The sequence below is a fragment of the Amblyomma maculatum genome, chromosome 6 (assembly GCF_055883805.1).
Source record: "Amblyomma maculatum isolate TAMU_Amacu chromosome 6, ASM5588380v1, whole genome shotgun sequence".
Classification (NCBI taxonomy): domain Eukaryota; kingdom Metazoa; phylum Arthropoda; class Arachnida; order Ixodida; family Ixodidae; genus Amblyomma; species Amblyomma maculatum.
This window is the reverse complement of record NC_139349.1, coordinates 83,396,437-83,540,084: the sequence shown is the minus strand read 5'-3', so window position 1 is coordinate 83,540,084 and position 143,648 is coordinate 83,396,437. Positions and strand designations below refer to the sequence as shown.

The 143,648-nt window shown below is 46.2% G+C and overlaps 6 protein-coding genes across 6 annotated transcripts in view; 3 read left to right on the top strand and 3 right to left on the bottom strand.

Annotated features, from left to right (window-relative positions):
- The window catches only part of LOC146186131 (alpha-tocopherol transfer protein-like), a 20,161-nt gene extending 13,071 nt beyond the window's left edge, over window positions 1-7,090 (top strand). The window contains exons 4-5 of the mRNA XM_084605626.1: window positions 3,422-3,532; window positions 6,380-7,090. Of these exons, the coding sequence (XP_084461752.1) occupies window positions 3,422-3,532; window positions 6,380-6,610 (342 nt within the window). The 3' untranslated portion in view covers window positions 6,611-7,090. The remainder of the gene's footprint in view (window positions 1-3,421; window positions 3,533-6,379) is intronic.
- A 5,964-nt stretch (window positions 7,091-13,054) lies between these two features.
- LOC146186130 (endothelin-converting enzyme-like 1) lies at window positions 13,055-19,246 on the top strand. The gene is made up of 3 exons (XM_084607990.1): window positions 13,055-13,066; window positions 14,224-16,050; window positions 19,175-19,246. The coding sequence occupies exons 1-3, from the start codon at window positions 13,055-13,057 to the stop codon at window positions 19,244-19,246; spliced, it is 1,911 nt and encodes a 636-aa protein (XP_084464116.1).
- A 3,210-nt stretch (window positions 19,247-22,456) lies between these two features.
- Window positions 22,457-45,059, bottom strand: LOC146186129 (uncharacterized). Its single transcript, XM_084607988.1, has 10 exons — window positions 44,835-45,059; window positions 43,665-44,045; window positions 40,202-40,284; window positions 38,879-39,037; window positions 38,338-38,400; window positions 37,924-38,027; window positions 36,915-36,994; window positions 30,516-30,806; window positions 26,974-27,077; window positions 22,457-22,936 (listed from the first exon to the last, which is right to left on the bottom strand). Exons 1-10 carry the CDS (start codon window positions 45,057-45,059, stop codon window positions 22,738-22,740), a joined length of 1,689 nt encoding a protein of 562 aa, XP_084464114.1. The 3' UTR covers window positions 22,457-22,737.
- Window positions 45,060-50,319: 5,260 nt separating this feature from the next.
- Window positions 50,320-97,313, bottom strand: LOC146186127 ((3R)-3-hydroxyacyl-CoA dehydrogenase-like). Its single transcript, XM_084605625.1, has 4 exons — window positions 97,229-97,313; window positions 55,603-55,811; window positions 54,128-54,321; window positions 50,320-50,745 (listed from the first exon to the last, which is right to left on the bottom strand). Exons 2-4 carry the CDS (start codon window positions 55,757-55,759, stop codon window positions 50,329-50,331), a joined length of 768 nt encoding a protein of 255 aa, XP_084461751.1. The 5' UTR covers window positions 55,760-55,811; window positions 97,229-97,313; the 3' UTR covers window positions 50,320-50,328.
- Window positions 69,951-84,044, top strand: LOC146186128 ((3R)-3-hydroxyacyl-CoA dehydrogenase-like). Its single transcript, XM_084605624.1, has 3 exons — window positions 69,951-70,126; window positions 71,243-71,436; window positions 82,767-84,044. The coding sequence occupies exons 1-3, from the start codon at window positions 69,976-69,978 to the stop codon at window positions 83,181-83,183; spliced, it is 762 nt and encodes a 253-aa protein (XP_084461750.1). The 5' UTR covers window positions 69,951-69,975; the 3' UTR covers window positions 83,184-84,044.
- Window positions 97,314-104,420: 7,107 nt separating the features above from the next.
- On the bottom strand, window positions 104,421-111,143 carry LOC146186126 (uncharacterized). The gene is made up of 4 exons (XM_084607055.1): window positions 110,999-111,143; window positions 106,330-106,611; window positions 105,280-105,409; window positions 104,421-104,800 (listed from the first exon to the last, which is right to left on the bottom strand). Exons 1-4 carry the CDS (start codon window positions 111,036-111,038, stop codon window positions 104,557-104,559), a joined length of 696 nt encoding a protein of 231 aa, XP_084463181.1. The 5' UTR covers window positions 111,039-111,143; the 3' UTR covers window positions 104,421-104,556.
- Between the last annotated feature and the right edge of the window lie 32,505 nt (window positions 111,144-143,648).

Below are 143,648 nucleotides of genomic sequence, written 5' to 3'. Positions count from 1 at the left end.
TGAGGACGCCGGAGGCAACAAAGAGACTAGCGTTGCACTGAAAGGAACTCTTTATTGGGATAACTCGCACCCGCAAAAGAATTGAGTAACTCGGCGGCGGGGATAACACCGAGCGTGCTTTAGTCATCGAACTAAGCATGCCTGTCGCACTCATCATCACTCAATTTAAAGTCGGCAAAGAAATAGATCAGAGGTCTCAAACACGCAGTTCATGGATCGCATGCGGCCCGTGCCATCTATAAAGAATTACAAGATTGCACTTAGCTTCTCTTAAAAGCTCAATCGCAAAAGCCTTTCCTCCTGCTCTTCTGCTTCTCTTTTTCTTCTATATTGAGTGCTTGCGTACTGGTTATGATTTATTTCTCTTTTTCTTTTCTATAGTTTCGTTGTGGGCGACATCGGTGTCCCGGGATTCCTATTCTCGACATGCGAGGTTGAACTGACTTGCACATGGCCCTATGGAGCTTTTCATTGGGACTAGGCCTAAGTAGCAGAACGTCGACATACTTTCGACGTCAGAACCTATTGCGATGTCTCGCGGACGGACACATCTTGCATAATCTCGCTAACAAATCTCGGGCACGAGTCTTGCGCACGCGATATTTTCACCACGAGCTTAGAAAGGCTATCGCCTTGAATGTTCAGCCTTTATTCCGAACGTACATGGCTGCTTCACGAGTAAACGTTACCACCATATTAATATTTCAAATAAAATCAACTGGAAAGCCTCGTTCCCGGACGTCATGCATTCTTCGTGAAATGAAAATATGCTTTGGCACTTTGATTTGCGTGAACTTGGAACGGACCTCAACTGCCTTAAAAAACACAACGCTGTACAACCCACCGCCTCTTTTTTATCAAAATCCACTCTTTTTTTTTTCCTTTGGGGGATAAGCAACTATTTATTATACTTGGCACTTTGATTTGCGTGAACTTGGAACGGACCTCAACTACCTTAAAAAGCACAGCGCCGTACAATCCGCCGCCTCTTTCATATCAAAGTTCACTCCTTTTTTTCCTTTGGCGGATAAGCAACAAGCCCTTAACTGTTGTTTTCAGCAGCTAGCTCCAAGCTATCTTGAAGTGATGCCCGTCCGACGTCTGGAAAGAATCTAGCATGCATCGCTTTTCTTTTACCCGTAGAATTGGAAGGTGCGGTTTGGGAAAGAGGCATTTTGGTGTATTTATATTTTTTTATTTGTTGTTTTATTTTATTTTTATTTCTATCGTATAATTAAATGTTCCGGCTCATTTCTATCTGCGGCCTACATAGCAAATAAGAGTTTGAGACCCCTGTTCTAGATAAAAAACTGGCTGTGGTTTAGCTCTGGTTAAAGCAGGTTGAATTGCATCAGCAATACCTCCATGGCTGCGATTAGGGTTCAGCATGTAGTGTACCTCATGGTGAAGCTTGAGATGTTTAGCTATGGGTAAAGAAATGGCACACAAATGAGCGGCTAGTCTTCTTTGCCTTTATTAGTCCTAATTAACACACTACGGTTGGTCTGTAAAGTAATGAGTCTTGGTCTCAATTTGGTTAATCACATGTCCATCTTCTGCTGCAGGTCTGTATAACACAAGGTCCAAACTGTTTCCCCACTGCGTTGTACTTCTCAGTTGAAGATAGCTTAACTGTAGCAGATACTTTGTCTTCACCGCTTCAATGAAAGCATTGTCTCTTCTTGTGTCTTTGTTGAAGTCTCCAGATTGCTTAAAGCGGGGCTTTATATGTGGGCTGGCAGGAGCTTCCAACTTGGGTCTCTCGTTGCACATGAGACGGTTATGTCAGAATCAGCCTGCCAGGGCCCTGGCATTCACGTTACCCCTATAGACCACTAAGGCACTTTCATACGGCTTGGTTAGAGCCGTATTTGGCTCGGCTGTGGCGGAAAGTCAAACGTGGCCCTTCCCATGACTACACGACGGGCTGAAACCTGGCGCAGTATTGCTAACGCAATAAAACCGCGACAAGTGACAAGAATAACTTGGAACAGCGTAGAAGCAGACTCGAGTGACTACAATCATTCTATATACATCTCCATGCATCTTGGGTGACAAAGAAAATGTCAAAGCCGTGTCCTGCGGCTTTGAGCTTGCACAAGCAAAATAACAAAACGTTAGCGCCTTTGTATAGACCATTCTGCGCGTTACAAGCAAAGTGATAAAGCTGCACGCTGCTGGCAGGAACAAATGCAAATTGCAGTAATTCGCGGCAATACGAGCGTGAGCGTGTGGCACTGCGGCGCATCGTTGGAAAGGGCACGGAAGCCTTAGATAGCGGAGAACTTGTCTCGTAAAATGTCGTTCTTGCCCGAATGTTCACGTTTCGGCTCTGGAATGAAGGGGAATCAGCTCGCGGATGATGGGTACTAAGTTCCCGGATGTTCGCCCTCCTTGTTGACTCGACGTCAACCCAAGGTCGTGGAGACAACGGGAGTTAAAAGCATTACATCCTTAAAAAATTGTACGCCTTGGGCCTGAAAGCGCCGCGAGCACAGCTCTCTCATCCGCGACTTGCTAAAATGGTACCAGAATCGCCCCATCTGCGCTGCCCAAGAGTCACGACAGAAAGATCACCTTGCAGGCGATTGCGAGATTACGTCTACGGCTGTTAACAGCGCACTTTTACGGCTTGTAGGCTGTAGCCGCTGGCACTTATATCGAAACAATCAGCAACGCAAAACCCTGCAGTGGCTGCAAAACAAGGTGCGAATCTGGCAGTACTTTGCCAAGTCGCGGGTGAGAGCGCTGTTATCGCGGTGTACTTGACAACAAGGTTTACGCTTTTGCATGGCATTTTTCGAACCTTAAAAAAAAAAAAAAACGTATAACGCTAAGATCTTCGCTGAATGAGCGGGAAAAAGGACAAAAGTCTAAAATAAAGGAGGACAAAGCGGACAGAAACGCTGATAATTTATAGTCCGTCATTCTCGTCTGTTTCCCTTTTCCGTGCTGCTTCATGAAAGTTCGTGGAGGACGAGCCAACTAAACAGCAAGTGTAAAGCTAAGTCTAATTCGTTAGAAACATCAATAGGTATGACCATCTCCGTTAAAGTCGACGACTTTGTTATAAATCACACCTGAGCGTTCAAACTGATATTTAAATAGTTATTCACCCACTGCCGACTAATTCTCAAATTGGGGGATTTAAACCAACTAACGCGTGCATTCAGTAAATTTTAACGTGCAATTCATTTTGGTTTGAAAAAACTTTGATACATGTTGTTTGGGACCGTGTATAATATCAATCGACTCCACACGCTCATATTGCTTACTGTCATCAGAAAGAAGGTGTCCATTGCAAGTGCGAGGGCAAATATACACCATGACCACAGATGAAACGAAATATATCTTGCACCGAACGCACATGAAGTTACGCTACCAACATTCTGTGACAGTGTGCCTCTTTCTCTGGTTCCAGGATTGCATGCCAATACGGCTGAAAATGGTCCACGTCGTGAGGCAGTCATACGCGTTTGACATGCTTTTCACGCTCGTCAGGCCCTTCATGAAATCCAAACTAGTGCAACGGGTAAGTAACGTGCCGCGTAACAGACACAAAACGAAGCGGTGTCGTTTCAGTGTGTTTCAGCGAATGGTTTAAACACTTCCTAAGTACAGTTAGTTCAGAACAAAAACCAAATGTTTCCAGGAAAAGTGTCAGCCGAGGCGCACACCAGTATTCCTAAGAAACTATTTAAATCAAATTGAGGGCATGCCTAATCTCTGCCTTTGAGGACGTGACACAGCAGCATTATTGGCTCCCGTCTATGACTAGCCTAGTGGCTTATCGTTCGCTTAACTGCAGTTTAATGCTGTTCACCTAATCAGTAGCCCTTTATTAAGGCGAAAGCCTTACCAGGCTATGCGGCACCGGAAGTGTCCGCAAAATGTATCTCTGGAACTAGACGTCATCAGTTTGCGACGTCACCAGTCATGATCCGAAGAGCAGTGTAATATATATAAGACAGTGATTAATCAACACAGAGTTATTGGCCTTAGTCATTAGTTACAAGTCATGAACCTGTGTGCTATTTTTCGATGACAATTATTATTGATAACTATTAGGAAATACTTACTCACCATAATTAATCAATGGTAAATAATCCCTTGTTTTGTGTAGCTAGGTAATTAACATTCATAATTATTTAATTACCCTAATAATTAAGGTTTGTTAGCGATGCTATGTGACGTAATTTATCCGTGACGACATACCATGTCTAATGACGTCATACATACGACCAACCAGCGCTCATTAACAACGCAGCACTGGAAATTAGTGTTTGGGAAGTAGGGTGAAATAAAAAGTAGAAATGACAAAACGTCACAGCAGCGCAAACATTCCTCCAATGTAGTTTCTACAGTGACTGCCAAGTTTTTCTGCGCCTCGGTTAGTTCATCCTTAGTTCTTAACCCCCAGTCATATTTTTTATAGATATAAAAGCACGCGACAAAAGTTTAACGTAACTCTTAACCAAGCCGTTCGAAAGTGCCTGCGTGGGGCAGCGTGCTCGACTCGAGATAGAATGATTCCGGAAGGCGCAATTCTCCTCTCCATCGCATATGCCAAAGGAGATGGGTTGGTTTGGTTTGTGGGGTTTAACGTCCCAAAGCGACTCAGGCTATGAGAGACGCCGTAGTGGAGGCCTCCGGAAATTTCGACCACCTGGGGTTCTTTAACGTGCACTGACATCGCACAGCACACGGACGGCACTCCGTTTCGCCTCCAAGGAAACGCAGCCGCCGAGGCCGGGATTCGATCCCGCTTCCTTAGGCACAGTAGTTGAGCGCCGTAACCACTGCGCCACCCCGACGGGGCGCATATGCCAAAGGAGAGGCGTCAGTTGGCAGCTCCCTCCTATACAGCCATGTCTCGTATCTCGTGGTGTCGCTCAACCCGACGACCACTCAAAACTCGGCCATGTCAGCTGCCAAGTAATATTTGCCAGTGACATACACCCGATGTTTAGCTGCGTAATTTCTGAAGAACGAGGTCTATATACCGCTCTCGTCTGATGCCGATAAATACTGAAAACCGCAGGGTTAACTTCTTTATTATCCCACCTGAGTGGTTAGTGAGCCAATGGGAAGTTAGAAGACGTAAACAGGATAAGACGATGTTATATTAATTTTTTTTCTTAACTAAAATAAACCAATTTTCTGTAGTCCAGCAAAGCGCAGTCTACAGAAGGTCGAAACTGAACGCATTACATGCGTTCGAAGCTCGGTGGACAAGCACATGCGCTGGCGAACCGCAGGGATTATTTCGCCGAATAAGAATTGCATAAAATTTTATAACACGTCATTTATACAGATTTATTTGTAGCGTAATGCCCGGGAAAGGAGAGCTATGTTCAACTGTGTGATGGCTATTTATGAGAGTGACGGAAGTATATGAAGTGCATAATAGAGCATGGTAGAACATATACAGTTCGAATCCGGCTCTGCAGTAACTGCGGCACCTTATCAGAGGATCTCGCGCTTCCTCAGAAGTTTCTCAATAGCTGATTCCCCAAGTTCCGGTTTTGTGTGATAAAGTTTGGAGACTTCCTCGCGCTGCTGGGCTTAGCAAAACTTTTTTTTTTTTTTCGTCTCAAAAGCTGATATGGCTTCTTCCAGACCACGACTTCCAGAAACTCAATGTCTCTAGACATAGAATTGAAATAATAAAAAGCTAACTAGTAAATTTGAGTTAAAGCATTATATACAAATAAAATTTTACAGCAAATTACAATCCCCTTGGCGGTGAGTCGTTTTTCAAAATACATGTTTAAGATATTTCACAATCCTTACTTTCAGCAATTTTCTTAGTGCTCGCTGAAGCACTCGGCATTTACCATCCAGCATCTAGCTTAGCGCTACGGACGATAATCTGCGAGATCTTTGCTACAAAGAAAGGAAAAGTGCTTCAGCAGATTCGAGCCCGACCTCGGCGGCTGCGTTTCGATGGAGGCGAAACGAAGAGGTGTCCGTGTGCTGTGCGATGTCAGCGCACGTTTAAAGATCCCCAGGTAGTCGAAATTACTCCGTAGCCCTCCACTACGGCTCCTCTTTCTCTCTGTCCACTTTCACTCCCACCTTCCTCTCTTCCCTTACGGCGCGGTTCAGGTGTCCGCAGCTACAAGTGTGACAGATACTGCGCCTTTCCCTTCCTGTGAACCCCTTATTATTATTATTATTATTATTATTATTATTATTATTATTATTATTATTATTATTATTATTATTATTATTATTATTATTATTATTATTATTATTATTATTATTATTATTATTATTATTATTATTATTATTATTATTATTGTCGGCGTGTTTATACTTTTATGAGCGATTACAGGTTCCTTTCATTAGAAATGTTTTTGTTTGTGTTTTTATGTAGGCGAAGTTCCATGGCGAAAACTTTGAGAGACTGCACGAAGAGATCCCGCCAGCGATGCTGCCCGAAGAGTACGGAGGCCATGGGCCGGCACTGGACTTCGATGCATTCTGGAAGCAGGTGGAGGCCAACGAGGGAGACTTCGAGGCAAACAATCGCTTCGGACGTGTCAACAACGACGCGGACGCCGTGTCTACGGGTTGTGAGCAGCCGCAAGAATGCACTTCGTTGTGACGAAAAAAAAAATGACGAATACTAAAAACACGAAGGCGTAATGCGCACAGGTGGTGTCTCGAACTTCCACCTCTTGTTTATGTTACTTGAGATGGTTCAATGAAATCCCCATAAACGAAATTTGAAAAATACAATTCAGTACTACGATTCTCAAAATCATTTGCCACATTTGGCAAAGAATTTCACCCTAGTGGCCTCTACATTCACCGCTGATACTCTTTCTTAAATGCTAGAGACACAATGCGAAAACTGAAAGCCTAAAAGAATCCTACCCGACAGAAAAGTCTTAATCTAAAGGGTACATGATTCATCTGATAGGCATTTGCTGTGGTGAAAAATTAGAGGTACAAGAAAGACGAAGGCACAAGTGAAGGAATAGATGAGACAGCTAAAAGACGTACTGCACTTCCAACTGAATTTTATTTGAAAAGGTTTGACACCTAAATGCAATCGACGCTCTGACATTAAATCCAAAAACAGTTGTCCAAAAAGGCCTTTAATTATGTTGCAAACATAACGACGGCGTACTGCTGCAATTATCACCTGCTTTTTTAATATGAAAATCTTCTATTACTTCGAGCTCAAGCCTGTCCTTTGGAGGGATAAGAACCCGTTTTTCAAATATGGGTTCATATTTGCATTTACGGCAGGGGACAGCAAGACGCCCACTTATTTCATCCTTTACAAGGTCGCAGTGTTCGGGAGAGAGATAGAGAGAAAACTTTTAATGAGCATAACAATCAGTAAGAATTCGCAGGAGCTGGGTGGTCGGTGCCCCTAGTCCAGGGCTCCGCTGGCAGCAACTAACTTGCGGACTAGCTGGATAATCCAGGCTTGCTGGTCCAGGTTGCCGCTGGTCAGGGCCGCCTCCCACTGCTCGTGTGTCGGGCATGGCACTAGTAACGTTAGGTCAGGTTTGTCCTGGCATTCCCAAGAGATGTGATAGAGTGTGGGGCTTGCACCGCACCAAGGACAGTAACTCGTGTATTTTGTTGGGCTTATCTTATTTAAAATGTGAAGATTAGGGAATGTGTTTGTTTGTATTTTTCTCCAGTCTATAGCGTCCGAGGAAGAAAGTTGTTTGTGTGGTGGCGAGAAAATTTTTCTTTCTAACCGTAGGTGTTCCAGCCTGTCGCCGTAGGGTCCTAGGAGAGGGGTGGGGTAGGGATGGGGATCCGCCCGGTTTGTGAGAGCTCGGGCTCGATCATTCGCTACCTCATTTCCTTCTAGGCCTTCGTGTCCAGGTGTCCATGTAATTGTGTGCGTCTGGGAGATGGAACGTAATATTGCACACGCTCTTCTGTGAGGTTTTCCGGCCAGGTAGTCCCTGCAGGCTGGTTGGGAGTCCGTCACTACGTGTGATGACTTCTTTTGATGTTCGGGAGCTTTTTCATTGAAACAGCCGCCAGTTGGGCGATGTGCACTTTTTTTTTTCTCCTCAGAGGAAAGCTGTAGATGACATTGGTATTCATTAAAACTTCCTGCTGGGCGAGTTGGTAGTTCATCTTGATGTAGGGGTTTTTCAGCGCAAACAAAGACAAGGACGTGTGTACGTCTCGCCTTTCCTGTCCTTGTCTTTGCGCTAAAAAAACTCTACATCAAGATGACATTAGTAATACATCTAGTGAACCTGCTAGCATGTTTAATTTTGAACGGCACCTTTTTCTTTCTTCTCATAATCGAGCAAATTTTTATAGCTTGCATTATGCAGATAAAACTATGCTAATCTTGGAACGGCTAGATATTTTCTTAAGGTTCTGTGAAAAGAAATTATTTGAGTCCTTTTCTTTTTCTTTTCTCGATTCCCTTCTTTCACGCTTATCTTTCTTTTCTGCGGTAAGCCCTCACAAACAGTTGAAATTCTTTCTACAAGGAAGGCAGCCACGCGCAGCCACTCGACCTGCTTATTCGCGTTTTCGAGCAATTTATGTGGACAAGCTTTTTCCAGGGCAGTGTCTATATGCAATTCATTGCAATTGGTGGTGGTGGTAGTGGTTGATTTATTATTTAAAAAAAAATAATCAAAAAGAAGGAAAAGAGTATTGCCGGCCGCGGCAACTGCTATCTAACAAACTGAAGCACTTGAGCTGCGGCCGGCGGGAAGGAAAAGGGGATAGGGAGAGGATAGCAAGGGGAAGTAGAGAGGGGAGCGATAGGAAGAAAGGACAGGGGAGCTTTTTACATTATTTACAAAGTAAAGACGCTCAACGAGTTCGCATCGCTCGCGCGCAAGTGTCCGAGCACTGTCCACAAATGTCTGCGCGCGAGCGGCCTCTGCAATTGTTTATAAAATATATACACATATATATGTGATATCATTGATGTATATACATAGTCGCGCGCACGTAGCGTCCTGTCGCAGACAGATCGCGCGCGCGACACAATGCACCAGCTGCCGGGGTGGGGCGCCCGGCAGCATACGTCCAAGGTAGCACACACGGAGCGTTCAGGTCACGCACGCACTACCTGGCGAAGAGCAAGCGAGGCTTCAAGCCCGCCCGCTCGATGAACGCACAGAGGCTCACCATTGCCCTGTCACGGGTGCGCGCACTGCCTCGCGGCCACAGGAGCGTCTCGATGCTGTCCGGGATGATTCCGAGCGCCCTATAAGCCGTGAGCATCTCGCGACGTGGCTCTGCGGATGCGGTACAGCGAAGCAGCATGTGCTCTAATGTCTCCACTGCACCGCAATCACCACACACGTCGCTCGACGATAGTCCGGGGCGCACCCGTCTTACCCCGGGCCACACGCAGCCGACGCGCACTCGGATGAGCATTGCACGCTGTAGGCGTGACAATGAGCGCGCGCCGACAGCAGGGATGCGCTCTCCTCGCGCGATGCGTGGGTCCGGGTGTTGCTGACGGAGGTGGTCATAGATTACCGCGCGCACGTCCTCCAAAGCGAGAAGTTCGTCGCTGGGAGGGAGTTGATGTGCGGCGGTGGCGAGTTCATCGGCTTGCTCGTTGCCGTGTATGCCGCAGTGGCCGGGCACCCACTGCGCGCGAATGCTGCACTTTCGTTCTGCGAGGTGTTCGAGGCGCTCGCGTATCGCGCGCAGCAGCGGTGTGCCACGGCCGGGAGTCTGCAGGCGGCTGAGGGCGGCGCGGGAGTCACACAGCAGTGCACACCTGGGAGGTGGCGGAGCCATGGTGAGCAATAGGTCAAGGCCCAGGCGAAGGCCCAGTAGTTCCGCCGTGGTCGAAGAGCCCCGGTGTGTCACTCTTTGCTGGCGGTGCAACTGTAGGACAGGGATGGTGGCCGCTGCGGCGAGCGAGCAGCTTTCTCTCGCCACGGAGCCGTCAGTGAAAACAAGCAGGTGGTCGCTTAGTTGCTCGTGTATGACGGTTCTGGCTAGCTGTTGCACCGCACAGAGTGGTGTGCTGCGTTTTCCCGCGATGCCGATGATCTCGCGCTGTACCTCCGTCGTGAGGGGCCAGGGGGAGCAGAGGCCGTAGGGGGGCGTGGCACGCGTCAGCTGGTCATACTCCTGCAGCGCCGCACCCATTCTAGAGCGTGGGAAATTCCGAAGGCGCTGCAGGAGTTCGCCGCCGTCTGGTGCGCGGTGAAGGCGGTCTATGTGGTGCAGCGCTCGCTGTGTGGCCTGTCGCTGCAGTGGCCACGCGCCTGCCTCGGCGAGTGTCGCTTCGCATTGAGAGTTACTCGGCAGGCCAAGGCAGGTTCGCAGCGCTTTGCGATGCTGCACCTCCAGTGCTCTCCACGATGGTTTGCGCACCGTCACGAGTGGCAGTGCGTAGAGAATCGCCCCCACGGCTGCTGCGTTGTAGAGGCGCAGCGCAGTCTTCTGGGAAATCCCCTGACCCCGGGCGGTGAGCTTGTGCACGGCGGCGGTGGTCCTCTTCATCTGCTCCATCATCATTCCACATTTCACGATTTTTTAATGTGCGCCATTGCATATTTAAGCATCAAACCTTTTCAAATAAAATTCAGTTGGAAGTGCAGCATCTGTCCTGTCTTATTTGTTCTTGCGTTTATGTCTTTGTCTCTTTTGGGCTGCGATTTTTTAACCATGAATTGCAGGCGACTAGACCAAATCAAAGTTCTTTTGCAAGCATTCATTAACAGATAGCTTTTGGCTGTTCGGTTTAGCTGAAGTGGGAATATTCGATAGAGTTTCAGGTGATCTGAGTTCAATTAGTCGTCTACTCGGTCTATATTAGCGAATTTATTGACATTGAGAGAGCTCTGAATTGATACATTAAGGCAGCGCTGTAAAGGGCTCCTTTTTATTGGTCAGGATACGTAGAATAAGTGTGACCGAGGCTGGTACGGTCAAGCTGTATGATAACATATGCGATAAAACATAACTCCCTGCTCACTCAGTTCCAAAACTTCGGAGCAATGTTTAAATTACACAACACGAGCGGTAGCTTGGTCTCCCTTGACGTAGCGGATATCAATGTTTTTTCTGCGGCCTCTGCATGCGGACGGAGGACTTCAACCATGGCACATTGACGTAAGACAGGAAGGCTTCTGATCGTGCATCCGATTCCACACAGGAAGCTACAGAAGCAGGTGTGTCTTCAGGTGGAACACAAACAATGTTGTTTTTTGCGACGAACCGACTGTAATCCATCTCGAGGAGTCATGACATGACCGGAATGTCCCTACTCCAGCGTTTGTTAGAACCGTTTGTAAAAAATCATTTTATGTCCCGTATAAAGCTTCAAGCTTTTGAAATGCAATATTTTATTGAAATGCAAAAGATGCCCGTGCGTCGGGCGATATAAGGCCACGGTAAAGAACTCGAAGTCACTTAATCTTGAGCCCGCGCACCACAGTGTTCCTCAAACCCCACGAGCCATATCTGGACGCTAAATACTCAATTCCTCATGTGAATACTACTGGCATTATAGTGTACTAGAATATTCTAGTACACTGTACTGGCATGACTGATGTGCACTCCCACGGTGTTCGATGTCTCAATCTGCCGTTGGCCACCACCACATGTAATTTAGTAGCTTGTATCGCTCAGGATCCCAGGGTCCCAGAGAGTTCGGTCCCCATATCTACCTCTCTCTTCAAAACAGCTGCCCGCGTATGCAGCTTATACGATTTCGTTCATATCACATGGTCTCATGACGTCATGCAGCCCGTCGACAGTGACTTGGAAATTGCCACCTTTTTAAACGTAGCGAAGTCTTTTATTTATAATCTGTTGAATAAACTGATGCGCTCTGGCGTTGACGTGGAATCAGTGGCGAAATGAAAAAAAAAAAAAAAACAAACAAAAAAAAAAAAAACGAGGGGCTTTAGGGACTAAAGTAGTGAAAGGCGAAAGCCTGAGAAGTCTTATCTTGTCTAGCGTTCCTGCCATCTGCAATCCCACACTTAAACGCGCGGAAAGGAACGCCACGCGACAGGAGCGATGGCCTACCATCCAAACGTACACTTGTCGGAGAGGGTGGCTGGTCCTGGCCCTGATGGGGCTGTGTAGGTAGGTCACCGCCGCTTGCGGTGGGGGCTGGTCAGCCACCAAATTTTTATCTGTTGTAGGCCGCCAGGGTGGCTGGTCCTTGCCCTGATAGGGCTGGGATAGGGTCACCGCCGCTTGCAGCGGGGGCTAGCCTGCCACCAATTTTTTATCTGTTGCAGGCCGTCATTGCCACCGCTTCGGTGGTGGACGACGGCTGTTGCGGCGCGCTTCTTTCTCTCCCTCTTCCTTTTCTTCTCTATTTTCTCTTCTGTTCGAACGAGGCAGCGGAGGTGCGCCCCGCCGGGGTGGTGCAGTGGTAAGACGCCCGACTACTGTCCGGAGTTCCCGGGTTCGAACCCGACCTCGGCGGCTGCGTTTCGATGGAGGCGAAACGAAGAGGCGTCCGTGTGCTGTGTGATGTCAGCGCACGTTAAAGATCCCCAGGTGGTCGAAATTACTCCGTAGCCCTCCACTACGGCTCCTCTTTCTCTCTTTCCACTTTCACTCCCACCTTCCTCCCTTCCCTTACGGCGCGGTTGCGGTGTCCACAGAAAACAAGTGAGACAGTTACCGCGCCTTTCCCTTCCTATAAATAAATCAGCGGAGGTGCCCAACGCCACCTAGAGGATATTCTTCTAGGCCGGGGATCTCCCGTGGCCACGTGACCACACGTCATCGTTGTAGGGTCGTCGTCTTCCAACGGTCGTCTTCGGCGCGGCGGCTGCAGTGGCATGTGTGAACGCCCACGTGGTCGCTGAAAAACGTGGTCGCTTACTCGAATCTTTATTTCTGCGCGTCCGTGTGCTGTGCGATATCAGCGCAGTTAAAGATCCTTAGATGGTCGAAATTATTCCGCAGCCCTCCACTACGGCTCCTCTTTCTCTCTTTCTACTTTCACTCCCACCTTCCTCCCTTCCCTTACGGCGCGGTTCAGGTGTCCACAGAAAACAAGTGAGACAGTTACCGCGCCTTTCCCTTCCTATAAATCAATCAGTTTTATAAATCAATCATGGCAGCGGAGGTGACTCAGCTACAGAGCCAGTAGCAGGCCCGTGCATTTTCTTTTCCTGATTGATTGATTTATTAGGAAAGCGGCGAACCTTAGAATAAGCTTTCGAAAAGCTGTTCCGTAACGTGCCATACAGTTCAGCAAATCAAAGGAGTGGTCGCTGTCTGTCGTGAGAAATCTTTGGAATTAGTGGTGTTACAAACCTTCAAAACATGTTTGGCAAGCTTGGAAGCAAACAATAAAATGGAAATCAAACTGTTGAAAACTCTAAGGGAACGTCAATTAGGCCTGCCGTGCTTCAAAAATCAAAATAAGAGACAGGAGGAGGTCAAGCACGAATAGAAAAACAGAGATAAGGTCAGTTTCAATTATGACATATGAGCTGAAATCCTTTACTCGTCGGGAGCTTTTCGGTGGAGGCGAAAAGCAAGGCGCTCGTGTGCTGTGCGATGTCAGTGCACGGTAAAGAACCCCAGGTGGTGGAAATTTCCGGAGTCCTCCACTACGGCGTCTCTCATAGCCTAAGTTGCTTTGGGACGTTAAAACCCCACAAAACCAAACCAAACCTTTACTCGTACACGAATTACACTACCGCCACCATCACCAGAAGCAGTACACCCCGATTCGCTTTAGGAAGACAAAGAAGAAGAATTGAATAGGAATGACCGAAATCGAGGAGTCGGGAAGGAACTAGCGCCAAATGTCCGGCTTGTTTTGCATCCAGTGATTTGTTTTTTTTTCTAATGTCGCACATTTGAGCGTGAGTTGATATGATTCGGTGGAACTAGAGCAGGCTCACCTTCTTCTTCGCCACCAAGCAGGACGCATCTCTACAGCTACAATAATCTTGCTTATGAAGTCCTTGGAAATATAGCTTAGACTTCGTCACCAGGTGATTGAAAGCAGTGTTATTACATTCACTAAAGTTATAGGCCTGGCGACGTCTAAAATACGGCATTCTTTCTAAATTCGTTGGGTCACATAATCGCTCTTGTTTGGCTCCAGTTAACAAGAAATGTTTACAGTCAGCGAAAGCAAGATCCGGATGCCTCATATCCAACCAGGCGATAGTTTAGTGCTCTGTAATTTCAAATTACTCTCTCCGCGACGCAGTGCTCTAATACTTGCTATACAGAATTTGTACAATCAGATGTGTTATTTCTGCGCAGGAATCAGAAGAAAGCTCGTTCGACCCTAAAGCAGTTGACGCGGGCCGTGTTAAAAAGAACCTGTTTTGCTGTGTTCTTGTCGTCTTGCTCCTCTCCATGGTCGTCGCATGTCTTCTCGTACCCATAGCCCTCAGCGAAGGCGAGGGCATCAAAACAAGCTCAGCGTCCACCAAAAGCGACAGCCATGTCTCATCGACCGCTGTCAGCGAAGGGACGAGCCTTGACTACAGCATCTGGAACGCTGTCATGGCCTTCGCTGATATCTCAGTTGAACCATGCCACAACTTTTACACATTCGCCTGTGGCGCGTACACGCACCCTTCTGGACAGGCGATCGCGCAGATGCAAGACGAGATGTACAGTCAACTCCTCAGAATCCTCTCGTATGTCCAGTACCCCGAGAAAGGACAGACGGCCGCGCAGAAGGCTGCCGCTTTGTACAACAGCTGCCTCAAGGTGCAGGAAGGTAATGTTGACGACTCCGTTGCTCTAAGGCAGTTCATTCAAAGCGTCGGGCTCACCGTGCCCCTTCCGACGGGAGTGGAGGCCTTGGACAAAATTCTGCTGCTGTTCTTCAAGTACAATCTTCTCACTCTTCTCGGCCTGTCGCTGGATGACTCTCAGCTGTACATGAGTACGCGAGAGATCAGAGTTACGCTTAACGTCCATCAGATGACCTGGTTTCGTGAGCGAGGCTCGGAGCTATTGATCGCCTTCTACCCATCACACCTGGATGCACTGGGCTTGGTTCAGCACACTGAAGAAGCTCTGAAAGTAGCCCTTGATATAGTCTTGTCTGAGAACGCAGCCATCAGCCTCCTCACAAAAGAAACTTTAGACAAAGCTACCACCATGGTTTTTTCGACTGTCGGGGGCATAGGCATCCATACACCCAGCGTGGAACCTGGCCGCTGGGTAGCTCTCATTTCGACACACAGCGGCGGCCTCTATCAGAAGCATCACAAGGTTCAAATCAGCGTCAGCGCTCTGGAATACTTCGACAAAGTTCACTCTCATCTCGGTGAGGCAGGTACTAGCCTATTGACTGCGTGGGAGCTGATGCGTACCATCGTGCCCTTATCGTCGCCGCCCTTGGCGAAACGTTTGCAGTATTTTCATCTGTACTGTCTGAGTTCCACAGTGAGAGCTATGGAGGCGCCACTGCTTTCGCTCTATTTGTTCAAGGTTGTTCCTGACAGCACCGTGGCTTCCGCGAAGCAAATAATGGAGCGCATGCGACGATCTGTCATCGAAGAGATTTTTCACGCTGACTGGCTGGACAGTGCAACCAAGTCCACCGCTCTCGAGAAAGTACGCACGCTCCGAGCTCACATAGGCTATCCGAAATTCTTCGGTACCGACATGGAGCTCAACGAGGTGTACGCGCGGTACCCCGAAGTATCCGGGCACTTCCTCACGCCATGGCTGTCCGCAATGAAACTCACCATTGATTGGGAGATGAAGAATGTTAGCAGCTTTAAGTTTTCCTTGCGCACCACGAATGCCGCATACTTTCCGATGCGCAATGGGTTGATTATACCTGCAACCATCCTGCGACCTCCGGTGTTCCTGCCTGGTGCACCCACGGCCTACAACTACGGGGGCCTGGGTTCCGTCATCGGACACGAGATGGCCCACGCGTTTGATTTTGAGGGCAGCATGTGGGACGGTAGTGGCAAGCGGCGTGACTGGTGGTCTAAGGCGTCCAGGCGGCTTTACAACGAGAAGATGTCGTGCCTGCGACGATCACATGACTCAATGCAGGACGTAACAGACTCAGAGAACGTGGCGGACTTCGCGGGCGTGGTTTCCGCGCATAACGCCTACGTGGGACTTGAAGAAAAACGGACGATAGTGACAAGTCTCCAGGAAAGTTCTCAGAGGCTCTTTTTCCTTTCCACCTGCCTCAAGTGGTGTGCCACTGTCGGAAAGGTTTCGGTTTCAAATTACGCTTCCTGGAGCGATCGTTGCGTGATACCGCTTAGGAATATTGACGCTTTTAAGAACGCCTTCGGCTGCCCCGGGAATTCTAGCATGACGCAGCCTTCGCGATGCTCCTTTTGGTGACGCTTACGGCGTATTCTGTATGCCAGGCTCAGTGTGACAGAATTAGTTACTAAGAACGGTTCCCATAGCGACTGCGCTGTAGGCGGTGACAGTAGAGATAATTCATTTTGGTTTGGTCTAATTGCCTGATAGGTTCAGTTGCCACGCCCAACAGCGCGATGACTGAGAAAAACACGTGATATGATTCTTTTTCGTCTTTTGCATCTCGCGTCTTTGCCCGCTATTGTACCGTGTTTTCTAAATGTTACAACTCAAAATAACCGTATAAACTAAAATTCTTCATAACACTCTATAATTACTGGCGGTGCGATACGCATTATAAACGTCCTACAATATATTGTATTTTCATATATTAGCATTTCTATAAAGGATATCATTCTACCTTAGTTGCGCTCAGTGAAGTAATGCACAAACATGCGTATATAGCACTGATAGAGTACATCTAAGTTCATTATTTGTGCCCTGAATGTAAAGAGAGATAGTTGATGTAATGTTTTTCAAGTGGGGTTCAAGGACGCTAAAAATATTTTCGGGAAGTGTACAGTTACTTGAGATATTTGGGCGGCCGTGACGGTTGGTTTTGTGAATTTTCAGGAGAAGGTCGAGTGGGTCGGGGACAGATCTGATGAGCTTCATTCATTGCTTTCAACATAACCTGGGATATATCTTGCTTTTGAAGCAGAGATTCTAAATGATTGTTGATTCTGGTTCCGAAATTTCTTGTGGGATTGCCACTCAATTTAATGTAAAAATGTTTATCTCCCCATTGTCGGAAACCTGTTCAGTATTCAGCCTTGTCCGTCACAATAATAGAGACACCTTTGTCCGCAGTTTTAAAGTGGCCTGCAACGCTTGTCCGATATGCTTTAGAGGAATTATTTATGTCACGTAGATACCGAATCAAAAAAGAATTACATGAATAGATGCACTAGAACCGGACTTATTAAAGAATGAATTTTCAAAATGCAAGCAAGGCGAAAATTGCCCTCAACTCAATTTTCCGGGCTTTCACTTTCTCATTTCACTGGCTCAATGATGACGCGTGAGGGACCAATCGAAACAGCCTACATGAGCAACATCACAGGAGATGTCTTCTCATGGTTTCCCGCTCGCTGTATCACGTTTTTGCTGATGTTGAAGAGATCTGTCATGGCGCCTTGCAGAAATAGAATGAGGAACAAACAGGCCACAAGTACACAGGGGAAGGAGACTTTCCTTTGTCACCATGCCTCCCATTCATTGTGCTTTTCTCGCAGGCCCGCTCTATGACTGCCCCTTTCCCTCTATCCTCAGGCATTCTACAATAGCTAGGAGCGAGTGACGACGTCGTTGAATTCTTGCCTGCCGAACTTTTGCTGCATATATCCACAGGTCCACGTGTATGCGTTATGAGAGTAGTGAAAGTCTGTGATGCAAAGTAGTAACCAGCGCCTCTGTTGGTGGTTTTTGAGTCATTTCCTTTGCAGTGCCTTTGCGTAAAGCAAACACGCTGCATTCACTGACTTAACGTAAAACAGAACGCGATGTAACAAATCTTTCCGAATGGACACAATATGCAGTGCGTTTGCTATTATTCAATTGTCAAACGCGCATCTGTTGTCATATCTATACTGCAAAAAGAACACCTCTGTGTGCCGACACCGTATCATGATTTTGCTTCTCGTGCAAATTAAAACATTAAATACCGAAACATGCGCGTTACGACCACTCGTAATAGAATCGCCATAACTCAACAATTGCAACAAATGAGCAAAAAAAAAATGCGCTCAAATTATGTTGCAGGGATCTCTGACTGCTGACTATGGCATAGCGTTCTTCGAATGACAGGTTGTTTCTGGCTGTTCTTAGCTTCGATATTGTATAGACGGCCAGGATATCCTTTTGAAGAGCAGCATGTAAATGTAAATGTTAAACATTTGATAAACATGTAAATGTTTATCTCTGAGATCTTTTGGAGTCTGTGAGTTATCGACGTCCCAGGTATGTTAACTATATGCTTTGGTTCACGGTTATGAAAGTATTCATAGAGTCGTAGGCTCCTTGCAAATGTATCTCAATCCTGGAATGAAAAGTACTCATAGAATTTTTTTTTTTTGTTTTGTAGAAAAGGAGGTCAAATTCTTAGATAGCAACATTCGTTCCCAACGAGAGATGTGGCAGATTCGACACATCCCTGACATTGTCAGCCTCGATGGCAGATTGGTTAATTGTAGACTCATAAGTTTGGCAAGGGGTACTTTATATTTAGACAAAAGTAGGGCTGGTTTATCATTGACCACAGGCGGCATTACATAGGGCGTAGGGACCACATCATTCTGGCTTAGTTTCTTTAGTTTCTTTATGTTAATTTGTTTTGTTTCGCGCTCTTTGATCTCGCTTAGCTCAGTTCTGTTGCCGCGAGTTCCGATTCGCGGCGACAGCTTTCTTTAATATGTTCCAATTGGAGAGCATTTGCATTTCGTTGGCTGCGCCTTATGGTTAGGCCCACAAGACGTAACGCTATCTGACTGTTGAGAAACGTATTCCGGTCAGCTTCCTTGCCGCTGTTGACATCCAGGGGATAGCTGTAGCCGCACGCCCTTTGGTATTATTTTAGTTAACGGTATTGCAATAGTAGAGAGATTTAGCTTACCGTGATCCTCGATCCGCCACCGTGGCTCTCTACCGCGCGTGGGCGGGGCGGTCAAGCTGCTTGGTCCCGACGCGGCAGGTCTGTGTGCAGACATCCAGTATGTGGCGCCATCTATCGGCGGCAAGGGGATCTGGGCATGCGCAGTGGAACGCGCGGTGGCGGATCCCAGTAGCGGATCGCGGATCACGGTAAGCTAAAACTCTCTAGTGTCGCAGTGTGAGCGTGATATCTGATGCGTTTTTTCTTGTTCAGGTATCGGCGGTGGCAGAAGGGGGAGGGGGCACAGGAATGGGTTTCCTGAGACAGCGGGCGAGCCGCAGTTGACGCCGTTCTAGTCCCGCTGCCACTTAGTCCTTGGCGTCGAGTGTCGACGGGAGCACCACCTCGTCGTCGGGGCGGAAACGCCGAACATATGTTCCATGTGTTTCGACACAATAGCGACGTCTTCGAAGCTCAGACGAAAGCCATCGGCCGCCAGGACCCTCCATGGTGGCAGCTTCTCGACTGCATGATTTATGCATGATTATAAGGAATATCGTCCTCGTTTTCTGTCGGAAGATACCTGAAACTGTGAAGGTTAAGTAGAACATTTTTCTTAAGTATCCTTTAGAGGACCTCCCAGAAGAAAACTGCGTTCCAGTAGAGCAAAAAACTGTCCTGTTTGTGAGTCGTCAATGTAGAGAAGACATACGCGGTACTGCGTTTATTAAACAGACAAGAGGGTGCGATCAGCGTTGGTCGAGGCGAAAGCCGAACTGGCTGGCCGAAGAACGGAGGAAACTGAGGACGAATGGGAGTGGGACTTGCTTCCCAGAACTTGAGGACGGTAAAGACACCCGCCGTAGGGGGGCGTCCCGCTGGGTGCGGACAGGGGGCGAGTTCTCGAGGCGACGCGCGGTAATGGGTGCAAGGGTCTGTCCATCAAGGCGCACTGCTCTAGTCACACCTAAAAACACAGTACTTCAAACACAACAAAAACATACTCAATGATTTCATCATTTTTTGCATAGAAGACAGTGCACGGTCCAGGGCACAATAATACATTTCTTTTGCACCAATGCTTTAACCGGCAAAAGTCCCACTGTGAAGTCTGAAAAAGAATTTTTCGGCTGCAGGAGTAATGTTAATTTGTTTAACTCGTTTTAGATTTACTTGACCTAGGGCCTGCATTGTGCATGCTATCACCGTAGCCGACCGTGCCTCGTGTAAAACAGAAACATATACTCTCGTGCTGTGATGGAAACGTCATCTTCATCAAGTTCAAACGGCAACAAACTCTCGCGCTGGGCAGTGAATACTGTCGTCTTCATGAAATTTCATCTATGCCGCTCCTCTGTTTAACCTAGGTAAATACGTCGTCACATATGACATCTGGGCAAGTGCGTCAAAACCGCGGGTGTCTGAAGAATCCAACAGGCGGCGCGGCGTAAAGGAAGCCCCTCTCGCTAAGGACAGAGACCACAGCCGTTCAAGAAAGGCTGCCAAAGCCATCGAAAAACTAGAAGCCAGACTAGTCCATGGCTACAGCGCTCTAGAATATTGGGCAGTGTCTCGTGCGAGGGCGGAGCATGGGCTCTTTTTGCGATGACTGCTGCGCCATCGGCCAGGGGGCGCTTCGTGTAACAGGTGTGCGCAGCGAGCCGTCCGCTGGCTGCGCTGCCGTGAGCGTCGGCTCATCGTATCTGCACTGCGTGGTGCGCTTAATTCGATATCTAATGCTTGGTGATCGCCTACTTGCTTAAGAATTTTAACATTTCAACCATAATGCATTGTTCCATGGTCTGCGCTGCTGTATGGCGCTGTAATGCCATCGACGATATTGGTACAGTGAACTAGAATATTTCACTGTAATATTGGTGCGGTGCGCGCTATTAGCCACGAGCTAAACACAGCATAGGTCGCACTTCGCGTGTGTTATGAGTGCATCTCGTGTTTCCGAACCTATGTGAGTCTATTGCACACACTTGGATAATTATGTTGCACAGAAAGAAATTCATTCGAAGCCTGCGGTGTTTCGAAACTCGCGAATCTTAGAATTCTGTCTGAATAGCAAAGTGTTTTAGAGAGCTCTTGCGTTGTGCAAAAAGAACAAAGAACGTCATTCTGCAGACAGTCATTTATTCAGGTTCCAAACATGGCACAACATGCAAATCAGAGCCTTGGTAGGCCATACCGTCTTTGACCACAAGCGTACACTTCTGGGAAAAGAAATTTCCGCTGAACGACGAGCACTCAACAGCAACTGGTTGTATGCCTGCACCAGCTAGGGCACTACTGTAGCCCACTAACATGTTCAATTAGTGCCTCCGCCTTTACTGGTTTGGAAATGTCTTGCTAGAACAACTTTTCTCCTCTCATAGAAACTTCCGCCACAAGAGCCTCCTCACCCGATTTTGTAGCCGACATATCAATTTTGACAGCTTTTTTCAGGGCCAATTTGCTGCTGTCTCCGGCAGCATCCAGCTCACATGCACTCGGCGTAGTGGAAAGCTTTTTCTCAGCGCGCCAAGGCGATCCTTGACCACATTTCGGGTGTTTTAGTAACCAGGCTGCAGGATCTGCTTTTCAGTCATGTAGTAGTGGATTCATACTAAACTTCCGAAGCTCTATAAATCTCAAATGTAAAGGCGAGCACCTGTCCTCACTTCTTAACTAGTTGTAATAAAGTGGAAATCCTCATTGGCTTTTAATACAAGTGAGAAGCAAAACATGCAGTCTGGTTACTTTTGGCAAAGACGGCACATTCGTTTTTCTTGGCAAAATCCCCCCTGTTGGGCTCCTCGGGACTGTCGCCGTCAGATGTCGGCTGCTCTTTATGAGCTAGCTTGTAAACACCGTCTCCGCTTCGCTGCATGAATTGTCTGTTTTCACAGATGTTCCTCACTTTCATTTTCTTTGGCAGCGACTTTGAAACATATTTTGGTGAGTCCGGAAAGATGGTCGGAAGTGCGTCATCAGTAAGCATGTGACCGGCCTCTGCTCTAGTTCACCGTTGATTGTTTTATACGTGCGCTGAATGAAAACTTGTTCAAAATAGCGCTCGCACACAACGCTTGCTTCGTTCAGTACTCTGTCTGCTTTCTTGATGTTCTGTGACCAAATCTCACAGCGATCGGCGTCGATGGATACACGGAAGAGAGAGGAACTTCCTTGCACAAGCTGTAACCGCTGGTAGCCCAGCCCGGCACTGTCCCTTGTGTCACGTCGTCTTTCCGTCGTCATGCACGCATTGCTTAGATGTTCGAAGTGGAGAGCACAGATGAGGTTTCAACAACACTCCAAGAAAGCGCAACAAACGGCGAAGAACATGCAGAACAACGAAATACGAATTCCTCAGATCAACACGCAAAGACGGTCTGCGCTCATCTTTGCATGCAAGCGAATAGAGCTCGGCTCGGCGCACCGCACCCCTTGGCACACCTGTTACTGGCAGCGTCCCCTGGGTGTCACGCGCGCTTTCATCGCAGCGGCGACCTCGCTCCTCTATTGTTCCCCGGCGCGGACGACACACTGCCCAAGATTCTAGAGCACTGTACCATGGCTGAGAGGACTACCAAGCGCGGAATCAAGCCAAGATAGAAACGCCAGCAGCAAATGCGGAGCCGGCCGATAGCTACCACTCTTGACTTCGTTCGAGGATTCTTTAACCTCTACATTTTTTATTGACCTTCAAGGGTGTGCTTCACAGCAGACGACTCGCATATTCCGGTCATGTTGCGATATCGAACAGAACGGGGATTTTATAAAATTCAGCCGATAAAGACGGTGGGGCCTTGACACTGCCCCATGACGTGAGACTAGCAGCGTCGTCGTCCTCAAAGGCCTAGAGAGGCAAGAAATTCTCCAGCAGAGCAGCATCGCTTCAGGCGACTTTGCCAGGAGAGCAGCTCTTCCACGACGGCGCGCTCGTTTCGCATCCGGGATTCGGGCACCTCTGCGCGTAGCTTGCACACCACGCAGTCCAGTACGGCGCCCAGCCACATGACGTTACCATACAAAAGTTGCTCACAGGAGCTGCATAGAAACAAAAAGCAATAACGTATAATAACGCCAGCCACTTATTTACCGTCATGATTCGTATATTGCAGTGCCACCTTTTATGGGCAGGCGCCCCTGCCTCAAACAAAATTACAAGGGTTCAACGCTGCTGAACCAAATACTGAGCGATAGCATTAGCTTTGGGTGACCGAGCGTTCTTCTTCTTTTTCTCTTCTTTACTCAGCCCACATATAAAGCCCCGCTTTAACCAAGCCGTATGAACTTGCCTTAGTGGCCTATAGGGGTAACGTGAATGCCAGGGTCCTGGCAGACTGAGTTTGACATAACCGCCTGACATAACGAGAGACCCAAGTTGGCAGCTCCTGCCAGCCCACATATAAAGCCCTGCTTTAACCAAGCCGTATGAACCAGCCACGTCTCCGACTGCGCCACGCCGACCGCTTGAGTTGGGAGCCCATCTCTCGCCTTTGTGTCACGTGGGGTGTGACGTCACAGCGCGCAGCCGCGGCTCCGACCACGCTACGCCGACCGCTTGAGTTGGTAGCCCAGCTCGACCACCATAGTGTCACGTGGGGTGTGACGTCACAGCGTCACGTGGGTAAGACGTGGCTACCGGCTGCGCTATGCTGAAGGTTCTAAACCTAGAGTAGTATTGCTTTCGCAATAAAATATCACCAGGAGAAGTCCCGTACTCGGTGACTCGATACACCAAGGAGAGCTTTTGTAACAGGGGTCAGCCCAGACACAACGGCAGAAAAGCAGCACAGACGCGCAAGCGCTTGACACTTCATCGCCTTAACAACTTCGTAATCTTTCCCTCTTCAACCATGCGCCACCTGGCAATGCTAGGTGGCATCCCTAAAAAAATGAAGAAAAGCGAAGAGCGCGGGGAAGAGCGGTACGAAAAGCAAGACAGTGGTTAGAGCGGTGGTCCTACGGGGTAATGGTTTAAGTTGCACACTGTGAAAAATGTCGGAGCTGGGCTTCCGACGTTTTGGTTCCGCGGCGCCGTCTGGAACCTCACAACTTAGGTCACGACCCCGACTTAACACTTTGTACGGCCCGAAGTAGCGGGAAAGAAGTTTCTCGGACAAGCCTGGGCGGCGGACTGGTGTGCACTCCCAGACTTGGTCATCGGGGTTATAGTCAACCCGTCGGTGGCGAAAGTTGTAACGGCGCAAGTCAGAGGTCGGCTGCCGTTCGATGTGCACGTGGGAGAACTGTCGGGCTTCCTCAGTGCGAAAGGCATATTGCTGGACGTCTGAGGCAACTTAGTCATCTTCTGGAGACGGGAGCATAGCATCAACATGCTCTGGACTTCCTGTCCATACACAAGTCAAAATTGTTTCCTGTAGAGCTGCATTCTACGCAACGTACACGTAGCACCTCATCCCAAGTCTTGCTGGCACATCTACGTACGCTGACAACATGTCAAGAATCGTCTTGTTAAACCGTTCAATAAGGTCATTACTCTGTGGGTGGTATACGCTGCGGTCTTGTGATGGGTCGTGCAGCTCGGTTGAAAGATGGGGTCGATGAGCTGTGACGTAAAAGCTGTCCCTCTTTCGGTAATGACGTACGAAGGGGTGCCATACCGCAACACGATCTTGTGCATGAAAAACTCTGCTACTTCGTAAGCTGTGGCACGAGGGATTCCCTTTGTCTCAGCGTATCTAGTCAAATAACCAGTAGAAACTACTATCCATTTGTTCCCGCCAGCGATAAAGCGAAAGGGTCGAGGGGATCCATCCTAATTTGGTCGATTGGAATACTCGTGGCCCAACGCGCCTGAGAAATCCGGCAGGCTTAAGGGGCGGTGTCGTATACGACGCTGGCATCACGGCAGGTTCTTACACAGCGTTTCATCGAAACCCGATTGGCCAGACGTCGGTTGGTCGTGGCATGCGAGGAGAATGTCACCACGGAGCTCGTATGGAACTACCGGAAAGTAAGCTATTTTGTGGCCGTGGAGGTTCCTCTTATGCAGGACGCCTTGCCGCATACAAAAGGAACCAAGGCGCCGAGATAGGTGTCGAGGGAGGGTCGTGTCACGCCCTTCCAGATCGTCGATGAGTGGGAGGATGTCTGGATCAGCTCTCTGCTTGTCCCTGAACTGACATGAGCTTAGGGTACCTAGAAAACCGCTGTCGTCATTGGCTGCAACATCGCCAGTGTCGGCGAGTGCTCGTGACAGTGTGTTGGCGTCTTCTTGTTTGCGACCGGACTTATATACAATAGTTATATCAAACTCTTGATGTTGTAGACACCAGCACGCAAATCGTCCAGTTGGGTCTCGTAAATTTGGCAACCAGCACAAACAATGATTGTCCGTGACAACTTAAAGTGGTCTGCCGCTAAGATAGGGGCAAAACTTAATTGTGACCCACACGACCGCAAGGCATTCTTTTTCCACCGGGAGTTATTCGTTTAGGCACAAGGGTGCGGCTAGCATGGGCTATTTATCACTTTTTCAATCCCAACTTGATGTTGGATGAAGACCGCGTCAAGACCGATACTACTGGAGTCGGTGTGTACCTCGGTGTCAGCTTCTCCTTCGAAGTGCGCCAGGGCGGGTGAGGTTTTAAGAATGCTGTCCACCGTTCAGGATTCCGATGTGTGTCAACGGTTCCGCAATCTCAGAAACGTCGACAGGGAACCTCCGATAGTGTCCACACAGACCCAGGAAACGCTGAACAGCTTTCTTAATAATTGGAACGGGAAACTTTGTCACGGCGCCAGTCTTATTAGGATCCAGTTACACCCCGTCGGAGCTCACAACATGACCCAGAAACTTGTATTCAGTATAGCCGAAGAGGCATTTCTGGGGTTGAGCGTGAGGTCAGCCGAACGGAGGGCTTCCAGGACAGATCAAAGGCGTTGGAGGTATTGGTCAAACTTTTCTGAAAAAAAACGACGACGTCATCCAGGTACACAAGTCAACTCTGCTACTTGAGGCCCGTGAGGACGGTGTCCTTCATCCTTTGGATTGTAGCGGGGGCAGAGCACTAGCCTAATGGCAGCACATTAAATTCATATAGGCCAAGGTAGTTTTTTCGTGGTCTCTTTAGTCGACTTCGAGTTGCCAATAGACGCTCTTCAAATCAATAGATGAAAAGTACTTAGCAAGTTGCAATCGGTCCAGTGAGTCATCGGTGTGTGCCAACGAGTATACGCCATTTCTTCACATTTTTGTCACTCTTCAATAACACGGTGCCGTTGGCCAAACAGGGGAGGAGGCGAGTTGATGCGGAAGCCATGAAGACCGAGGCGTCGATGCAGAATATCACGGTAGAGATGGTCGGGTTCTCCTCAGCGGAATCAGAACGGACGGCGGTCAGGCGTGCGCCAAATATCGGCTTTTCAATGGGGCAGAAAGATTGCCGAAATACTGCCCTTGTTGCACCGAGAGCAGCGAAACTGTTGGCGGCGCGACAATGGGCGACAGTGGACGGGGAGCCTGACGCTGCAGAACATCCGCGTATGCCGGACGGGTGCCGGTCCCCGGCAGTGATGGTGGGCGCGTATCGACAAGCGAAAGAGGGCTCTTTCGCACCTCCTCACGCATAATGGCTGAAACGGAAGCTGGAGATGGCTGCAAAGAGTTGCAAAGCTTGCCCAGTTCTTCCCGCACGCACTGCGAATCAGTTCGCGCGGTCAGAACACCGCTCGGAAGATGTAAACGATTCCGTGATTGTGGCAATACGAAAGGGTCGGTCGTAAGTCAAGGCGCGTTGTTGTAGGACCCTTTTTATTGTGGTAGGCTCAGCAAGGAATCGATTGACAGTCGATGGTGGGTTGCGCACAAGCCCATGAACAGCTGTTCTTTCACGCCCCGCATTAGGTGCCTTTCATTTTTTTTTTTCTTCAGGCATGGCGGGATCCGCTCGCCTGAAAAGGCGCGTCATGTCATGCCTTCCATATGCGCCTGGATACTCTCATTCGCCATCTGGAAGCGAGAGTGGAGGGCATGTCCTGCATGTTTGCGGCGGTCTACGCTGGTGTAAGCCTCGAGCAGTTGACGACGGAATTCTCGTCGCGGTGCTAAAACTTGCTCCCGGTTCTCGAACCAGGTACGGGTGCCATCTTCGAGGCTGATGTAGACATCCCTTAGTTTGGCAGCGTCGTCCCACTGGGTGAAAGCAGCGGCAAGTTCAAACTTAAAAAAACAAAAAAAAAAAACAAAAACAGTCCCACATTTTCAAAGAGGTTTCTGTGGGAAGACTTTGGTACCCGAGGTACCTGCAAGATTTAGTTACAGGTCGACACAACGCCGATCACTTGCTGAGTAGAAGCACTGGATGTCGTGCAGGTGGCTAAGGGCTGAAGCTTTGGAGACAGTCCCTGAAGCCGCCGACTGAAGCGATGCACCGGGGTCAAATGGTTCAGGGCTGGCGCGACGTTTTCCAGATGTTGTCTCTTGCATAGGCGACCATTTTACCCAATACCTCCACCAGAATGTCAATTACTCGGTAACTTGGGACACCAAGAAGAGCTTTTATAACAGGGGGTTAGCTCAGACACAACGGCAGAAAACCAGCCCATACGCGCAAGTGCGAGCGACACTTCGTCGTCCTATCAACTTCCTCGTCCTTGCCGCGTTTGATATTGAATTCCACTGGTCTGGACCTTTTCAACTATTTGTTACCAGCCTAAAGTTCACTTGTTAATCATAATTTGCTAATTCGGGGTTTAATAACTAACAACCGCCTTTTAAGCAATGCAATCGTACTCGATATATGCTATCGAACGATATATCTGATTTAACGTTGTAGCGTACAGTACAGTTTTTTTAATGCCAACTAAACAAGTAACGATAATTATTTACTACCTGCAACTAGTTTACTGCAATTATACTGGACAGAAGCTATTCATATGTAGCATAATGTTCAAGTTAATCACAGTGAACTAATTAATGGTAATTAACTGGGACCTGAAATTATCCATTGAACTCATATCTGACAGTAGCTATTCACCCATATAACCCTTGCGGTTATTATATTCGACAAACCTACACAGCTGTGAACGCATTTTGTTCACATAATCCGAACTCACGTTCCGTACAGGGCGCGAATGAGCCAAATATTGCGGTGGATGTATGCATGTGATGGTGTCACCAAATAGCTAGACCACATTACCCCTGAAGCCGCATAAAATACGATACCGTGTTAAATTAACATCAGCAATTTGCCCTGTTTCTCATGTATTCCTTTATAGATGACCTTTTCACGTCTGAGGCCCTAATGTTCACTTACAGCATACACCCTTACACAACACAGCAATGTTAACCACTGGCGCGAAAACATTTGTCACATTCAGTAAAGGTGAATTCACACTCTGTATACCTGATATTGGAGAAAGCGCTGCCTGCCATATTGTCGCGAAGCGACAAGTCGTCGTCCGATTCCGCCTCTGCGTAGAAACAAGGATTCAGTAAAAATAATAAGCATAAATTTAAGACACTCAAGATTTTGACACAAAATACGCTACGCCTGAAACATCCTCTTGCCATTAGTATTGCCTCCTTACTGTGTTACTGCAGTTCTGCAGTCTCCTTTCAAAATTCGAGGCAGATTTAACCTCCACTTTCTAGCTTACGACACCGACAACGCCAGACTTTCTGAACAGGGTCTTGAATTTATCACGCTAAAAATAAAAAGGTATTTAGTGTACCCATGATGCTGTCTAAAGAGAGGAAGACAGCGAATGGATTTCTTCTTCCCTGTTTTTAACTGCTTCGTCCATTCTCACAAGGCGCTGTTTACGAGTCCGGCCTGTGTGTTCCTATAATGCTACTAGATGGCGCTATATGTTCATCATTAGCTCTAGCACCATAAGGCAGCGTTTGACCTCGCCAGAACTGCTCAACATCTGCTAAGTTATTGATGAAAATGGTGCGCTTAAATCAAAACAAGCAAGGAGAGCAAAAACATGGACCATATTTCAGATATATAGCCTACATGTAGTCGAAGCAAATTTCTGGTATAGAGTTGTCTCTAAGAGGGCCTAAATGTAGCTGCAACATTGCTAAATTGGCAATTCGTCTGCTTAACCTCTGTGTTTGCGCGTAAATAATTAAGTCGGTGACATGGCGGAACTGTGAGGTGGCATTGCAGATTTTAAGGCCACGAGGTTTTCTTCGCAACAACTTCCAGCATTCCACTTTCAAGAACTGCGTGAGTTAAATTATAAAACAGCCCTTTGTTATTATCATACACAGAAAAACACAACAAAAAACTAAAAATCAGGCGATTATTTCGAAGCCGTACTAAAGTCTACAAAGCTTCGCAAAGCCGAGTACGGCCGAGTTCTCCCAAATCAGTACGAATTCCACTCAGCCCATGTGCATTTTAACTATCGTTTTTTTTCTCCTGCTGTGATCCTGCTGTTTTATGGCCGCCAGCACTTCGTTGCATCACTAAAACCATTTCATTTTCCTACTTGAGGCTACCGTATGCCCTACAACGATATCATTTGCCTTACAGCTTCCGAAGGAGGTGAAGGAGGTGAAGGAGGTGGGGTGCGCACTGTCTCGCTACTCGTTGAGTACCTCGAATCCGCCGTGCGGGCCGGGACAAAGAAAGGATAAACGAATAAAATGAGACTCATCGTATAGTGCGGGACTCCACAGGTATGTACACCTGCTGTGGTTCTTCACAAGGCACCCGCATTGCAACAGAACACGGGCGTCTTTTGCATTTGGCATCCCTAGAAACGCAGCTATCGCGGCCGCAATTTGATCTCAAGGAAGCGGCAAAGGAAGCGGCATTCGGCTGTCGCCACAACCATTGCCACCGCTTCGGCACAGACGGCTGCGGAATGCACCGTTCGCACTTTCACCGCTTGATTTTATCAGCTCTCTTCCAGCAAGAAGCAAAGATGGTGGACCATTGTTTTCCAGCCGACAGGCCCTTGCAATTTCTAAGCAGGCCTTCTACCCTACCAAGTAACGAACAGTGCCCACATCAGCGGAGGGCATCAATACCTCTATCAACTCACTATAGCCACATTGATCAAGGTGGCATTAAATTCACCCAATCCTTCCCACTCGACTTTCCTCTTCTTGGAGGATCTCACCGAAAAGACGGATGCTACGCCTTACTTTCCCCAAGTATCAACTTAGACAAATGAATAAAAATCTCGGAATGAAAAACGGCGCGTAGAAGGCGCTATCATTGCCCCGCCGTGGTGGCGCAGTGGTTAAGATACCCGATTACTGTATCGGAGTGCCCGGGATGAATCCTACCTCCAGCGATTGCGTTTTGATGAGGGCGAAACGGAGATGCATTCGTGTGCTGTGCGAATTGTCAGTGCACGTTCACTCCCAGCCTTCTCCCTTCTCTTAAGGTGCAGTACAGGTGTCCACGAAAAAAGTGTGACAAATACTAAGCCTTTCCTTTCTTGTAAGCCAATTAAAAATAACCTTATCATTCCTTACTCGGTAGGGATAGCGGGAGTTCAGGGTGATAAAAGGAAGACGCAGTAACTGTTGCAGCCACCGTTGAGAACTTGTGGTTTTGACATTTCAAAGAATTTGGCCCTAATATGGAAATTCGGTTGGTAGCGCCGAGGAGTCGAGGGTACAGAGCCACACTACCATAGCCAGCGGAGTGTCGCATTGTCGAGTTGCATTGAGGAAGTGCGCATACTCGCCTGGTTCGAGCACGAACGACAACCAGCCTGCCAGGTGCGCCTTGAGGCCCGCGCTGTCCACAGATATAGACGACCTTCCCGGTAGACAGTACTCGAGGGTGGCGGCGTCGGTGAACGCCACCAGCAGCTTATCCGTGCCCGCGTCCACCAGCCGAAAGCCCATGGCGCGCTCAGCTACGGCCACGCAACACAAGGCTTGCAGTACCAGGCTCCTGCCTTGGACCGCGCTACGCAGCTATGATGGACAGCGACAGAGACGCGTCAGCGCTCAAAGCGAGGAAGAAGGCACGTTGCGTTTGGTATAACATGCACAAGGTGTTCTTTTAAAGGGTAGAACTCTGAAAGAAAAAAAAATAACCTGGCTTATATGTATTAAGTCCTGGGGCTGCACTGGTGACTATGGCGGCACCAGGTAAGAGGCACATTGCTTTATTATTTGGCTAATTAAGTAAATGCGTTATTCAATACTGAATTTTTTATTTGGTGGTATATTTTATTTGCAGAATTGCACTTAGTCCTTCAGTTGGTCTAGTCGAGAAAAATTATTTAAGAGATTGTAATAGGCATTACAAGGCGCACATATGTCGCCCTGATAGGTGGACTCCCAACGTAACACAGCGGCAGCTAGCGCGTGTGACGTAGACCACTCGACCTTTGGTCACTGTGCTGGCGTCCCCTTAGCGCCAGAAGCGGGGCACGGCGGTTCGTTGTCAAATTCGCTGCGACTGCGGCCTTTCTGATAGCCGCCACGTCGGTACACAATGCGCGCAGTCATTTCGCTCGCTATGCGGCCTCAAATCTTCAAAGCGGAGCAGTCTACGCCGAACGCGCTGTCGCTGTTTTACGGTATGAAGCCGCCTATCAGGCTAATGCTTGTTGGCCTCGTAACGCGAGCTACAATTTTTTAGAATTTCCGTTTTCGATTATGTTTTTTGGGGGACCAACTTCAATTCTGCGAACACAATTAGCATACCCCTAAAATAATAAAAATGTTAACTTAATTTATTGGTTAGATAGCGAACACTCGGACAGATGCCAAAGAGTATACAGACAGATGCCAAAAATTACACTACTACAAATTAAAAGTATCAATCAACGTAAGAATAATAGACATTTTGATAAGTTGCTTGTGAATGAGGTCAGATATTTTATTAAGACACTCTCAATTTTTTTATAAAATTTTGCAACACGATTATCGCGCCCTCTTCATATTGCATCGGTCTTGACGAAACCTTTCAGGCCTTTTTAGGTTCTTGCGGTGTAGGCAACCAGAGGTAACCAAGGTAACGGAGATAATGAAGCTGACGAAGCACTAAGCGATTTTTTATCGCTGTCTGCAGTGGTGTAGGCCTTGGTGCGCCCGGGAAAGCGTATAAATTTTGTTGGCAAATCTGAAAATATCCCTTTTGCGAAGATTTCGACGTCCTTGCTGGTCGCTGCTCTGTCGCCGTTTGGTAAGATTCACTATCCCCCTACAGCCATGTTTTTGGTTTCGTCCCCTTCGAGGTGCGGCCAGTGCGAAGTCTTTTTGCAGCATTGTGTTGCGCTTCTTGGTCTTCGTTTGAAGCGATTAGCGCTTTGTCGCAAGATGATCCCGCACAAAGTGAGGAAGCGATGCTCTGTGGCACATTGCAGCAGCGTGGACTCAACCGTCGGTGTCTTATTACACCGCTTCCCGGCTGACTTTCACCGGCGAGCAGATCTAGAGGTTGCACGCAGACTCAATGTATGCTTTAGTGCTCCTGTGTTAAGCACGTTTGTTGATGCTGAAGCTGTCTGGACTGGTGCAACCTTGAAACTGCCTTGAATACTACTGCATTCTTTCAGCCGAAGAATTTAAATGTGAAGAGTAATCCTAGTGCTCTACGCTCCACGCGTGTCTTGATGCACCTACTTTCATGACATTTTTATTTCAATTGCAGCTGCCATAGCTTTGTTTTCTGTACATGCATGTTTCTTATCTGGTGACGTTCTGTGGCAGGCACTTCAAGCGTTTTCCATGCCTCGGCTGTGATCATTGAGATGATTAGCCTGCTTAAACAGCGTTACTGTTTGTGCTGTCTGCGACATGCATTTTTTTTATTGTTGTGCTGTATTTGATTGGTTGATGTTATGAACCGTGAATATGAAAACCATAATTGTTCATTTGGTACATTCTGTTGCGAACTGGGCACGACTGCCCGGTTGCGCCAGTGTTTCTGGACCCCACCTTACTGTGCTGAGGTACAAAGTACATGGCCAAATTACTTGCATGACTTGCAGCAGTATTTGCATTATGAATTTACATGCGTGGTTTCTATTTGGAAGTGTTGCTGCCTTTCTATGCCGCCACCTTTGCCAACCACTTTTATTGTGCTGGAGCAACTGCTTATAAAAAAGGGCGTAAACAGCAGAAACTCCAGTTCTTTTAGATGACAGAGGTTGGCGCGCGCTGATAGGCAACAACCTTCAGAAGATGCAGGCTCGTCAATGCAACGCGGCGGTTTTTTTTTAAAGACTTGTTTACAATTCGCCCCAAAGTGAACGTATGCGTGACGTATGGCGCCCCAGTTTTCATTGGGCGCTGGAGTCCCATGAGCTGCCATGTTTTGTACGTATGGGCGTCTATGGAGCCTTCGCTACCAATACTTTGATATATTCAGCATGCTACCAACGCTAAAGGACATACAAAACATAAGGAATGGAAACCATGAACGCTTATATCAACTAGCCGCAGTCTTTCGTGCCATCCTTCCGATCGTTTATGCTTCGCTGAGTATGCTTGATGGAACGAGCTGCTCAGCTGTCTTCTTTTACTTATGTGCCTACTACCCATAGATAATTTTGTTGTTGAAAACAATTATTTGCCAAAAAGAAAAGGATACGAAGCACTGCGGTTGGAATCGTTATTTCAGGACTTCAATGCCCACCGTTGCAGCTCTGCCCTGGAACGCCATTTTTCTCTGCGTCTGAAAATCTGAGCTGAGTAAGGTGCTCCCCTACTGTTCCTCAGATTTTTGTATGTCTACACCTTGGGGTATGTCGCCGGAGCATCTCCAAGTGACGTGGTATGTGGTGGGGGTTTCGCCATCAAGAACAAACACCTTCAATAGAATTGTTTTGCCGAAGACCGGTTTGTACTGGATTTTTCTTCATATCGCTTGTGCTACACGCGCGACAATGTTTTGGGGGTTATCAAGGGAATCTCTCCCGAGTGATCTTTTATGTTCACTTAATCATTCATTGACGCATCATCCGGTTTGGCCGATGTACAATACGCCAATGTGCAACGGCAACTTGTAGACAACTGCACAATGAGCGAACGGGGCTGTGTGCTTTATACTGCAATAATTTTTCTTCCTTTTCTTCTGCCGCCTTCTTCCTTCTCGCTATGCACCTGCGAACAGATTACTGCCAACTCTCGAGAGGCGGACAATACAACCGGAATGTCGTAACGCCCTGCTAAAACCTCAAGTCTATGTGCCAATCTATGCATCCATGGTGCATAGTTTGGCACATGGCACATAGATTTGCGCAGCATCTTTATCCTCAAGCCCCTCATGACCGGGAGGCCAAATGCTTGGGGCTTGTTGGTAGAATTTCGAATGTACTCAGTGTTGAGTATAGGCGTTATGGGTTTCGGGGTTCTTCATGAGAGAAGGAGTCTACAGGCCGACTTTGACTCTGATGTGAGGACCCGAGCCATGTTGTATGGCTAACGCTATTGCAGCTGTTTTGGCTGTAGTTGGGGTACCTTTAGGAGAGGACGCGATGATGATTTCCTTGAAGCTGGCGTCTAAGGCCACCGCCATGATTCGAGATGACTTTGGCCACATTACGGCGTCAACGTAGAATGCATTTCTGTTCTGTCGGAGAGTTCGGCGCAGCTGGTTTACTCACGCCTTTCTCCGACCGTCATGTGTTTCTTTATGTTATTTGGCAGACGGGACACGTGAAAGTGAGATTAATGTGTAAGATAGATGTCTTGTGTGTTATGGACATATCGGAGGTCCATTGGTGTGCCGATCCTTACCAGGATGGTGCTTCAGCTCCTGGGAGTGGATAGTCTTCCCTTCTGTGTGAATAGGACCACCACTTGCATTTCTGCGAAAGTGTTGGTCTACTCGAGGCCATCAACGCGGTCGTTTGACATGTACATGGGTAAGCCCAGTGCGTGTTTGTAAGCCGTGCGGAGAATTGCATTTGTTTTGTTTATATCTGCTTTGAGCATAGTTAGGTATGGTAGTAAATATGAGAGGCGGCTTATCACCAACATTTGCACTAGGCAGGATGGTGGTGTTCCCCCGCAGTACCACACACTTTCGTGTAACCCGTCTGATCGTGTGAGCAATTAGATGAGAAGTGGCCTGAAGACGTTGTAGGGTGTAGGTTGCTTTCTTATACCTTCAGATACGTAATCCCAATATACGAATGAGTGGGGCCTCATGAATTAGGTGCCCTCAACTAGGGCATCTATGTTTCCCGCGTATTTGTAATACCCCTGTATGCTGATTATTTGTTACTTCTCCGGCGCGCAGCGGAGACAGCATTTGGCGGCTTGAAATTCCACAAATGTGGCTGATGCTTGCAAGGTTCCTTTTTGGTGCCAAGGGACCGTCTAACTATCCTGATGCTAATGAAGATTGTATATTTAATATCTGGTATTTTCTCGAGAGCTCTGACCATACCGATCATGACGACTTTGAAAAGTAGTGGGTAGATAACTGATCCTTGGAGAGTGCATTTGTTGGGCATCTCTTCCGTCCCGAAACCTACTTCGCCCGATCCAATTGTGGCCAGTGAGAAAGGTCTTAAATATGCTGAAACTCTTCGCGCCGCATCTCGTGTTGCTTAGATCCTGAGAATGGCTTCGTGGGGACATTGTCGAAGGTGCGTTTTAGATCTAGGGCCATGATGCAGTGTTCCCCGCCTCGTGGAATGTTCTGAAGGACTTCATCTTTGAGGTGGAGAAAAGCGTCTTGCAATAGACAGGTCTTTCTGGAAACCGATCCGGGTGGCGGCGAAGATGTCGTTATCTCTTGTGAAGTTTTGGAGGCGAGTTTTTAGTTACTCGCTCGTACGGTTTTTCCAGGCATGAGGGGAGATAAATGTTTCTCAGGGCCTCCTGGTCTGTGAATTGATATTATCGCTGAGTGTTTCCACTCTGCTGGCGTTGCGCCTTTTCCTACAGGGTGTCATTGATATTTGCTGCAGCAGCGTAGATGTCGGCTGTAGTGATCGGTGCGTCTAGTTTCTCATTTGGTTGCCCGTGTATTGTAGCGCGCTCTGTGGGATATACGAACCGAAGTATTTGGTTTTGAAGGCAGGGCTCCACCCTATAAAAAAGATATCTTTTTATACCGTTCAATTTGAGGCGGACCTGGAGGCTCTAGGATCAACGAGTTGCCCAGGTGCAGGAAATTTCTAATATGTACCGTAAAGATTCACAGAGTTTCTTCCAGTTGTGTTAGAGAAGATGGCATCCATACCCTTGTCTTCTGGCGTTATCGCGGTGATGCATAGCTTCAAGGAGCGGCTTAGATGTTGTCTTTTCCATCTCCGGACTAACTTCCGTCTGGTTTCTCAGAGTTTAGAAGGTGTCTGTTTATCGCTGGCACATCTTGGGTGCATTGTACTTCCACTGTAGCCTTCTTGTGTGCCTGCCGCATGGTGTCGCACGATTCACTGATGGATTGAGTGGGCCTATCTGATTCGGTTTGCTGTCCGAATTTGAGTCGGTCCGTGATTCAGCATGTTCCAAATCTGAGTCTGATTTTGGCGGTTGAAATGAATGTGCTGAGTATCGGGTGATCACTGCTCAAATTTTCGCCAGGGTTTGTCTCTATGGCATTGAGAATGTTCTTAATAATAGTGTTGTCTAGGCAGGAGTTCCGACTTACCCTGTTGCTCTCTCTTGAAGGATATAACGGTTCTGTGGTGATCTGCAGGCCTACAGTGTCTCTGGCGTGAGCTACTGCAGCCCCCCTTGAAGAGTTTCTGATGCATCTCCAGTTCCGGTGGGTAGCGTTGAAGTCCCCTAAGAAGACCACAGCTGACAGAGCGAAGTTTAAGCGTCTCCAGTTGGCGTTATGTCGTTTGAAGACACGTAAATGTATATTTTTACGAGCGCATCTGAATTGGTAGTTTCATAAATATTGTAACCACGTTATATTTCCCTAAACACTGCGGCGATGCACTGCGCAGCCTCATGTCCCGACCTCGTGTTATCCTGGTTACATTTTATTTTAGCATCTGCCGCGTTCTGTCTACATTTCAGAAAAGATGCGAACGCGTAATGAATGGAATATCGCGTGCTAAATTTTTATACATGGTCGGAAGAAGCTCTGCTAAAGTGGAAACCCACCGTTATATGCGACAGTGGCTTGCCGGCATAACACAGTTCGAGCACGATGAAATGTCTGGTCAGGAAACATTGATTTGTACCTGAAATGAATATCAGAATAATGACAAGGCCTTACTAAATCGTGCCATCTAGCAAGCTTTTTTGCATCAACTCATTACAGCGCTGCAGCCAGACATACATATTAGCAGCCAAGTAATCCGGGTAGAATATCAGCCATTCGTTGGAAGAAAAAAAAGGAGAAAACTATGATACCACGCAGTGCAAATATTCAAGGCAGTGTACGTACTAAGACACACAAATCTCAGCAGGCACTATAGTGCTGGTATTGATTGTCGTTAAGGGACCACACTTAAAATAAAGTCACGCAAGTACCATATCTGGCACCAAAAAATAAAAATCTCCTTCCAGCAAAATTTGGCGCCATTTATATAATGCTAAAGTGAAATTTGTGCTACCGTTCTTTTGTGTATAAAGAACCGTTTCCATAGACCATAGACAAGTGCACGCGACTGGCCGAACAGGTTTGTGTGGAACATAGTTATGCCTATGTGCGGGTGTGACTATGTTCCGCTGTTGCGTTTAAACAAAACCCTGACGTGCGTGGGTACAGGTAGATAACTAATATTGTTCAGTGGCCCTTCACACCTCTTCGTAAACTGGCATATCGTGTGAGCCACGCTTAACGCAAGGTGGCATGGACGTTATTGGAAGACCGGCAGCCTGCGCGTGTCAGAAACTGAAGCGTAACGATAGGTTAAAGGAAAATAAAAATCATCGCTAAATATGGCGTCCTGTTTCATACGGTCATTTGCGGTTCAAATGTTTGACCCTGCCGCTATTTCGTACCAAGTGAATTGTATGCCGGCCACAAGGATGCGTCTAGGATGCAGCGTTCGCAGCTATATTCCGAATATATGCAAGCAAGCTGCATGGATTAGCATCAAATGAGGGAACTCCCTCACTAGGTGAGCTCGTCAGGGGAATCATGGGTGTTCGATGTCGTTCTTACCAGCTATCTCGGAGGAGAGGCTCTCGGCCAGGGAGTCTCTTGACCCGAGGCTTCCGTCTCCACTAAGCAGCCACCTCGGGAACTGGTCAAAGACGCAAGCGATCCTGCATAGTTTTTACCGCGTGTGTTCATGCACCATTAATACAAGTAAATAATCTCCTGCTACCATTAAAATATGCATCATCCATAGAAGTAAATCATCTCCTGTTACCATTAAAATATATCTCTCTTATTATAGAAGTAAATAAAAATCCACCGAAGTAGGCATGTACAGGTGCCGTGGCCTAGAAGCTTCAAAGGCTAACGCATTCTTGAATGACGGCAAAACTACGGCGCGATTAAAAACGACAGAATGTCACGCGCATGAACAAGCTTGAAATGTTGTCACTCATACTGTCGCGATAAATCACTGACCTTTGGACCTCGATGAAATTGGGTGTCCTGCAGCGCTTTCCGTGTCTAAGCATGCTGAGCTTCCTGGAAAGTATACATACCGACGATCATTTTCATAGTCGATGCGGTTCTGCAACGACATCGTAGATAGGAACACTAAACGAGGAGGTTACAAGCGCTTACATTTAGTTAAAATGTATACTTTTTGCATCATTGCGTTGTGTCATCTTTTACGTATGTTCTGCGCTCTTGACCTCAGAGAGTGACATAGATGACATAGCCGACCTGGGTAATTATGCGCAGAGGAACAGCGAAACTAGCAACGCACACCACGTATATACGCATTATACGCTGCTGCATAAGCGCGCACGTAAACGTTGCTGGCCAGCAGATGAAGCGGGTGCGCATCGACACTGCTTAGAGTTCGCCTTGGCGCCGCAGGGTGGCGACCCTGTTCAACTGCGCTGCGAATGGACGTGCCTGTAGACGCAGTTACGTTGGTATTCATACGATGGTGATTACGTCCCTATAGTATATATGCGAGAGAAAGAGACTATCTCACACGCTACTCTCGATGGCAGAGGCTATAGCGTCGACCCGCTGCTCGGAGAAGTCGGCGGGGACCGGTACCACCTTGAGGATTGTCTTCCTGAGCAGTGAGATCAGCAGGAAGACCTCGCCATGGCGGCCGCGAGCAAGCCACTTGCAGCGGCCCTGGCTCCTGCACCACCGAACGCGAATCATATCTTGAACTGTTTCAGGGGCAAAGATTTATATGATATTTGCAAATAGAAGCACGCGCATTCTGCATTCTTCTGGAATCCGTATGGTAGATGTGATATCCCAAAGCACCTTAGGGGCGATCGATGGTGAAGCTCACCGACAATCTATTTATGCATTTCCCCTTCATGATCGAAGCTGTGTCGACGCCGATGTCAACATGCGTACGCACTGCTGAGATAGATAATGGATTGTTAAGAACGAGTTGCGCACACGTAACAGACGTACAGCAGAAAAAAGAATGACGACGGATATAGTGCTATACCTTCATCGTTTTTCCTGTGTTCTTATTTTTTGTGTACGCAACGCGCTGTTAACAAAGGCGTTCTTCTAAATTACAAGCTAAGAAAAAACAGCCTTTTCCAGTAGGGGCATCGCTGATAGCGGCTTCTACGACGAAGATAACGCCGATACCTGCACGACAACAGTGCTTCGAAAAAAGTAATTACTGTGATAGGTGGCCTTAACGTACCGATGGATGTTAAGACCATAAAAGACGTCGTAATAAAATGATGTTGTGAGTTTAGAATATCTAGGTTTCTTAACGTTCGCTGGCGTCATACACCACATGAGTGTATTTAACGCACCAGCGTCGTCAAGTGCTCCGTTAAGCGACTATTAACTAAGGCAGTAAATAGCAAATGGCATTGTACAGTCATGGAAAAAATTTGCGGGATGCGGATTTGTCGAAAAATATTTATTTTGTTGTTGCCTCGCGAGTTTTTCCCCTCATAACTTTTTCTGAATGCAGTCCTCTTGTGATTCAGCACATTTCATTCACTATGTTTGCGGAGTCACAAAGCATAAATATTTTTCCAACAACTCACGTCCCGCAATCTTTAGTCCCTGACTGTGCATGAACGAGAATCCGCAAGGGAAACTACTTCAAACGGAAACTGTTTAGCTGTGGGGCGTCATAGGCAAAGCTCACGTTTTCTTCAAAATTTTCGCCTCCTTAGAGATGCTACCGCTGCGGCCAAAAGAGTGTAAAGCTTAGAAGCCTTCATACGCAGTTTCTGCCTCTTACAGGTGATGTTGATTTGTTTTTTTTTCTTCTTTTACTTCATAAACAAGCAATACATTTATCGAAGTGTACGCTGCTTACCCGCTAGGCAGGAAGGCGAGAAAAGTGAGCGGGACTTCCTGGTTGCACAGGTCCAGCAGTCGGCCTGGGAATACTTCGATGGGCTACCAGAGAAACGCCGCGCAGCATCAGTTGATTGATTGATTGATTGATTGATTGATTGATTGATTGATTGATTGATTGATTGATTGATTGATTGATTGATTGATTGATTGATTGATTGATTGATACTGGGGATTTTGTGCAAAAGGAGGGAGGGCCGGAGGGTGGGTCAATTATATTCAAGGATGAATACGCTAGTGGAATCGAACACTCGCATTCTCGAAAAAGTAGATAACACCAAATCAGAATGCAAAATAAGTTTGCGAAATGGACTTACACAAGCGATGTAAAAAACCTGTACCGACACACAGAACTCGAATAAATACGACAATATATTTTTTATCTTTAGAACAGTCTATTCTTTTTATCTTAGAAACTTAAAAATGCAAATTAATGAAACTGCTCGTATAAGCATACCGTTCGCGCACTAGCAAGAAATCTGAGCAAAATTATTATGGTATATAAGGGGTCACAAGAACAGAGAAGGTTTCTAGTTAAGATGGATCTGGTAATTTGAATATGATTGCAGATAAAATATTTTCATCATTCACTGTTACGTCAGGCACACCCCGTCATAAGACGGTATTTCTTCTTGGTGTTAGTTTTACTTTAAGAAGAAATCAAAACTATCACAGCATCATGGTGAAATTAGCCCTAAGCATGTGTTCGAATGAATACATACTATTATTGCCTCAAACATCTTTCTCTAATCCTGCACCTAGAGGATCTATCCTTGCCTGTTCAGAGGCTTTCTGTTATACTACAAGGCAGTCTTTTACACAAGAAAGCAAGAATAAGTGATTACACATTCAGTAGCTAAGTAATGCTTGAGAGGGGGGGGGGGGGGGGTAATGGAACAAATCTTTTGAGCGTGTTTCAATGCGAAATGTGTCTGACATAATTAGTTAATTGTTTGAAGAATCATAATTGTTTTTGTTGTCACCCTTTTAACATGTCCTTCAGATTTCCAGAGGCCTTCGACTGGCTCTGAAAGGAAGAAAATATTCAGCCATGGTTCAAGTATCATGACAGTATTGGGTGCGAAATTAAAATTTTAATCAGCAAATCTCTATGGAAACTTTCGCTCGTTTGTAAATATACAATAGAAAAAAGCTGAGAAGCAGCTCTAAAATCGTGATCCTTAATGGCGGAAAAAAGAATGAAATTCAAAGTCGCTCCAAGTTATTTTACAACATGAAAGTGATGCTTTATCGGTTTGCGTGTGATGCACTGAAGAGAGAGAGAGAGAGAGAGAGCGAAATACCCTTTAATGAAAAAGAAAACTTTGCCGGCGTTTAGATTTCGTTGGCATGCTACCCTGTGTAGGAAGGGGAAATGGAGAGGGAAAGATTGAAAACGAATGCTGAGGAAAATAAAAGAAATGAAGGGGGAGATAAAATGCGGCCATTACATACGTTGTAAGGTGCTTCGTGGAGTAATGGTATAAAATGAAATTATGAAATGCATAATCCTACTAATGTGCTTATAGAGTTCACAGCTTGAAAAATGGCTGAGGGTAACATGCAAGGTGAATCTAGAGTTTGTCAATGAATCCACTGTCCTTCAAATACGTAAATAAAAAGTTTTTACGAGTCTCCGTTGCCTAGGGCAGGCTAAAAGACCTAAAACACTGTTCATTGTTAAAGGCACTGTGGAGAGCTTCTCCATGCTATGTTCTTAGTATGCACGCTCGTCAGCGTACGCAGAGCACTCAAATAGGATATGTTCCACAGTTCCAATGCACAGTTTCAGTTTCAATGCACTGAAACGTCTTGGTAAAGTCCCTGCGTGTCACCTGTTATCTTGGTTTTGCACCTACGCGTGACGCACCCCCTACTCAAGGTCAGAAAATCATCGGCTCGCTTGACTGCCGTTAGGTGGTTAGACAACAACCGTTCTATGGCTAGCGAAGAAGGTGGTTTGAATAGACATATCTCCATAGATCATGCAGCCAATCAATATTCTGTGCTCGCCATACTATCGATTTCTGCTTTTAATGCCCAAAATATTTAAATTATTAGTGATTAATGGTGATTAATATATTTTAAAAATTACGGGGCCAAAACTAAAATAATAATTATATACAAATAGCTAATTGCATGATCGTAAAAAAAAAAAAAAAAAACGCTAGCAGCACCAGCACAAGATGGTCGTTAAGGCCATCGTCTCATACCCTCATAGCCCCCATAGGAGAAGTTTAGTGCCCCCCCCTCCCCACGTTTATCTTGTATTTTATCACGCCTTACTAAGCACCAGACTACGGATCAGCGGTTAGTGAACATATTGTTATACCAAATCCCCCCCCGCGTTTTTCAATCATAGCATGTATCCACAGGATAGTTCTTGGGACCATTCATAATCCTGCTCCGCACCTTCGCAGTGTGTCTGGTGCTCTAAAATGTAGGTGCTGATCAACTCACTCCTTCATGACGAATGCACACTGTCACAACTTCCACTTCTATCGCAACATATATCTTCACAAAATGTTAACAAAGAAAACTGGAACGCAAGTGGTTAAAGTGGGGTGTTCGGGGCACAAAATTCCTTACTTATTTTTCAGCCATGAGCGCCTTGGCATGGCCACTTCCTAATCCGAATCCCACTAGCAGTAAGGGTTAGCGTGCAGAAAAATCTCAGTTTACTAGCAGTTTTTGTGTGGGATTTGGTTTGGGAGAGAACAAGTCGCACCAATTTCTGTATTCAGCTGCGGTTAAAGGACGCCTTCAGAGAAACTCATTTGATCCCGTTGGTCATGTGCGGCCCATATTGCTTTTTTTAACGCGACAATATTAGAGGTAATCCGGCGTCGGGGTCAGTGAAGTGAGCGAAAACTCTCGACCATAGTGCTGGCATGTGGTAGTCGGTAGCTGACATGGCCGCGCACTGCCTGGACGCAGGTTTTATTACACTTGAACATTAATAATGAATGTTTAACACTCTTATGGTACATTATTTCAGGGAAACGTTTCTGCGCTTGTTCTGTGCTTTACGTGCACTGTAGCTGAACTTCGCATAGAAGCCAGATACTCCGGGAGGTGCATGCATGGCATCCGACACGGCTTCACGCGCCTGCAAGTTCACACTTATTCAACAGGAGAAAGTTTAGATAACTGCATTATGCAGGGCAGTAATCATTACATTACCGGAAATTATAAGGCCACCGGAAATACAGCAGGCTTGTTGGATAAGGCGAGCTGGGATAACGACACCTTGTCAGTTAGCCCTTTTTACTAGACCTCCACCTCAAAAGTCAGCTCTCCTTAAATGTACAGAAGCTCTACCTCTTTCTCTTTGTTTTCGAGAAACAAGTTTGGCAAAATAAACACTTGTAATGTTTGTCGCAAGACACACCATAACTGCATAAAACACACTGAAACGGTGCCGAAATACCGTCTGGCTCGGACCAAGTGGCAGCCCCTTCTCCTGCACCGATCTCGGATAACGTGCTGATCTCGAAGAAGGAGCCGGCGGCCGAGTCTGAGGTGCGCCTGGGAAGATCGCGACGCTTCGTCCTGTCAACCTCGTTTCTGGCGCTCCTGGCAGCAGTCTCATCGTCGTCGTCGGTGCCATCTTCGCCAGGTGCAGAACTGTTTTCGGCCAACAATGGTCGCCGATCCAACAGCACGTACGACTCGTCCCGTCTCTGCTGCCTTCGCGACCATGGCGTCTTCAACCTCGATCCGCGCGCACTGAACACAGCCATCAGCGTGACCAGTAAGACCACCCCCATCAGCACGCTGAAACATGCGATGTAGACGATCACCTGTGGATGAGATATACGCAAAGTGGGAAACGGCCAAAAGCAAACAAGTAGTGACGCAGTGGGAGACATTCATCGCTAGTTATAAAAAGTCCCACTCGTTAATTACGTGTTGAATGCCAGAAGCAATCCAAGTCGCCGTTTTATAGGTTGAGTACTTCGTGTATGCAAACATCCATGTCACCCATCAGACAAGCACACGTCGACAGGACTTGTACTATCCTGTCCGCATGTGCGCATTTCCCTATGCCTCGCACCACTACCTCGTCAATCACGCAAGCACGCCCAACTGCGTAACGTTGGCTAACAAGTTCTGATGTTTAACGCATAAAACTACGGTCTGCCCTAAATCGCATAAATGCTTGCAAAAAGTATCCACGACTAGTACTACGTTTCGTGACTTGTGCGCCTACACGCGCTTTCTACCGAATAAATGTTTCCATTCATCCATATGTGAAACCCCGCCGGGGTGGCGCAGTAGTTACGGCGCTCGACTACTGTTCCCAAGAACGCGGGATCGAATCCCGGCCTCGGCGGCCACTTTTCGATGGAGGCGAAAAGCAAGGCGCCCATGTGCTGTACGATGTCAGTGCACGTTAAAGAACGCAAGGTGGTCGAAATTTCCGGAGTCCTCCACTACGGCGTCTCTTATAGCCTGAGTCGCTTTGGGACGTTAAACCCCACAAACCACCAACCATATGTGGCGTTGCAGCCGGATGCAAATTGTACACCAGTACAAAGATGGAACCCAATCAACCTGGACGCTCGGTTATTCGCATGTAGAGCACATACCTGATAATCCTGAGCGAACTGGAAAAACCGGCTGACATAGGCTGACTCGGAAGTGTCCCCAGTTTCATCGTCTCCACCGATATCCAGCCAGCTAGGTTTGAGTGGCCACGCAACGCGTGACGAGGGCTTGAGGCTGCTGGCGTTGACACTGTCTTCCACGCGTAGTTCTCGAGCTTGCTCGGACTTGTTGCGCTCCACAAACCGGTAGGTACCGTAGTCTGGCATGTCAGATAACTGCCTCATGAAACGCGCCAGTGTCCATGTGGTCTGTCTCGCTGATGTTCTGATAGCCATGGTCGGTGCCGCCAAGCAGAATAGCAGCAGCAAGGTAGCCATCATGAGGAGCGTACCGGCAGTATGAGCTTCAAGCGAGGGCCGCATATTTCAACAATGACGACGGACGGCAATACCTCTATAGCAGCCACAACCTTCTTCTGCTCCTTCTTCTTCTTATCCTTTTGAAACATGGCTCATGCTCACACGGGAAGATTGACTAAGGTGCCGGGGCATACATATGGAAATTTCCGCAGGAGATTACGACAAAATAATAGCACCAACCATGAATTTTTAAACATTCATTGATGATAAACGACAGACGTGTATTTAAAGTAAAAATACAAGCATCATATTTGACGGAAAAAGATCTCGACAAAATTTAGTAGATTTCGCAATCACACGTACCAGTCACATTTATGTAAAAATAGAGAATCCCGCATATTGAACCAAATGCAAATCATTTGGCGCTCGCACCGAATTATATTAATTTTGGTAGAGACAAAGAGAGGTCTAACCTGGAAAGGGGCACCTCAAGTATATCTTTCTCTGAAGTGCGAACTTCCGGCAGGAGAGGCGAAAATGCTCTATAAATTTAACTTTCCCGCGTGAGTCATATAGGTCACCAAGTAAGCACCATGGTCAAATTTACCTCTTAATGAGGGGACAACAACTTTCAAGCTTTGTTCGCAGTTTTCAGCGCGAATGAGCCTCCGGTTAAGGCGGGAGAATTTTTCAAACGGGTGTTCGATAAAGTTACAGAACACTGTACATAAGACATGTGACGCGGAATTTTGTGCAGAGCTGATCCAAGAAGGAAAGATTCCGCAAAGAAAGTAGGAATAAATTCCGCGGACAGAACAGCTCCATACCAAATCCTGCGAAAAGGTGCCAACTGTCGATTTTTCGCAGCTGACGGAGGCATCTGTTGAAAGAACAGTATGATGTGGGTGTTTCTCTATATGATCGGAAAGAAGACCGTTTAAATCACAACCTTAGGAGAACCGAAATTCAGAGCTACGTCGCCTTGACTCGCTAGCGGCGTCAGCAGCATCAGTCAGACGCTGCTATCTGTTCGCCGCGCAACGTTGGGCACTCGCGGTGCTTCCCGTAACCTCCCGATAACTTAATTATTACTCTCTTCCTTTATCCGACCACAAAGCTTCCTTCATGACAGTCAAGAACTGTTAATGGAGTGTTTCTTGAAAGAATATGTGCGAAAAATTAAAAAAAAAAAAAAAAACATTGTCTTCAATTGTACATACATGTCTTGCTCGAAATCTTTGCCTCAATCTATCGAAAAGGTGAAACAGCTGATGTGCTGAGCAATAATTTCGCATTAGAAAGTAACGTAATCGTCGGCATTTTTTTTTTTTACCTACATGAAGGATGTACTGGAGTAAGAACACAATAATGCAGTAAACGTGCGCGAGTATCATCATTTAAGCAAGCTTTAAAACAAACAAAGCAAGTATAAATTAGATGATGATTGTGACAGGTTTCATTCGACTGTCACAGCAGTGGGAAAAGCAACCGTACAGAAAAAAAGTGCGTTGCTTTTTTCATGCTTCAAATGAACCAACTAACACTGACTTTCGGTTCATAAAAGTTCCTTTCCTTTTACTTGTTAGCTGAAACGCAACCTGGCATTAAACCCTACGTCTGAACGAAACCTGCTCATAACCAGGAGAATTTATGGGCATCTCACTAGTTTTCTCAGTTATTGCTTATACTTGCTTATTGATTTATAAATATGGCAGCGGTTCAATCATCGTTGGAACTACCTGGACGAGTAGGAAAGATTAACAGCGCTAACAGACACTCACAAATAGGCAATGCACCAACTAGCCCAGCAATTAGTTTTACTGGACGATTAGTTTTGCACATGGTTCAGGGTTTGCTTTCCACACGTGGAGATCTTTTGGATAATAGGGCGTGGTGGTAGCGAGGCGCACTATAAGGGGACGGGAGGGTGCGCGTCTGGAGTCGTCGCCAGAGCGATGGTGGTAGTTATCTAGAGAGAGGTGAGGTGGGGAGTAGAGAAGTCGCTTGGCCCGATAGGCCTGCACTAGCTCACTGAAGGAGTGCATGCGATCACGTGTGAATCCCGGATCGGAGGCCACTGGCGCCCGGTTTAAAGAACCTCCGGTTAACGCATTGGCGGCCTCATTACCGGGATTCCCGGAGTGCGCAGGCACCCATATCAGCTCCACATAGCGGGGCGGTTTGGCGGCGGGCGAGCTGAGTATGCTGAACGCAGAAACGTGAACTCTACCATGCGCAAAATTTAGTATCGCAGTATTATAGTCAGAAATTATATAGCGTGTTTTCGTGTGTGCAAGCGCGTAGGCGATGGCTGCTTTCTCGGCTGCCTCCGAGGAGGTGACCGAGCGGAGGGGGACAGTAGCAAGAGGTTGCAGGAAGGAAGTGGTGATGGCCAATACCGCTCCCTCATTCGTGCATGGGGCTCAAACCCATACGGCATCCGGTGCGTCTCGCTACCACCACACCCTCACCGATCCCTCCTGTATCCTTTGCAACAATCTCCACCGCCACCTTCGCCCATATCCTGTTCCAATGCCCGGCGGATCCTCCCCGCGGGGTCTAGAGCACCTTACCACCTGGGAGGATTGGGGGACCCTGCTGCACTCTGAGGACCTGGTTCAGCAGAAAATCGCCACAGACTGAGCTGCCGACGTCATGAACCATAGGAACATGAATATTTGTGTGCATTGGGGCCGTGCAGGAGCACAGGGGCATGCATGCCCCAAACTCCTCTGTTTTAATAAAGTTATTACTACTGCTACTTTGGATAATATATGACCTGACGTTGTAGTGTAAAGTTCTATTCCAAGCATGGAATGCTTTTATCTCCTTTCAACGGCGGACTAAAATTAAGAGGCAACATCCGCGGGCACCGATTCTCCCTCTGGATACTGATTTCATCCAGACACCTAACGAGGTTTAACGAAACTAGTTCGTTCTCTCAAGCTACCAAGCCCTCCGCAAAGATGCCGCCATGTGGCCACACACTCGTGCGTATAGAACACCGCCCGACGCCGGCGGTCGAGGCGGCAGCCGCTCGACGCGCGTTCGAGTATTTAAACCGAGCCGGTCACTTGTTCTGTCTTCAGCTGATGGTGTTTCTATTTCTAGCAGTCGGTTGCATAGACGCTCGTTTAGCACTTGAACGAGCTGCTTTTATTACTAGCACAAGTAGTAAAAACAATTATTGAAACAGAAGAGTTCGAGACACTCAGGCCCCTAGATGCCCCAAACTCCTCTGCTCGGATAAATGTTTTACGCTCTTGTGAGGCCAGCTCTTCTTCGTGGTCGCGTGCGCACCTGACCCACTTTGCATTTAAATACCGCCGTTGTCACAGGTGCATAAGCCGAGAAGTAGAGCCTGATGAAAGGAGAGGTAGGAAGCGTCTCGCGAAAAGCGATCGCATTACGAGTTATACTTCACAGCAAGACTGCTCGCCCTTGCCGACAACGTGAAGAATTATGCGGCCGCATATGGAGATGGCAAGGCCGCCACGAATCGCAATATCCTACTAAATGCCGCACTATTGCAGGCAATCGCTTCGACGCGACAAGAAAAGCCAGAACGACTGAACACGCGCAGCCTTGTTCGCAGAAAAAAAGAAGTGTTGTGGTGTGCTGTGCACTAGACCCATTTCAAGATCGTGCTACAAACACTGTGCTAGGTCCCTAACCATTTTAGGCTTACAGCTACCTTCGATTACAGGAGAGCTAGGTAGCAATTTTTTATCAGAGTTAACTTAATAATGGCTCAGAACTTAGGATTAGTCCAGTGCAATTATATTCGTTCTCGGCTTGATGTTTTTATTATACTAGAAGTACGCTACACAACATAAAACTTTTGTTGCTATAACGTTATGTTACTGGACGTCGAGACTGTGCTTCAACTCAAGCGAACGCAGTCGGACGGCGCTTTACTTATTAAATTTGAAAAGGTCTGGTTCTTCCATTTATTGCACTACGTTGTCTTAGTTATAGAAGCAAGGAATACGAGGCGCTGATGGGCGCACTTTTTTTTTTCGCTTTTCACAAGCTGAATGTCGCGCGTGTTTGTACACCAAACGGCTAGGAGTTCAGAAATCACGATTTCCTTTTCCCTATTACAGCGAGATAATGAGCTGTCATACGTTTAGTGACGCTCCGCTGAGAGGCCGTTTACGCGCGTGGCTTCAGGTTAAGCTGCTAATGCTGCCGAAGCCACTGAAGCACATGTCTTATTCTTCTTATAGCCTCACCTCAATCTTTGTTTTTGTTTTTACGTTGCTTAGGATACAAGAATGCGCTAACCAGAGCCTGCTCTGCCGCTACTCTCTTTGAAGTAGGCTGAACATTTATCCACGAATTAAGAGCAGCACTTGTAGTTTGTGTTACATGAGGATAAAGTTGCATGCATCTCCTGTGTTGAGCGAGCCTATCACTGGTCGGGCCGCTGGAGCCGTTGGCGTCCTATAAGCTCTTTTTTGTGTCTCACTGGCCAGTTCTGGCGCCTTTGAAAGAACGAGTTGATGAGCTAGTTGGTGACAGTTCATATCACAAAAAAGCGCGAAAATCATACACGAACACAAAACGTTTAGCGGGATGTGTCCCTCAGAACTTTGGGGGATTACAATGGGCCTTTGTAGAGTGGAGTGAGGCAGCAGTCGATCACACCAGGGTCTTCAATTATGTCGACACAGCCCGCTAGCCGGAGCCACTTGGGCAGCCGTGACGCGCTGCTCTCGGCAGCGTGCTCCTTGCTGTTGCAGTGAGCGCTTTTCTCCGAACAGAGCATGCGAGAAAGAGAGCAAAGCCACCTCCTGCTGTTCTGCCATAGCTCTGGGAAATCGCGAAACACGTTCAGGGGTCTTTTATTGATACAGACTACAAGTGCCCACAGGCGCTGCACCATTGTGTACATGTTCATTTGCTTGAACACCATATATTTACTAGCATCTGGGTGTGTACGAGCAGGAGGAACTTGTGTACCGTGAAACAGAAATAAAATGAAAGTAGTAGTGAAATCCACTACACCAGTTCAAGTGCTTTTGCCCCGTAATATACTTTGGGAATAACCAACGTTTTAGTTTTGGTTCTTGGAAGCCAGGCCATTCTTTCCATCTCTTGCTGACCGCTACATATATAATCACTAGCTTCTAGTCCAGCGCCCATTTGAGAAAGTGCTACCAGAGCAGAGCTGTTACATTAAGAAACCTCCGGTGACTTCCAGAACAGCGCCTGTAACGAAGGAACTGGATTTGGGTGAGCAGAGGAACTTGATAGCCTCGGCAATCTCCTTGGGCTGGGCGGGTCTTCCCAGTGGTGTCATCATGCGACCCATGGCCTTCTCTTCTTCGGTAGCTTTCGCAACCAAGGGGGTGTCCGTCCAGCCCGGTAAAATCACATTGCATCGGATACCGTGGTTCGCCAGCTCCTGCGCCGCCGTCTTGGTGAGGGCCACAACTCCAGCTTTGGAGGCGACGTATGCTGCCCCCGCACGCCAGCCAGACTTGGCCGCAATGCTTGACACGTTAACTATGGCAGCGCCCCCTTCGGGCAAAACCTTCTCGGAACGAATCATCTCCCGACTGGCGGCCCGGGTTATCAGGAACGTGCCCTGCGAAGAGAAATATTGTTACTTCAATGTAGAGCGTTTTGTTGCGTACGCAAGTCGGTCCCTTACTAAACCGAAGCGGGATTATGCCGTCACAGAGCAGGAATGCTTAGCTATTGTATTCGCTACGCAGGGTTTTCGCTCCTATTTTTACGGAGGCCCGTTCACTGTCGACTATGCCCTCTGCTGGTTATTTAACGCCCGGGACCCGTCCGGCAACCTTGCACGAGGGGCCCTACGGCTACAAGACTTCCCCATCGCATACAAAAATGGTCGTCAGTGTTATTCGCACCTGCCCCAGACTACGATGCAGTCTGGCGCCGATAACTTCGACAACTGCGTTGTGTCGATGTCACCAGCCTTTTACATCGCCCCGTTTAAGGAAGAACAACCAAAAGATTCAACCCTACAGACGCTCTTCGCAGCCGCCAAGTCCTATGAAGTCCACATGGCTTTCGTGTTCGTGATGACTTATTATGGAAGAAAAACCATTGTGCTATGGGGCCCCCATTTCCCCCTGGTTGTTCAGAAGAGTCCATATCATCCCATTTCGCAGTCCGTGCACGACGACCCTAGTTTCGGACATCTTGTAACTGCGCGTACGCTCTACCGCTGCAAGGAACGCTTCTATATGTCGAAAACGCGGCAACAACTGAGCGGTATGTCAGCATCTGTACTCAGTGGCAGGACTACAAGCGCCCCACAAGCGTTGCAGCGGCGCCTCTTCACTCCGTGACACCACCTCATGCATCATTTGAGCGAGTAGCCATTCATCTCCTCGGCCCACTTCCGCTATACCACGAAATGGGAACCGTTGGGTACTGCTTTGCGTAGGTTGCCTTACTCGCTATTTTACCGCGTGTCCTGTTTTATGATCCAAGCTGTAGTTCTCCGTCACGTACCCTCCTGCTTATAAGGTGATCCGCGATTCATCACCGTGGCCCCCTACCGCGCGCGGCCGGTGCGCACGCGCTGACTGGTCGCAACGCTGCAGGTCAATGTGCTGACTTCTAAAGTCCTTTGATAATTTAAAATATCAAGGGGCTTTACTGACTTCCAGCATCTTGCGCCATCTATAGGCGTCAAGGGGCTCTGGGCATGCGCTGTGGAACGCGCGGTGGTGGATCACAGGGACAGCTCGAGGATCGCAGTACACTAAAACTCTGTATTAGCGACCGCGGTCGCCAGTTTGCCGCCGACGTTGTGGAGCAGCTGCCCCGCTCGTGTGCTTGCCATTTTAGCCATTTGTGCCTTACCATCCCCAAACGAACGGTCTCATTGAGCGCACTAGCCGTACTATTGCGAACATGCTGTTCGCGTACGTTAACGTCAATCACAAGAACTGGGACTGCGTTCTAGCGTTTATTACCCACGTTTTTAATGCCGCCTGTTATGAGAATGTACAGAAGTCAGTGTGGGCAACTAAAAGGAAATAAAAATAACGTTGCTTAGCCCGCACCGACAAAAGCGCAACGGGCCTAAACCAACAAAAATAAAAGATGGGCAAAAAGTAAAATTTGCATATCTGGAAAGATGAAAAACTGGAAAAAGTTAAAGGGGGGGGGGGGGGGAGTGCACACTAAAGCTATGACGATGTTTGAAGACAGCGAAAAAACTTATTTTAATTTTTCTTGTACTACTTTACCTTCTCTCTTTTTTTACATCTACGTTGCCTTCCCATTTGTTTATTTTACTCTTGCTTGATGATTTGCCCTTTGTATGTCCTTGAAAAATGGAATGTGATAGATTTAGTTGAACTACTATATATTTACGCAAATTACTTATTACTGAGTGGAAGGAAAGGTTATACACTCAGCATTTAATTATTTTCCTATGGTGGGCTTCAGCCCATTCTAGCTGTTTTATACCTTCCTCCCCTCTCCCTCTCCCCCTTTCGCTCTACCTAACTAGGTCGCATTCTGTATCTCGCCGTACACAGTGTTACCAGCATCAGCTCTATTTTTCCACTCATAAAAATTCTGGGAAACATATACATGCATCAAATAAAGGTAGCCAGACAGGAGGTCAGTTCTGCGCAGCGTATCTCCCCCCCCCCCCCCCCCCCCCCAACCCCTGCCATAGCACACTCTTCTCTAAACAGAGACTTCGATGAACGGGATGAATCTGCGCGGCGAACTGTCGTGCAGCTCATAACCTACTGATGCCCTGAGGCAATAAATATCGACTAAAAAAAAAAAACTGTCATGCAGCTCTTCCTTATGCTGAACAGGCCCATGACCACAAAGAGATTGCATATATGAAATCTTAGAACATTCAACTGCAGGCAAAAATCTTATGCTGTATAGGGCAAAATATCAAAGAATACCGCAAGCTGTAGACGAGAAGAAGGAACCTTCGCAAATGTCTCATAATCCACGCCGCATAAGGGTATCGGACAATACAAATTTAACAATTTTCAACCGATCAAGTCCATGCTTTTCTGCATTAGTGTTGTGTGACTAGTGCACATCGCCATAACCTTTACGCCTCAACTTAATTTGCAGCACACTCGTGCTGTGCACTTCACATCGCCGTCTTCAAGTTCCAGGCTGCGGCGCGAACAGGTCAGATCAGCTTAACCAGGAGCTCGCAATCTAAGTGTAATTTCGTCGTAGACGTGCTGACGACTTATTGAACCATACCCAGTATAGTGAACAAAGCTAAATAGATGCTTTCACACATGTGCTCGGTTTAATTTTGTTAAACCCCTGCCCCTTTTATATCGCCCAGGAACTGAGATGGGTCATGTTGTGTTTCGCTTTTGTGCGAAGGTACCAGTGTATGGTGTGGTCATTTCTCTTGCATATCTTACTTTTCCTACCGACCTCTCCAACTTGAGCATGTGAAATGCGTGCAGTATTAAGCAAATAAGTGTTAAATAAAACTAGCATTCTTCTTTGGGCCTCTACGGAACACAACTACGTTATGCTTCATCGGCAGCTTGCTACTAAACCAATGTCAGCTACATATATTCTTAAATTTTGCTTGAGATAGGATAAGACCAATAATCATATGTAATAAAAAATGCTTGCATTAATATAATCTAACACGCTTAGTAAGTATAGCTTCATTGTTTTGAAAAATTTTGCGTGCAGAATTTTGCAAATTTTTTACCAATTTCTCGTTCTCCAAGCTTCAATTCAGATTTTTTTTTTTTCTGATTAAAATAGGCCAGTCGTGTAGAATGTCAACCATGCAGTGAACATGTGGCTGCATATGCCATTTCGAAGTTAGGAGGCTCTAAGTAAGAATGTTCCGTTTCACGCAACATCTTTTTTTTTTTCTCTCTTTGGATTTGGTGACATATATCATCATACAAACAGCACTAATAAGCACGCATCATATCTTATACGCATAATCGACATGTTCAATCTTACAGCCTTACCTTCAGGTTTACTCTAATGGTGTCATCGAACAGTTCATCCGTGGTATCGACGAGAGAACTCCGAAGAAAAATGCCCGCGCAGTTTACGACGATGCTGAGAGGCAGCGGAAAAGTTCCCCTGATGTTGTTGAACAGCTCCTCAACCGAAGAAGCGTCTCCAACATCCACATACTCGGCCAGGTGCTTCGCGCCTCCTGTGCGACAAAAAAAGAGACGTGTCATTTGACCGAAATTAGCAATTGAAGACCTACAAAGATGACTCTGAAGTACAAATATACAACATGTACGCCCAATAATATGTGTTGTCTGCATTCGCTTTAAGCGTAATGCATGATTGTTCTACTTGGGATGTTGCATATATATTTGGTGTTCCTTGTTTTCAAGCTTCTTTCTCCCATATTTCGCTTGGTAGTGGGAAATAAAAACTGAGCGATTATAGTTGAGCTCAAATCTGTGTGCAAACTGGTTATGCAGCAAAAAGAGGATTTATAGTTCGGGATTCTCGGGATTATTTCTTTTTCCAGCAGAAGACAGCTGACTGAAATGGCTGGCTTTACGACGGAACATTCCCGGATTTATTTTCCGTCAATCGTTTATGCCTGACGTAGGTTTTTATTTACTACAGTTATTCAGCCGCGCGCGTTGCCGTCGCCTGTGCAGCGTTTCTGAGTATGTACAGGCGAGCCCGGCTCTGTTTTCACAATGTAGAAACATCGTCCAGAATAAGAGCGATCATTTAAGCACGCAAGAGCCTTTCAGTAGAACGTAATCAGCATGCGTTAGGCTTGATTTGTTTCCGGATACTGAAGCATAGTTTATGAAATCAAGTCGTGTCATGAATACAAAAAATGGAAATAGGTTAAAGATCATCATTAACCCTTCTAAATTAAGTCACCCGCTAACTTCTGTGTCATGTCTTCAGCTTCTTGTGTAGTTTTGCGTTTCGAAATGGCAGTAGGGTGCAAAGGTGGGCAACCTCAGGTTTCAACCTCATGAAATTTACCTCAACATCAAAATGACCTCAACTTTAAGGAATAAGGCGAGGTTGAGGTGTGGTCGACGATTTTGGAGTGAGGTCGGGAAATTGGACCTCAACCTCACGCGTGAGTTTGAGGTTGAGTGAGATCGTCATTCGGGGACGTCGAAATTGTGAGGTCAATGCTTTTTGCTATTACCGCGGCTGACTGCTAAAACTCCCACTGGCCTTACTATTCCCGCAAAAGCAGTGGTCACAAAAAAAAAAAAAAAAAAAACGCTTGATCTAATAAGAGTACTGTTGATAGTAGCGGACCATAGGCTCAAATGCTCCAGAAGGCTCAGCATGCTACAAAGTGTTAAACGAAGTGTCGTGTTTCCCCTTTCCCCGGACAGCAGCCACAGCCTATCATAGTAGTCAATCCAAGCGTTTAATAAGGTGTTCATCCTTATTTTAATTGCCCTAGCTACGAACAGCGGGACAATGACGATAAACTCACTTGGCAAGGACTGAGCCACTCTCCTGGCTCCAGCTATGTGTTTGTCGGCGACGACCACGGTGGCTCCGTCTGCTGCCAGGGCATGGCACACAGCTTCACCAATGCCGCTCGCACCACCAGTCACCAGAGCTAGCCGCTCGCTGAGAGCCATGCTCATCGCAGACTTATTCTCTGAACTGGCTCTGTCCACCCCTTCGAAGGTAAATTATCTAAAAGAGAGATGAGATTGTCAACAGTGCGAAATCAGTCAGCTAGCGATGCGTCGTAAGTGGTTGGGCAAAACAATCCCGCTGGGAACAATGCAATCAGTCGTCGCAACTCAAGTTCTTTCTGGTTTATCTCTCCTTGCCAAAGGCGTTATGCCTCTTCCCTACTATTCAATTTATTCGCACATCGTTTGAGTCTGTCTTCGAATCAGAATTATTCTTACCTCTGGTTTCTGTGGGATTCAGGGCACCAAAGCAGAACACATGCGCTACAAGGGACGCCATAGTAGAGGGCCTGTATTAATTTCTACTACCTGAGATATTTTTCCTCTATTCCCGGACATCGCAAAGCAAGGGGCGTATTCCATTTTGCTTGCATCGGAACATGGCCCTACATCCGGCAGTGAATCCGCATCCTTAGACTAAAAAGCCAAGCGCTCCAACCACGCATCTTCCACCGCGGACTTCTTCCATTTATGCGAGGAGTAGAGCGGAATGTACTCATAAGTTATAACAAGTGTAGTGTGTGCTAAACTCTGTCTATACATATTCTTAATTATCGTTGGAGAAGCATTCAGCGCAGCGGTGACAAATAGCTACATTTCAGAGAATGTAAGCGGGCAACAACAAAGCGCGTACACTTAGGACTCAGTCCCGAGCTCCAGTAGCTATAAATATAAAGGAGCACGACAATATATATTAAAATAAAAATAAGCTGAGCTATACTACGCAGAAAATTACTCTTAGCTGAAGATAAAGCGCATAACTTCCTCTCTCGCGCTTGATTTTTGGCATACTACCTCCAGGCACCAAAACTGCTAGATTGAGTGAAGCAATTCGATTTTCGGATACGGCATTAAGCACTGTTTTGTATACGACGATTACTTAGGTATATAAAGGGTGTCCCAGCTGAGATGGACTACGATTAACAAAAAAAAAAAAAAGAAAACACCTAATTATTCCTTTGAACTGAATAAGAGTGAATGTTGTCCGTATTTATTAAAATACCTTCCAGTAACTTCAGTTGCGCCTACATGTACAATTAGTCGACGTTAACTAATTCATTTTTTTTTTTTTCTAAATATCGCTCTGAACGCTCAGGTCTGATTGGGAAAGTTGTCTAGAGCCACGACAATTGTCCAACCCAGGTGCTTCGATCCGAACAGGTACCCTTAGTGTTGCACCTCTTATTTGGGAAATACTATACTACATAACAGCTAGCTCTGTGTCATAATGTGTTGGAATTTGAATGTTCTTACCTACGGCTTTGTAAAGCACTGCAAGGTGAACGTACGTACGCCTTGTGCGATGCCCAGCAGTGTTCTCTTTCCTGTTGGCTCGGAGATAACCTCCAACGGCTGCAGGGCGACGCGCCAGAAAAGAGTTAGCAGTCGTTGACGCTTATCTCGCGTCCGGCAGCAAAGCGAACTTCTGCCCTGAGCTAGTAAAAAAGGCGTAAATTTAGCAGCGTTTTACCAAGTCGCGAATGATAGCGCTGTAACTGCGGCGTATTCACAGGATTTCGTTTTTACTTAAGAAATAAGGCTGCGCTAAGGCTCCCTTATGGGAAGCACCTCAGTCGAATAATTTTCGTGGCGCTCAACAAATCTTCTATTCGCTTCTGCTCGTTTAGATAAATCTGTCAAAAGTTAATTGATGTCGATTGTTATTCACGTAATATACCAAAAAAATATTCGAGGCTGATTTAGATAAATGCTGACGTTAACATTCAGTTAAGTGTAATTCGGAAGAATGATCGCACAAAGTAAAGCATAAAAACACGACAAAGACGGGGTGAGGACCGTACAAGCGCTAGAAAAGCGTTAGGAACCGCTTGTCCTAGCTTTAGCACTTTAGCGCTTGCCTTGTCCTCACCTCGTCCTTTATCATTTGTTTTGTGTGCTTTGCTTTGTATGGCGATGAACCAACATGCCCAAACATTTTCCATTCGAAAGAATGCTCAGGTATTTAAGTACTGGTCCCTCTTATCTAAAGCATGTAACATTCAGTATAGCCTGCATTTGTAGCTCTCGAAAGGTTTCGTTATTAAGGCGTCGCACTACAGCATTTTAGCTAAGTCCTCTGGCACATAGTCTCAAGAGGTAAGCGTGACCGGTCAGCACTAAGTCCTGGAAAAGTTACCTGACTTACGTTCCTGATGGCAGACCCACGTGAAGATTTGCCGTTTTCAGCGTCATCGGCGCGACAGCAAGTGCCCCAAAATTCAGAGTTAAACGAAGATTAAATCACGACGACAAGTGTGCATTAATACGTAACTTTCCCTGAGATGAAGATATATCACTCCATTATAGCAACTCGTCCTGAGGGAGTAGTTTCGCCTGCGTGCGAAATGTTGGCATCGTGGATTGTTCATCTATTGCGATCGTTGCACCCATATAATGTCAAGATGACAGAAAAGGAGATGAATCGAAGCGTGTATTTACCTAAACAAACACCTGAATGATCGGTCTATAGGAGAGTTATTCGCCGAGAGCTCTACTCGCCACACTCTTGAGAACCAAACCAGTTAAATGACTGCTCTCTGCTCGTGCTTCGTCTCCCCTCCGTCATCACCGAGGGAGAGTAGCTCTCTCCCATGACCAGTGACCCGTGAAAAATGACCTTGAAGGACTAAGGGAATAATTCTCAAGCGCAGCCATATGGCTACAAAATAAAGCTATACAAATTTCTCACAAATTTCGTAGTCAAGAAAAAATTCGTCCTGGTCCCGAGGTCAAACCCGGAACCCCCGTTTTGCTGGCGCAGTCGCTCTACCAACTGAGCTAACCAAGACGGTCAGTAGATCAGATGGTAGGGTGAGAGCGAAATTATCAATACCTCGAAGTAGGAATGGTGTTAATCGAATAGTTACGGTAATCCCCAATGTGGAGTATATTTGTAATAAGAGAATAATTACTCATTGACAACACCCTAATCGTAGCCATGTGGATGCAACTTGGTCTCCTCTCTCGAAGCAAGGAAGACATCCTCTTCCCCCATGGCCACAAGTCTTCACGGGATTCCGATTCCTACTAGGCTCCCTTCAAGAGACGTTATTAAACACCTTACTATAAGGATGTCGGCATTTCTGCGACTTCAGCTGCGTGCGCCTTTTTCTTTTCTACTCACTTCCTCTTCTCCCCTCCGTCCTTTTATCTACATGCAGGCAGTGGTGGTGAGGCTAAACAAACGTCAGTCACAGGCCGATGTAATTTCCTCTTTTGTCTCTTCATTCGACCTCAACCCCCACCACACACACACACGCACTAGATGACTGGGTCTGGTGAGGTGAAAAAGGTAAACTTTTGAAGGCGCACATATTACCGATTCAAACCTCTTCATACACTACAATTCAATTTGACTATAGCAGATACATGCTAAAGGAAAAGGGAAGTGGCATGACACCTTTCGGAATGCTAAGCGAAAAATTGTTGCGTAAAATTTTTATACGAAATGAGAAAGTGTGGTGCCGCATGGAGGATCCCTTAATGATGCCGTAAAAGCTGATTGCGCGCCAGGGGCAATAGGGGGAGAGGCCGTGCCACATTGGTATCTGTTTCGCATTGGGCATGCCACCATATTACTCTCCACATCGGTAGCTAGATTATGCCTATTGCGTCGCCATCTAATGTTGCCAACATCAGACCGGTTTTCGCGCAACTGGGCTAATAGGCTATTCTCAGTATTTCTCACTGAGAACGGTGCTGGTTGTAGCACAAGTGAGGTGTGCTTCTGCTGGGGATGTGATAACCGTGATACCTGAACCGCCCTAGAATTATCCTTCTAACGTATTATGCAAAAACAAGTTATGCATTGATGAAGATTTGATAGCTTTGCCACGCTCGTGAATGATGAATTCAATAGCGCTAAAGATTTTGTTCGGTGCTCTAACTCACAGCTATAGAATGAATGGCACGTCCTTAGCAAGGCTAGGACGTTTTGGGTAAGCGGTTTCTTTGTAGAGTGGATTTTGGGGTTTGTTGGTTCATAGCTTCAAGACACTGTAGCCTAACAAGAGACGAGGACACGGGACACAAAACAGCGTTTCCTTTCTGTTCTTTTGTCCTCGTCTTCTGTTGCGCTACAGTGTCTCGGCTTCTCCATTAGTGCGCTATCTCTAAATCTAAACAAGGGGTTGATTCCATGGCCAAGTACTCGGTGAGTTCGACTGGCTCACCGTGTGTTTATCAGGTGTGCTTTTCACGGTGCCGGCAAGGCGCCAAAGCAGCATAACATGCGCCGAGAGATAGGAGGAAACTCGAACATGGCGGATGCTTTGAGCTATGCCCCGCTTCAACCGAGGCCACGCCGTGACAGGAGCTAGCCCCAACAAAGACGCGTGATAGACGACAGCATGGTGCGAATCTCGAAATGGATACCTAAACGTATAGGCAAGCGTTACCGAAACAGTGATGCGAAACTCGAAACTCAGTCGTCCACAAGCGGCTTCTCTGCTCGGTCATTTAAAGCTAGAAAAGGTCCGTTCACGGCGAGAAGGCGTGGAGGAAATGCGGGCTGACGCTGGGAAAGCACTCGGACGCTATCGCGTGGAGAGGACGCGGGAAAATGCTGTACACTCTTACGCTTATAGCACCCGAGCCATATTCGCGTTTTCGTATACGTTTCATGCGCTTGAGATCGGGGTGTCGGGCCCGGCCCACTCGGGACAAAATATACCTTGGCCCGGGCCCAATCCGAGCCCGAGGCAGTGGACCTCCGAGCGGCCCGAGCCCGACCGGCAGGCCGGACCACCTACGGGCTTTCGGGCGGACCCAAGCCCGTGCACAGCTCAAGTTTAAAGTACCAAGCAGGAGAAAGGTACTAATTTTAACGCTCGATAAAACGCCAAATTTACATAAACAAGCTTCGCAAAATAGAATACAATATACGACATTATAAATGCATGCGAAATACCGCACTCTAGCACCGTTTGTATGCGTGTTTGTGGATTTACTCCCGAAGAATAACCGCCATAAAATAACACTGACAGAGGTCCTTCACTTCGTAAAAATATGCCATGTTTTATTTTGCGTCATATGTCTCCTGTTTACACTGTTTCGTGGCATTCCGTGAGCAATGCAGCTTAAGTTTCGAGGAAACGTGTGCGGCAGTAGTGCACGCCCTAGAAGAGATGAGCCGATAGGATGAGCCCGTAGCAGAGGAAGCGGTTGTCTCCACTTTAGGATAGGCTGCGCGCATCGAGGCACCCTAATTGAATACAGTCAAAACTTGATTTAACGAAACCCGATTTAACGAAAGTCCCGATTTAACGTAGATATCGTAATTCCCCCTCAGACGCCCATAGGATCCAATGCTTTCAGTGGCTCGAGATAACGAAATAATTTCATGAACTGTCCCAATTTAACGAAAACTTTTTTTTTTTTTTCGAAAAATGAAGGTGGAAAGGAGCTATCTTTGGTCTATCTTGTAGAGAGCACCCCAAAACGTATTAATTGCGAGCCTACGGTAACAGCGCGGGGCACCTTCATCCCGCTACTGCGCAGCGCAAAACGAGAGTTGTAGTGTTCAATTCAATTCACCAGATGGTGCCAGCGGTAAAAAAGTCTCATGTCGCATTCCAAGCGGTGGTGTCGCACTACGGTGCTTATTTGTGGCTTGCTTCGTGTGGTTCGTTCGCCATTGTGCTTCTGTGGATATATTCCCGTGCCTTTACAGGCTTCTCTCGAGCTCAGCTTGTTAGGCCTACTGTGCTACGTAGCTCTTCAGACCTACGAGAAATCGGTGCGGTCATCGCTCACAAAGCGCAAGCAGGCAAAGATCACCGACTTCTTTGTTGGAAAATAAATTTGTAGTCCTCTAGGGCGTTTCTTAATGAGTAACTATTTTTCTTGTGTGCTACCGGCGCCGGCCATTTTTGCTGGCGCATTTCATATTGAGAGCGTTAAGGATTCGCAAGTATGATACCGCGGTGGCTTTTTGGATACCGCCGCACCTTATAATCGAATGCTCCAAATTCTAGGACCGAGAAGTGCCTCACTCGATTTAACGAAGTCCCCGATTCAACGAAATAATTCACGGCTCCCCTCAACTTTTTTTCTTCAACTGTATAAGCGAAGCAAATTTAAGCATATCGTATCATATGAGCGCGGGACTCTGATGTGCTTGCTTCTTGCAAAACAGGAGCAGATATCTCTTGAACGGAAGAGAGGCAGTACGTCATACGTTTGAAAGCAGACTTCAGTCTGACGGAGAGAGAGAGAGAGAGAGAGAGAGAACACTTATTGACTGACATTAGACCGGGTGGTCGCCGTAAGCCAATGAATTGGTGCCTGTATCGCCCAACACATGGCCGATATGCGCAACGGGCTGTGACCGCAGTAATCAACAAAGTGCGGCAGGAGGAATGGCCCAGCTCTCAAAGAATATAGGGTACGTGGGAGAGTACGTACCTGCACTGCATGCATGTATGATACTCCAAGCAAGAATAATATCTCTTCAATCAGGCACACGCACAGGTACTCGGTAGAATTTTTCCAGGGAGCACTCAAAAACGCTAAAAGAACTTTCGTTGCTGCCCTCCTGAAGCCGCTGAATTAAATCGAAGGGCGGCATAAGTACGGTATATATATATATATATATATATATATATATATATATATATATATATATATATATATATATATATATATATATATATATATATATATATATATATATATATATATATATATATATATATATATATATATATCAACACGTTTAAGAAACATGACAGTGAGTGATGGTTGCATCTACTTATTGGGCTGATTGAAATACCCCCTTGTTCATTATATTATTCAACCTCAAACTGGCAGGCGCCGAGTCATAGCGACACAGAAAATCACTTCTGCTCACATAAGGTAAGATGGAGTCCAAAGACAGACTCCGCCCGCACCACTAATGTATCGCGGGTCACTTCTGCTCAGAGTGGAAAATTAAGCGCCGAACTCGTCGCTGTGGATTTCGACTTTTCTGCCCACTGCTGTCGCATTCGGGCTAAGACTTCCTAGCAGCGTGACAAGGGAGACGAGACGACTGACGGGGAGCAGCATGGGAGAGATGGGAAATAAGTTTATAAACAAATTTTTATATGCCGAGTCAGAACGAGGAACTCAGAAGAAATGAGAGCTGCATGCTTGTAGATAAAATTCTACGATTTAAATAGCGTCCGTGATCCCCAGCTGGGGAAATGTAGTCAAGTTTGCATTGTGCAATCGTCAGGACACACGCGAAACTTCGAGGTGCCGCCCACTGCCTGAGGTGGTTTTTGAGCCTCCTCGCGCACCGCCTGAGTTGTGGTCGAAGTGACTTCCTGTTCGTATTAGAGAACCGCTCCTCTCCCGTTTCCAAATTCAGTAGGCTCACTGCCATTCTGTTTTAAATATTACCACCATACTGGGCATTTTATCTTTATAAAGATAATTACGTGCACTAGAGTTTTCAGTGAGAAGAACATGTGAAGGAGAAACTTCTTGCTATTGTCTTCAGTGGCACCGCGAGGGTTCCACAATGCGGCTCAAAAAAGACTGTTTGCGTGTAAAACAAATCTCGGCGAATACTCCTCCTCCTCCTGTTTTGCCATGTTCACTTAAGGCGCAGTTCAGTATCGTCACCTTTTCTAGTGGCAGTTCATTAAAGGCATCCATTGAACTAATTTCAGAGCGCTTCGTCTTTCGTGATAACCGAACATTGACCTAAATCTAAAAAATTCGTTTCCCCGATGGTCGTCAAAAGGACAGAAGACTGACCAAAGTGTGTTTTGAGATCGGGTTGGAAATGAAAGATCTCGCCTCGTAGAGTACAAATCGAGCACTATAATATCGCATGAAGCAAGTGAAAATCGCATGAAGCAAACTGCACTGTCTTCTTGCGGCAGACCCTATCATCATCGCATTTGCATGTACGCGTAATATTGCTTTTCTGAGTGGCTGTCAACAGGTTAAGAGCCACGTGCTTCATACGATGGCGCGACGCCGACAGCTTAGGAAGCCACTTTTTCGCTGACATTAAAATGTCGTGACCAGTCAACAGCATCAAACAAAGTAATTGAAGTATAATACTAATCTACAGTGCCCGCCTGCAACAGTGTACAGGTCCAGCAGTCGGGGACCTTACCCAGTGCACCGCCGTGACGTAAAAAATTGGTTCGCTTGTCCGTATTAGCTCTTTCTCCTTCCTGCGCACTGTAACAGAACTGCACGCCTGACAGCACTGAGTGTTAGTGTGTCAATGCTTTTCTGGCAAACGGAATAAAACATATGCGCACCACAAGATGCTCAATGAAAAATTTTGTATATCAGCGACATACCAACAGAACATTGGCTAGAACTAAGATGGTAGTCAGTAGCCGGCTTTTCGTGTGACGTCAGCTGCGCGGCGCGCTCACGTAAGCAATCATGACCTCAGCAGCATGGTGCCAAACAATGAAGAAGATCGCATCCTCTTGCGGCCGCAAAAGTTGTAGTTATTCCTGTCGTCCAGAAAAGGTTTGTCAGCCCCATGCAGCTCATGCCTCCTGGGATTCACGCAGGTTATCCTACAAAATAAAACTTTAATTTACCTCCCTCCTACCCGTTACGGCCCGGCTATAATTTTTTGGTTCAGCCTCTTTTGAGAGACGCGAGCATCTTGCGGCAAAATTGTGTCTTATCGAAGACTTTGGCATTGCATGCAGGATGCAACCAAGTTCAATGCTTGCCCCAGTCTTAGTTGAGTTCGCGTGCGTCAGTCAGCGTAGATAACGCAGAAAGCGCAAAAGCAGCAGACATTTAAATAGCGAGATAAGGCCGCATGAGATTAGCCTGCACGTGCCGTTTCCTTGTTTCGGTCATAGCTGACTGAGCAACGCTGCGCTCCAAAGCCACTTATTGTTTTAAAAGCAACAACGAATATCACAATTTCATTATTTTCCCACTATCTCTCTGCACACTTGCTAGAAGCCGCTTAGCCACGCATATTTTGGGCATATCAAAGGTGTGTCATCTCTTTCAGGTATCATCTGTGTGCACACACTCGAATACAAACAGCAGTCACGTGACGCATTCGGCACCTATGCTTTTCCTTCTTCGGAGTACACTAAATGATAAATGATATAATTAAAAACAATTTGTTTGGTTAATTAAGTGTTTTTACGTCTGAATGCAAGAAAGTTTTAATGAAAAACGAGAGGTAAAGCGATTGCGAAAATTTGGCCCTTGCTATTGTGTGTGACGACAGTGAGACCTAGCTTGCAGGCTGAGATTTGAAATGCGAGGCAAGCTAAAGATTCGCCAAAATGTGAGAGCACCGTTTGGAATTGTTCTGCTTGGCGGTTTGGCATCGACAGCCAGAGATTTTGGCAAAACGTTAAACGTATTTTGTAAACTTAATAATATGAAAGAAAATGTGCAGTATATGTCACACTTTTCTCGAGATCGAGCAGAGTCGCCACCTTGCGGCGCAACGGCGAAACCTATTCAGTGTGGATGCGCGCTCGCGTCAGTGCTTGCACACGCGCGTATGGCTTGACGTCTGGTGTTTGTTTCGCGGTTCTAGTGCGCTCGTGTTTATCTGTTTTCCTCTTACGAGAGAAATATGAGCATCCCACGGTACAACAAAGGCTATTGTTGTCATTATCGAGTATGCCGCGCTGTATAACCTCATCTTCCATCAGTCTTCGGCGCTTGAAGTTCTTTGTCGCACAGCATCTCAAACACAGCGACGATGTCGTTAGGTGACGTGTTAAAACACAGTGAGCGGGTCTTCGTCGTCCATAATACAATTTAATGCAACCGCCCAGAAATTATATATCTGCCGCTTCTGTTTCCGACAGCATAAGCCGGCCTGAACACTGCTGCCTCCCTGATGTAGATTGACAAGACATTCTGTGCTCTACGCGAGATCAAGTTGTTACAGTGCTTTCTTCTCGTCATTTTGGTAAATCGCTTTTTGGCTCAGTGTTGCTGAACGCAAACCCATTGTTTCTTCATGCGGGCTTAATTATCTCCCTTCCGTATCTCCTTTCTTGACCTTGTTTACTTTGATAGTCGCAAGAATGCGTACAGTATCTTTTTCTTTTTAAAGCTGTTTTATACCTGACCGCTGCTCTGATAAGAATCTTAGTTTTTCTTTGCATAACTAGATGATAGTTTGATACTTAGAGTGCTAGCTAAAAAACTCCTCCCACCAAAGCTACATGCTAGAGGAAAACTACGCCCGTGTTTAGTTATTTGCAACGTCTTCGCACCGGCTAAAATTTGTAGCTTGAATTTCAACGAAAAACTAATTGGAGAAGAGCCTGAGTTTGGGGAGTTAGTAATTTTCCACTTATACAGCTAAACATAGTGGCATTTTCGTCAATCACTACACTACTAATTTGCCAATAATCAATGCCCATACATCAAAGCTTCCCATATGCTTTCTTTGTTCAAATACTCTTTCTTCAGTCAGACTATTATATTCGCTGAAATTAGCTGCAGAAAACGCTGGCCTCGTAGTGAATTCAGCGAACGTACTTGCTCTACTCTTCATGCTACACATACCCAGTCAGCTTTCCTGTATGGCCAGTGTTCCTGTACTGTGTCGGCGGCATTTTGAGATAATAGCTCACAGCAGTGCAGGCTCTGTCTAGCCAGAGCCGATCTCTAGGTCGATCTCGCCGCTTCATATTAATTTAATTTCGAGCACCTGAGAATTTTAACATGCACTAAAATATTACAGCACACGGACGCCTGTTTGCGTTTTGCCTTTTGGAAACGCTGCCCCCGTGGTTGGCCGGGTTCGAACACTGAAACTTCGACTCATTAGTCGAGCGCCGTAACCTGTGGCAGGTGGCGTTATTTGCAGTACGAGTGCTCTTTTTGTGATTAGAACTATGCATACAAGCAAATTCCATTTTCCCCTCATTGTCTCTTCAAGGATAACTTAAAGGGGTTCCAAGTTGTCTTTATCTCTCTCTCTCTCTCTCTCTCTCTCTCTCTCTCTCTCTCTCTCTCTGCTACATTCCTTAACTACGTGTCACTCTAACTCGCATCTGAGTACGTCACTCCAGTGCAATACACTGGGGAATTCATGCCCTGTTATCACCGGATGTGCTCCTGATGGGAAACAATTCAGGCTGAGGATATCGCGAGCTTGGGTAAGACGTGCGTTCTGAAATCTTCCAATGACTGACCGACAGTGCATTGCTTCTGGCATGAGTACACCAGCGCACTAGAAGAATTGAACGCTTCTCCTTGAGTTTTAGAGAAACTCCGCTGGGGTGGCGCAGTGGTTACGGCGCTCGACTACCGTTCCCAAGGATGTGGGATCGAATCCCGGCCATGGTGGCCGCTTTTCGGTGAAGGCGAAAAGCTATGCTGTGCGATGTCTGTGCACGTTAATGAATAATAATAGGATGCGGGATCGAATCCCGGCCACGGTGGCCGCTTTTCGGTGAAGGCGAAAAGCTATGCTGTGCGATGTCTGTGCACGTTAAGGAATAATAATAGGATGCGGGATCGAATCCCGGCCACGGTGGCCGCTTTTCGGTGAAGGCGAAAAGCTATGCTGTGCGATGTCTGTGCACGTTAAGGAATAATAATAGGATGCGGGACCGAATCCCGGCCACGGTGGCCGCTTTTCGGTGAAGGCGAAAAGCTATGCTGTGCGATGTCTGTGCACGTTAAGAAATAATAATAACAGGATGCGGAATCGAATCCCGGCCACGGTGGCCGCTTTTCGGTGAAGGCGAAAAGCTATGCTGTGCGATGTCTGTGCACGTTAAGGAATAATAATAGGATGCGGGACCGAATCCCGGCCACGGTGGCCACTTTTCGGTGAAGGCGAAAAGCTATGCTGTGCGATGTCTGTGCACGTTAAGGAATAATAATAATAAGATGCGGGATCGAATCCCGGCCTCGGTGGCCGCTTTTCGGTGAAGGCGAAAAGCTATATGCTGTGCGATGTATGTGCACGTTAAGGAATCCCCAGGTGGTCGAAATTTCCGGAGCGCTCCACTATAGCCCCTCTCATAGCCTGAGTCGCTTTGCGACGTTAAGTCCGTATAAGCCAAACCAATTTTAGAGCAATGTATACTTAGCGTCTCAGCATTTTATTTTTCATATCAGTCACGGATGCGCGCATGGATCACTGATACACAAACTGGACACGAAAATTGTCTCTCATAAACATGTTCCGCTAAGTGTATTTTCTTTAGGAGCAAAAGCTAAGTTGTGCATTTGAAAGAGGGAGAGGCGAGCACTTTATTTCTTTTGTGCTTTCTCATGAGTGCCACCTGCAGAAGGTGTGCTCAGGAAGTGGCAATAGATGCATACCGCGTGATTTTTGTATCAACATTGTGACACAGCCGTTCTTTGTACAGCGTCCACGTGGTGTCACATCATTTCTCTTCCCATTTAGCATCCATCTGCGATAACATAGTCGGAGGCTAGTTTGCATAGAAATTCGAACCAGCGACATACGAATCTAAACTTGCATGCGCCTATTTGTAACGGTAGGTGCCTACTGAAAAGTCAGGCAGACAATGCGCCTTTCCTTTGTTCCAAACCAAACAGTTCTCATTTCGGTTAAAGCACGCATTTACAAACTCTGTACGAGTCTCTAAAGGCTACCTCCAAGCATAACCTTGCCGAATAGTGCTTTCGCACACCTTATCCTCTCTCTATCCAATTTTCTTTCTCGCCGGCTGCCACTCAGATGCTTCAGGTTTTAGATAGCAGTAGCCGCGGCCGACAACACTCTTTTCATTCTTTTTGATTAATAATAAACCCCCACCACCACCACCACCACCTTAATCGGTTTATGCAGAGTTAAACCGCGGCTGTTCGTTTGTTTTTGTTTTTTTGTTTTTCTGAGTAATACGAACGTATTCATGTTTCAAAGTGGTACTTGGACGGAAGCACTTTTTTTCTGTTTGCGCCCTGTACTGGCTTAAAAAAAAAAATAAGGGGGGCGAGGTGGGGGGGGCAACTTTTTTGTACTTCCTTGATATTGCCTGCATATGTCTACGAAGGCGTTCATGTTTCGAGGTAGTGTTAATTTGAAATGAAGCTCAATTTCCTGTTCGCCTTTTATTTAACTGGCTCGTGTGATATAATTTAAAACTTGCTGTATGATACTTAACCATGTGCCTAACTTCAGCAGTAAACACAAAGTGTTCCCTGTTTTTCAGGGTTGAAGCTCTCCCAGCATGTCATCGAGGTATCTGCAGGTCTCTTCGGTCCCCACCGCACCACTTCCTCGGCATAGAGGGCAAAAGCTTTTTCGTGGTTATTCGATCGTTGCAAAAAACGGGTGCGAACTTTCAGTCGCGAATAGACGCCTTCCTAACGTGCTGTTAATTTCGACTGGCCCAGGGTAGAGACAAGTAACATTTGAAGATAGTTACTAGACAGCCCCGCAATTAAATGACCCTCGTCGATGTGTGTACCGTGGGATCTTTCAGTCCCACTCGCCCAAAGTCCCAGTCGCAAAGCGGGAGGGCTACCATCATTGTGGTCTCTAAATCGTCAGGGAAACCAGGTGACACGTTTGCAGTAAAGTGGACTTTGTTAGCGCCTTCATCCGCGCTGTTTTCTCATGCCACGAGGCATGGCCAAAATTCATCGCGCCGCCGAAATAGGCGTAATCACGTATTGTAAGCTATAAAAACTGCCAGCGATACTAATCAATAAGGTTGCCTTTTTTTTAATATACATCCCTTCGGCTTTACTATTGCTCTGCAGCCTTCTTAAAGAAAGGAACAAAAATGTATGTTTAAATATTGCTCGTACGCTTCCCTTCTTTCCACGCCGTCACCCACCAAAGCCCTCTCCCTCATATCACAGCCTAATGTATAATAGCTGGCCAAATATTTGTCTAAATAAACCTTTCTTGTTTTTTTTATTTCTCTCTATGTTGATGCACACGGCCTCGGGGCCCTTGACCGCATTTTTTTTTTTTTTTACACTGATTATGCTCAGTCACAAAGGCGAAACAGGGTGCTGATTGCCGCCTGCATTGTTCGCGAAGATTGAGCCACTGTATGAAATAAACATAGCACAGATTTCACGCAGTCGGTGCACTTCAAGACCGCGGATTGGTAGCACGCGCAGAGTCGTTGAACTCTGGCAGTCAACTTGCCTTTAAATTCTCCGTGGGCTCAAGCCTTTGTGCGCACTACGAGCCGATCGAGGCTACAACGAGGAACATGGCCCTCAGGGAAAAGCTAGCTTTGGTGACGGGCGGTGCGAGCGGCATTGGTGAGGCAGTGTGCCACGCCCTGGCCGAAGTTGGCGCCACTGTGGTCGTCGCCGACTGCCAACTCGAAGCTGCCAAGAAAGTGGCACAGGCCTTGCCAGGTCAGTACATCATTATTCGTCCTGGTCGTGGCTGCAGCAGTAGGGTGACTCTTGCATGAGACAAATTTATTTATTTATTTATTTATTTATTTATTTATTTATTTATTTATTTATTTATTTATTTATTTATTTATTTATTTATTTATTTATTTATTTCGAAGGTTCAAATTGCACCGCAATCTCACATGACGGTACATCGTTTTTGCCAAGTGTTTGTGCCAGTCTTTGGAGTGTGTTTGGTAGTAGATGCTGTAACTTCCAGGTCTAACTAACACAGCCGATACAGTGCACATGATTGTAGCTTTGGCAACGGCGCTGACTCTTGACTCGAACATTTTATTTTTCTTCGGGCACCTAAGCACGAACGAAGTCGACAGGTAGACACCCAGGCTTTCAATTTTAAAGACTAGATTACATTCCACTGCATCGAATAAAAAAATCTCCAAGTGGCACCATCCACAAAGAGGTACGGTTAATATCTGGATTAACCATCTCTTTCGCTGTGATAAAGGAACCACATCTCCATTAGTGAACTTCATAAAGCATAGTGTAATGACCAAGGTATAATCAAGGGCCAGCATATTATGCTGTCTTTTCCAGGTGCATCTTAAATGCTCTCCACTTTTACGTTGTTATTATTCTCCATTCTCGGTTAACCTCCGCAACTTTCAGAGACTGCGTGGTTGTTTTCAGTTTCCCATCCTTGCTATCTGCAAATGCAGTGCTGCATGACAGTTGAGCGGCTTTTATTCGCGAACGTTTAAGAGGCCCACGTGCACAGCAAAGCGCCGACGTCAGAAAAATAAGACAGGGGAAGTACGTAAATCCCGCTAGTCGGAACTATTTAAAAAGCATGTAAATAGTGGTTTGTGATTCATTTCCCCGTTATTGGGTGTGTCATGTGCACTTGCCGCTATTTTTTTCATTGTACTCTTTTAGTTTTGGTCATTTGTCTCTTCTCATGTCAACGTCTAATAAAACTTTTTTCCAAACCTCTTTACCCCCCCCCCCCCTCCCCCTTTTTTTTTATGGAAACCTCTTTAGATGTTTCCTTTTGTCCTCTACGGTTGCAAATGTGCATCCGTGTTTTACGATGTCCCGGGCTCTGTTTCATAGGAGATGCTCAGCACCTGGCAGAATACGTGGACGTCGGCGACTCTTCCTCCGTGCACAAGCTATTCGCTACCGTGAGGAGCGCCTCCTCATTGCCGCTAAATATCGTCGTCAACAGCGCCGGCATTCACCGAGCAGCGCCCATAATCGACTGCCCAGATGACATATTCGACGACATCATAAGGATCAATCTAAAGGTGAGGTTAACATACACTCATTGGCATATTGTGTCTTATGCCTAGCCAATAGTTCCTGATGCTTGGTTTCGCCTGTTTTCGTATTTTCGTGTACTATTCCGTTTTCGTGTACTCCGTTTCTAAAACCCGAGCTCTCTGAACTCGGGTGTTTATCGTTACTAGAATCACAGCTACGACAAGGTGATAATGCATCTACAAATGCCGTAAAGAAAGCTAGAGGACGGCTCCAAGGATGTTATTGCGAAACGAATTTTCTTCGGGCCGCCTACGGACCTACACGAAATACGGCTTTTACTACCACTTGTGCTGAAACCAAAGTTTCACGCGGCCCTTTCGCAAAAATAGGCATAGTTTACCGCGGATTACCGCGCCGACCATGGCCTGAATATAAAACAAGGAACGAAAACGATACAGCTATGCTTGGCTCCGTAGCGCATGACACAACTGGAGGTGTTTCAGTGCGCCGAGCGGCTGCTACGCTTAGGCACTGGCCCTGAGCATGTAGCTTGAGCAGCGTCTAGTGTTAAAGAGAATATTATCACAGTTTATATAAATATTTACAGTGTCGCAGAGTATTGATTTCTTTTTAAATACGCTTACCGCATGCCAGATCACCTGTATAGCGCGGTAACTAATGCTGAGCAGAATCTTCTCAATCATAGCTTGTCTTGCAGGATGCGCTCATGAAAACCACTTGATTTTACTTAGGAAAACGACTGCTGGGAAGTCCAAATGTTTATCTTGTCGTGACGCTGGGGCTATGGCGACCCGGCCTTCACTTGGTAGCGTGCAGAGACTCCGGGTTGAAGAAGGACTGAATCTTCGAAGTTGGTAAAATATGTACAAGCAGGTTTACTGGCACTTTGAGAAAACGTATTTACAAGAATATTTACATGAAGAAGAAGGGTACATCAGCAAAATGACAAGCGTTAAGAGTTCATAGCGAGAAGCGACTGGATGAGCCGTTTACCCAGGGCCCAGAGCGACATTTCGTGCTCTGCAGCGTCCTTAAAACCCCCGATGTCCAGCCCCTCTCTGAAGATGCTGACCAACCAAATCCAGGGCACGCCCCTCAGGTATCGGCATCCAATCGAACACATCACTGCACTGATGGTCTGAAGCACTGACTGGTCCGGCATTCATTCGTTGGGCGTGATCACTTGTTGGCGGGAAAAGCTTGGGAACGGCGAGGAGAGGAGGTACATTTCTATTCTTCAGCAAAGAAACCACAGGCTGGTTCTGACAAGGGGTTTTACTTCTCAGAAACCCGAGTGCACGTGGCGCCGCATAGGGCTCCCAACATGGTCCCTTTTCGACAATTGCAAATCTTTCCTGCATTCCCGGAAAATCACTTAATGGCCGTATGAGTCATGCTCCTTTCTTGTCCTGCACGTCAGCGGACATGTCACTCTGTCGTCTCCTTTGGATAGGAGGCATTCATCACTGGAGGATAGCACTTCTCGACTGGAAGGGTGAACAAAAGAAAGAAAGCACTTCCTGCTATTTCCCGCAGGGGGACGTTTCTTTGTGTTTTTCCAGACGTTCTCTTGACAGGGTCAATTTGGGCATTTGCAGGTTGTCCACAAAGCAAAACATGCTTACAAAACAGGATTCCTGGAAACATGCTCACTTAGAGCCATTGGACCATCACCACATATTCACAAAACTTATCCATGCCCACAGGCGAACAATAGAGCGCGCAATTGCGGATGCTTGGTCGTAACAGCCTCCTCCCCCGCCAGAAGAGACTCGGAGGGCAGCAGTCCCAGCTGCTGCATGAAGAGACGACTTAATGGCCTGCACGTGAACGCTTGAAGCTCGCTGTTGCTTGTCGCGTTGTCTTGATTGTTGTAGGCCAAATTGCTCGAGCTGTCTGAAACTCAACCTCATGTCGAAGCAAGCACTCGGCTCCCGTCTGAAGAGACCAGGTTAAAAGAAAACTGCCATTGTTGTTCGAGAAAAGCCCACTCTCAAGACGTTCAGGACCCACGTATTCCTAGAAAACCAAACGTGCTGCTTTACATAGTCACACATATACAAGCGCACGAGAAAAAAAAAATAAAACCTGATTATCAATTTGGATACATGGTGAGGAACATCTCGGACCGCTTAGAAAGAGCGGCTAAGCGCGTCCGCATTCCCATTTAACTTCCCCTTTTTGTATCTTATTTCAAAATTGTACTGCTGTAAAATCAAGCTCCACCTAAGAAGGCGACTGTTCTTCGATGTCGCAGTTTGCAGCCAAGCCAGGGGACAATGGTCCGTCTCTACGGTGAATTTGGCCCCTCCAAGATAGCACTGCAATTTTTGAATGGCCCATACAATGCAAGCGCACTCTTTCTCTGACGCGCAATAAGCCCTCTCTCTAGAACTCAGTTTTCTGCTCAAGTAGAGCACGGGGTGCTCATTACCGTCGTCATCTCTCTGGCAGAGAACAGCACCTAACCCTCGATCACTGGCATCACACTGGACCGTGAATTCTCGGTCATAGTCTGGAGCTCGCAATACCGGACGGCTAATCAGCACAGCCTTCAGGTTTACGAAGGAGGCTTCCTTTTGTTCGTCCCAGACTACATTTGTCGGTTCTGTCTTGCGGAGAGCGTCGGTCAGAGGGCTAGCCAAAGATAAATAGTTAGGGATGTAGTGATTGTAGTATCCCGTCAGACCTAGGAATGCTCGAATTTCCGTCTTCGTGCTCGGACGCGGATAGTCTGCTACCGCAGAAATCTTAATCTCGCTGGGTTTCCTGAAACCCTGACCTACATTGTGACCCAAGTAGTCCACGGTCGCCCTTGCCAGGCAACATTTCTCGGCCTTTACGGTTAGTCCAGCTTGACGCAAAAGGCTCAGTACAGCTCTTAGATGTACCATATGGTCCGCCCATGAGTCGGAAAAAACCGCAATGTCGTCTAAATAAGGCACCGCGAATGTTTCACACCCCTTTAAAACCCTATCCATGAGTCGGGAAAAACAAAATGGAGCATTTTTGAGCCCGAAACTCATCATTGTTGGCTGGTAGCTGCCCGTCGGAGTGACGAAAGCCGCGTATCTGCTGGCGCGTTCAGTGAGCGGTACTTGCCAGTATCCTCGAGTAAGGTCCAGCGTAGTCACATATGCCGCTCTACTGACCTGTTCTACTCTCTCCTCAATATTCGGAATAGGATACACTTGATCCCTGGTGAGAGAATTTAGCTTTCGGTAGTCTACCACAGGCCTAGGGTCTTTACCTGGAGCTTCTACTAAGATCATAGGCGAAGCATAATCGCTTTCCGAGGGTTTTATTACTCCCAATTCCAGCATGCGAGTTACTTCCCTATCCAGAATTTCTCTTTGCCTTGGAGAAAATCGGTAGCACCTTGATCGCACTGGCACGTCTGAAGTCAGCTCAATATCGTGCTCAGTCAAATCAGTTCTGCCTGGCCTGTCCACGAAGCAGGCCTCAAACTCTGTTATTATCTCGCCCAGATCGGACAGCTGGGATTTCTTTAGTTCTCCTCTCTGCTCCGTCTTTTTGAGAAGCTCCTGAGCGTTGCTTCCTTTTCCGCTGAGGCAAATCAAGTTGTCCCCCATCTCCTCGGGAAGGTTTAACGTTAGATTTACCACGGCTTCCCTCTGCACATAAGGCTTCATAAGATTGCAATGATAAATGCGCACTTCTTTACGCCTACCGGGAATTTTCACTGCGTAGTTAGTGTTAGAAAGCTTTGCAACGACTTCAGCCGGTCCTTCCCACTGTACTTCGAGCTTATTCTGCCTTGAACTTCTCAGCAACATCACCTGGTCCCCGATACAAAACGTCCTTTGACGGGCTGACTTATCATAGTACACCTTGGAACGAGCCTGGGCTGACTTCATGCTGGCCTCAACGAGTTCCTTAGTGTTATGTAAGCGATTCAAGAGGTTCAGAATGAATTCTACTACTGTTGGGTCTTCTCCGCGCCCCTCCCAGGCTTCGCGCACCATTCGCAAAGGTGAGCGCAGTGACCTTCCGTACACCAACTCGGCTGGGCTAAATCCAGTGGATTCGTGCGGCACTGACCGCAAAGCGAAAAGCGCTGCAGGCAGGCAGGTATCCCATTCGCGCTTGTTTTCATAGCACAGTCCCCTCAGGACTCGTTTGAGAACAGAGTGCCATCTTTCTACGCTGTTGCTCTGCGGATGATGGATCGAGCTATGCACTACCTTAATGCCGCATCGCTCGAGAAATGAGGTGGTGAGGACACTCGTGAAAACGCTACCCTGATCACTTTGTACCTCGGAAGGGAATCCAACTCGTGCAAACACTGACAGCAGCGAATCCACTACACTCTCGGACGTCACCTCGCGCAGCGGAACAGCCTCTGGAAACTTTGTGGCTGGGCATAACATAGTGAGGATATAACGGTACCCTGACTCGGTCACAGGAAGTGGCCCAACTATATCTATTACTAACCGGTGAAACGGCTCGGTAATGATTGGTACTAACACCATCGGAGCTTTCCACTTATCTTGCGCCTTTCCAACCCGCTGGCACGTGTCGCATGACCGTACAAAATTTTCCGTGTCCTTAAAACATCCAGGCCAATAGTATTCTTGCAACAGCCTCTGCTTTGTTTTCTTTATTCCAAGGTGACATGACCACGAGCTGCCATGGGAAAGTCGCAGTAAGTCTCCGCGGTACTTTTGGGGAACGACTAATTGGTCCCGCTCTACTCCGCGCTTATCCTTGAATAAGCGATACAGCACTCCCTTTCTCATCTCGAAAGAAATATTGTTTGCTGTCTTAGTGGCGCGGTGGCGCTCCCTTATCTCCTGTATATTGGGATCATTGGCTTGCTCTATAGCTAAGTCCTCTCGGGTTCCACTTAAAAGTCTCGTGAGATTACTAGACACTGGCGGCAAGAGGTTACTCTCAAGAACGTCCTCATTCCGCGTCTCATCAAGCTCACTTTCAAGTTGACTTATCTGAGATGCCTCGCTCTCAAAGTTTTCTGACCTGCTATCTTCCGCATTTACCATTGTTTTAACTGCCGTTTCCTCCGCTGTGGATTTTTCTGGAATGAGCAGTGTAGCTAGTTCTCGCGCCTTTGAACGTGTTAAGGCTTGCACAACTCTGTCTCCGAAAAGGATGCCCCTCTTTCGCAGCAGCATGTCCGATTTGTTGGAGAACAAATACGGATAGCACTTAGGAAGCTTTCCTGAAACGGCAGCCTCGGTTGTTAATTCGCCGAAAGGGCCCTCGATGACCACGTTCGCGATCGGCAAGCACACACTCTGTTCCTCAACTACCTGTCGGATCCATGCACACTGTCCTGTATAGTCGGAAGGCGATACATACGCCGGATGGACAACATCCATCGTTGCGGCCGAATCGCGCAGTACCTTGCAAGGCTTCCCGTTGACTACTAGGTCATGCAGGTAGGGTTCTAAAAGCTGCATATTTTCATCGCAGTCCCTGACATACGAGAAAGCAATCTTTTCTTTCCGGCAGTTGACGGCAATGTGACCCTGCTCATTACACCTAAAGCATGTGAGCGGCTTCCTAGCCTCAAACTTATTCTTTGTGTTCTGCACGTTGGTCACTTCCCCACCTTTCTCACTGCCGTCCTTTCTAGGGAATTTGCCTGAAGAAACCTTCATTTCTTCGTTTCCAACTCTAGCAAAGTGCCTTTCCTGACGGTTTTTCATACTGAACTTGGGATTGCGGGGCCTATCCACTGCTGGGTTGCTGAATTGTCGGCGCGAAGCATACTCCTCAATAAGTTCGGCAGCTTCAGTTGCCGACTTAATTTCGCCTCGGTCCTGTAACCAATTTCTTTCTTTTTCTGGGAGGCAGTTATAAAACTGCTCCAAAAGAATTTGCTCGACTACAGCGTCCCTATCACTGTAGGAATCTGTGCTCTTTAGCCACTCGCCCAAATTAACTCTTAAATTGTACAGGAATTCAGGGTAACTCTCGTCCCTGGACTTAGTAGCTTTCCGAAAACGTTGTCTGAACGCCTCGGCGCTAAGCCTATACTTTCTCAGAAGGCAAGCTTTGACCTTCTCGTAGTTGTCCGCGTCCTCCTTGCTTAGCCGCGCGACAACCTCCGCTGCCTCGCAGGGCAGAACCGTCAATAATCTCTGAGACCAAGTGTCTCGCTGGAAGGACAGTTTTTCGCAGGTTCGCTCAAAGTTAGCCAGATACAGACCGATATCCCCTGATATCACATATGGCTGCATGTACTTTGACATCTTGAAATCTGCCTCCTTGTTGAGAAGAGGTACCGCTAGCTGGGGACATTTGCCCGACCTCTTGCTCAACTCTAGTTCTAATTTCCGGAGCTCAATTTCTTGGTCCAGCTTTTTTGCTTCTCTTTCACGCTTCTTTTCCTCTTTTTCCCACTCACGTTCGCGCTCCCTTTCCTCTTTTTCCCTCTCAAGTTCACGCTCACGCCTCTTTTCCTCTTTTTCCCGCTCTTTCTGCTCTTTTTCCCGCTCCTTCTGCTGTCTGAGCTGTTCCTTTTTTTGGCCGATGAGGTTCCATGCTTCACTGAGCTCCTCATCATCGGCTCCCAAATCTGTGATTGCCTTTATAATCAAAGGTTTTCGTGCCAAACCACTTGTATCAATTCCCAATTCCTCACACAATTGCAACAGTTCCGGTTTCTGCAGCTTTTGTAGGTCCATGATCGCTCCGAGTGTCGGCTACTTCCAAAACAACAGTGCAAACTACCAAACCTAAAGGCGTTTCCACACTCTCTTTACCAGTTCTAAAATCTAACCCTGTTCTAGAACCTGGTCCACATCAGAAGAAAAGCCAAGCACTCACCCACACATGCGATCGATGTTCCGAGCTGCCCTCTTGTTGGCCGATTGTTGCTCCTGCTTGTTGCTTGAGATGCCACCTCCGATCACAAGGTGTTGTGGCTTGTAGCTTCAGATCCACCTCCAATCACCAGATGTTGTGGCTTGTAGATTCAGATCCCAACGCTGGGCACCAGTGTTGTGCTTGTAGATTCAGATCCCACCGCTGATCACCAGTCGTTGTGCTTGTAGATTCAGATCCCACCGCTGATCACCAGTTGTTGTGGCTCTGGGGCTATGGCGACCCGGCCTTCACTTGGTAGCGTGCAGAGACTCCGGGTTGAAGAAGGACTGAATCTTCGAAGTTGGTAAAATATGTACAAGCAGGTTTACTGGCACTTTGAGAAAACGTATTTACAAGAATATTTACATGAAGAAGAAGGGTACATCAGCAAAATGACAAGCGTTAAGAGTTCATAGCGAGAAGCGACTGGATGAGCCGTTTACCCAGGGCCCAGAGCGACATTTCGTGCTCTGCAGCGTCCTTAAAACCCCCGATGTCCAGCCCCTCTCTGAAGATGCTGACCAACCAAATCCAGGGCACGCCCCTCAGGTATCGGCATCCAATCGAACACATCACTGCACTGATGGTCTGAAGCACTGACTGGTCCGGCATTCATTCGTTGGGCGTGATCACTTGTTGGCGGGAAAAGCTTGGGAACGGCGAGGAGAGGAGGTACATTTCTATTCTTCAGCAAAGAAACCACAGGCTGGTTCTGACAAGGGGTTTTACTTCTCAGAAACCCGAGTGCACGTGGCGCCGCATAGGGCTCCCAACATGGTCCCTTTTCGACAATTGCAAATCTTTCCTGCATTCCCGGAAAATCACTTAATGGCCGTATGAGTCATGCTCCTTTCTTGTCCTGCACGTCAGCGGACATGTCACTCTGTCGTCTCCTTTGGATAGGAGGCATTCATCACTGGAGGATAGCACTTCTCGACTGGAAGGGTGAACAAAAGAAAGAAAGCACTTCCTGCTATTTCCCGCAGGGGGACGTTTCTTTGTGTTTTTCCAGACGTTCTCTTGACAGGGTCAATTTGGGCATTTGCAGGTTGTCCACAAAGCAAAACATGCTTACAAAACAGGATTCCTGGAAACATGCTCACTTAGAGCCATTGGACCATCACCACATATTCACAAAACTTATCCATGCCCACAGGCGAACAATAGAGCGCGCAATTGCGGATGCTTGGTCGTAACAATCTGAACTGGCGGCTGATACTGACGCCGCTGGTTATTTAACCAAGGACGTTATTTCACCACATCGGTTCTATTATTTCTGTGTCATTCGAAAAACGTTGTCACCGCAACGCTTCTGTTCTATTCAAACATCTACTTGGCTGAAGCTATCCCGTCAAGCCGACGTACATTATTCAGAATACATGACGCTGAACCACCAGCAAGCCTATGGGCTTCTAGGACATATATCAATACAGCGGTTGGCTGGCGCCTGTTGGAGATCACCGTAACTATGAATGAACTCAACATTTTAGATCATTCTACCCGTTGACATGGTCGCGTAGGCGCGCAGAAGATGCAGGATTGATAATATACTATGCTGTGGTTGTCTTTAATAGCTAAACACAAAGCAAAGCGCAGAAACTGAAGACCGGACAGGCCGACTGCGAATTCTTTAGCGCCGGGGTGGTGCAGTGGTAAGACGCCCGACTACTGTGCCGGAGTTCCCGGGATCGAATCCCGGCCTCGGCGGCTGCGTTTCGATGGAGGCGAAACGAAGTGGCGTCCGTGTGCTGTGCGATGTCAGCGCACGTTAAAGATCCCCAGGTGGTCGAAATTACTCCGTAGCCCTCCACTACGGCCCCCCCTTTCTCTCTATCCACTTTCACTCCCACCCTCATCCCTTCCCTTACGGCGCGGTTCAGGTGTCCACAGAGCAAGTGTGACAGATACTGCGCCTTTCCCTTCCTATGAACCAACCAACCAACCAACCAAAAAACACGCTTACACGAGTGCAAGAAGGCAAGGAGCTCTCTGAGTGACGCCGACTCGAGTGACTCGCACGAATCAACATATGCGTTATTGACGCTAATCCGGGCAAGTACCGAACTTCTCCGCAGAAGTAAATATCCATGAATGCAACTGGCGGCAACAAATCCAAACCCTTAAACCCCGGAGCAGCGAGCAGCTCGCGACCAGTGTTTTTTTGCATAGTGCAGTTGGGCAGTAAACTTCACTTGTTATTGTTCTAAATGTACCTCTCTAACGTCATTGAAAAGCTAACGTATGGACCTCTGTCCTTGGCTTGAGCGGGCAACCGCTGGGTCGTTACTGCCGTTTACCACCTCACCCGATATGCTGAAACTGCTTCTCTTCCTTCCGGTTCCGCTTTCGAATTCATCAGTTTCTTTCTCCCCGCCATAATTATTCGCCATGGCAACCTTCGTGTCCTCCTTAACGTTTGTGGAAAGTCTTTCTTCCATCCTCACAGTAGTACTTCATGCCTCGCGCATATCTACAGAAAACTGGCACCTATACATACCACCCCAGACCAATCGCCTCGCAGAAGGCTTTCGTCGTACCCTTTAAGATATGATGTAGGCCCAATTCACCTTGATCACACCAACTGGGGCTGTTTGCTACCGCTTGTCACATTTGCCTACACTATTGCCATTCAGTGGAGCACCACCCACTCCGCATCTGCGCTGCGTCCTGCTCGTTTCCTCCTTGTGTCTGTCCTTTCGCGTGGTTGTAATATGCATTTAATTACCAACTAGCCCGCCTTTCTCTGATATAAATTCTGCTTTTTTTTTTCTTTTATATTGTCGCCCTCATACCTTAGCCCTGGAAGGATCTGCTTTGCTCCAACACCTTCTGTAGCACCCTTCGACGAACAGTTCCCTCTTCGTGTTGCTCATTACTTTTAGAATGCGTGCCTTAATACCGAAGCTGCAGCCAAGCCTATCGGAAAGTAGTACCTGACCCTCCGCACAGACTTCTAGCCTTCGGATGAAGCACTACTACGGACACACACGCGCATCCCAGGCTTGTGTGAAATATTCTTCAGCTGCGTTACTGGAGCATGCATGTGCGGTCTATGAACAAACGTCCCGGATAAACTATGGTATCACTCTTACATCTTCTGTTCGTGGCCGTCGCTGTCGTGGCACCGAGATGGTGCACGTGTCATGTTTGAAACATTTAACCGGCTGCCCTTCATCTCTAACCTGTGTAGCGGGTCAGGAAAGTGCTTCTTCTCGCTTCTGCCCGCATTGGTCTCTTGCGGGGCACTTTATGGCAGATCCGGTGCAAATGTGGGCTTAAAGCAAATATAAGGCGAGCAAACCTGAATGGGGCCACCCACTCAAAAGCCGAATAGGTCCCGAATGGTTTTCGGAAGGGTTGAAAAGCGGGCATGCACCCACGCTGCCCACACGGGTATTTCTTGCTGTACTTGCGGGCAAATGCAACATATGTTCGTATTTCATGCGGTAAAAATAAGATCAGCCCAATTGGGGCTGCCCATGAAAGGCCACAGCGGGCCCCAAATTGGCCGTAGGCGGGTTTACCGCTCTGATACGTCTCCACCCTATCTTTAGAGCACCATTGTATTTATTTAATTCTTGTCATACCTGCCGCTAATTGCCTTTTCTGGAGGCTTCACATAGCTGCCCTAAGCATACGCCTGCCATGAATAAAGACTATTTCTAATCTAAAAACTACGTTAATTATGCAGTAATGACAGAAAACATGCAGTTGTAACTGTTCCGTTTTACGAGTATGTACTGAACTACCTTCATATTTGTCCTGCGCCATTATTATTCTACACACATCCCAGAAATAAATATTCAGACCAAAATTTTGGGGGTGATGCGGGCCAGCCCACATTATTGCAATGTATGGAATAAATTTCTCTTATGTCACATAGTGTCGAATACAAGGTAAAGAAATAGTGCTCAATGTTTCACCCTCGATGATGAATGGAACTTGGGCAGCCCCGGAAATGCCAGATTCAACCCATGAAGGCAACACCTGGGCCAGCCCGAAACGGACTGGCCTCCACAAAGCCTGCGCCGCTACAATTTAGGTATAGGTGGGATTAATCGACTTCAAAATTAAAACCTTGATCAATGGGGCGTTCCTGCCTGCACAAACGTAGAACCCATTAGTGATTCTAGTATGCTGCCCACATTTGGTTATCTATGCTAAATGCGGGCAGCTTATATTTGGGCTGACCACACGGGTACAGATTGGGGCCGATTGCGGCAAAATTGGGCGGCCCACGCGGGGCCCCTCTGAGTACGTGTTGCAAATCCCATATGGGGCCCGTATGGGTTGTCCCCACGGGCCCATCGCAGGCCGCTACGTCATAGCCCACTTTGTGCTACTTGGGGTATCTTTGAATGACAGATACGATTGTGTGATTTATTATACAGAGATCGTTCAGATTGCAAGTACTCAATAATCAGATCATTCACGTGTAGACTTTTTCAAAATCAAGTACCCCGCATTTAACTCCATACCATCCACTCTCCGGTATTCGTAGGGAACCTTTCTGGTAACCCGGGCCGCCGGACAAGAAATACTGCGTTCTGGCGAGAACTTATCCCAAGGTGGCGCAGCCATCGTGAACATTGCCAGCATCGCGGGCAAGAGCGGCTGGGCGGGCAATGGTGCGTACGCAGCTTCCAAGGCCGGAGTCGTGGCCCTCACCAAGACGGCGGCGCTGGAATTGGCAGAACACGGCATCCGCTGCAATGCGGTGCTGCCGGGATGGACGGAGACGCCGATGACGCATGTTCTTAACGGCAAGCAGAAGACGAAGCTCATTTCATCGACTGCGCTCATGAGGTCCGCCCAGCCTCGTGAGATTGCCGAAGCCGTCAAGTTCCTCTGCTTACCCACCGCCAGCGCCTTCGTCACGGGTGCAGCTGTGGATGTCAGCGGTGGACTATACATGTGATCACACGTCATAAGTCGAGATATGCAGATGTATGTCGCGATCCCGTCGTGACGGGAGCGGCTCGGTGCATCAAGATCTTAACAGAAGAAGCTACCAAGGTTTACTCTCAGCGGCACACAATTCGTGTTTATTGCGAAAGCAATACTACTCGTACTTTCAAGCCTTCGCGTGATCCGGCCGCAGTTACGTCTTACCCACGTGACGCTGTGACGTCACACCCCACGTGACGCACGGGCTGGCAAGAGCTGCCAACTTGGGTCTCTCGTTTCACAAGGGACGGTTATGTCAGAATCAGCCTGCTTGGACCCTGGCATTCACCTTATCCCTATAGGCCACTAAGGCACGTTCATATGGGTTGGTACAAACGAGGCTTTATATGTGGGCTGAGGAAGAAGAGAAAGAGAAGAAGAACGCTCGGTCACCCGCAGCTAATGCTTTCGCTCAATATTTGGTTCAGGAGCGTTAAACCCTTGTATTTTTCTGAATGCTCCAGGCTCAGATATGTCTACTTTAGTAGCTTTGCAGTTTTATAAAAAAAAAAGAACTTATTGCGCATAAAACTGCTATGATTGGCACACTCAAATTTCTGTGACAGTCGATATCGTGCCCGAGTGCACAACTTTATATATCCTTCCCGAGGTGTAATTGGCGAGGAGGAAGCCATGCACCGGACCATGTGTTCAATAAATGTCTGCTTTGTCGTTGTCTTTTGGCAATAGATGAGCATGAATTCTATATTTCTCTATATCTTCTATATTTCTATCACGATCATGAAACAACCATCCTATTAAGCACGCTTCTTGGAAACGAATTTGGGTGCACAAATTTGGCACAGATAAAAATTTTACATAGGCAAAGCCAGACCATATCATCCACCTCAGCACACAGTAGTGGTCGTGCGATGCGTTTGAAGAAGTGAATGATTAATATAAAACTGTGCTAATAAAAAAATAACAAGTAGTGGGCATTAACAAAACAAACCAGGCGCATGCATATTACCCGCGCTTTGTCTTTCCTTGTTGCAAAAACGCTGACCTGGTTCATCAAGAGTTGCGAAGTACAGTTCATTGCATGCCAATTGCTTTTAATTCTAAGAACATGTAATGTAATATATACTAAGCAGGAAGAAGCAGAAGCGGCGTACTTCGAGCATGTAAACTGCCACCAAAACACACTCAATTGGTTTTTGGATAATTAGCACAATTCAATAATTAGTGATTGCGAAGAGACTTGCACCAACACCCTGAGGCCTAAAGCGAAGCGCCCAAAATGCCTTCACGTATTTATAATACACATCCCTCTCGCCTGTTATTCAAATCACGAGTATCGATCGGCACGTGACGAAGCAAGGAGCTCTGATTTTCCTGGATGTCCCACGTGAAAATGAGGCCACTTCTGACCTCCGATTGTTTTGGAAAATATTATTAATATTGTTACGAAGAAGAATATCGGCAGTGGCGCGAGAGGAGCCCTCGCGCTAGGCCAGCTATTAAATCAACTTTCAACCTATCGCCACGTTGTACTGTCTTCTCGCTTGTCACCACGTAACATTTTGGTTGGGGGTGTGGCGACGTCATCCCCATCCTCGCCTTGGAGCATGGACGTCATCGACCGAGAGCCCTGGAATATCGCCACGCAGCTTCGCCCCAGCCCTTCCTGCCCAGAACTGACCAGCCGCCATTACCGCGGCCCAGCCCCCCAGCCCGAATCTGAAGACAATGCGCAAACATGAGATGGCCAAAGGCCAGATTAAAGCAAAGACCCGACTGACCCGAAGATCCGAAAGACACGAACACATAACCCTCACCCCGCCCAGCCGCCCGTTGCGACCTCGAGCCATCGGTCCCATGGATGCTTTGATGGCGGAAGCTGAAGATCTCCAGGGGAGGCGGATCACCCAAGCATAATCGTGGCCATCGTCATCGTGGGAGCAAGCATATCATTCTCTTCTATCCTTTCTTGAACATCCTCACCATCACGTCACCATCAACTTCAAGCGAACCGATCGGTACGATTGCTCGGTGGCCCCGGGAAGTGTTACGAAGAAGATCGGCAGTGGCACGAGAGGAGCCCTCGCGCTAGGCCAGCGATTAAATCATCCTTCACCCTATCGTCATGTTGTGCTGTCTTCTCGCTTGTCACCACTAACAATATTATTGAAAATTTTCAGGTTCTGGCAAACTACGCACCGTTGCAGCAGTGCCAAAGGTGGCGACAGTAAGCAGGACTCTTTCTATGAACACGCTTTGCGATATTCTTCTATTCCTCGGGACAGTAAGAAGTTTACTGCTTCCAGCATTGAATAGCGTTGTTTCATTGAAAATGAGCTCCTCGCAGTAGATTTGTATTAGTCTTTATAACAACGAACCGGCGTGAAACTTGGGGTAGCTGTTTCGTACATGCAATGCAATGCAAGCACAGAAAAATGCAAGCACGTCGCAGCGTTGCAGGTTCACTGCTGTGTTGTTACAGGCAAGAATGCAAAAGTGCTGTCATCTACCAGAGTAAAACTGAAACTAGCAAGCAGCGCCATATTAGGGGATTGAGATGACGGGATAACCTGCTGCGAAACATTTATGAACGGATTTCTTGGTGTGACAACCGTCTTCTTTTGATGTTTGAGAGATAAATAATGACAGAAAAGTGATCCGAGGACTTTTCTATGCTGCCCACATTTCCGAGATACTTTGTAGGTACCTATTATAGTTCTTCGAGAATGCAATCGTAGAGGCACCGCGGCAACGAAGAAATTTACAACGGCGTCGTTACGTTGAAGACGAGGAAATGCACTTGGCAGAATACATTTTCTTTCAATTTTTAAATGACAGACTCAAACTGTTTTTCAATCGCTGGGCTTTGTTCGTTTGTTTTCTTTTTACATCTACGATCATTTCGTTGAGGTTGAGGCGAGCTCTGCGCACATGCATAGCACGGACGACGTCATATCACAATCACACACTTGATTTAGAGTACACCTTGGTGAAACTTGCTGATTCCTAAAGTATTTAAAGCTGCCCGAAGACGTTGTGCTGCTGAGCCAAAGTATTGATTCCGGCCGCAGCTGCCGTTCTTGATATGGAAGTGAAAAAAAATTCGAGGACACTTTGGTAACTAAAGTGATGAAAGACGAAAACCTGAGTGCTGCATTCAGCTACGCGACTATTGCGCATGTAGCGATGAATGCTGCTACGAGTAAAGCGAGCGACTAATATTTCACATTCTGCGAGTGCATTTATGCAGTGAATTCTGCTTGGCAGCGACGAGATCGCACTCCTTCTATCTTCGAAGTTGTTCTACGTTTAATGTTGTGTGGTTGATTTTACCGGGTGCGCGGTATTAATTAGCATATCATTAATTACACTACAATATCTAATTAGTAATTATTATTTAACTAGCCATATGATAAATTATTTGATTAGTCATTGGTCAGTAATTCATTTTAATTAGTAATTATTATTTTAATGATTTCCTAATTAGTAACTGATCATTGATTGACATATCACCATATAAGGCACGCATTCGCGCATACTGTGGTGGTGCTTTATGATTGGTCGAGACCTCCATGACGTCATCCCTTCTCGACCAATCAGAGCCGCTGTAAAAGCGTGACACTTTTGCTGACGACAACGATGGGCAATAAAGGCTTTCTCGTTAATAAAACGCGCATGTTTCGAGATTCCGGTGCACGTTAAATATGCCCAGGTACTCAAAATAACAAATTCACGGCAATCTATCGCCATCATCGGAGGCCACTGAGACAATGGAGGGTACCTTCGGAAGGTCCTTTTCGTTGCGGATGTTTACAACTTCACAGATGAGTTATCAGACTACCTAGCACCGATCGTGCCATTGTTTGTCCAAACTTATTGCCATTTACATCCGGGTTCCTTTTCCACTGCCATTCCGAGAAGTTTCTTCAAAGTTGGAAAAAGATGTTCTTAGATGTAGATGGGGGTGGTGATTTCAAGTCCTATATCCTTGTTTGTGAACCTCACTTCCCTGGCTTTCCTCAGTGCGGTATCGCGTTTAGCTCCTGATTTAAACTGGACAACTATGTTGGTCTCGTCACAGTTTCGTGTTAGCACCCGGCGACAGGTATCGATGTCGCTTTCCGCAAGGGGTTCTTTGACAGCATCCCCGAGCATAGGCACTTTGTGGGCGACACTTTCATCGCCTTGCCTCAGCTCGAATTTCCAAATTTACATTTCGCGAGCACTACTCTACAAGAACAAGCCGCTGCTCCAAGTATGAATTTTTGGTTTCTAGTTCCATACATAGCCTGTAGAGGGGCGTTTTCTGTTTTTTGTTGAGTGTTCACCGACTCAACAGCTTCAAGTTTGTTTCTTCCATCATCAATGGTTTCCTGAGCAAATTCTGTACTTTGGGTAGTAGCACGTTGCTCCCTCCTTAACTCATAGATCTCATTCCGAAGGTCCCGTTCTAACGTGCCTCTAAAGGCCTTCCGCTCCTGCTGAATCTCTTCCTTTAGCTCTTCTTTTAGGTTTACCACTTCTTTTGGCACGATCGAGAACTAATAACAGTGTTAAAAAAATGGATTGTAATGCTAGGAAAGACGAGAAAACAATGTGACAGGTAAATGAACAAAAAAGGTCAAAGGAATTTGTGCGCAACTTGGCAGTAGCAACGAAAGCTCACAATCATTCTAAAGCAAAGCAGGCTTGCAAGAACTAATTTGCAGTAAGAAAGCGCTTAGCCGATGTCGACGAAACGTCGTTGCCACTGCCAAGTAAGGTGGGTGATGCTGTCCTCTTTTGTAGCATCCTCGGTGTCTTTTGACGCCTCAGGATCGCAGTTGTGCCCCCTGGTCGGCGCTCGCGTCGACTCGGTCTTCATGGATTCGCGCGGGTACAGTGAAATCGGTTTATGTAGACACCTGCGTTGCTATCAGCTGAAAACGAAGTGCAGCACCGCAGTAGACGGCGATGTGCACTAGGAAAAAAACAGCGCTCAGCCGATGTCAACGATATGTCGTCGCCACTTCCAAGATAGGTGGGTTGTTCAATTTCATCTCCGGCGATTCAGTTATTACCTCTCTCGAAAAGAACTCAACCTCTGCAAGCGGCTTCCTGCTGGCCTCATACCTGAATCGCAACGAGAAAATACTACCGGGGCACTTAGGTCTCCGTACATGCTGCCAACGCGTACCATTATGGTCTACTGTTTCGCTAATCTTTCGTGTTTTTTTTTTTTTTTTTTTTTTTTTTTTTTTTTTTTTTTTTTTTTTTTTTTTTTTTACCGAGTTAGATAACTGTTGGCTCAGTAAAGGTCGGCTTTATAGGCTTTTTTTTTTCGTTTCCTTTTTTTGTGCTCCTTCGGGTAAAATACAGGTACTACCTTCGAGGAAAGACAAGGGAGGCGCTGAACTTCCTGACTGAGTCTTGGCCTCGCATGGGTACAGCAGCAGGAGCGGTATTGCAATCTATGATAAGAAAATGCTAAATTCACTGTAATTTACACAAGAGGAACAAGATGATTAAACAGTTATTGTAAATAAACACAGATATGAGTAGTAATATGTACTGAGTCATGTAGAAACAGTTAAACAGAAATATAATAGAAAATAGTTCTTCTAACCATTCAATATTGTAGCACATCAAACGGATCAACAAATGCGCATTTTGTCATGTCTAAGACAACTTGACACACAAAGAAAAGACAAACAGATAGATGCGTTTAAAACCACTAGGCGTAAAACTATTTTAGCAGCATCTATTAGAAGTTGATGAGCAGTACACAATAAAATCATTTGGTACTCTATTGATTGTGTTTCGTATTTAGTACGGGGCCTATTTACCACAACTTATATCTGGCACAAACTGTAGCCGGTATATCTGATCAGGGGCGTGTTACTGTTTATATAGGTTGTTTTATTTCGTTAAGAATAAGCATACAAAGTTTGAGTTAATATATGTTTTTTTACGGGGATTATATGTGGCTGTGTTCTTGCCACACAACTATTTGTGTCGTTTTTTGTCGGTAAAAGTAACCTACCAGCATGCGACTACAGGGCTGATATCTTTCCCATGTTAACTTTTTTACACGTGCCTCAGATAAGTAGGCAATAACTGATACGAGAATGAATCAGAGAGATGTACAAGTGTCTTTTCAGCGAGAAAGGTAAAACGTATCGAAGTCGATACAGCATATCGACAGCTCTTGCTTATCTAGACGCGGGTGCTGCCTATGTGGTCGCTTCAGCCTAGGTTGCGACGGAATTTAACTCCAAGAAAGGAATGAGAGCTGACCTGTTCAAGTTAGCAAGAGCCGTAGCAAGGCTTAAAATTTCGATCTATCGGTCTTCTTTCGCACAAAATAGCCATAAACAATTTTCCTCCAGTTCCGTTCAGGGCTATTTAAGTTTAGTCGTACACTAAGATCGAAACGCCATGTGTTAGCGGTACTTCCATGTTCTTTAAGATTGGTTTCAGAGAAAAATACATTTCAGTCATATGCATCTAATACTATGTTATCTATTTGATGAATGTTTACTATATCGTTTATATAGATCAGTAAGAGCAAAGGGCTCATAATGGATACTTGCAATACACCATACTTTACTGTCGTTGGGTTCGATTATAACCATGTAGGCATCCAAATTAGAAACACGACTCAAGATAACTGCGCATAGGTTGGTGTGCTATATGCCTCTTATTTCGTGTATTTTGAGTTTTCTTAGTAAAATCCCGGAATGCTTTAAGAAAACTTAAGATCTGAAAATATTCCAGCGATGTAGAGCTATATCATCCACATATTTAATGATTTTTTTTTATTATTTTTCGAGGGCACATCAGTTGATATTCCTCTCTGGAATACGTACTGATTCGATGGTATGATGTATTTTGCAGCAAATTTTTATTGAGTCGTTTATGTAGGAGCGTTAAATTATTTCGAAAAAAAAAAGGAAGCAAAACAGAATGCGGCACTCAGGCTTTCGCCTTTCACTACTTTAGTCGCTAAAGTCCCTCGTAATATTTGTTCCTCCATCGCGCGATGGCGATGATCATTCGAGTGCTCGTCGCCTGCGTGCGGCCCGGGGAAAGGTGGGTGTGCCACGGATTTTTGTCGAACGATGCAAGCGGGGATTGCGATGCAGTGAAACCCTGGAGCACATGCTGCTTCGCTGTACCGTTTCCGCTGAGCCGCGTCGAGAGCCGCGTCGAGGCTGTTTCATTCACTCTTTTCAATACTTGAGGAGATACCAGTCATTTCTAGTCGTTTCCAAACCTCTTCCCTTCTGCTTTTAACTTGCACAGGGAGCTGCGGGGAAGTGGGTGTAAAAAGAAACACTAAGTCCCAGCGGTCGCATGCAAAAAGGCAGTTGTGTATAGGATTTCGTTGACTTGTGGAAAGATATACGTTGGTCAAACGGGGCGCTGTTTAAATGATATCATCCGTGAGCACAAGAACAATTTAGAGCAGAAAAGAGAGGGGAATCTTGTTGACTATTGCCAGGACTGCAAGTGTGAACCGTGAGTTCAAAAGACGGATGTAACAGGCCGAAACCGAGACCAAAGAGAAAGAGAAATTATTGATGCCGTAAACATAGCAGATGGTAAAGAAGCATGTGTAAGTATCACTTCTCTAATACTTCATGCGAAGGAAAGGGCGTTTTTAGACGGGGAAAGGCTGACATTTTATGTCACGCGACGGATCTGGTTGTCCACTTTCTATCACTCTCTGTATATGTAAAGACAAGCTTCATGAATAAAATCTCAGTTGTCAGTTCAGCGCACTGTCTCTTTCTATTTGTCCGTGTTTCTAGCAATGTTTTACATTATGTCCAACCAACACGCCAAACAAGCCACTTTGGTTATGTATATTCAGTCTATTTTTGTCATATTGTGCAAATAATTTCACTGGCTGGTGGCGCGTGCAGTCTTTTTTGCACAGCACTTGGGCACTATAGCCCTCGAGCGACGCGAACACGCCTGCTTTTTGTATATGATAGTGTATAAAGCCCAACCTGTCCATTCTTGCCTGACACTTCTCTCCCTGTTCCCTCTTTTCACGCTGGCCGCAGCTGGTATGCTTAAGATATTGAAAGCAACTGCCATGGGCGGCAACATTATTTTCTTTCTTTTTTGTTTATTTTCATAAGCCACTGCCACAGCCACCAGAAGTATTTGCAAAAGAACACAATTAGGATTGCATCTTTATGTTCATACACAAACTTGATACGTGATAGATACCGGAGTCCTAAGTACGAACAAAAAACGTAGGTTGTGAAAGGTAAGCGGGTCTCAAGCACGCTGGTGAGCGGCCCACCTGCACCCGAATTTCAGCCTTCGTTTCGAAAACACGTGTAGGCTCCACGAGTCAGCTACATCGTTTGACTTGTTCTCAAACTGAAATTAACGGAAAGGTCGAGACCCAAGATAGTATTCCACTTTTTTTTTTTTTTTTTTTTGGTATGTCTGTGTGCGGAAACGCAAAGAGACATGGGCCCCTAATGTGCGTGAACTTCGGTCGGACATCGGCTGTCTTCAAGAACGCACAAGACAAGAGGCGAGGGACAGCTTTCTCTTAATCTCCAAGGACATCGGCTGTCTTCAAGAATGCACAAGACAGGAGCCGGGGGACACCTTTTCCTTAATCTCCAAGTCGTTCATGTTTTTTTTCTTCCGAGAATGGGTGACGGGGGCATTGACTCCATAGCTGCATGCGCGCCATCTTGAAGTGGCAAACCGCTCGGAGTTTGCGCCGAAATAAACACGTGCTGCTTTCTTTTCTTTTTTTTTTTCGAAGGATGGGAGAGTATGATGAGGAAAAAGAGGCCTTCTGGTTGCTTTCAGTTGAAACAAGCCTAGCGAAGTCGACAGTATTGTCAGTTAAGAGATGGTTTTCTTTTTTATTTGCATTTGATCTCTTCCTAGACGTCGACGATGTCACAGCAGCAGAGCAGTAACTTCCTATCTTTAAAAGCTTACAGGATTGAACGCCCCCCCCCCCCCCCCCCCCCCCCCCCTTTTTTTTTTTTTCGAAAATGCGGCGCCGGCGTTGCATTGCGATCGAAAAATCACAATCATGCATTTGACAGGGTGTAATTGGCAGATGACATAGTCGGATACTGATTGGTTTCTGTGGTCTGCAACGTCACGAGACCGCATGCCGTAACCGAGTTGGCAGGTGCGGCTAACTCGCACAACTCCTTGGACGGCGTTCATACTGCTTGATCAAAGCACAGCTCTATGTCTCTCGGTGCTCTTTTACACACTTTTTGTAGCATACCACTTAGAGTTCATTATCATAAAAAAAAATACTTACGTGGGAGGTGGTTTGAGGCTTATCACGTGAAGAAGTGCGGGTGTGAATGTGTCAGCAGGCTGTCCTTGAGCATATATATAACAACGTACGAGAGCACTCGTTTTGATAAGCAAGAAAACAGCTAAGTCACCTGTTCCCTTTTTTTGTGTGTGTTTGTATTTGAATTCTTGCAGGTGCACATACCATTTGCTCTGATTATCTTTTCACGATCTATTACGTAAGTCGCCGGTTTCTTCTGAATTAAACAGCTGCAAATTAACGTCCTGTCCTGACTGCCTTGTCCGTTTCAATTTCTTTTTTTTTCTTCTATAAAAAACTGTACAGACCAAATAGTCCTACAACACGCACTACTAGCCTACGAATGTATGCTAATGAGCATGTTTGAGACAATAAAGGTACAAACAAAGTTTTTAGTGCGATTAATCGAATTAGATAATGTATGCATAAATGCAAGCGAGGATCCGAAAGACAAGGCGCATACACAGAACAATAACGCTTAGCGCCATGCCAATAGAGACGGAGCTTAAACATTTCTCAAATCTTTTGGCAATGGTGGTGGAGGTGGATTTCTAGGAGAGAGGGGAGTGAAAGGAGGATGAATGTTGCTCATCTACAATTTGTTCCCCATCTACAATCAAGTCGAACAAAGGAGGTATAAAGCTGCATCTCGCCTATGACAGGGTCCATTGTGAAAGTAATGCGCATTTTCTCGGAAAAACAGATTTATTTACCGGACCTGTAGAAATTGTTCAAAATCTTCAAAATACTCTCCGCCCTGCATCAGTGCACTTGCGTAGGCGTGTCTGCCACATTTGGAAGGCATCCTGAACGTCCTCGACGGGAATGTCTCTCAGGAACACTGTAACATGCTTTTGGATGTTTTCCACGGTCTCCCAATGCTTTCCTTTCAGCGCTCTCTTCATTCGGGGAAACAAAAAATAAAAGTCACAAGGAGCAAAGTCGGGACTGTAAGGTGAATGAGGGACCACTCCGGGTCAGGAAGTTGGGAACAATGAAGGACGTGTGGGTGGGGGCATTGTCATGATGGCGCTTGACCAGCACGGCCTTTGCAGACCATGGTTGTTCGAAACTAGGCCCCCGAAGGAGCACAGCAGGGTTAGCAGAGCCTCTCCCAAACGCACACCCCTGAAAGAGCCGGGCGCCGGGCCGGGGGACGCTTGTACCCAATTTTACCGGTGGGTGTCCGGCGGCGGGTTTCGAACTGACCACCTCCCGCAGCCCTCACACGGTACTCGGCGTTCAATCTCTTGAGCACTTCCAGGTAAACAAAAAAAAAAAGACAATTTGACAATACAAAAAAAAAACAATGTTAATTGACAGTTTCTCCTTGTAGTGCAAACTCAAAATCGATTATTCCTCGGACGTCAAAGAAGACAATGAGCATGGTTTTTGATGTGAGGCTTGCTCATTCGCGCTTTCTTGGGGTGCAGGGATGATTTTGTATGCCACTCGCTGTTCCGCCTTTTCGATTCTGAGTCGTACTCGAACATTCAGGATTCGTCTCCGGTTACGACAGCGTTAAGAAAGTCCGACTTATATTGAATCTAATCCAGAAATTCTTGACAGCGCTAAACTGGGAATTCTTTCTGATCTTCTGTCAACACTTTCAGCACAAGCTTCGGTCAGACCTTGCACAGTTGCAGATCCTCGGTCTCTCTCTCATGTAGCATGAACGTGGACATGTTGGCAGGGCAGAACCCTCGCCACATTCTCCGGCCTGTTTTAAGTCGCGTCATAACAAAATCGTGCGCATTGCTTTCATAATGGACCCTGCATGCTTTGTATACGCGAGACAAAAACGCTCCGGCGCCAGCTGGTGCTTTAGTAGTGGAAAATTAGTCGAGACGCTACCGTACAATTTTTCCCCACGGCCAACTCGTACTTAACTCTGCGCAAAATAATGTTAAAGCGGGGTAGGAAATGAAAGAGACTATGCTCTTGTCACGAATGAAAAGCCTGACTCCACGCAAGTGGTAAGAAGACTGTGACGCATACACTGCTCCCGCAAAAATCACATTGATCGTCTGTAAGTTTTCCCCCTTGCTTTTTTTTTTCTTTCATTCGCAAATGTTACGGTTCGATCGCAGCGGTTCGAATGCTGTCCCTAAGGACGCGGGATCGAACCCCTGCCTCGGCGGCCGCTTTTCGAGGAAGGTGAAAAGCAAGGCGCCCGTGTGCTGTGCGATGTCAGTGCACGTAAAGAACCCGAGGTGATCGAAATTTCCCGAGTCCTCTACTAGGGCGTCTCTCAGCGTGAGCGGCTTTGGGACGTTAAATCCTACAAGCCAAAACCAAATGTTGTGGTTGTTAAATGTATGCTATCAACGCGTATAAACATTGCTCTACTCCGCATCGAGCTGCAGAACTATATACTACAACGATTCTATATGTGGGGCGCCCATGAAGAAAGAAAATTACGGTGACATAAATAGAGCTACACGAGAGCAAGTGCGTACCTCGACCTTTCTGCTCTACAGCAGGGATTTCCCTGGTATTATCTGCACTGCCTGACCATGGTGTGATTTGCTACTGCAAGGCTTTTCATTATTACATCTATTCCCTAAAAGTCAAGAATGAGCCCTATAAATTCACAATGCAGTTTTTTTTATCAGGTTGGTTCGCAAGTATATCTTATTTCATGTTTTTCGTTTTAGTTTTTTTGTTGTTGTTTTTGTGTTTTTGTGTGTGTGGGGGGGGGGGGGGGTCTTTTTTTGCTACACTCAACCTGAATACTCTTCCCTCTGCACCACGTTTTCTTCGAAAATTCCCTGCGCCCACGCCCAAAAGAACAAGAATGCATTCCAGCTCTTCTTTTTTTTCCTCCTCACTCAGAAGAGACACTCGGGGGGACACTGACCGCTCCAGGTGCAGCGCCGAAAGAGGGTGCAGCTGCAGTGCGAAGGGTAGAAGGAATGAAGTGTCTTTTCTTAGGCTATAGTTGGTGATCCATTCAGATATGTACTCAGACAGAAGCTGTGGTCGTCTCCTTCCCTCTGTTTATGTCTGTATGCGCTACTAGTACATATGTACATATCTCAAGGGAGGAATGAACACGGCGGTGTGTGTGGGGAGGAAAAAAGGCCTTGGCTCTTATTTCATCAAAATTTCGGCAGTAACCTTCATACGCATTTTTACAGAACTATTTTTACATACTTCATGCTTAGACCTCTTGCCAATTTATTAGCCCTTTCATGGGTACAACGCCATCTCATATATTCATCCGTGTCACAATCTGTTGAGTTATGTTTATTACTTATCTCTTTTTTAGTTCTCTTTCCTTTTTTTCCCCTAAATACAGAGGTGCAAACACCCATTCAATAAATAGATTTTCCATGCTCAGTTTCGTTAAATTATGGTCGCAGTGCTCAGAAAGAGCTCCGCATTGAAGCAGGGTATAAACATATGATGCACAGGAATCGCTGGAGTCGGGACTGTGACGTACACGGCCGCCGCATTGGACATTTTTGTGTGCGACACTCATAATAATAACAATTAATAATTGGTTCAGAGAGGGACAGGCGCGGTATCTGTCACACTTGTCTCTGTGGACACCTGAACCGCGCCGTAAGTGAAGGGAGGAAGATGGGAATGATTACCGGCACTTTTCAAGCCAGTTACGCTGAATAACTTCAGAATACATTTGTAAAGCGCATGAAGCAAGGGCAATGCGCGATGTTTTTTTTTTGTGAATTTGTCACTTCCTAACTCTCCAACATGCATGCCGACATACCCTTGTTTTAATTTCTGCCGCAGTTAAAACACAGTGTGAACATATAGCCTTAAATCTGCAACAAGAACAGCGCCCCTTCAGGAGTAGCCGATCGATATCTCCATCCAGCTGTTGAGACTTTTTCCCGCTCCGATCGGCAACAGAAACTTATAAAAAACCCTATAGGAGCAAATTTCGTAGCGAATGAAGGGGAAGTCTCGTGACGGCTAGCACGAGAAGATCTATGAACGCGTTGATGCAGCGTATACGATATGCAGCGTATACGAACTCCACGGGAGCACCAAACCGCAGCAGTACAGCGTAACAGCTTCCTTTCCTTACATCGCCTCGTCGTCCCTCCATAACCTGAGCTATATTTGAACTCGGAATTTACAATCACCGTCACTTTTTGCATGCTTCAGTCAAAGTGGATTCTGTGTGTCAAGATCCGCGAGTGACGTTCCCGCGTGCTTTTCATTTTAGACTCCCCCATGCGTTGGGCCGGTTCCGCCAAAGACACTCTGTCGTCGTGGCATCGTTGCGCAAATCCAAACGGAGTGGAACCAGCCCCACGCGGTTTCCTCAGTCCTACGTGCTTGGCATTCGTCGACTGTTGTAGCACCGCTTACGTACGGCTGAGCGACGCGGTCCTGCAGTCACCTAGTTTAGCACCCAAACTATGCTGCGGTGTGCATGCTGTACGGAGGAAACATGAAGTAAATCGAAGTTGAAATCACAAATCCAATAATGCTTGTAGACGTACGTGATTAAATGGTATTTATGGTCCACCTAACTATAATTGCTGGGCATTGAGTAAGCAAGAGATTTAAGGGAACGAAGATCATTTCAGCTGCACGTACAACACAATTAGCCCTGTCAGTAATAGTATGGATCTCATGTGGAACCAAACGTAGCCTGCAGTGATCGAAAATCGTGCACGGGAGATTAAATCAAAGAGCAGGATTTCCAATTCAAATTCATATCTAATAACTACCGCGAAGAAGACGGTACAAAACGAAAAAACACATACCACGTGCACAGAGAGCAACTTCCGACTGGTTTGTTTCGAGAAGGAGGCAGCTACGTTTATAGCACAGTGTAAGATAGCTTACACCATGTTTTATAGGGAACCCAAGCTCAAGTTTCACATCGCGATGGAAGCGCCGCATTTCTCGTGTGGTGGCGGAATTTGAAACCCCGGGACGCCGCCGGAGGAGACGCTCCGCTTAGCTTCCTGTGCACGTGCAGCGAACGAGTTGCGCCAGGCGGTTTTTGCAATACCGAAACGCTTCCGCCGAAGCAAAACGGAAGTGCAAAGTAGAGCTGTGTCGTTGGGCAGCCATAACAGCGCGCGAAACGCTGAATGACCTCTCCTTATGTCCTTTTCCTTCCAGCCGGCCGCCGCTCAGGTGCTTCAGATTTTAGACAGCAGTTGCAGCAGCCGGCAACACACTTTTCCTTCTTTTTGATTATTTAATAATAAACCACTAACACCGAGGCTCTCGTGTGAAAATATGCAAATTCCTTTGCCAGCTTTTACGCAAGACCTGTTTTCCAACACCGAAGGATCTTGTTCTGAGATGTCTCGCATTCTTTGGGAATACGAAAAATCTAAGTCTCCACTTTTGCGTTTCCGAACTGCGAAATGTTGCCGTTTGACAAAGACTGCTTACAGCGGCATCGAAAGAGTACCGTGGTTTAATAACACGCCTAGAAAAGGATCCGGGATGGAGGAGACTCCTTCGCCTCGATTCGCGTTTGTGTTCTTTTTTATTTATTTTTTTTGCCGATTTTCTGTGCTCTGTCCTTGCCTTGTGAGCGCTCTGAAACTAACCAAATCAACAGATATCAAGCGTGCGACGTCCGCGAGGGACTCGCATATGCGAATGTGTCCTAAGGAACACCTGCCTTAGCATTTCTACAACGACCGAGAAAATATCGAGAAACGAGACTTTTTGTTTAGAAAACATGCCTTGCATAGGAGCTCATTTACATATTTCCGCAAATTAGCCAACAACAAAAACATGTCTCGCGCAATACAGCGGCGTACCTGTGGCTCGGTCGACGCCACTCACACGGAACACGCCATTCACTTCACAGGTTTCATAACTGCAAAGAAAATAATATCATAAACAAAGCACCACCATTTAAAAATAATCGAAATAAATGAGACGAACAGTACACCGTCTCTGACTGAGCTTAGATTTCCCCTGCCGCCCGACCCAGAGAGCCGGTTATGTCCCCTGTAGAGCGGGAGCACGCATGTCCCATACATTACCGCGCTTTTCAGTCTACTAGCATTCGCCTCCTTGAAGAAACCTCTCTTTCAGACTGCATTCTTATTCTTCGAGGGCAAGATTTGATTTAGTATCGCCATAATATTGTAGCGTGTGCAAAAGCAGCCTCCCAGCGGCTGCTCATCGCGAGTCTCGTGCGCTGACTTGAAGAAGAAGAAATGGCCCCGTGACGTTTGATTAGAAGAGGCTGACGTTTGATGCTGACCTTCTCTCGGTGCTCTGGACCTGCGCTCCTGTACCTGTTGGATCGACGCCCGCCCCCCCCCCCCCCCCCCCCCCCCTAAAACCAACGTTCTGGTTACGGGCCTAAACGGCTACGTTAAAATATAAAGCGTAATAGCAAAAGCAGTGTCTAAACCATATAATAAAACAGTTTAGTCAACAGGGTAAAACAGGGAGCAAAGCAGAGTGAACTCGAAATGAAGGACATGCCAGCCGAAAAAAAAAAAAAAACACATGAAATGCACATATGAAAGAAATAAATTTCATATGTGGTCATCTAAGAATGTCATTTCTGCGTCCTGCAGAACGTCTCTCTTAGCCTCAGTGGCCTTGGGACGTTCATGTCCAGCATAAAAACTGAAAAAAAGCTAATGCATTTGTCACCAGTGTTAGTAATATGAAAGGCCTCAATTATCTCTCTCTCTCTCTCTCTCTCTCTCTCTCTCTCTCTCTTTTGTTTTCTCATGTGCAACGAAAAAAATGGCATTCTTAGATGGCCACGCATGAAATTTGTTGTGCCTCAAGTTCGTACTACCGCAGCATTTCGTGTCTGTTTTTTTTTTGTTTTTTTTTTTGTTTTTTTTTCGGCTGGCATGTCCTTCAGCTCGAGTTTACTCTGCTTGGCTTTAACGGTTTAGCATGTTGGCTAGCCGCATTTTGCGCTGTTTTGTTACATGCTTTGACACTGCTTCTGCGACCTTTGACCGGTTGTGTCCTGTTCGTTGTTTTCATTTTGTTCTTGCTTTATTCTTTTATCCTGTTTACTTCTTGACACTGCTTTTGCTAAGATGTTTTAAAGTCACCTTATTTCATCTTCACCTCCGGGTTGATCATCCTTTTTGCTTGCTATGCGGGAGTTTGTTCTGATAACGTTTAACCAACATAAGTAGGCAACTTTGAAATCAAAATTCTAAATAGCACTAGTACATAGCCCTCTGCAAGGCGCGAAACTAACATTGCAGCACTCAGTGATAATCGTAAGTTGGATAATGTGGCCGCCTCCCATTTCATGCTACCTGGCCGATAATAGAGAGCTGGGGTGTAGCGGAGGCATATTAGCGTAGACATACTGCATGCTGAACATGTGCAGTTCCAGGAGAGCATGCGCAGCAGTAGGTCTATATTGTTTCGATACAGGACTGCGCTAATATCCCCTATAAGCTGAAGCTTTCCAACGGTGATACTGATAAAGATGATAATGTTGACAGCGGTGGTGACAAAATATTGATGCCTGTCTGAAGTGCGCGGTATAACCCTTCAAAGTCACATTTCGTGGCGGACAAACCTGCTGCAGGTTTTAACTATACAGGAATTTTTTTCTGCATGAACTGAACAAAGCTTAACCACTTCACGAGGGAGAGGCATGCAACCTAAAAGGTAGCCTTGGCCGCACTCTCCTAGTTGCATGCGCAAGAAAGAAAGAAAGAAAGAAAGAAAGAAAGAAAGAAAGAAAGAAAGAAAGAAAGAAAGAAAGAAAGAAAGAAAGAAAGAAAGAAAGAAAGAAAGAAAGAAAGAAAGAAAGAAAGAAAGAAAGAAAGAAAGAAAGAAAGAAAGAAAGAAAGAAAGAAAGAAAGAAAGAAAGAAAGAAAGAAAGAAAGAAAGAAAGAAAGAAAGAACTGGCATGCCAGTTCTTTCTTTCTTGAAAGAATACGTGTTCCTCTGTCTTCGTCCTTGTCCGGCTACGCGCTACAAAAACTATGGAAAACCAACTAGCCCGATAGCTTGTCCTCTTCACGGCTTTTCTGTTGTCCAGTGTGAAGCAGCAGACAAGGGTCTCCTTAGCGTAGGCCGACCACTCCACCTTTCCGTTCACTAAACAACTATCTCTCTCTAAAACCGATAACTTGTGCGTGGAAAATAACATCATAAATAAACAAAGATAATTATAATAAATGCCGAAATCCCTTACGCGTGTTGCATTGCTACACTATAATTTAGGGTTGAGAGTCAGTTCTATTTTATTTTTATTATTCATTTCATATATACGGGATTGCTTAAATGAAATCCACGCCTCTGTTACCTTGCATTGGACACTCGAATGGAGAGCACTCCTCCTTTACGCCTTCCCAAACCTTGGAATGTGCACTCAAGCCATGAGGACCGCTGTCAGTAATACAACGTTTCCGGCACACACTAGAAAGTATTGCAGCATGTACAAAGCTTCCCCTGTCCTCATCGCTCCCCTCTGAACTTCTCCTCGCTATCCTCTCCCTACCCCTTTTCTTTACCGCCGGGCGCAACTAGGTCGGGTGCTTCAGATTTTAGAGAGCAGTTGCCAGCCCGGTAACTCTCCTTTCCTTCCTTTTTCATTATTCAATAAACCGTTACCACCATATACTCGCCGCAGAACACGGATGGAGCCTGCTAGACGCACAGCGAGGTTAGGCGTATATATACCCAAGATTATGCACGTTCAAATCTTAATATTCAAAGGCGCGAATAACACGGGACAAACACAGTGAAGACGACGGCACCAAGTGCCACTTCCAACTAGTTTATCGAACACACGAAACATACATATATAGGCTTTGTCGCCACATGCGCAAACACTTCACCTAAGATCAAAATTAACGTGATAACCCGCGCTTAAGAAATTTCTTTTCCACCGTGTACAGCGCTATTGATGTGTCACTTACGCACGAGTTGACTTACTTTTTGATATAAAATATTCGATCAGTTCCCTGGCTGTCTTGTTTCTACTTTTACCAAGAATGCTCACGTCAGAATAACATTTTATATCAAAAAGTAAACCAGCTCGTGCATAAGTGATACATGAATTGATCTGTACGCGGCGGAAATTTCTTTAGCGTGGGTTATCACGTTAAATTTGATCTTACGTGATGTGTCTGCGTATGTGACGATAGAGCCTATATATGAATGTTTTGTGGGCCCAATAAACTAGTTCGAATTGGCGCTTCAACCCGTCGTCTTCACTGTGTTTGTCCCATGTTATTCGCGTCTTTAAATACTAAGAATGGAATGTAACCGACTTGTCCAGGAACACGTTCTCTTAAATTATACACCTTGCATTGCCAGCAGCTAAAGCCCACCGAACCGCAGTCTTACATGAACTTCGAACGTACGCAAAGGTTAGCGATAGATGGCGCAGCGGTAGGCTCCTTTTACTTTCCCTGAGCTGCTGGAGACCACGTTTGCAGCTTCGGCAGTGTGTTTCGTGTATCCAACTTTCGGCCGCAAACTGTTTTCTTATGTCCTAAGTGGTTTTTCGACGCGAGTAGGCGTTTTGCAACAGACCAATTAGTAAGCATTTTGAAACAATACGAGGCATATGTGACGCACCGAAGTGATTAGCGCGGCCATGAGCGTGACCCTCCAACCGAGCAGCTCGGGAAGCGGGTGCCAAAAAACGCCAGGTGCGTATAGAGGGGACAAGGCTGCGCGTGCTCTCCCTCGCACTCACCATTTATCGGCGCTCAAGTGAGTGCTGCTCCTGACGTCACCAAATATGAGCAGCCGAATTATCACCGCTCTTCTACAGCTTCAGAACGACAAGTGATTGGCCCAATGCCGAAAGTCGCGAATACGAGTCAGCCGGAAATCGTACTTACGTATGACAAATTAATTTTAAAATGATGTTATACAGGAGCAAAGAGGACAGGATATGTAAGAGGCGATGGACATAACATCCTGTCATCGTCTTATCCCACGTGTTATGTAGTTTTATTACGGGTAACTTCCTTTTGAAAATGATGACAGTAAGCCGAAGTATATAACGTGCGATGTGTAACGTGAAATTAGCCACTGACTCGAAGATGAGTAGCTTTCGCCGAGGACGCGAGAAATTCATGATCGAACGTCGGTCAGTCGTTGCCACCTGCCCCTGATTTGCGCAAGACTGTCAAATCACGCTGTAGTGATCAAACATGCCTGACGCTCATGCCTATAACATAAAACATTACAGTTGGGCAAAGCACTATGGAATGAAAATGCCTTGTAATAACGCTGATCATTCAAGCGCGAACAGTTTCCAATATTTCGCCTCTGATTTTCTTGCATCTACAGTAAGCGGTGAACTAGCTCATGCGTTAGCATATTAAAACACGCTTGACTATACAAACCAAGGGTTATTCGCGAACGACGCTATGGTTCTTGTCCTCTTGGCGTGCTATTGTTAACGTGCCAAAATTATACCAATTATCCAAGCTTGAGAAGTTAGTACGTACTATAATGATATCGCACTGGGGATAAAAGAAATGATGTAAGTAAGCAGAAATCAAAGCACAAAGAAAGCAGCTGGTATATCAAAAGATGCTAAGGCACTGTGTCCTTTTCAAATTCATTAACTATTATCGATGCATATATCGTATTCGCCATACAGCATGGCTGAAGCCTGTCAGAGACACTGCGAGGTTGCGTATACACACCCAATATTATACACATTGCGTTGCCAGCAGCTGAAGACAGCTGAAGCGCAGTGTTACAAGGACCCCGAACGTTCGCAAAAGGTAGCGGAAGTTGTCTTCATTCAATTGCATGCATTCCCGTAACGGACATAACATTCGGGCCAGAGAGCATCCAGGCGACCGCAAAGGAAACCGACCAGCCTCGATGGAAAACCTTTCCGGCTTCCATTTCACTCATACGATTGCAGTTTGTTTACTCTGCCAGCTCTGCACAAACAAGCCTTGGCAATAGTTGCCAGGAAGGAAAAACATTCCACCTCACTGCTGCTATTGGCCAGCAACACTGCTTTGCACTCAAAACATGCGAGTGCATCAAGTTTTCTAAATTGCAAGGTAGCGTGGTCTTCACACGAATGCCCCGCTTCCTCCCTATCATATATATTGGTGAACTGCCACTAATTGATAGATGATGCTTTTTTTTGTTTCATCCTTTATCCCAAAGTAACGAGGCCATCATAGCGCATCTAGATCAAATGGTGTGACCAGCACATTGCTTTCCCGGATCCCCACCCGAGGCTGCAAGCATGCAGAGAAGAAGCTCGGTTGGTTCGTAGCTCCAGAAAAAAATAATAATAATGAAGCAACAAAGACAATGACAGCCAGACTTGGAAAACAGTAATAACATTAGGAATTTTATTCACGCAAAACCCTACAGAGTAGGCCATTGAGTCGGGCCCTTGTTCAAGGCACACACACACTGGCCGATATGGCCACATGCATTCAGAGACCGCATCGCTAACCCTTGCAGATCCTGCCTTGCTTTCTTTTTACTTTTCGTACTCTAGGGAGTGCGTGACATCAACACCTATCTGCTTTTTTTTTTTCCCTTTTTGAGATCACGCAGTTGGCAAAACAAGTCCCAAAAACAAATGCGAAGGCTTGCTATTCAACTACGTTTTATATGTCTTTTTTTGCAGTCCTTTTTTTTGTGCAATCTCTATCGCTCACTTGGCTCTGGGGTTATCTACTCCCAGGCGCTGATAATAAACTAAATGCCATTGTACAGGAACACCTCTTCTGAAGCGCCCTAATTTCGCTGACAAGCGTGCGAGTGTCCGTGTGAGTTCTCTCTGTGTGTGTGTTTCTGCTGTCCTGCTTTTCCTCGTAAGAAGGCGGGTGGAAAAGAGGGAGGGAGGAGGGAGCGACAACGGGAAAGTTTGCGCCGGTCGAGACGGCGGAGTCGGCCCGGGCGTGTACGGCGGCAGTCCTGCAGGTTCCGCCCCGGGCCTTCCGGGAGAGTAGCGAGAAGTGGAGGGGAAAAACTATAAAAACAAAAGCACAACCGCCGCGAAAGTCCGTTAGGCTTCGGTGGTCGTTTCGAGGAAGAGGGCGGGGGATGGAGGCGCATCCGATCTTAGGGGAAGCTTCAGAAGGGCCGAGCAGCGCTGCTGCCAGCAGTGCGACGTCGTCGTCCTCTAGTTGCCCAGGTAGGCGGAGAAGAGACGGGAGAGCACAGAGGTGGGCTTGCCGGAGGGCTTGGTGCCGGGGGGTGGCAGAAGGGAGTTGCACCTGGCGTTACCCTCACCGTAGGAAGTGCACACCACGTTGGGCAGGTCGGAGGCGGCCATCTTGACAAGGATCTCGCCGAACTCAATGGCCTCCTCACCGCACTTGCTGGAGATGGCCTTGCGGGTGCAGCCCTGGTAGCGGTTGTACATGCTGCGTGCGGAAGAGAAGGAGGGAGGAGTTAGTCACCACTACAGCGAAAGGCGACTAGGAACGAGACACACAGCAGCTTTCAGTAAACAACACCTAATACTAGCTTTATACATTTTCGACAGTTGTTTCTCAAAGGCTTTCAGTGAATACACCATGCGCTCTCTTGCGGAGAATTTATGGTCTGCCGGCGCGCGATAATTTCCGTTGATAGGTCCTTGTTCTGAGGATATATTGCAAAATACCTGCGCACTAATCGTCATATACTGGATAATACGTCATATTACAGGAGAACAATTGACGGATATTCTTGCATGCCCCCCCCCCCTCTCTCTCTCTTATCTTCAAACGTGAAAGTGACCGCCACTTCCATAGTAATGACATAAGCAATGGTAAATAAAGAGAAATGAATTATCGCTCACATACTGACAACCACCGAAGATTGTGATTACTGAGCTAATAGAAGGACAGGGAAGACCTACCAGCAAGCAGCTGGGACACGGTCGCTGAAGCTAACGGTGGAGACCTTCTCAAGACCAGCCTGGATGTCGGTGAGACACTTCTTCTGGTCGGGCAGGGTCTGACCAAGGCAAGGAGCGTGCTTCAGGTAGTCTGCAGAGAAGAAGAAAAAAGAAATAAAAGGTGTTAAAACTCATATTTTCATGTAATGCATAGTCTTGAGACCGCACAAGAACTTTCCGTTACCAAAAGCTAAACACCGATTCGGTAGCTAAATTTACCCGGCTGCGCCACGCATAACGTCATGCACTGGCGAGTCTAGGACTGGTGCAAATTGCTCTTTCGCGAAAATGTATCAACAAGGACCCGAGACTAAAACAAAGAAAACAAGGTGTGTGCTGCAATGTAATATATGCTTCCTTATCACTTCATCACTTTGTATGTTCCTTTTACGACGTCTAAGGAAATGTTTCAGCGGTGAATAAGATAAAAAAAAATCGAGTTTTAGATGGACGCTGGCCAGGAAGCCAAGCATACATTGGAATCGTTCCCGGTGAAGAATTGAATGCCTCTCTGCGTAATCGCTTCCAGAGAGTGAAAGGTATTTTGAGTTATGAACGTAATGGATGAGCGCACCTTGAAAATCTGATGGCACGTTTGCTACAACTTTTTCTTTTTTTGTCGATCTTCTTTCGCAGTTCCCATCGGTAAGGATTGTCTACTGGCATGACATCAGCTGGCACATACCAAGTGCATCACGGCGTTGATTGGCTCAGCCTCAATGGTGCCAGGCTGGTGCTTCAAAACACCACCCGACCTCATCCTTGGCGTCAGTATGCCATCTTGAACTTAGGATGGAAACTTATGATGGTTACCGGAACTTCCGCACGTACGCAATTACGTGGGCATTTGATACTATCTGAGCGAAATGAATTTAGTGTGCTGGCTGTTCGTGAAGATCGACTACATTTGAAAGGATCATTATTTCCTTATGGAGGCTGGACTTTTACGCGGCACAGCTTCGGCCACTTATGGCCGCAAAGGCGGGCTGGGTTCCAGAAAAGGGTACTTACTGGTCCTGACTTCAGTTCCCTTGGTACAGAACTGCTTGAAGAGCTCCTGGGATCCCTCAGCGACGAACCCGATCAGTTCCCTCTGCAGGGGGGTGGAGCAGCGAGTGGTGAAGTTCCTGAAGCACTCCTGGGACTCCTTGAGGAAGCCGCACTGCTTGTCGACCTCAGCATCAGTGGTGGCAACTCCAGATGGGTTCTGGTTGAAGAGCAGCAACGTGGCAGCGCAGAGATCCAGCTCGCGCAAGTGGCAGTTGCATGCCTCTCCGTTGACTTGGTAGGCGGCTGCGGAAGAAAAAATGAGAAAGAAGAGAAAATGGTTAGGCTAAGTCTGGTGCACAAGCACACTTCCAAGTGAATGCTTGCGTAACGCGTGAGTAACGACCTTGAATAGATGTATTAAGGTTCGCAGCTAACTTCGATACGACATACCGTCCACTGCAACCAACTGTGCGTGTATGCCCTAAATAATGATTTCATGCATCTCATCTGCTTCAGTAAAACAGAGCGTCGAGCTAGTTGGTGCATACTGACGGGGAATAACAGTGCTGAGGCAAGGGACAAAGGTAGACGCCGGGACTGACTCCGGCTTCTGCACGACGCAGCGCATTCGAATGCATTTCCGCCAGCCACGGGAAGGATAATCCATTTATCACGCCTGCCGGAATCGGCTGCAGAAAGCTCCAGAACTCCCCCCCCCCCCCCTTTTTTTTTTCTTTCCTGTGGGCGGAGCAAGCAGCAAACACTATCTATTACTCTCGCTGGAAGTCACTATCTCTGAGTACTAATCGCGTTAAGCTGGCATTAGAGAACTGAAGGAAGCTAGTCGCGACTGACAGTCAAGCGCTTCCCACTGATGCGAGCGCGGCGTACCTCCTTTCGTCCCGCTACCCCCCTTGTCTACTTTCGTTTGAACGCACCTCACGTGTTCGGAGGGGGATGGGGTGGTGCGTCCATTTCCTCCTCTCCGAAAGCGCCCTCCGAGAACGTGCATGTACTCAATGCTCAACCATACTAACTATCTACACATACCAGCTGAGGATTGTTGTCCTCCACAGAGACACGATTGTTCGACAGCAAGCCGTCTGAACAAGCGCCCTCGTCTTTTCCTTTTCCTTGCGGGGTTTTCTAATGGCCTTTAAAAATTTCCCTTTCGTTGGGGGGAGCGCTCGACTGGCTCGCAGGGCGCGCACTGATCCGAGGAAGAGAAACTTTCTTCTTTCTGTGTGTCTGTGCGATCTTCGCGGGAGACGACCATAGTGATTTTGTGGGGTTATCTGCCCACCTGCCTTTGGCTAAAGAAAGTCGGTACGGTTGCCGTCGTCGTTTCACAGCACGATCTCAGGCACCAACGACCGCGTACTGTATACTGTACTTTTTTCCTCTTGGCCGAAATCTGACCTTTGTCTAAAAATACTCTACAGCAAAGCGGCGGCCTATATTGAAAAAAAAAAAAAAAGAAAATCTCGTGTGGGCAGCGAACACCTGAACAGCTGGCCCAGTGCGGCTTCATGATACTTGCGAGCGCCACTCGTCGCTCTTGTGCGCCCGTATCCCGTCCAAGATCAGCCCGGGTGTCTGATAGGCTGAAAAGAGCCTAGGCGGGACAAATCGCGTTTTATGCTCTTTTTGCGGTCGCGACGATGTTTTCACGGCTGCGCGCAAACATTATATATAGCTGTGGTACAGAGGGACAAGCTTAGTCGATACGAAGAATAACGGGAGTGGAGTAGCTCCTCAAGGTTAATTGCACGAGCTTCCTCATAGCTGTATAATCGAGCAAGACACTACCTTCCTTGAACTCTTTGCAAGCATCAATCATCGCGTTGCGGAATGCATCCGACATATGTAAGACGCGAAAGGTATCCAGGTTGGTTTAAATATCTGCAGCGTTAGCACATTTGCAATCTATACAATGACGAATACCCTGTAGAAGAGAACAAAGCAGTCGCTGCATATACGTCTAGTGGCGCACTCTCAAGAAGGAACGATGGAAGGAATTAGGAAACGCGTTTCAGACATGCATGAAGCAAGCTGCATACTACATACACTGCGCACGCTCGTCCCTGTCTCTCGCCTCTATCGCGGCATCTTTCTCTCTCCATGGGAAACCGACCAATACCTCCTCCATCGGCGGCGGACCTGTTCCTTGCTCTACATGAAAGATTGAAAACCTTTCCATTGCGAAAGCAGCTGCCAGCGTGCATTGAAAGCTAGATTCGAAGCTGCGCACTTGCAACACGGTGCTTATCATCGGGAGTGCTGGCACGTCCGTCCAGTGCCGTTAGTTTGAGTTCAAGGTGTTTCGGAAAGGACGCGTGTTGCCGATCGAGTCGGGCTCGCTGCTGCTGCTCTGGCGTGGCCAAGCTTGTCTCTGGGCACGGGAGCTGTCTGCCCGCGTGCTGTGCGCGCGATTTGCATCTGCCTCAGGGCGCGTGCATGCAATGTGGCTCATTGTCAGTTCGCGGCGCATGGCTTAAAGAGATAACCTCCTTGTCTGGCTGGACGTTTACCTCGCAGGTGTACACCATGCCTTGATAGAATGGGCACGGTCGGCGGCGCCCCTCCGGGCTGGTGACGAATTGAATTTAGGCGCTTGAAGCGGAGTATCGAGCGCGTCACTTTCGGAAGCGAATCAATGTGCTTTTACCTTGGAAGTTGAGTTTTCACGAATGAAACTTCACTCTCACTGAAGTAGGCGAGAAGGTGGAGTTGCGCGGGCGGAGGGAGGATTCTCTAATCCATTTATACATTTTAATATAACATGGTATTTCCTCTTATCTACTTTTAAATGCCTAGGACTGGAAGTATGGTTCGATAAATAGCAATGTAACTGTGGTGTCGCGAGTCCAAAACGCCTTCTACAGCCCACGTAAATTCCCGGTCAAGTTATTCATATGCAATAGGAAGTTCTGGCGATATAGAACCAAGAAAATGAAGAAAGTTCAAGTAACGCAATTTAATTCGCAGAACAAACAAACGATGATGTGCAAACGTATCTCCGCGTCGAATCATCTCTTGCGGCAAGTGTTATAACTCCCCTCCCCTCCCCCTCCCCCTTTTGAGGACGCGATGAAAGGTGGAAACAGCTTTTGATAAAAAATATCAATTCTTGTTTATTTGATGAACTTCCCTTCCGTACAGATGCTGCTAACTTGACGACGAATATTAAACGACCTATTTGGTCTCGTCACTGGAGGCCAGGATCAGTATGGGAACTTGGAACTTTTTCTGCACGAGCTACGAGCTCTCTTACGGCGGCGTGAACGATTTAGCCTGGGAAAGAAGTGAAAACGCGCGTCCACTTAATATTTCTTTCTTTTTTTTTTTTCCTTCTTTCCTTTACAGTTCTACCTTCTGGGATGCGGAGGAGAAGGAGTTGGGTGGCGGCGGAGCGTCGTGAGCGCGCGGGGAGCACATGCCGTGTCGGGGTTCCTCTTGCTTTTGTCAGCATCTATTTCTCCCTTCAGTGGAGCGCTACTGAGGAGACGAAAGAAGAAAGCTAAAGGAGGTGGGGTTTTTTAGAAGCGCTCCGCCGAGGGGCCGATCCCTCGCCACGAGAGGACCGCTTTGGGGTTACTGGGACACTGGCTGCAGTTGCCGCCGCAACAGCTCTTCTAGCTGCCCGCAGCACTCCTGAGAGGCGAGACGGCAGACGAAGAGATGTAGATACGTCTAAAAAAAAAAAATCAAAGAAAAATAAAAGGCCAGCGACTTCGCTCTCCCAACAGTCGCCTTCTCTGCTTGCCTAGTGCGCGTTCTCTTCCTACCGTCTACTTTTCAACTCTTGGCTAGCTCGTTTTATCTATCATTGCATTCCGGGCTGATTTCTAGGAGGTCTGTACTTTTCTGCTTTTGATAGTGATAGCGGTTCAGACTGTGAGGAAACGCCGCTAATGCTTTTGAGAAGGAGGAGGACGAGGCTACGAGCCATTAATGCTCGCGAAAACGCGCTGTGGGGGAATAAAGCACCTACGCCAGAGGATGCCCTATTCGCTCGCTACGTCTGTCTGCATGTCTTGCATCGCGAACGATCTCGCTGCTTCGTCGTTCCCAGTAACTATGCAACTGATTAGAGGTAATGATAGAATCTCGCTAAACGTATTCGCCTGGCGTCCGCGAGCAAACGAACACACGAGAAGCGGAAAACTCCTGGTTCGGGGATCTGCCTAGTGGAGGAGTTGATAAGAGAATTTGCTGCGTAGTTCGCAATATTTTGCAGCGCACTGTCCGAGCCGATACCACTGAGACTGTGGATAGTAATAAAGGTTTCATCCTTGATTAGATAAGAATATAAGGTCTCCGTCCGGGCGTATCCCAGCGACCTGTGTCCTTAGGGGGTCGAACCTGATGTCCTGGGATGAGATGTCCTGTTAATGCCTGTGCGTCGAACAATCTATAGTAGTCCCCTAGTAGCGAAGTAGCTAATGCATACATTATAACCGTTTCTTTCCGGTGGATATCTCGAAATCAGCATTTCTTAGTTAGGATCGAGTTCCTGGACCCTCAAAAGCTAAGATGTTCGCAAAATCTTGACTAGTAAATGAGATGCAGATAAAGCGAACCACGTGACCACTTATCAAACTTCATAGAATCTAATTATCGCTACTCCACCCAGCTGCTAATTAGGGCGCAGGCTGTCAGGAATCATCGGAAGGAAGCAAGTACTTACCGAAGGCGAAAACCGCAGCAAACAGAGCGAAGGTCCTCATATTGACTTAGATGAGTGGCGCGCACTGGTAAGAATGGAATTTGGTTGTGTGTGAGTTCTGAGGCTGAGCTCGATGTGGATGCCTTCTCGGGGAGCTGCCAGCTCTTATATACCGGTCTCCAGGCGGAGAATTGGTAAACAGCGCTCCCTCTGAGAGAAGAAAGGGGCTCCCCCAGCCCGCCACCGCCACAGCGCGGCAGCCATCACCCCCGCCCTCTCCATCGCCACCGCCGTGGCGAACGCTGGCACTCTCACTCACTGCGTCTTGCAAAGCCATTCCTCTCTCCTCCATTCCCTCGCACACTTGCACTTTCTGCAGGTAAGGGGCGCCAAGCGAGGTGGCTGACTACCGGACGAGGCCACCCGTGGATGACGTGGAGTGGACGTACTCTCCTCGCGCCGGTTGTCCTCTGCGAAGCCGGTTCATTGGTTTTTTTTTTCTCGCCTCATAGATTCTGCGTGCAAGCTGGTTAGAAAAGCAAGCCTAACCATTCAATGTGTGAGCTTGCTGTAGGCAAGATTAAACTATACAGCCTATGGCCCACAACGGTCTGCATTCCTTCGAAATGGTCCATGGCCAGAGAGGATCTAGGCACAGGCTAGGAAGTGGTTGCTGGATAACTGTAGACCAATCAGTTTTAAGAATGCAAGTACAGCCACTTGGATCCTTCAAAATTTTCCAGTTAGGCAGTCTATACGACGTGTTAAGAGCAAATTTGTCCCGCAGGGTTGATTCAGCCGGCGTGAGCCTCTTTAGCACAGCACAGCAATAAACAAAAGAAACCTTTCTACTGAAATTTTACCACCTCGAATTAACCACGCAAATTTACGAAAGTGGGGACATTCTGTGCATGTGCAGAGAAAAGTTTAATTCCCGCTGGTACCCTTTATTGCGACCACCTTCCTCACTTAATTAAATGGATGCTTATCACAATAAAAACGTTATGACAACTTCTGGGTCATTATCCTGACTAGCGAAGACTCCGTGCATCACAAGCTGCGTATCAGACATTGCCTACTAATTCATTTCGCTCTCCTTGTACATGTTCCCTACTCCTTTGATATCAGAGATTCGGATTTGATTATTTTTTCTTAGAATTTCATTTCATTTTGCGGTTTGTTGACCAAAAGCAGCATATACTCTCTAAACAAATTGGCAAATATATAAAAATATTCCTTTCGCTTCAGCGCACAGCCTGCAATAGCTCTATAATTGTGCTCTTTATTTAGGTTTTTGTAAGACCCTCTACGCGGCTGGAAAAGGTGATGTGTGAAATAAAGGACATGCCCACTATGCTGTGTATGTGTACTTAGCGGTTCGGAAGATTTATTCTTTGCTAAAAAATGTTTTTTTTTTTTATTTTAGGGTACTCTCCTGTCACTTTGCACGGAAAGAGCCAGGAGTCAGAGTTTCCGAAGGTTGAAACGCGTGCACATCCACTCCGGTTTGCCGGAATATTTCCCGCACGTTTCGGATGCTGTCATGCGGACTGTGAAGGCACACAGCACTAGCTAAGGTGAAAAACAAAACAAACAAAAAGAAAAGAAAACGAGCGCAGCGCCATAAGAAAGCAAAGTTGTCCGCATCCATAAAGCATAAAACAAGCTGGCCTAATAGCAATAAGAACATTAAGCAAGAGAGAGGGTGGGTAAGAAAAGAAAGAGCTCTCTTGGCGCGAAGTAAAGTCAGTGGAGGTGAATGACGAGTGAGGGTAGGCAATACAGCAAGTTGCATGTGGAGAGGAGGTGCGGGGGAAAAGGGCAAGACTTCCACTGGTGCCCAAGGTCTTTGCAACCATTTCACGGACCGCGTCTTTCCGCCTCGCCTCGAGCGCATCATCCTCTCCCCATTCAAAGCTGCGCCCGTCGGGCACACGGCTGTCGCGAAAGACGTCGCATTGCCATTGGGCGGCCGCCCAGCTTACGTCAAGCGAAGACGTCGTTACGTGGGTGCGCGACGCGATTACGTTTGATTTCTTTTGCATTCTCAGCTTTTTCGCGACGGGTTCGTCATGTCCACCACTTCGGTGTGAATTTCTTCGCAACAGCCCCCATCTTTTCGAATCGCTTATTCCTTGGGATGGCTGATGAGTCACCACACCTTGTTTGGCTAGCACCATGGTTGATTAGCGCTGCGAGGCGTTGGAGGGGTCGCTGTTGTGTACGGGCACGTTGCGACATTACTGACGATATCTGTGGTTCACATACAGACGCATTCGCGCACAGACAGAGGAACACAAACGTGCGCAAGTTTTCTGCACGCATAATGTATGTAAGAACCATTCCAGGAGGAGGTTTGGTGGAAGCTTTCCAGATGGATTTCAGGTCGTCATATTCCGAGAAACCAAGTTGCTTTTGATTGGAGTTAAGGCGACTTTGTTCGTTTGATAATCGGGCCGCAGAAATCAAGCCTGGGCAGCCGCAGGAAAGCCCAGTTAATGCAGAACAAGTTCTCGGAGATCGGAGGCAGAAAATCAAGGTTATTTCTCGGTTGTAGAGCGTCAAAAGTGCCCGCTAGCTTTTGGCTGAAATCAATTAAAGATCAGAAAAACAAAATATTGCATTGCATGACACGCATTATACGGCCACATATATTTTCGCTTTCCTGTGTCTGGCCTCCCGTAGGACTGTGCAATTCAGGACTGTTCAATTCACACAAGGCTTTTGTATAACGACAACCCGATCGGCACAATGGAAAAATTCACTGACCGCTTGCTGAACAGTTACCACACTTAATCAGTTGTCGTCGGCCGTCGTCCACCGCGATCGTGTTGCCCGCGTCTTAATCTCTCAGCCACTGCTTCGAAGAATAATTCATTCGCCTGATTTATTCAAGTCACTCTTCAATCGTATGTCGTAATGACCGGTGCGATGGTTTTTGTTCTCGCGGCCTCATCGAGGCCTTCTCCGTGTATCTGGTTTACCTCATTCCGCTGTGCTTCCTCAGCATTGGCGCTGAGGTGTGCTGAGGACCCAGGTTCGTCACGAGAGTATATGTTTTGAAGCAAGGGGCGAAACTGCTTTCTTTGCTGTGCTACTGTTTGACCTCCCTTTTTTCTCAATGCAGTACTTGTGGGCCCCAAAGGGTCAGGCCACATGTTTTTAATCGAGGTCAGTAAGAGTGAAGCTTTAAGAAAAGAAAGACTCATGGCTTTTTCGGACTCAGGCGTCGGGAGCGCTCGCTGAGCCGCGTGCAAGAACCTGCCAAGCGTTAATTCATTATTAGTCGCAGAGCTTTCATAAGGCATCGACAATATCGGCGACTCTTCATACACCAGGGAGTGGGCGCCGGGGTTGGGAGTGACACTGGGGTAGAGCGTTGCTTCAGCTAGTGCCGGAGGAGCAGGGTGAAGCAACAGAGCCCTGTATACACATTTTGCAGCAGGGAAACGATCCCCGGTGCTTTCTACTTCAAGCTACGACACTGGCCGTTTTCTGCCATGGTGACACTGTACACTTTAAGATCTACCACTTCACTCACTACGCAGAATGGTACAGAGTAGCTACCGTATTTACTCGATTCTCAGCACCCCCTTTTTTCACGCCCGCAATATCCGAAGTGCGAGCATTTAGATTCAAAGAATCTAAAATGACCCCTTCCCCCTCTATTCTTTTTTTTTTTTTTCGCGGCGACCTCTCCGAGATGGACGCAGGGAATAACAGTTTATTTGGCAAACATATTCGTCAGACGCAATTAGGGTTCACCTAAACTTCAAGCTGTAGGCAGCCCTCTATAAACTCGTACCGACTTCGGTCACGGCTCTCAAGTGACTCACACCAAGCCAAACAACGCGAGCCATGCCCGTGAGGCCCGACAACCACGCGGCTGATGCCAAGCCCACATCACAACACACTGATAGAGTTACCGAGATCGCTTTTGACCAGCTTTTGGCGTTATGTGCCGCCATCTCTCCCGTAATGTCGGAACACAGCTATGAAGTCGGAGACCCCGCCGTGGGCACCACGCGACTTCAAACCTCAGACATCTCCAGCTCGACGGGTGTGCTTGGCGGCCTCAGATATGTGCTGTTTCTCGTAAAATAAAAGAGGGCGCTTAGATATACATGCCAACGTTTTCAAAAAAAAAAAAAAAAATTTTGTCAAAATAGTGGATTCGCGAAAATATGGTATATACCATATCGTCGCCTCTTGTTCGCTCGAGGGAGGAGCAAATCTGAGAGTTTACTTTGAGCGTGGCTGCACGATTAAAGAGGCAAAAGTAATTGTAAAGACTAGATGATGTGCAAAGGGAGAGATCAATACGAGACTTGAGAGAATTCCGCAGAACGCACAATGTGCAATGTGCAACGCAATATGCCATTATTACGGAGATAGCGCTGATAATGAAATATATTTTAGACCGTGATATTGAACGAATTTAAAGATCATTCAACAATCAATGCTTGGTGTATGCATGTAATACCCTGTACTTGTATAAATTGGGCACTTTCTATGTTTTAAGCTGTTGAAACAGAGCTTGACTTTGAGAATGCCGCGCAACATCACAATTGGGGCGTGATTGTTTTTTTCTTTTTTTGTTTTTCTGGAGCATAAATCATCTCAGCGGCATAGGTAGAAGCCCGGATTAAGAAACATTTACCCAAGTGACTCATAGAAATAGAATCCAGACTAGAACGAAGATGGCGACACAGTTTGAAAGAGCACTGAACAAAGATGTGCAGGGCGGGGGGCTTAGTTCACAAGCCGAACCAACGTTTCGAAAAGTCGGCGCTCCAATTCTTATTCTCCCTTATGATCCAACAAAGCCTCGTATAGACATATATATATATATATATATATATATATATATATATATATATATAGAGAGAGAGAGAGAGAGAGAGAGAGAGAGAGAGATTCGGAGCCTATACGGGTAGTGCCGCCAATTCCACAGTAGGTGTTTTCCTACAATTTCGTGATTAATACACTCAGTTAGTTTCGAAACATTCATTCATTCTGCAGGGGTAAGCAAACTTTTTTTTTTTTTTTTTTTTTTACTATCCTGAGGATAAATTGTAGGTTCCAACAGAGTAGGCTTTTTTTTTTTTTTTGTTACTGAATTCCTACCGAAAGCACATAAGGAGGTCATCATGTTCCGGAAACAACGAAATGTGCTTAAAGACTGTTTCTAGACCATTTAAAAAGACTGCCAAATTGATGTCGATCTGTAGTTAAGTACTGGTGTCCTATCGCAGTGTTTCAAAAGGGATATGTCTTTAGAAAATTGAGTACTATGGGGAGAAACTTGGGTATTCAGGAATAAGTTTTATACATACGCCAGCACTGGAGCAAAAATATCGGCAGGTTATTAGCGCATAGGCTGCCACTATTGCTCAGTTTAGAATTTCAGACTACAACCTTGTTAGTTCCGATTCGTTGGTTGGTTGTCGAAAAATGATTTCCAGAATGCTGCCGGTCATGTAATCATGGACGCTCGTATTTACAGGAATGTCATTATTCCTTATTAGAAAATTATTAAGTAAATCAGACTGTCACGCTGCACTAGCCTGAACATCTTTATTGACAATCTGCACAGGTGGCTGAGAACTGTTCATATGATTACGTAGAATATTCATTTGCTTCAATTCAATCAATTCAATTTTATTGTATCCGTTCAGTACATTCCAGCTTATACATACAGAAGGAGGTCCCAGAGTCAGTGACTGTATCGGGACCTCCGATAAATGACAAATAATGATTAATATACAAGACAGCAATAATTCATAGTAAGATAAATTGAACGTAGACAATAAATAAGTTGATAATAAAAATAACATTATTTTCCAAGTTTTTTGGCTGCCACGTACACACAATTTGAACGAGCCGATAGTGTGTTTGAACCATCGCTGCTCATTCCTAAGGCGACTGAGGAAACGCTTGATACCTTTCCAGTCATTTGTATCTTCCTGACTTTATAATAAACCCATCCTAAGGATTATTTTTAGTTTATTTCACCGAGTAGCTTCATCATCACCCAAGGTTTCTGTAGATTCGAACGTTGTTTTATTTTCCCGCCAAACTGAAACTGTCTGCTGCAGCAAAAGGAGGAAATTTGCTCGAAAACTTCATATGTGGCATCGGGACATTTCGTAATATGAACCTCCATACGTCATAGTTCTGCACAAAAACCATCTAGCCAACTCGTCCTGGTTACTTGTGTGAGAGTTTCAGTGGCGGATGATCGTCTCTAATAGTTATTAACTATTATTTAAACTTAGAAATATTGGCATGTGATTATTCACACCAGCGGAAAAATATCTGCCGATTTAATCTCGCCAAAGTCAACATCTGTTTTCATAAGCAGCAATTGAGTAAGTGGCGCATCGTCTGATGCGCGGCCAACACGTTCACTACTGTTTTGCTGATTTCATGTTTTTTGGCGTGCACGTACAAACATATGTAATCAATGCTAATTGTTCTTTGTTTACTGCGTCATCTAAGCCAGATTTCAGTTGCGACGACGGTTTCCTATTTCTCCCAACACGTTCATACAAGCCATTACATACTCTGGAAATGCAGCACTATCGAAAACAGCGGTAGCCATATACGCTGATGAAGTACAGTGCATTCCCAGCCTTTCCAAACAGTTGGAGAAATTTGTTTCTCTAACTGTTAGAGTGTTTTTCTAACTGTTAGAGAGTTGAAGATATTCGGCAAACAGATATGAACGGATATTCCCGCGGCAACTCCTTGGGGCCAGCAAAACAACATTGGTCGATTTGCTGCGAGAATTACTGCCCGTCAAGGATATTCAGGTATCATCGCGAATACTAAAAATGCCTGTTGGGGCTGAAAGCTGGAGGGGACACAATCTTGAACACTCTTACATATTTTTTAGTTTGCTCTGAAACTGAAAAAAAAAAATCCATTTGATTTTCTATTAGCCTGTTCATACTGGCTCAGTTCAGTTCAGTTCAGGCGTTCAGTCGTGTCCGACTCTTCGTGACCCCATGGACCATGTCACGCCACGCTTTCCGGTCTCTCATTATCTTCTTAACATCACATAGCTTCATCTGCAATGCCTCGAGGATGCCATCTAACCATCGCGTTCGCTGCCTACCCCTTCTCCGGCGACCCTCAACCTTTCCCAACATCAAATCTTTCTCCAGCGACTCCTCTCTTCTCATCAGATGACCAAAGTAGCTGAGCTTTAACTTTAGAATTTGACCCTCCAATGAGCAGTCAGGGTTTATGGTCGACAATATCGACTGATTTGATCTTCTGGCAGTCCAAGGAACTCTTAAGAGTCTTCGCCAGCACCACAATTCAAACGCGTCAATTCTTCGGCGGTCAGCCTTTTTCACAGTCCAACTCTCGCATCCATACATCACAACTGGAAAGACCATAGCACGGGTTATACGGATCTTGGTTGGCAGACTAATGTCTCTGCTCTTTACTAGGCGGTCAAGGCTAACCATTGCTCTCTTTCCCAGAAGCAGGCGTCTCCTAATTTCATGGCTGCAGTCTCCTTCCGAGGTAATCTTGGCGCCCAAGAACAGAAAATCTGTCACAGCTTCCACTGTGGCAAAGTCATTAATCACGTATTAGCGTGGCACGGCATGGGAAACACGTTTGGAAAACGTTACAAATCTCAATATCTGGCGTACCAGTTGCCAGCTCTGATTGGGGCTCTCCATGTAGCACAGGGCAACATTACGCGAGAATCCTTGAATTTTTATTCGTTTCTTGTGGGGCATGCGTCTGTTAAGTTGCCCCGAGTGTGACGCCCCGAGTGTGACAAGCCGAGACCTATGAGATTTCGATTTCTGCGCTTACCTGTTCTGCGCTGCCCTTGGAAGGCAGGCAAATGCTTTATGCGTGCGCTCAAAAAACACCAATCCAAGGACAAGAGAAAATAGCTTTTTTGGTGTGGGTTTTTTACCAGTGCATGCAATGAGTGTTGCTTGGCGTAGTTAGTGAGACCTTATACTTGTCACTTTCATCTTTAAGACGACTTTAATTCATCTTTACTGAGTATAAATGAAAAGGCAACGGCACCGTCTTGAAGGCCAAATAAACTTTCGAATTAGACTTGCAACTACCAAATGCTATCAGAGAAAAAGAAAATAATGATACTTAGCTCGTATAACTAATGAAATGCACGAAATTTGAGTCCATGAGCACTTCAATATAAGTAGGCGATTGGTATGTATGCTTAAGGATGCTCCGATATGTTATCTGTATTTTTAATCCGACTACAAAACGACAGAGCGCTAATTTTATAGGTATAGCCTTTCCCTGCTTTCAGAGCAAATGCCTTTGAGTATCAACAATATCTTTCACAGTTTTTTTACCTGTTAAGAAACTAGTAGCAAAAGAATTTCTGCGAAACGCTATATACTACTCTTTCGTTGGAAAAACAGCGAGAAAGCACGATGGACAAAGAAAAGCAGACAATGAATGAGCTGAGGCTACCACCTTATTTCTCCAGTGAAGCTCGCGAATGATACCGTGAAGCATGCCGTAATCTGAACCAAATATACAGTTCCCTTGTTTCAACACTCATGTAAGTTTGGCTTTGGCTTTGGCTTTGGCATGTAAGTTTGGCTTTGAAGTAGCGAATTAACCCTTTCACACATTCTTTGTCGTGTGATCGTTATAATTAACAGCACATTCCTAGCAAAAGAGTCCATTTTCAAGCAAATTTATACTCTGCATAAGTAATCAAGCCAGCGCGCTCTCTGCTTGCATACGAGCTGTGCTTGTGTGCAAAATCAGGTTTCGAAAGCGGGAAAAGGTGTTGTCGAAAGCAAATACAAGGGACAAGGGCGAAGCTTGCTTTCGTCCCATGTCAGTGTGACTCGACCTTCACCAGGAATCAAAGGCCTTGACCATGTCGCAGACGTGTGCCATTAATAAGTCATGAGTGTTGATCGCTGCGACAAGGGGCGAGTCCTTTACAGGAACTTCTGCATCGGACAGAGCACGTAACGGACGGTAAGAAAAAAATAGACGATTAACTTCGGGACGAAATATGAATCATTGGTGACTCATTCCTGCCAGACAACGCAAAAGCGAAAAGTAAGCACCGCGAAGCGACGACTGCGTGTCTGTAGCTCTTCCTCGTGGACCCATGTGCCTTTTACGAGCGAGTCCGCAATGCTATAGTCTCTCTTCCTTCCGACGTGACAGTGACCTTCCTCCATCCTCGTATGTCTATACTGTCATGCAGCTTTTCTTATTGGTGTATTTGTGGTCCTCTTCTTTCATTTAAAGCAAATAAAAAAAAATTAAATAATAATCTCGAGTCGTTAAGTTTATCTCACAACCATTCCTTTAAGGCAGCAACCAAAGTATACCAGTTGAATTTTGTACGCATAAAACGGAGCTTGCGTCTACGTACAATTTCTGACAGGCAATCGCTACGCCTCCACTGCGACCTAGGAAAAATCGCGCTGTGTTGAAAGGGTGGGTGAAACATTTTCGAGTGTCAGCGCATGATGTTTTTTTTTTGTCAGCCTTCTTCACACGCGAGATTTACATGTATATTCGCTTTGCTGGCTACTAACCAAAATTCATGCACCTTTTTTTTTTTTTTTGATGAAATGAAAGAGTCTCAAAACGCAACAACGCCTCCATTCAGTTACACTGCAAAAAAAGAAAAAGAAATGTCATGCGAGAACACATATTTCATACTGCGCCCCCTGAAGGCGCACAAGACGCTTTCAGCGCAGCTATACTGACCATTATTCCTCAATATATTATACAACTAGTTTGTCACGCTTATTTAACTTTCAGGATCCAAAAAATATGGTACAAGTGCATTACTGGCATTTTTTTATTTTGTTTTAGGCATGACGCAGCGACATCTATTGAAATGGGTGAAGGATTCCACATTTCCTCTTGTCGTTCAGTTTTAACGTCGTAATTGTCACACCGTCTTTTTATCTGACTCCCAAGATGCTGCAGGTGACTCATACATTCTAAGGGATGTTATTTCTCAGCCCAGAAGCCTCAGAAAGCAAAAACTTCAGTGCACGGGGAATACACTTGCGGAAGATTAATTGCGTTGTTCTGGCGACAAACCCTGGACAAATCTTACGCTACTCAAAACAGTCAAGAGCTAAGAACGAGCACGTATGAGTTGCAGTATAAGTCTCTGCATGCTATATCGCCTCAACGTTCTTAATTCCCGTTTTCGGACGCCCTTTCTTTCATTGAATAACTTTCTCTCGGCATCTCCTTGTTTTTGGAGCTCGAGCGCTTATGCCCTGTAATCAATGAAACTTTGCATGGTCGTTGCACGCATGACTACTTGACAGGGTTAACGGGCACATGACCAATGCTATATAAAGCCACGCACATCATCGACTTCATCGTAAACAACGCGAACAACAGAGTGCACCACAAGGTCATTGCCGTTGTTTTCGTATTCGGACTGAGAGAATCGCTCACCGTATGCCGCCATTTACTTCACTATGCCCCACGTGCCGTCTCTTTCAGCACAAAAGTTTACAACATGCACTGGGAGAATAAAGTTAACCACGATTTCTTGGCACAAAGGCCCCCTTGTTCCTATCAGCGTGCTATGTGCATACTCTGCTGCACCTTCCAAAATATGCCAAAAGACGTGTGAGGTAGGTGGCGCAATGCTGGTCGCTCAAAACTTTGTTGTTGTTGTTGTTGTTTTAGACAGAACACATTAGAATCACTTTTACACGAAGAAAAAAAAAATAACAGGGTTTAATTTTCCTTCGCTGATCCTCTCCCTGCATTCGTATACAAATGTCTTATTTTTCTATCCCCTTCTGGAAACAGAATCGAGTGTCCTTGATAGCTTATTATGTCTATCACAATATAGCTGAGCCTGTACCTGAAGAACAGCGCCATCTATGGAGTGTTCCTTTTACGTTTTAAAGGCTGTTTGAGAACTCGAACTAGCAAGGTCGGGTCCATGGTTGAAAGTACTCTGGTGGCGTAGAGTGTGATAGGCTGAGAGCTATTGAACTCTTCCTAACTTCTATGTGCACGACAGCGGACAACGCTGGGGCGTTGTCCTGGTGTAAAGTCCGGCCGTTGTAGGCGATTCGGTTTATGCTTCTAAGATATTTTCCTCCTGAGCGCTCTTTTTCGAGCATGCACACAGTACCTTCCCATCATAGCTCGGCCCATTATGGCAACATAACTGCACAAAATACCTAGTTTTCAACAATATGCCGACAGCAAGACCTTCCTTGAACTCTGTGTGTGGGACAGCCCCCGCGCCCAAATTGTTCTTTCCTACTCTGAAGAGGTTCATAATGATGGATCGCATTATAGTCATCACCATCGGCAGCAGCAACGCAACTGTGCGCACTGGAAGACGAAGACCTCTTCCATCAACCCCCTGTTCTGAGCCAAGTGCAACCACCGCTGACCCCCAAATCTAATCAGCCCAGCTGTCACTTTGTGCCCCGTTCGCCCTCTTTTGGACTCCACCCTCAGGTCGCACCGCTCAGCCGCACGTCGCATGTCGTGCCATTGTCGCAGAAGCAAGCTTTTCATCCCATCTTCGAGTCTGTAAAGAAATTCCTGTTGAGTTCCCTCGAGGTTTTTCTAATCACAGCCTATCACCACTCAATCTGTCACATTGCTATCACTCTTTTGCAAAATTTCTATATACCACGGCAGTAGCTCGCAAAATACGTGTACCAATAATACGTCGCACAGTATTTGTAATCTACTGTATGGTTCTTTAAATAATTTTTATTGCAGTCGAACCGATGGTCAGTATTTGAGGAGATAAAATGGCAGATATTACAAAAAATACGCGGATAAAGACTTCTTGAGGGAAATAAGAATAGTAACGAAAACAACCATGGGAAGATATTGGTTTTAGTCCATACTTGGTTTGGGGACGAATGAATTGAAATAAATCTATTATCCACTAATCCACTGTTCCCACATCTTCCAGTGAATGCACCCTTGCTTCCTTTAAGACATTATATGGGCACTTGCGCGGAGAACTTTTTCATATTTTTCTGGTGATGGTGCTAGTGATTTATTAATGATAATAATAGTAATAAAATTACAAGGAAAAGAATGTTGTCTGCCGCTGCAATTTCTATTTAATATGTTAAGCCCCCGAGCTGCGGCCGGCAGAAGGAAAAGGAACAGGGAGAGGATAACGAAAAGTACAGAGAGGAATTCGATATAGCGAAAAAAGACAGGGGGACCTTTGTACATTCTATACAAAAATACAAAATATAGATAAGATCGCGTCGCTCGCCCGCAGTTGTCCAAGGACTGTCCAAAAGAGACTGCGCGCGATTGGCCGCTGAAATTATTTACATAATGTAGCAGGAATAGGCTGTATGCTCATAGCTGCGTGCACGTAATGTTCTGAGCGCAGTTTAATTACGCACGCGACACACTGCCCACCTTCTCCTCCGCGAGACACTTTTTCCACCTCTAATCGTCATTTCGGAAGCTTCTCTTGTCATGAGATTTATTTCAGTGTACCTGATCTTCGACGTGCAGAAAATTTAAACACTTAGTCGGTATCACTAACTTGTATTTTCGTAGCCCTATTGCAACAACAACAACTAATAATCCTGCGAATACTGCAATATACAGTTACAAACACTTTGCCCCACTAAGCTGTGTCGTACGCACATTCAGAAAACACTATTAGGTTTTTGGCTTTAGGATTAACCCCTAAGCTTCTTGAATATCCTATAGATAAGGATGTATTTAGCTGGATATTCTGGCAAGGGGCGTGGTATAGTTTTATTGACCCGTTGGGGAATTTTACTTTATTCACACATAATGCTGCAGACCTAACAGAGTCCAAGCAGGATAAAGTTTTCAACCGAAATCTGCATCCTCTGTTCTTGCGCCTATTTACATCAGTCATTGTTGCCATCATCACGAGACCATTGCATTATTATGCCTCCGCAATACAACAGGATTAAGCTTCTTATTTGGTTTTCATGCATATATACTATTTCATTGTATGTCTGGTTTATATCTTCACTTATCTCAAATTCTAGCTTCACAATTTGAGGCCCCGTCAAACCTGCGTGCGGCCATAGCTACTTCGGTTCATCTTCCACCGACCCGACAAATTCACTGATTCCTTATCTCGAAAGGTGCTTATTACACCCCTCCTGCTTAGCGATGCGCTCAGCCGGGAAACTTCCTTTCTAATAGTTTTGAGCAAAAGGAGTATTGATTCTCGGGTCACCTCATAAGTGACTTAACCTCCACAAAGAAAGTTCTTCTCGAGAGAGTGAACTCGAACTGAGAACAAAACAGAAGAGTGACACAGTTAGCACCCTACCAACAGCATGCACGTATCATTTGCCTCAAGTTCAAACAAAGGAAAGCAAATGCATCCTTTAGGCACGAATTCGTGACTGGAGAAAGATTAACGAGGATCCTTTGTCCTCATGCCCCTTAAGAGCGCGAACAGACATCAGTAGTGCCGTTAACGCCATGACTACAGAATAACAAAATAGAAGGAAGAAAAAAAAGAGAACGGCGTAAATGCTGATGAGGACCGAGAAACGGAGTTCGATCTGCTCCGTGAGCCGCCAGATGTCAAGGGCGTTCGTCAGAACGCCGCGCACTGCCTCGCCGTTCGTCGCCTAATTGAATTTCAACGCGAGTGAATCGCGTAGTGGGCACATCCAGCACCGCTGAACTCCGGGAAGAACAAGGGAATATCACGCACAAGAGCACGAAACGCGCCAAGGTGAGGACAGGGCGTGGACACGGTATGGGAAACAAAGAATACAGCAAGGCACTGAGCGAAGGGATGACAAGAAAGAAACTGAAGAAGGCGGAAAGAACTCCCCTCCCTCTCAAGTACATATTCAGTTGCGAGTGGTGGAAAAAGAAAAAGAAAATTGAGCTTTTAGTAAAAGAAAAACAGAAAAAGCAAAAAAAAAAAAAAACGTGAAGGATGAGACTGTCTTCGCGGTAAAACCGCACCGAAAATGAGGAGGAAAATTGGCGGACCCCGCGTTCCCTTCTTCGAGCTGGACACGACATCTCTCGCGCGATACCTTGCGAGACGCCTGAGCGCGTGGTACAGCTCCAGCGCACAAGTCTTCCTCCCGTTCCAGTCGCCGCGACTGCCGTTCCTCTCTTCTCTTGCTTTCAAAGCCCAAGCTGCCGCGGGGCTTCTTGTTTTTCGCGCCGCGCAGCCGGTGCCGGACGGCCACTCATCCGCTGTTGCTGTTGCTGTTGCTGCTTGTGGTACCGCTCCTTTTGCTGCTGGAGTCGATGCTGTTGCTGCTGTTTGTCGCCCCGCTAAGCAAAACCCCAAGGTTTTCTCGTCAACTTCGCGTAGGAAAGCTGTCAGGCGGTGGTGGTAGAGTGGCGTTGCACAATACTGCTGTAACGTAGTCATGTCGCTGTCCTCTTCTTCCCGTCGCGCTCAATTTCTCTCTCGCGACCAAAGAAGCAAAGTTTTTTTTTTCGTACGATTGGCGCAGTTATTTGATACTACTGGCGCGCGCGAGCTCGCCGATAGTTCGCTGACAGTAATGACGACGGTGGATATGCAAATGAAAACTTTGTATTTTTTTTTTCCTTTGCCGCCAAGCAGCAGGTCAGAAATGTTGCAGTCGAGCTCCCGGATGGCAAACCGCTGCGAAGTGAAACGAAGGCCCAATGACGGCCGGTGTTTTTTTTTTTTCTCTCTCTCTCTCTGACAGAGAGATCCGACCCTGAGAGGTTACTGAGATCGGCGGATTGAGGAGCGTATAATCATTTTAGGGCATTTGTTTTTTTTCTTGGAAATACCATGCAGTCTTTAGGAGGAGTTGATCAGTGTTAGCAACAAATGAAAAAAACAAATTAGAAAATCAAACCAAACACCTTCTTAGCTTCCTGTTGAGCTTTGGGTGGTTTCTTTTGCTCGTCATATCTGTTCACTTCTAATTGAAATAGTTAGCTTGGCTTGGATTGCAAGGTATAATGTCCCAAAATGAATCAGGCCATGAGAGACGCCGTAGTGGAAAGCTAAAAAAAATTACGCTACCTGGAATTTTTTAACCTGCACTGATATCGCACAGCACACAGGTGCCTTACTTTACACCTCTATCGAAGAGCAGGCCACGGATAAGATTTGATCTCGTATCCCTGAGTTCTCTGGGAAAACTTCAATGAAATGGGGATGGCAGAAAGCAGAACTGGGGATACATTACTGACCGTCGAGTGAACGTACAGAACATCACTCAGTTGTACGCTGGAGTCTTCAAATGAACATTTGCCTATATTTTTACCAAATCGCGTGAACAATTAAGTTTAATTCTGCACATAGAAATGGCGCTGAGTACTGAACTGGCCTGAATCTTCTTTGTGCTTTGTGGATTGTATGTTTAAGTTAGGAGCTAACGGTTGTTAATCCTTTTAGGCAACCTAATCTAGCTATATATTAACGCGCACAGGTGTCATTCAACGCACTAGAGATAGCTGCATTTTTGCGCATCCAGAAGCTTCCGAGTAAAGATGTACCGGGTAATATTTTTTTCGTTCCGCCTATTTCAGTCAATAGTCAAAATGAAGTAATTAACGTTTAAGTATGGTTGTAAAAGTTCAGATGTATATGGGAAAGATACCAAGCATCACGAAAATGGTTCTACTCAGTTGTCTCCAACGGGTTTGACTTTGTTGGTCCTTTGCCTAGCCTAGCCTGAGATACACCACGCGACAGTACGCCCCGTGCGTTCGAATGCGATGTGATTACAGCAGTATGCGCTGTTCACAACATTGGTTTGCCTTGCCGCCGGGCTCAGACTTCAGCTGTGCGGCGGAAAAACGCGCTACCAGCAGCTGCTCAGTCTTTTCTCGCAACCAATAACAAAGCGAACGTCTGTCGTGAGCAAAGCAAAAGGGGAGAATCTGGCAGTGCCGTATCAATTCGGTATAGTGCACAAAGCGTTATATCGCAGCTCTTTCGTGCGCACGGAGCGCATTGTCGTGCAATTTTTTTTAACTTCGTGGGTTTAATTTTTGCCGAATTAAAGAAAGAAAATAAACGTTTTTATGAAGGCAGACTAAGAGCACACGGTCTGTGCACATTTCCATTACGGCCGGTGTCCTTTCGTTGGCGCCTCCTACAACGGCTGAGGGAGCGTGGGCTCAGCACTTCATCCAAACAACGACGAATACTAGAACACATCAGCGAAACTTGCACTCGCGTATCAGGACGGTGAGAGGTACGCTAACTATTCACTTCCACAGCTGTCATGTTACGTGTAGATTTACAACTAAGGACGCCCAACCAGCCGCACCTCCAGACACAGCGTTTCCTACTTATTCCATCGAGAACGGCGTCCAGCGAGAGCAAGAAAAAAAAAAAGGGGGGGGGGGGGGTGGAGGAACGATGGGCAAGCGATGCATGCTGCTGTAGGACGATGACCAGGACGTCCGGCAGCACATGAAGTGTCGCCGACGCCATAGCAGTTGGGACAGATTAGCATGTCGCCAAGTATTTGACACTCGGTCGGGCTGCGGAAGTTAATATGAAATGTGGGGACTAGGGACTGCGAAAACGAAGCTGTAATCTGAGAAATCGATGGGGCAAACGGTTTCCAACACTGATTTTCAACTTCTTCCCGAGCTACCACATTATTGAGGGAGACTGCAGGAGTTAAGTGAGCTGTCGATGATCGAAAAGTGGCTGATCATATGGCCTCCAGTTCTCAGCGAACATTTTGCGTCAAGTTCTCAAGATTTCCTGAGGGAAGGGAGGGGGAGAGGTGGAGGGGGAGGGGGAGGCTCAGCACGGTCGTGCCAATGCCTGATGACCTCTCAGCTGTCTTCTACGGCCAGGAGATGTGCGACGGTATTCCTGGAGGATCCCGTCAATTGTCACAATTCTTGTACATGAGAAGGAAGTGCCATCCGAGATGTTTTTTTTTTTTTTTTTTTAAGGACTTGACTCACCTTGTAACTTTTGCACATCGTGTCGTCGACTTACAGACATACATATAGGTCACGTTCTGAGTGTAGACGTCTGTGCGCGGCACTCAAGCTGCTTTGGCTTGTATACATCGCAAATGAAATTTCAAAGCTGTAAGGTTGGTGTAACGGGATGAAAAAAATACCCGGGACACATTACAAACCTGCTCTGCGTTGATAGAGCACGGCATTTGTATCCATTGCTTCAACGGTCTGCATCCTACGCCTTTTACTTCATTAATTTCTCACCTCGTCATCTCCTGCCTGACCAAACCCACCTCAGGACAAATGCCTCTGCCATATATCCAAGTTTAGCTCAATCCTGCTCCAGCTGCGGACCTAATCCCCGCAGACTTCCTATCTCATCCGCTCACCCAAGGTTCGGCTCACACCTTCTACACTGCACTTCTCTTGAAATCGAGCCAGTTGCCCTTAGCACCCCTCGGTTATTTCGCCTTCTAATTATATTCTCTGCCCGGGAGAATTCCTTCTTTATTTCGTCTAGAATGGCATTAACTCGCATTTCCTGTCTGACACGCGCGGCCACTTCTGTCTCAACTTTACACCTATCGTCTTCTTTTTCTTGGATAGTAGCTTTTTTCCTGGTTTAAAAAAAAAATATATATATTTGTTAGCTTTGTTAGCGTCCACTGTTCTGCCCTATAGATAGGTACCGGCGAGATATAGCTATGAAGCACTTTTCTTTTGAGGGATGCTGGCATAATAACCTGAGCCTACCTCCATCCTAATCTAATTCTTCGAGATATTTCACTCTCATGGTCCCGATCTGCGGCCACTATCTATCTTAAGAAGGCATACTCCCTTACCATCTCTAGCGCTTCGCTACCTGGAGTAAACTTCTGTGCCCTGAGATTTTGGTGCCTAGTAGTGGCACCGGCTATTCACTTGCACAAATTTAAGAAAGCCCCTAGCACCGACGTTATACAGCTCGATAAAAGAGCGCAACTACCACACCACAGTAGACAACATAGAAAATAGAGTAAGTAGAGCGTCAGGAGAAAGGGCGAAAGGAGCGAGCATAATCACGGAACACGATGGTAAATACTACGCAATCAAGCACCAAGAATGGCGGCCAAAGCGTTATAATAAGAATGTAAATATAGACAGCGCAGAGACACAAGTACGATTGAAACGCTCAACCGAACAACATGAACCACAAACACGTAAAAATAACAGGCTGTTCCAGAATAGACGAAGGAAAGTAAAGGAGAGCTAGAGTGCGAAGGGAGGGTGATGACGTCATAAGCTGTGAAATTGTTTGTGATGATAGGAGTTATTGATCAACCTCCCAAAAACTTGGCGACATTTCCATACACGCCAGTTGTCACTTCATACACGCCGCCACAGTCCCAGAGAAGAGCTCTGGACTTTCGGTGCAGGCACAAACCTACAAACACGCACACCACTGCCCCAGAACCAATTCAAACTAAGCATCCACATGTGCCAGCAGGAAAGCGTATATGCGCGGGGCACGCACTGTAAGCCATGTCCTCCTGCACAGTACAGCACACGCAAATGCCGTAGGCGGGAATCAAAAGCTGTTTCTTCTAAAAACTTGGAGAGCCTCCATCGTATACGCTATAGTTATCAGCAGTTTCGCCCTTACGCCTAGAGAAGCTTTCTCGAAGAGAGAGGGCGGCTGTCCGACCGCCTGAGAGCAGTTTTCGAGGCCCTCCTCTCATCTGTATAGTATGGACACTCGTATATAGCATTCTAAATTGTCCCCAGCTATTACAGTTCAAGCAGTTTTGGCTGGCTTCAACTCCGATCTTGGCCAGGTATCTTCTGTTTGGCCAGGTATGTAGGCTGTTTGAAAGCGCAAGTGATTCATGCAAGACTTTTTCCAAGGTCTGCTGAGAGGTTATGGAATATAGAACCGTGACAATGCGCTGATAAAGTCAAGATCAAAAATTCTATATTTTGGCTGAAACTACGTATATCGGCTCAATTTTCACCGCTTCTGAGGCATTACGCAAGCACACGCACTTGGGCCCGGAACAGAGCGACTGCAGCGAGGTTCTCTGGCTGCCGCTTCTGCGTTCTTCGCATTCTGCACATGTGCAAGTTAATTTCAGGCTTAGCTGCACAGTTGCCGGCTTAGTGGCAACATTTAGTTGCAGGCCCAGAGCTTGCAAGGTACTGACTTGAAGCCACGATATCTAATGTGAGATCTCTAGTTGTAAGAGCTCTCAAGCGGTGACCTTGACGCTGCCCTTGTGGCGCAATGTAGGAGGGGCATTGTGCATGCATGGAAGGGCAGAGAGTCTGCCATTAGACTACGATACGCGTGACGGCTCTTGACTTAATTCAGTCGAGAAGCCAAACGCTGCTATGAGAGCGGCGAAAGAAGCTGACAGCTTTGATATGCAAACGATTTCCGCCTCGGCGCAAAGGTAATATAGAACTACAAGCTTTATTGTTCTTCTTTAATCTCCAAAAACAAAAGGAAGTGTTATGGGCGTCAATTAACTATTACTACATGCACGTCATTCTTTTGACCTACTACATTAAACACAAATGAGGTCTTCATTGGTGCACCGTACCACCTCGTTATTTGTTGACAATAATTGTTAATGCATGTCGGCCGGGACCAAAGCTTCGTTATCTTCCTTTTTTTCTTCTCCCGAATTGCTTGAAACGCCCCACGCTTAAAACTCTTTCAAACAAAGACAGAATTGCTGCTTCAGTGCCTTTTCCCGTGCCCATTAGCCGAAGGTAATAGTAAGTCAGTAATTCTTGTTCTCTGGCTGAAAACTTGACACTATACAAACTGCTACAAAACAGCAACTTCAGAGAATGCTCAGTCACGAGAAAGCATAAATAAGGTATATTTGATCAAATAGTAGCAAACATTTAGTGCCTGCTTGCTACATCGTAAAAACGTTCTAGCTCCTCAGTGCGCTGCAATTATATTATTTATTTATTTACCCTCAAGGCCTTTCGGTGTTACAGAGGGAGTGGGTGGGTACATAGGATCAATATCAAAGTCATGTGCGAGACACGAACAAAAAATGCATGTGTTTCAAACATGAAGGAAATACACAAAATAATAATAATAATAATAATAATAATAATAATAATAATAATAATAATAATAATAATAATAATAATAATAATAATAATAATAATAATAATAATAATAATAATAATAATAATAATAATAATAATAATAATATTAATAATAATAATAATAATAATAATAATAATAATAATAATAATAATAATAATAATAATAATAATAATAATAATAATAATAATAATAATAATTAGAAGAACTTTACGATCTGCTCCTGTAACTGATTCGATTAGGCCATCTCCGTATGTGCCCCTTATGACATCATTAATTTTCCGAATATTTTGCCATTGCCAATGAAATCGTGTCCATCCTTTCTTATTTTTAAACAGTTATTGAAATATTTTGTTCTAGTGCGCTGAGAAGTGTATCCGTAGGGTCTCTCAAGCAAAGCATCGAGACTGATTGGCTGAGCTGTTTCGCGGAGTCATGTAAATAACAGTGCTGCGGCCGCCGCAGCGCAGCGAGGACTGTCGAGTTTGAGATGTAGTTCTCCGTAAAACAAGTGTTTGTGTTCTACTATTACACTGACCAGCAGACATTCTCTGTCAATTAGAAGCTGCCTGACATTTCAAAGAACGATGATCAGACACTGAGCAGCCATGTCTCGTCAGTTACTGCTAAATAAAAACAAAACAAAGCTAAACCAAGAGACAAACCTGTACTTCTCAGCACAGCTATTGCCGTAACAGTCTTAGGCCACTGCTTATTTTGCAACATATAGGTTAGAACTGGTTTTTATCTACTTTGGCCTCCTTGTTGAGTTTTGTTACATATTAATTATGCCAATATTCCTAGCACAATTAGTGCGAATAATGTCTTACTGGTATTTTATGAATATTATAATTTTTGGTCCCAGTACAGTCCACAGACTATAAGATACCATTCTGCTTATCATTTTTATACTTCCCTTTCTGCTTATTCAACAAGATCAATTTTGTTTTCATTTGGAATATGTATACGCCTCCCCGTAATCAAGAGTGCGGTATGGTTATAGTCAGCGCGCGCTTCATTTTGTTTCTTGGCTAGTGTTAGTTTTCTAAAACGCCACAAGTCTAGATCCTGATTTGTTTTCGTAATAACTTCTTGCAACATAAAAGAGCCAGAATAAGCGTATGAAGGCCCTGAATGCAGTGTTTTAGTCAAGATGCGTTTATGTTATTGTGAGACCTGCTGCATAATTGGCCACATCAGACCATTTCTGTTAATTATTGGCATGTTCCTTACCAAAGTGGAGGCCTAAGAAAATTTGATGACTACTGAATAATTATTCGTGACTGAGCTGGATAAAGCAACTGTAGCATGCTCATCAAGGAACGCAAGAAAGGTGTGTTCACCCTACTCTGCCACTGAAGCCTGGAGCTCCATAGGAGAATGTATAGTACCGGTGCTTCTTCAATGCACTTCCTGTACATCCCCGATTCCTCCTCTGTGCTACCTATGCTTCCCTCATGCTGCGCCAGTGCATCATTTATGCACTTTTGTGCCAGTACCAGTGCATCATCTGTGGACTTCCTCAGCATCACCTATAATTTGCCATCGCATCCTTTGTTCACTGAGTAAATTTGCCCTGAGCTGTGCTGAGGCAAGTGCTCTACTATACCTTGCCTGTTTATTACATATAAGCTGTGCCAAAGCAGCGCCCCCCTTTGTGCACTGCCCACATCTCCAATTTGCTGTGTCACGGCCTGCGTCTTACCTATGCTGTTCTTCGGTCGGTCCCTTAGCCTCCTCAATTCCAGTGTCTCCTTTGTGCGGGGCCCATGCTAATTACTTCTGTATGGAGGAATCGTCACTGCGCACGAGAGCGGGAATACGAATGCCGCCGCAATGGCTGAAAGCAGAGAAAGATCCGCACTCTTTCACTTGCTATTCTATGCAACAGCCTTAAGACGATGGACACCGTTTTAAACCAGAATTTCAATGATTCAGTTGTACTTATGAACGCCGCGTCTTTTATGCGTCTTTTTCTCATCTAACCGCGGAAAGAATCATCAGCAAAATGACAGTGTTCCACCTCATAAACTAAATAAGAAAGTGACGTACGACCAATTCGATTGGTACTGAAGGAGTATGTGTTACCACCGCGCACCCCAATAGATTTACCAATCTGCGTTGATGAACTGAATTCACTCATTCACTCACACCAAGCAGAACTAAAGTTTCGATTTTACAATTTATTTGTTGCACAATCCTTGAAGATAATTGTCCAACGGTCATCAATTTTTCCCTTTGGATATCATTTGAGGTGTTATTCACTCTTCTACACTGAGCCTTCAAGCTGCCTATGAGACGCCAGTTTCACTCTTATGGACGGTAGAGATGCCTGCGCGTTAACAGTCCATCGTCATCTCTACTTTTATTATTCACACGGCGCAGTGGATCTGTGTCTTATTGCTACGCCCACGTACGGCAAAAATAGGACCAGCGATTGCAAAAAAAAAAAAAAAAAAGAGAAAAAAAATATCCGCGAAGTTATCGAGGGAAGCCTCAGGCTTCAGAATAAGATCATTCACACATACATCGGCTATGGTGACGCTAGAGTCTTCCGATTGGTACGCTGTGTGCTGCGGTGCAGTGTGCGCGGGAGATTTGAGAGGTCTTCAAAGCACACGAGTAGCACTCGCGCTCGAGCGAATTTCGCTCACCATCATATCTGAGTGAAAAATTGGATGCACATAGCTGATCAGACGGCGCACATGTGCTTTTTATTAATGCGTGTTTGTTCCCAAACTATGCAGCAAGTTTGATCGTAGGAGACACTTGTCACTGACATCTGCCATAGTCGTTGAGATCAGTACGTTCATAAATTTATTTTGTGTGATTCGGAGGCGAACAGGAATCAGAGTACGTCCCACTCAACTGTAGTCTGCCGCCTTCTGAATTCAACTGTCGGCACAAAGCGCACTCACAACCTTGACGAGCATGCATCACCTGGTTGAGTGTTTTCCTCAAGGAAAATCCTACCTGACGTGCCGATGCCTCACGTGTTGAATACGTAATGCACCACGCTGGGTATGTTTTTCTTTAATGAGCCTTATAAAAGATGATGGTATATCCATGTGGTACTACGCAGATAATTATCAGCATATCAAAAACATTTTTATTTTTTACAGTGGGCAAAAAAAAAAATGTGGTAGACCATGCGCTCTCACCGCGCTTCACATATTGCCGACGTTGCATACGCCTGTCTGCATAAGTAAGTACTAAAAAAAAAGGTGTGCGGGTGCACTTGACCAGAGCCGGGTCACCTCAGGATGTTCCGACCTCACGCGGCCAACCATAGCCTCAAGATCAGCTCAGCCTCACGGAGTGAGGTGTGGTTCGGGTAAGGTCGGCCACAGCTGAAAATATTTTGATTGTGGTCAGAAAGTCCGACCTCAACCTTACGCTTGAGTTTTAAGTTTAACTAGATCGTTTTCGAGTGAGCTCGCCTTTTGAGATTGAGCACACATTGCAAAATTGCTTTAGAAAAAAAAATTAGATTACAGTACTAATTAATTTCTCAAAATTACTCGAAAGTGACAAATTGCGTTACCAATCGTTCCTGTTAGAAACTAATGACAATGCAGAACAATGACTTCCTGAGGGCAGTGTAGATACTTTTAAATTATTTGGTTTTCATGTAGACAAAATAATTCAGAACAGAGTAGAATAAGCAACCATTTTCCAGATGCCCCGACGCAAGCATTCTTTCGTCTTACCGCCAATTCCGTTTCAGACAACTATTACCTTCCTCTTCTTTCTTATAGCACGCGCCGTTACAAAGTTTCAACAACGGCAACAAAACGAAGAAAACAGAAGCATGGTCGAATAATCGTCACTATCATTGCGCTCAAGACAGAAACTAGAGGCCAGCCGAGCGCAACAGCCTCCACTGATTGAAACCACTGAGCCCCTGTTATTTATTGCTTCAGTGATCCCAGTAATCGCTCTCGGCGGCATCCGCTCACTAATGTTCACACCATGGGCATTTCTGGCTGTACGCCCCTTTCCCCTCTCCCCTCCTCCCCAATCGTTTCGTAGAGGCGAGTGTAACCAGACACTACTTTGCCCTTAGCCAGCGCCCTATAGGGAGTGCCACTGCACGCTCTTGAATCCTGACTAGTTTTGAACTCCGTCCTATGGCAGATGAACCTCCGGCGAATCCTCAGAGTCTTTCATCTTGCTGCTTGGGGAATGGTCGCGACTACCTGTAGCGTGCCCGCAGTAAGTGACCCGATTGCACCGGACACCGGCGGCCTCAGATGTACAGTTTTACTCTGCTCTGCCCCCCTTTCGCCGATCCTTTATGCTTGATCAGGGTTTCCGCGCTTCTTAACAGTTTTTTTAGGTGCCCTACTGGGCGTGCGTTTTCTTTTTTTTTTTTTTTTTATCTGTACAAAGAGCAAAGGTTCATTTTAGCAAACGTAATTTCGAAAGGATTTATTTACTTTCGCTGCGAGATTACTGGCTTGAAGTAATTCATTAGATTACAAATTGCCAACAAAGGTAAGGGAATTTCAGTTGCTCAGTTAGTGCCATATGTCTGTGGTCGAGGCTTTGCGCAGTTAGCACGGCTTACCCTGATGAACACCGCTTTTTAACCAGAGTTGAAGCGCACCGCCGTGGTGGCAAGCATCGGTTTTTCTGGATTCAGTTAGCACCTTCAGGAAGACCGGGGGCCGCAGGCCGCCCACTCGAAATTCCGGGCAGTTTCACCATGTCCCTTCAACCCGAGCTTAGAGGACAGCCTTCTTCAGAGTAGCGCTGTTAGCATTGTTTGCAATTTGTTCGTTTCTGATTGTTCCTGTTAGTCATATTATCAACTCGCAAGGCTAGCGAACTGCTTTGCCAAGCATCGACCTTATCCTTACACCGCTAGCTACATTTCTTTTTGGATAACCTATTTTTCCTTGCATGCAGAAAATGGGGCTTTTCCTCCGCCCCACTGTACCACCTGTCAACCATGGCAGACGGCTTTTTCGGGCACCAGCCATGGAAGGTGCCAAGTGTCCATACCAATAAATCATATACTCCACTTTTTAGTGAACTTTTGGGCTTCTAATAAGAAGACAGTAAATAAGAAATAAATGAAGAAAAAATGTAGCATCTTTTTAATTTTCCGGCAATATGCATATTAAAAGCAGTACATTATATTTTCTCGAGGCTCCTTGCATCGTAAAAATATGCCACTGTCATTATCCCCATCATCTAGAACATCAAAGACGCATGACATTGTAGGAGGTTATGACAGATTACAATATATGTGGGGCCTTCATGCAAACGCGGGAGTTTCATACTCTTCAAGATGCAAATTATTCATAAAAATTCTCGAGGCCTGCCAAAATATGCACACTTAGTAGCATATTACAGCATTGCATACAGTATATGGGGACTATTTCGCTGGCTTGAAGCGATGATTAAAGAGAAAGCAGTTCACCGCAGTTCGGTGATGCAAACAAAATAATGTTTCCAGCCGAGCGGCGCTTGTGAGCCTCTTTTCAGTTCTGGTTAGTTAGCTGATTGACTAGGGTCAATTACGCAATGACGCAGAGAAAATTAGTTTAAATAACCCGAACATAAAAAGCAGCGAGCTTTAGCTGCGCAAACTATCAGTTGCATATTGTCGTGCTGAGTGACTATAGCATTTATTAAGACTGATTGCATGGAGCCCTTGTTAACATTTTCATATGCCGCTGTGCGGTATGCATTTGTTTCTTAATGTATACCGCACGATATTGTTGCTTACGCAAAGGCTGTCAATGAGAGAAACAAAATTCTTTTGGAGAACTGCTCTCAGGTTGTTCTTCTCTCTCTCTCTATGGACGCTGCTCCTGTACTGTCGTTCAGTAAAGCAAGTGGATAGCACATCTAGGACAGCTGCCGCGCTTCCTAACTGTTTTTACGCGCCCTACTGGACGTGGGTTTTTTTTTTTTCTTTTACCTATGCAAATGTTCAGTGTACCAAGCGTGGAGTCGAGGGAGGGTCCCCCAGGAATTCTTTATATACATAAAATTGTTCACTGCAGAGATTCCTGCCAAACAGCAGCGGTTCGATACGCCGTCTTGACCATAATAATCAAGGACAAATATATTGCGTCTTACTGATTGGGGTCATCTAAAATATAACAATGGTGAAACAGTTGTATTATTGCACAACAGCAAAAAAAAAAAAAAATCCTCAGCTCTTCATGTGAAAGATGTTGATTGTGGGAGAATCGCGAAGGACGCGCGTACTCCCGCGTTCTTTCCAACTGATCGAACGAGGAAGTGTGCGAGTTGAACCGGCCTCAGGTTAGAAGAAAACCACCAGGGAAAAAAAAATACGCGATTAAAAGAGAAACACGTAAAAATGAGCCGTGACGTCGCGTCGTCGTTGTCTCCGCTACCTTTTCTTTGTGTATTTGTTTACCCCTCCCCCTCTCAGCTTGCTAGTTTCAGTCGCATATTCCACCGGGCCGAGCACAAAGAAACGCTCGTAGAGGAAACCTGCCGTAGTCGTTCGTCGCTGCACCCGCTGTCTTTCCTGGCTCACCAGAAGCCTATATGACTCACGCACACGATATATGCGCACGCGTATACGCCTGTGCGCGTGCGAGAGTACGAGCTAGCGAAGCGGGGCTGACTCATGCTAAGCCTATAGCGACGAGGAAAAGGTTTTTCGGCGACTGCTGGCGAAGAACCAATCCGCCCTGCAGCGAGTGATTATCGCTGCGCGACAATTTTATTCCAGTTTACCCCGGCGGGCAGCTTTGCAGCCGTGGAGAGCGAATGGCGCCTGTAGTTGCTCCTCTTTTCTCGTTCTCGAGGTCGTGGAAATACCCGGCGTTACGCGACTCGCATCAACGTGCAGAGAGCGCCCCTAATCGGCCCATTTACTGTCCACTGTCCACCCATTCCTTCGGGAAGGCTGCAGAACACGACATGCTTATCCGTCATGATCTGCAACAGGCCAAATGCAGGCCAGATGACATGACGATCTCTTTCCTATGGTTTATCACCCCCCCCCCCCCCCTCTCTCTCTCTCTCTCTCTCTCTCTCTCTCTCTGTGTTCTGCCAATCTCGAAGAACGTGAAGGAATTGAAATAGATTTACTACCTTGCTCTCACCGACAATGTCGTAAAGCATGCCGCATTCGATCTGTTCTTGCAGAGATTGAAATCACGTGTGATCGGGTTGTAATCGGCTGAAAACGCTGACTAATCGCAAAAGCAAACAATACATGCGACAGCTCATTTTTCAGTCACTCACGGATCAGTGCAGGCGGAGAGCTTCAAATATTCGGCGCGATATTTGGTCGACGCGAAGCTGAGTTTGGTGGCTAGCACTCTTTTCTTTTTGAAATGTAAAACAGTGAAATGTAGCATGTCGAGACAATATAGAACGGAAAGTCTTTATTAGCATTCCTTCGTCGATTCCTCACCTAGTACACGCTAGAAGTGAACAGTATTTTCTTCTCTTGGTTATTTTTGCGTAGACACAAGACCACCTCGTTGCATTTCCATGTTCAGTACGAAAATAAAAGCACATCTAGTACTTTATTGCCGACTGATACGTTTCCTTTCGTGTTACTATGACGCCTGTGCACTCCGGATGGTAGATTACCATATGGGAAATGGCAACGCACCTTCTGCGAAGCAAAGACCCGCGACGCTGCGACGCTTTGCGCACTAGTTCGTAAACTTCTAATCCAGAGGCGTAACGGTGAAGCAGACGAAGGAGTCCCGTGTACTAATTTATACCACCCAATACTTTTCATCGCTCACCCCGATGCCGCCGCGTGGGCGTTGGTCTCCCTGATCCACTTTGGTATGCCGCCACCGGCATCGGCAACCATCTCCAAGAACTTTAGATCACTGACCTAACATCAGGCCTCTGAACACTACGACTCTCGCTCGCTCTCTAAAGTTGTCTGCAACGGAGTGGAAAGAAGTCTTGATGCTATACTCCTTAGAAGAACCCACCTGGTGTATAAAACCCTTGCTTCTTCTCAGCTAAACCTCGTTTTCGTCGAGTCCGCATCGTTGATAACAGAGCGATAGCTCTCAAGGACCATCAGCAATGAGCTGCAAGTGTGTAAAACACTAAATTAAATTTTTTCCAAGTTTTTGAATTTCCTGAACTAAGCTGATTTCATATAGCTCACGCAGAGGACCCTATACGGTTAACCAATGTTGTGGCAGGCCGGCTTCTTGTCGTTTGTTAGCCGCCACGTACTATATACAGTTCTGCTTGGACACTGAAGTTTCCCTGATACCAGTGTGGCACACCCTGTCACGAAAGCAGCTACATATCTACGGCCATGTGGATCCCTCAGTTAAAAATGGTCATTCCTGCGCGCATGTATGCCCGATTCAAAGAACAGGAATGCAAGCGAAGATGACAGCAAAACAGCGCTATTCTGCTAAATAATCTCACTCGTCTTCTCATCTGAAATAACACCACTGGCATTCAAGATATACAGGCTCGAAGTGCCCTTCGTTAATCAATCCAGAGCGGACGCGTTCTGTTAGTGAATAGTAGGGAATGCGGAGAGCCTGGACGCACCGTAACAAATTTCTGTATACTCCCGTAATAGATGGCGAGAATCCCATTTTCCCAAAGCATGATTGGAAGATCATCGGGCTGCGATAATATGCAGCTGCAAGCATACAACTCGAAAGATCTTATCAGTGGATGACCGCAGTGACTGAACCTTCGCAAAATTTAGCACAAAATATTCTTGTCAGATGTAGCTGGCTGCATTTATCTGTGACTTGTACGCTACGTTTGACTGAACCAGGGGAACCCCTCCACCGTTTTAGGCCACTCAAAACCTTTCAACACAATTGCACATCAGTTACTACTACTACAGTTTTCTCATTTAAATATTCACCCCAGCTTTCAAAAATGCATAGTTTCAAAAATTTCTTGGTGATCGAACGCAAAATGAAGAAGTTAATAACTATATTTCTGATTCCAACGCTCCCTCTTCTTTTCTTTTCCAGATATGTGCTGAACTCGAAGATGATTAGGAGCGACGCAATCCAACACGGGTAACATTTTGCATCACGGCATAACACTGTGTTTGAATGCTTCTGTTCGGCCTGCATTTGTCTGTGCCTGCATCAATACTAGCTACAGTTGCTTTAAGCTAGTGCCGTTATTTCATAACCCTCTGCGTTCACCTAGCTGTCACATGGTTAAAAACTAACTAGCGAAAAAAAAAAATAAAAGAACAGAAGCAAGAAACTCAGTGTTGTTCAAGTGATTATGCCTGTTTTCTTCAAGGAAGCGGTAACTAATTGTCAACAGTTAGTAACCTCCCCCCCCCCCCCCCCCACACACACACACATACACATTTATATCGATTGAGCTGCTGTAAGATGCAGGCTTCTCGCGTCACTGCGCTATATTTCAAACTAATCCCCTAGATATTTTGCGTGCACCATTAACTCTCTAATGCTTTTATGGAAATTTGCTCCATCTGTGTATGCCACTCTCCATTCCTTTTCTAAATTTTCTTTCTTTCCACGCGGCTGGTTTATTTTTCGCGTCTCTAGTATTTCTACCCGCTGACGCATTTCAGAGTTCGCATGAGGAACGTGCGCAGGAAACTCGTTTTTTGTATTTGTTTTTTTTTTTTTTTTTTTTGCTCTTCTAAGTAAAGGTTGTGGCAAATACGCAGAAGTACTCTCCCATTTTCTGCGCAGTTGAACTTAGTCCTTTAATGCTGCTCTTAGAGAGTAACGAGAAAGGTCACGCTTGTTATTTATTTTGGCTCCACTGAGTACTTGTTGAATCACGGTTATAAAGTGTCGTAAACTATTTTGCCCCATATATGACCTTGAAATCATCAGTGCATGCCCTGCGGGACAGTACGGGCATCGATAGCTCAGCGACCGTGACATTTCGCATCTGAAAACAAACTGGTTAGCTTCCAGACTGCGGGTGTCACACTTCGATGACAGCGAATAGTGAAACGCATGTGCACAATAAGGTGCAGGAGTGGCCCACATAGGGGTCCAGAATAAGTGGCCGCACATGCAATTTCATCCTCCTGTCTTATTTACAATAGCTGCCCGTAAGGAGCTTCGGGTCAAGATTCGTAAACAGCTTTTAGAACAGTAGCTCTAAAAGACGAAACGGTGGCCTTGTGGTACAGCACCCGCCTCGCATCTGGGAGATGTCTGGTTCGATCCCTGGTACTGTCGGGTACCAGTTCGTTTTCCAAATGGGTACAAGGTTTCTCCCGGATTTGTGCTCGGCTCCTCATTCCTTCTTTATCCAAACAGTTATTGACTGGAACAGACTTCCCAGAAATGCCATCCTTCATACAAACCCTGTACTCATTTCAAGAAAGCCACCGAAACAATGTTTTATTAACACCAACCTGTTAGCGCAGCCCTCATGTAAAGCCCTCCCCCAACGACCCTTGAAGTGTCTGAAATAAAATAAGTAAAAGAGCTGCTCACTAGGATGTGTCTCATGTGACCTTGTGTTAACCTTGCGAAGCACAGCATAGCAACACAATGGCTCTACGCTAGGCTATTGTTCAACTTAAAGCCATTATTTGCATATGTATTGATAGATATTGGTCACCTTGGTGGACATGACCCTTGACCTTGACGTTTTCACTTTTTGAACTTTGACTTCTAAAGATCAGCAGCTGGAAGGCGTCAAAATTATGTGACGTCAGTGCTTGTCTCCTGCCTAAATAAACAGCGATCCAAGAGTACTAACGTTACTTCATCAAACTAGATTCCAGCGTAGGACCAACTGTGCTATTTTTTCCCAGTGCATTCTTTTTTCACTTTGAGGGCAATAGATAATATATGAATTGGTAAAGTTTAGAAAGGTATATGGAGTAATTATTCACTACGTGACATGCATTTAACCCTGTGCGTATGTATGGTACGCAGAAATCGATTAGCTTTATTTACCACCGCCCAAATTTGTAGTCCAAAATTTCTTTACTGAGTAGGGAGCCAATAACATCCTTTGAGAATGACCTTACATATAGCATAGTCGGATGCAGCTCGAGGATGCAAATGTTTCTCAAAGGCGGCCTTCCAGGCTGTTGACAACCTACTGTCGTAATGTCGCGGTCGACCATCTAGTGCCTGCTAATCTAGCGTGGCCATGACACACGCTAATGAATTATTTGATTCGTTCTTGAGGAGTATCCGGCCACCGTATGATGCTGACATGTCCGTCTGAAAAGGCAATCTGTTTTGTGGCCTACTTCATGAAGCCATTGAGATGCGTGAAGAGTTTGAGTTTGGCAGACATAATTCTAGCGCTCTTGATGACGTTATTTTGAAGGAAGGATCTCTGGGCAAAAACAGTTGGGTATCTTCCTAAAGAACATAACGCAGGTGGTATGCGATGGTTGTTGTTAAACCCAGATGTGCTTACCCACATATGACTGCAAATTAATGTCGTCTGGAAGGTTTTGTGGGGTTTAGCGTGTAAAGATTTGGAGTGAGGGCGATTCACACTGCCATGTGTCATTTTCTGAATAATTATATACCACGTTAATAAGAAAATTTGCTAGTTCGTAACGTAATAAATGTGTGTATTATATTCAACAATCTGTTTTCCGATGGTTGGGGTGAGGAGTCATTACAACTTAATTGATTCGCATGCAAACTTTTACGCAGAGATGTGATCTGCGCGCCTAAGAAGGCGCCAACAAAACAAGCCCTTTTCTCAAAATGTTGAAAAATTTTTCACACATTTATAAAGAAACAACTAGATTCAACATGATGCAGCATATGTTCTTCATTAAATAATTATTTTTAGGCCCGGTGCTTCTTTGACAACTGAACATTTGTTCAAAGGTTTGCCTTCAAAATATTCAATATTTGCCTTCAAAACATTTGCCTTCAAAATATTATGTTCATTGTAGATTGTCCACTTTATAGGCAATATGAAGTTAAGAAAGTTTTTTACTAACAGTAGCAAATTGTAAATTACAATTTATGTTCAATCTGTGAACATATTTGTACCTGCAGGTGCGTGTTTGTCAAAAGATCATAGTTGAAATCCCAACAAGAACAACAGGGATGTTTACGATACACGCATATTCAAGAAGATCACGTACAAACCGAATAAATTCAGCAATTTCACCAGATGGGGGGTCGATAAATGCAAGCAACCAGTGTTCTCGAGCATTTTATAGACACTGATTCGCAGCGCCCAGTGACAAGAAAAAAATCTGATAAAGCTTCATAGTCAAGGTTTTCTTTAACATACAATGCAACGCCACCTCCACTACGGTTATCTCTGAATACACCTTCAAATTTATAGCCAGGAAAAAACATAACATTTTCACTTGTAAACCATGTTTCAGTGTAGGCTAGTATATCAAACCTATGATTCAAGGAACCTAAAGCTGTTTGGATTTCAAATTCCTTATTTTTCAAGCTTTTAATATTCACATGAAAGATTGACATCTGTCGTTTTCGTGAACACGGTAACTGCGCACCAAATAATTAGAAGATAAAGCATTGTAGTAAAAAGGCTTTGCTTGTGATGCCATAAAGAAAAGGAAAGGAAGAAACCGATAAATGAGGCGAAAGAAAGGCGACGCCCGTTTACAATATCAGTCTCGCATGCAATCCGTATTGCCGTTTCACCCTGGCTCTTGCGCACATACAG

Excerpts from the sequence above, each read along its gene's own strand:
- LOC146186128 (XM_084605624.1), top strand. The coding sequence starts at position 69,976 with ATGGCCCTCAGGGAAAAGCTAGCTTTGGTGACGGGCGGTGCGAGCGGC. Across the intron at positions 70,127-71,242 it reads AGTGGCACAGGCCTTGCCAG|GAGATGCTCAGCACCTGGCA; the intron begins GTCAGTACATCA and ends TCTGTTTCATAG. Across the intron at positions 71,437-82,766 it reads TCATAAGGATCAATCTAAAG|GGAACCTTTCTGGTAACCCG; the intron begins GTGAGGTTAACA and ends CGGTATTCGTAG.
- LOC146186126 (XM_084607055.1), bottom strand. The coding sequence starts at position 111,038 with ATGAGGACCTTCGCTCTGTTTGCTGCGGTTTTCGCCTTCG. Across the intron at positions 106,612-110,998 it reads TGCTGCGGTTTTCGCCTTCG|CCGCCTACCAAGTCAACGGA; the intron begins GTAAGTACTTGC and ends TTTCTTCCGCAG. Across the intron at positions 104,801-105,279 it reads CGTGTCCCAGCTGCTTGCTG|CATGTACAACCGCTACCAGG; the intron begins GTAGGTCTTCCC and ends TTCCGCACGCAG.
- LOC146186129 (XM_084607988.1), bottom strand. The coding sequence starts at position 45,059 with ATGCCAGACTACGGTACCTACCGGTTTGTGGAGCGCAACAAGTCCGAG. Across the intron at positions 44,046-44,834 it reads AGTTCGCTCAGGATTATCAG|GTGATCGTCTACATCGCATG; the intron begins GTATGTGCTCTA and ends TCTCATCCACAG. Across the intron at positions 40,285-43,664 it reads CCGAGCCAGACGGTATTTCG|CCCATCGAAGTATTCCCAGG; the intron begins GCACCGTTTCAG and ends TTTCTCTGGTAG.
- LOC146186127 (XM_084605625.1), bottom strand. The coding sequence starts at position 55,759 with ATGAGCATGGCTCTCAGCGAGCGGCTAGCTCTGGTGACTGGTGGTGCG. Across the intron at positions 54,322-55,602 it reads AGTGGCTCAGTCCTTGCCAA|GAGGCGCGAAGCACCTGGCC; the intron begins GTGAGTTTATCG and ends TTTGTCGCACAG. Across the intron at positions 50,746-54,127 it reads CCATTAGAGTAAACCTGAAG|GGCACGTTCCTGATAACCCG; the intron begins GTAAGGCTGTAA and ends TTCTCTTCGCAG.
- LOC146186130 (XM_084607990.1), top strand. Across the intron at positions 16,051-19,174 it reads TTTCCGCGCATAACGCCTAC|GTATCGGCGGTGGCAGAAGG; the intron begins GTGGGACTTGAA and ends TTTCTTGTTCAG.